Below are 144,179 nucleotides of genomic sequence, written 5' to 3'. Positions count from 1 at the left end.
ACACAAGAGGGAGCTCTCAGCAGATTCAAGAGACACAGAACTGCAGAAGTCGTATAAGTCTTGGGGGGGGAAATGGAGTGTGTGGGGGGGACTTCAAATGATGAGCAGGCCCAGTGGTCACAGATTGTCTGACTGTGTGTGTGTGTGTGTGTGGAGGAGAGCACCAGGAAAACAGGAGAGAATAGAATTGAGTGTTAAGGAGGAATATAAGAGCAGCAGTGCTGGGTCAGGCCAAACCCCCATCTAGTTCAGCATCGTGTTTTCACTTGCCCACAATCCTGCAAGAATATAACATCACTTCTCCCCAACTCTAATTCCCAGCATCTAGAAGTGCTGATCTCTTGCCACGACTCCCCTGTTTTAATTACTTCATTGTTTTAATGGGATTTTTTTTATTGCCTGTTTTTAATTATGGATGCTTTAATAGGATCAGTTTATTGTGTGTTTAAATCATGCAGGTTTATACATCTTAACGTTTGTGTAACTGGCTTTGATACTCGCAAACCGCTTAGGAGCCTATTAATACAGCATGTGAATGAACCAATAAATAAAGAACTCCACCTCCGACAGTGGAGAGGCAGTGCCACGCTGCAACGTTTTGTTGCAGGAGGTCCCATTCTGCTAGATCTGGTGGAGAAGCTGCAGAACAAGACTAGCGAGAGGACCTGATATGGAGTGGGATTTCCAGTGATTCCTCTCCTTGGTCCGTTTGGGTTCCCAGCTGTTTTTAGACTACAACTCCCACCATCCATAGTTAGCAGGACCAGTGGTCAGGGATGATGGGACCTGTAGTCCAAAAAACAGCTGGAGACCCAAGTTTGGGAAACCCTCTCTTAGATGCTTTCAGCACTGATGAACAGCGTATCACAAGCACAAAAGAAAAGCACTGCTGGGTCACGCCAAAGGTCCATCTGGCCCAGAATCGTGTTCTCATAGCTGCCAACCAGATGTGTCAATGGGAAGTCCCCAACAGGACCTTAGTGCCCACCTGTGATTCCCAGAAACTTGGATCCAGCAGCCCCCCAACCTTTCCTGGGACCCTCAACCAAAACTGCATGCAGGCAGCCACAAGACTGAATTGGACAGAATTGTAATATTAATTAGATGGCACACACAGGTGTTTCAGTGACTGTAACTTTGGCTTTTTACCTGCTGTTCAATTGCTATTCAGCAGACATACTTTTTGTACATAAATATTGGTTGTTTTCAGGGAATAATGCTTACGGCTCTGGAATGGACCATGAAGTAGCTCGTTGGCAACATGTGAAACCTGTGCCAAACTTCCCTGCTCATGACTGCATACACCATTCTGTTCCTTTCATTTCCCCCCTCAGCTGATTCTTCTTCAGTCACAAAGAAAGTGGAGCCCTGCAGAGATTCTGCTCGGTTGCCAGCCATTTCCTGGAGGATATAAACTCTCCCCATTCTCGGGGACCTTTGTTCTAAATGTCATCCACTCCCCTCTGTGCTTCTGCCTGAGAGAACCACACAGATCAGCTCAACCGTCCGCATTTCCCAGCAAATAAAATCCATTCTCTTCTCAGAATATCAGCAGACCATTGGGTTTTATGCAGCCTTGCCAAGGACTCGAGTGTAGCTTCTGCCAGCCTGAGTGGGCATCATGCTGAAGTTTTATAATGCTGCCAAAAGATCTGGCCAGACCTCACCTGGAGTACTGTGTCCAGTTCTGGGCACCACAGTTCAAGAAGAACACTGACAAACTGGAACGTGTCCAGAGGAGGGCAACCAAAATGGTCAAAGACCTGGAAACAATGCCTTATGAGGAACGGCTAAGGGAGCTGGGCATGTTTAGCCTGGAGAAGAGGAGGTGAAGGGGTGATATGATAGCCATGTTCAAATATATAAAAGGATGTCACATAGAGGAGGGAGAAAGGTTGTTTTCTGCTGCTCCAGAGAAGCGGACACGGAGCAATGGATCCAAACTACAAGAAAGAAGATTCCACCTAAACATTAGGAAGAACTTCCTGACAGTAAGAGCTGTTCGACAGTGGAATTTGCTGTCAAGGAGTGTGGTGGAGTCTCCTTCTTTGGAGGTCTTTAAGCAGAGGCTTGACAACCATATGTCAGGAGTGCTCTGATGGTGTTTCCTGCTTGGCAGGGGGTTGGACTCGATGGCCCTTGTGGTCTCTTCCAACTCTATGATTCTATGATTCTATGATTCTAAATCTAATCCTACCCTCTGGGAGCAGCAGAGATCAAGTATTTTCCCTCTTCCATGGAACAGTCCAGCATCAATCCATCATCTCCAGGTTAGGGCTTGGAGAGACTCTGGCTTAGAGACCTGGACAGCAGCTGTCAGTCAGCGTAGACCGTAATAAGCTACATGGACCAATGGTTTGACACGGTCAAGGCACCTTCCTGTATCCCTATGCCTTGGGCTGAAAGAGGATTACAGAGCTTAAATTTTGTAGCAAATCTTTGTCCATGGTGAAGACTCTCACCCAGAAGCTGTGGGAGGAAGTGGAAGAAAACTTTGGTCAAGCTCATTGCTAGGGTTGGGGAAGAAATTTGAGTTTTTTCTCAATCCAGAATTGTTGATTGTCCTCAACATGCTGCTTTAAATAAGGATGGAGAAGGTCCTTGGTAAAGTCCCCAGTATCTCCAGGCAGGCCTGGGAGTGTCAAGGACAGACACTGTCAGTCAGTGTAGACCAGGCTTCCTCAACCTCGGCCCTCCAGATGTTTTGAGACTACAATTCCCATCATCCCTGACCACTGGTCCTGCTAGCTAGGGATCATGGGAGTTGTAGGCCAAAATTGGGGAAGCCTGGGTGAACCAATGGCCCGACTCATTGTGACTTCACACACTGATAGCCTGGCTCTGGCCTTGTTTGGAAAAGAGGAGCGATCCTGTAAGCCAGACATGGAAACCCTGCCAGCAGTAACTTGAGAGATCCCACAAGCCTGATCTCAGTGCAACATCTTCAAGGCAGCCTACAACTGCAGTATCCTTCAATGAGGGTCATCCAGCCTCTGCTTCAACTCTTCTCATCAGGAAGACCTTGATGAGTGTGGACACGAAACCACACTGTGCGCAGAAATCTGGCATGTCCGAAACCCAAAGTGTAGACTTCATGCTGAATTGCTCCAGATCTTTTTGGAATGCAAAGCCTTTCTGACCTGGCTAGCGTAGCAAACAATCAGGGATGCTTGTGTCACAGGTGCTGGATGTTTTTTTCTGGATGTTTTGTTTGTCTCCTAAATGACAGCAGGTGCTTTAAACACACACACCCTGTTTTTTATTTTATGGTCTATTCCTGTTCAGATGCCTTAACTCCTTACAGCCATTTTCTTAAAAAAAAATACATCTGAAGATAGTTGCGTAGGTTTTAACAGAAAGGAATGTGGAAATGTTGGGTGGTGCAACAGACAGGCAATGTTAAAAGCAGCTGAGCATCTGTGGTCTGTAACTGCCATGTTGCTTTTGTGGAAACCAATTTGATGGGCACATTGCAGCAATATCTTTACAACGGCATTATATTTCAGAGGAGACTGGGGGGTTGGTGAGAGGAATGAGCAATGGAATAGAGCCCACTGGCTTCATTTTATTTTTAAAGTCACCTTAAAAAATAAAATAAAACCAGATTTTTTTCTTTTTGAAGGATTTTGTTTGATGCTATTACTAATGCTAACAATAATACTTTGGGTAGGTGAGCATGTAAAAAAATGCCCTTCCTTCAAGTAACCACAAGGGTCCAGCAAGGTGGTGGGGACAGACTGGGATGATCCCCACTGGCAATGTGGCTATTTATGGCATGAAAGCTGCTATAACACATAATACAATAATAATACATTTTATTTATACCCCACCCTCCCCGGCCAGAGCTGGGCTCAGGGCAGCTAACACCAGTAAAATTACAATAAAAACATAATGGGGGGGGGGGGGGCAATTTAAAATACAGGTTAAAATGCAATTTAAAATGCAGCCTCATTTTAAAAGTAGCCCATAGATCAAAACCATAAGGGGAGGGAAACATAAGGGTCAGACTGAGTCCAAACCAAAGGCCAGGTGGAACAGCTCTGTCTTGCAGGCCCTGCAGAAAGATGCCAAGTCCCGCAGGGCCCTAGTCTCTTGTGACAGAGCGTTCCACCACGTTGGGGCCAGTGCTGAAAAGGCCCTGGTCCTAGTTGAAACCAATATAACCACCTTGTGACTTGGGACCTCCAAAATGTTGTCATTTGTGGACCTTAAGGTTCTCCGCGGCGCATACCAGGAGAGGCGGTCCTGTAGGTACGTGGGTCCTAGGCCACATAGGGCTTTAAAGGTCAAAACCTGCACCTTAAATAAACAGATTTGCCTGGCACATTTCTCACCAGGCATTTAGCAGAGCTGAAATACAGTCTGCAGCGAAGTGTGAGTCTTGATTGATGAGCAACACACTATTGTTGCAGGCAGATTACTTTACTGCCTGTCATTAAGTTTAATGGTTTCTGAATACAGAGACTGCTGTGGATCGTCTCAGCAGATCAAATCCCAAACTCTCTCCATCACTCAAATAATGCGATGCACAAATTGATACGGCTAACCTGATCCAAAACACCCACCCACCCCACTCACACATGAAAACAAAGATCACCACAGCCAATCACAAACAAACAACCACACCCTAGGCCAACCCCAACCCCAAAGAAACACAAGTAAATACAGTGGTACCTCTGGTTAAGAACTTAATTCGTTCCAGAGGTCTGTTCTTAACCTGAAACTGTTCTAAACCTGAAGCACCACTTTAGCTAATGGGGCCTCCTGCTGCCGCCACTCCGCCACCGCCCAATTTCTGTTCTTATCCTGAAGCAAAGTTCTTAACCTGAAGCACTATTTCTGGGTTAGCGGAGTGTGTAACCTGAAGCGTATGTAACCTGAAGTGTATGTAACCCGAGGTACCACTGTACAGTCATACCTCGGATTGAAGACGCTTCAGGTTGAGTGTTTTCAGGTTGTCTTCCGCGGTGACCCGGAAGTAATGGAATGGGTTATTTCCAGGTTTCGCTGCTTGCGCATGCGCAGACGCTCAAAATGACATCACGCGCATGCGCGGAAGAGGCGAATTGCGACCCGCGCAACTGCAGATGTTCAGACGCAGGTTGTGTTCTGCTCAGGATGCAAACGGGGCTCCGGAACGGATCCCATTCACATCCAGAGGTACCACTGTAGCAGAGATCCTGCACAAGTGACGCTGACACAAAACCCCACATATATTAAGTAAAATAGAAACATCGCCACCTGACCCCACCCCCACTCACCTTTCCCCCCTCCACCTCTTTCCCCCCTTTCTTCCTAATGTCTTAACAAATGAAACTGATCTGTAAAAAATGTTACTTGAAAAAGAGAGAGAGAGAGACATTGCACATACTTTTGTAAACCAAGAAAATCTTTAATAAAAATACATTAAAAAATAAATAATAATAATAATGCAATGCGCATGTCCACGACTTCACTGTCTTATCATTGCACCTGTGTAAGCAATCCAGCTACACAGCCAGAACCTCGTGTTACATACAGAAACTCACAGTTTTCTGAAAAAGAATGACCAACACCCCGAGAAGCAATTCCTATGTGGGGCAATGCATCCTTCTCATAAACTTTTCATTGATCCAAGCTATCTCCCTCTGAAACATGAATACAGCAGATCTGAATGCCTGTGATCTGTAATTGGGATCTTACTTCTGTGGAAACTGCTATGACTGCCAGACTGCAGGAATACCTCTCCAGAGGCATGTGATTCTGGCAACGTTCTCTTCCACGTCAGCCTAAGTCACAGTGTCCCAAGGAGATTACAATTATGGGAAGCATGGATGCAGCCAGGATTTATTTTAGGGGGGGGGGCTGTGAAGAATAAGAGAAGAGTTTGGATTTGATATCCCACTTTATCACTACCCAAAGGAGTCTCAAAGCGGCTAACAATCTCCTTTCCCTTCCTCCCGCACAACAAACACTCTGTGAGATGTGTGGGGCTGAGATACTTCAAAGAAGTGTGACTAGCCCAAGGTCACCCAGCAGCTGCATGTGGAGGAGCGGGGAATTGAACCTGGTTCACCAGATTACGAGTCCGCCACTCTTAACCAATACACCACACTGGCTCTCCTCCTCTTCTTCCTCTTGTGCCTCCTCTTCTTCCTCTTCTGAATGAACTTTCCTTTCCCTTGTGGACCATGGTACTTGTTTCTCCCTCTACACAGAATTTTCCCTGTTACAACCAGATTTTATGTGCCTTATAATGAATAGTCCCTTTCATGGATCACTGCCTTGCCATGGCGAAGGGGCTTGAATAACTCAGAGAAGCTATGAGCTATTCTGTGCAGGGCCACCCAAGATGGACAGGTCATAGTGGAGAGTTTTGAGCATACGTGATCCACCTGGAGCAGGAACTGGCAAGCCGCTCCAGTATCCCTGCCAAGAAAACTCCATGGACAAAGACAACAGGCATATAAAAATTATGACACTGGAAGATGAGCCCCTCAGGTCGGAAGGCGTCCAACATGCTACTGAGGAAGAGCGGAGGACAAGTACAAGTAGATTCAGAGCTGATGAAGCGGCTGGGCCAAAGCCGAAAGGTCGCTCAGTTGCGGATATGCCTGGAAGCGAAAGGAAAGTCCAATGCTGTAAAGAAAAATATTGCATAGGAACCTGGAATGTAAGAACCATGAACTTTGGTAAGCTCCGGAAGCTGAGGTTGCTGAAGCTGAGGCTCCTGAGGTAAGCTCCTGAAGCTGAAGCTGAGAACTTCATGAGAAGAGGAGACTCCCTGAAAAAGACCCATCATGCTGGGAAAGATGGAGGGCACAAGGAGAAGGGGACGACAGAGGACAAGATGGTGGGACAGTATTCTCGGAGCTACCAGCATGAGTTTGACCAAACTGTGGGAGGCAGTGGAAGACAGGAGTGCCTGGCGTGCTCTGGTCCATGGGGTCACAAAGAGTTGGACACGACTAAACAAGTAAACAACATACGGAATAGTATTTGCCTCCTGTTCTTGTGCCCTGCTGGCTTCACTGACATTGGAAGCTGCCCACCAATGTATAATTGTTGTAGAAGGGAACTCCAGCTTGGAGAATGAGAATCAAACAACTGTCCAGAGCAAAGTATCATTTCTCCTCCCCACGCCATAACCCTCTCGCAGCATTTTCTGGGCTGATAATTTTGAGGAGCCTCTGATTTGGGTGGTTTCTTTTCTTTTTTCTTTCAATTTTTTAAATTGAGTTTATTTAACAACACATTACACACTCACTTATCAAACAAAACATAAAAATAATAACTCCCAATCAAAACAACAACAACACACAAACAAACAGCAACAGAACAAAAAACTAAAAGATACAAATAAAACGTAATAACATACGGAAACTTATACAAAATTACTCGTCCATGATATATATACACACACACACACACACACACACCATATTTCAAGTCTTTTTTTCCCTCCAATTGTCTTCCTTCATCCTCAACACATTTCTCTTTTCAATTTTTGGTAAACTGTCTCCTTTTTAGTTTTTCATTATCCCTTATACTTTCTGTTTTGACTTAAGTACCATAAATTATTTCGCGGAAATTAATCAAAACAGGTCCAAGTATTCATTTGAGAGCACTGCTTTTTAAGGTAATCTTTATATTCTTCCCATTCTTTTGTATATATTTGGTTGGGCTGGCCCCTAATTGCCTCTGTCAATTTAGCCAATTCCATATAATCAAATAATTTGTCTTGACATTCTTTTTTTGTCGGTATTGTTTCTTTTCCACAATTTTTAGCAATTAAAATTGTAGCATAAAGGAATGTTTTCTTATTTTCTCTGGCAATATCTGTGTCTAATATCCCCAACTGAAAGCCATTCTATTCCTTCAGAAACATAAAAAAAGCCATTCTATTCCTTCAGAAACATAAAAAGCATAAGAGGCCAAAACAAAATCATTAAAGTCATTATATTGAGTGGTTGTACCTCCTGCAAGATTTACAGTTGTTTTAATTATGTTTTTCATCAATTAAACAGCCACTGGCAGTACAAAGTATCTCTAATGGAACTTGTTTATTACACAAAATGTCATGTTCATAGGGCAGTGAGTACCATGCTCTGGTCCATGGGGTCACGAAGAGTTGGACATGACTAAACAACTAAACATGTGAGTACCAGCTGCCTGTTCCATTGGTTACACAAAGCATCAATTACTTAAGTTGTCCCTGAATACATCGTCCTTTGATTGCGAGATTAATTGGTTGCGCAGCCAGTTGTTTTCATACTTTCTCCATTGCAAAAGACACCAATGGCAGAATCAGCCTAGGGCGGCACATCCCGTATTGCCCCAAATGGCAGCCCAAAATCAGTGCTGATGATGCTGGTGCTTCTCTTCCACTGGCAGAAGCAGCAGGGCAGGAGGGGCACCCATGGGCATTCTGCCTGGTTGGGGGCTTCTGCCACCTGAAGCAGCATCCTCACCTGCCTCAAGCTCTGGGATCAGCCCTGTCTTTGGTTGTTTTACTCTGTGAGGTTTTGCCAGTTCCTCTTGGTCGAATCCTTAAATAACACAGTATTTGCATGTTTAGAATAATATGCAGTTTCATCCATTATTTTTCTCAGTGGATAGAGGGATCACTATAATGATCCATTCTGGAAGCTTAAATAACTGCTGGGCATTTGATCAGAGTGATCTTCTCCCCTCCATCTTGTTTGAATAGCTAAGGATTACTTTTCATATACGGTTTACGTCCCATATATTCCATGCAAAGTGTCCCACATTCTGTTCTAAGCACCTTGCTCATGAAAGCACCAGGACTGGGCATGAAAGCTCAAATGAAACCTCAAAGCAGAGAAGGTTAACTTGTTGGCCTTTGGAGTTTCTGTTCTGGAGATCCCATAACCACTGATCCTTAGCAACAAATAACAGCGACTCCATGGAGCGCAGGACAGAAGAGTGAAGGAGCTTCAGAAACAGGGTTGGGAAGGGGGAAAGGGGGCTTAGTCATCTTCTAGGGTGGAAAGGAGAAAGGAAAGGACAGGTTGGCCAATTATTATGGGGTGCAGAGTGGACATGGCTGGTGTAGCAAGCAAGGAAGCAGAGCCCCTCCTGTTTGAAAATATTTTTGTAGGTTGCCTTGAGTCTTGTCTGGAAAAGGTGTCTGAGAAATAGGGTGATGATGATTGCAAGAAGGATAAGGAGTAGGATAAGAGAGCATGTGAAGATTGCCCTTCCTTCAAGTAAGCACAAGAGTCCATCATTTCACCTTTGAAATCTCCTTGCCCTGCATGTCCCCTCTCAACCTCTTCAATCGATTGACTTGGTTCTTTTCTTTTTGAAGAACTGTTTGAATCTATTACTACTACCGGTGCTTTTTGCGTGTGAAGACCCCCAAACAACCTCCAAAATAAATCACACAGGAAACAGAATATTTTTGGCATTAATTTGGCCACAACTTTATTGTTTACAGCATGTGAGTGGTTGCTTAGGCATTGGTTCGGACTACCTGAATCTGCACCGGACTGACAACTGGAACCTCCAGAAGAAAGTAAGGGAAAACATGCTGGAGGAGCATAGAGGCAGATTTCCACCAGATGTTCCCAGGAACTCTGGCATGGCCCTACCCCTGAGAGGGGATCGGAAAGAGCAAATTGAGCCCCTGGATTCCTTTAACGGAATTCCCCAGCGGCAACAACAAAATTGAGGGGCAGGCACAGCCAATCCACAATCCCCTCCACCAAAGAATGAACCAGTGCCTAACCGCCAACCTTACAAAGTTGTGACGATTTGCTACATGGTAGGCAAAAACCAAATGGCACCAGCCCACCAGCCAAGTGGCAAAATTCCTACTGGGCCCCTGCTCCAAAAACAGACAACCCCTAGACAGGCATACCAAGGTCAAAAACACAACCTAAAATTATAGGGATGGAAGGAGATCCGCTGCACGATGCAAAAGAGGAAGTACTTTGCCATGTGCAGCCCCTTAAATAGCTCCTTATATGCCAATCAAAGCCCAACTGACAGAAATCTGGCCCAGTAACAAAGGGGCAACCAGTGAGGCAAGGAGGTCATCCAAACGGGCCCGTCCTGCAACAAGAAGGCAGTTTGGTGATCTCACCGCAACACGTGGATCTCCATGATTTGGAGGACATGATTTCCTGGGGGGTCGCAGGGGTACGCCTACCCCTAAATATTTTGTGAATCTAAGTTTGGCCTCATTGAGGGGCAGTTTTTCAATATTTTTTTGAAAAAAGCAGACTACTACTAAGAATAAGAATAATCATTATGAAAAACATCTTCATGTATGTGACAACGGCCACGAGAGTTTTAATGGCACAAGGATGGAAGACTGAAGAAACCCCAACTAAAGAATCATGGCAAGAAAAATTGATGGACTATGCAGAACTGGCAAAACTGACATACAAGCTATGGGACAAGGATAACTATGACTTTAAAGATGAATGGGAACCCTTTACAAAGTATTTGAAGACGCAACAAAGCAAATTGGACTCCTTGGCTGGTTTTGAATAAACATTCACAAACTTTTTATTGATAATTATTACTTAAATTTTTTGAGGATCTATACAACTGTGTAACATGCAGAAAACAGCATTTTTAGAGAAATCAAAGACTGAAACTGAGGAAAGTCGGGGGGTGGGTGGGTTCTGTGGGGGGAAGGAGGGGGAGGGAGGAAAAAGAGGGAAAATAAGGATGATATGTTTCTGGATAATATGTTTTGTTTTAATTTTGAATAAAAAAGTAATTAAAAAAAAGAATAATCATTGTGGGAGGTGAGCATGTGGAAAGTGCCCTTCCTTCAGGTAACCGCGAGGGTCCAGCAATGTGGTGGGGACAGGTGAGGAGTGAGTCATTTACCTGAGGGATACATCCCCCTAGCACTGCCTATGCGGGGCATTGCATCCTCCTCACAAACCTTTCATTTGATTCAAGCTATCTCACTCTGAAACATGAATACAGCCCATCTGAATGTTTGTGATCTTCTGTGGAAACTGCTATGACTGACAGAATGCAGGAATGCCGTTCCAGAGGCACGTGATTTTGGCAACGTTGTCTTCCACGTCAGCCTAAGTCACAACGTCCCAAAGAAATTACAATTATGAAATCTTTTTCTCCCTACCTGCCCTCTCTTGGCAAGCTTTGGGGCTCCATTTGGCTTAAAAGCTGGCTTTGCCTGGCTTTGCCACCACAATTCATCCTGAGCCATGAAGATCCTTCACCTGTGCTTGGCAGTTCTCTCTTTGCTGCTCCTGGCTTCCCCAGGTAAGGGATGGAGAGGAAGAAGACAGAGGGACACCTGCCAGCCTATTATGGGGTGGAAGAGGGAGAGGAGTACAGTTGCTGTTCTGTGGCCTTGCAAAGGAAGCTCACTTTTCTTTCTAGAGATGTTTCTTTAGTGGGAATTCTTTGCATAAAAATGTATATATAAGACAAAATTGCCTACTAAAGTGTGTCTATTAGGGAAAATATGCACTGTGTTGCTGAATTTCCCCCATTATGCCCATCATTGCTGTGCAATCTCCCCTAATATAACGTTTATTTTCATTCGGAATTCATGAAGTTACACTTTTTCATGTGCAGTTGAGTAGACACATTTTTTTTTAAAAAAAACCATTACTTGAAGGGAGAACTGGCTTTCAAAGATGACTGTGCTTTGATGTTCACATGTTAACTTTATTATGGTGCATCACATGTAAAAGTGGTAAGGAAAAACAAAAGTAGCCACCTCTTTTCTCAGTTTGGTTAGATTTTATGGAATTCCATGCAATTCTATGGAATACGTTTTAAAAATTTTGATTTCTCTCTTCCACGGGTCTTTCACTAAATTTGGCATATGTCGTGTCTAATTAGTGGGGAAGTTTTCTTGATGTAATATAGAGCCTTTTATTCTGGGTAGTTCTTGGGGCTCTGATGGCTTCAGTTACAGGCTTTAGTTTCTCTATAACGTATAAGCCATGTGTGCCTCACTTCTTGCTGTCGTGTTTCGTGGACTGACACCCTCCACTCATGAGCAAATATCTGGATAAGCACATTTACCATTTCTTCTTGTGAATGTAGCAAGGGGGTGAACAGGAGTGGCCAGTGGCGGGTTGGGGTGGTAGGAGTTAGGATGCCGCGGCACCCAGAGAGTCACAGAGCCACTCCTGTTCAAAGGGCTGTGGAGTTGTGGCTTTCTTTCTGCCTATTGTGAATTAACTTCCTTCTCCACACTTATGTTTGTTTCTCTCTTTGTACAGGATCTGCACAAGACGATGAACTTAACAATTATGACGAGTGTGAAAAGAGCGACGGTATTTGCATAAGTGGAGGTTGTCCTGATAATTCTCAATACATTGGAATGTGTGATTATGATCTGTTCTGTTGCAGAAGGTAATTTCTTCTTGCCAAATGAGAATTACACCTCCTGCCCCTCTCCCTTCAGCCTCTGGATTGATCATTTTTTCATTTCATTTCATTATTTCATTTCATTTCATTTTAATGTTTGATGCATTATTGTATTTTATTATTTTGTTGGAAGCCACCCAGAGTCCAGATGGGTGAGGTATAAATAATAAATTATTGTTATTACTAATTATTATTATTATTATTATTATTATTATTATTATTATTATTTGGCGCCTCTGCTTTGGGTGGCTGCCACCCTAAATTGACATCCCTTCTCAGACTGAGGCTAAGGGACCCACAGATCTAAGAAATTAGTTTCATTACGTACAACCTGGAAAACTTTAGGATGGCTTGTCACAATTAACTATTGATCAGTCTGCATGTTTACAATAATCTGTCTGATTCCAGTTTAGCATCCTTTAACACAGCATTCATCCGCTGTTAAAATCCATTAGACTTTTCCATCACCACCCTCTTATATCCAATTTGTTAATTACATATATTGCTTTCATAGGTCAATGAGTACCAGCTACCTGCTCCATTAATTACCCAAAGCATCGTTTACCTAAATAGTTAATTGCTCCACGTACCAAATGCAGAGTCCCCTAAGTTGATCATCCTTTGCCTGCAAGCTCGATTGCTCCATTACAAAACAAAAACAAAAAATCTATGGTGCGAAGTAAGAATTGTTTCTTTGCCATGCTGCTGGCAACGCTCCTGACCTCAACTACCTGCTCCTGCTGCCATGGCCTGCTCTGCCACTGCCACACAATCTATCCTCATTGGCAGAGAAGCAGCACAGCCTTCGTTGCAAATTTTAAGCAAGATGGTCTGTGGTGCTTCACCACTGGAAGAGCCAGTGGGGCAGGAGGGGGATCAAGGAGTGTGTTGTCTACAGGGCATCTATCACCTGAAGCACGGTCCTCACCTGCCTCATGGCTGGTCCAGCTCTGCAATCAGGCGTGTCTTTCAGATGTAAAGAATTTGAAAGAAGGAATTTTGTCCTGGGTCATTGCAGAGAAATTAGCAACTGGACTGAACAAACCCCAGGGTGCCAGTTCTCCCGTGTTTCTCAAAAGATTGTCACAAAATGGCGAGCAAGCTTCCTGTTTTCCCAGAACTCTTCCTCAGGGCCACAAAGACAAGAAATCCCTGCCGTGCATAACATCCAGTCTGCAGGAGAATATTGGAGACTTTGCAAGCTCACTCACTATTCTGTGACATATTTAATTGTACCTAGAAAAGAAAGTCCCCCAGGGGTAAGGATGTGTCAGAGACTGCATTTAATTCTCATCGAAAGGTGAATCTATGTAATTCATAGTTTCTGGAAATGAAAAACTGAAACAGACCTATCCCTACCCAATGGTTTATTATCATGAAAACATGCCTTGCTTTGTGTTTTTGTGTCTCAAACATGGTCACTTTGCTATGAAACTGAGTTAACTGTTGTCTTTTTGTTGCTGTTTTCTATGTTTTAGACGGGAGGAGTGATAGATGCCTTTGAAAAGTGGAAGATGCTCCCTCTCTTTGAGAGCCGCTGGATCCCGCTTGATCCCCAGCTAGGGACTTCTCCAAAGCATCCAGACTGAAAAAAGCAACAGTTTCAAGGCTCACATGAGCTTGTGCCTTGCAATAAAAGCATATCCATAAAGCCTATTCTCCTCTGTTTTTCATTTCTAAGCATGAGTGTTATTGCTAGTAAGAACCCAAAATGGCACCTTACGTCCATGAGAAGGAGGTGTCAGCAAGCATGGTTTGTGGGGAGGCCCAAAACGTCATTAGAAAGGACGCCTAAAAGGGGGTGAGGATCCCCCAAAACCTGAGTGGCACTCTTTTAAAAAGTATGCCAATTGAAATATAGTCATCCTTCAAAATCCACAGGTGTCTGAATTTTTGGATTATTGAACTGACCAGACGAGGTCTGGAAGCTTCCTCTTAAAGATTCTTGCCCCCTCCCCCCACAGGATTGCAGGTTGGGAAGTGTGGTGATCACACAGGATCCCCGGACATTTCACCGTCTATTGATCCCTGTTCCACCACTTTATTTCTTGCTACCACCACCCAGGCCCTACCTGGTAAAATACTGAGTCCAGTCATGGTTAAGTTGGAACATAAACTTCTATTTATTTATTGCAGTTTAACAAGCGTGTGGTTTCATAAACGGTCTCAGTGAATTACAATCATGGGGTGCCTATCCAGACCTATAACTTTTGCTACCTGCTCTTACTCACTAAACCACCTCTCAGATATTTACTTGTCTTCCCAGCTCCTAACTGTTCCTGACTCAGCTTATTTCGCTACACTAATTCAACCTACCCACAGACTAGCCCAAGTCACTCCCACTCCAACCAACCACCCCACTTCCAACAAACTCCTCCCTTTGCCCCTCCCAGAGCTGGTTTTATAGTCCCTCTGACTCCACCCCCTGGGTTCTGATTGGGTAACCTGCTTAACTATTTCACCTCCAGCACTCTCATATGTTAATGTCACAGGAAGTAGCCCAGGCTTTTGCAGAAATTAGCTCCACCTAGCCCACTCATTATAGTATATTAGGCATAATAGCATGCACATGTGCCCACCAGGAAGAAATCTTCATCCTAGGATCCCATGGCACCCAATCTGGTGAGATAAGAGAATGCAAATAATAACAATAACAACAACAACAACAACAATTTATTATTTATACCCCGCCACTCTGGGCGGCTTCCAACAGAATATTTTGTTGCGTGGCAAGTCCCCTCCCCCATGAGAAATGAAGACACTGGACACATTCTTTAAGGTTAATGGGCATAAAAAGGCCACAACTTTATTGATTACAGAATTGAAAGGTATTGGCCTTAGGCATTGGCTCTTATCGACTACCCGGCATGGAGACCGGGAAGGGTTGTCCACAAGCCGTGGGAGTCCTGTTGAAGTACGGCAACTAGGATCCCACGAGTGTCACCGCTCGGGGGCGTGCCGGGGGCCCTTACCTCCCTAGGTTTCTGACAAGGCAACGCCCCCCGGAGTCCTCTACCGGACTACCCTTTCCATTGGGGAAGGTGATGGCTCTTCCTTCCCCCATTCATTTGCATAACAATTAACCCTTGCCAATGCCTAACCGCCACTTGCTTTATTGATTCCAACCGGGCTCAAACAATCCCTCCATGTCCTCCTCTCAAGCAACGAGGACCACAGTATAGTAATGTTTGGGTAAACTGCCATCAGATCAGCCAGATCGTCAAAGATGTTCCATCTCAAGTCAATAGCTTTGCAGTATGCTAGGTCGTTTCCCCCCAACTGGATAACCAAGGCATCCAGAGGGCCCTCAAAGGTGGCTCTTGCCATCACGGCTGGCTTGAATTTGCTCCAGCGCATCCCTCTTCGCACTATCCACGCCAGCTCAACATTAGCAGGTAAGTTCAAGTTTTGCCCCAACCCGGTAGTCATGGCACGATTCTTGGCCCAATGCACAATGCTGTGGCCCACCAACCAAATGCACACCTTCCTGCACTCTGAAAAGCAAATAGACAGAAAAACCAAGGTCAGGGGTACAACAGCTAGTCATAGATTCTTTCTTACGTAAGCCCTGTAAGCATTAGATTTCCACCGCCCCAGGTCCTTTATCCTCTCCGTGGAGAGCCCAAGGTGGACAGCAGCGGTAGCGGCCCGGATCCGAAAGGAGTGAGCCGCAAATTCGGCCGCGGGCAGACCGCATGCTGCCAAAGCCATGCGCATCACCCGTGTAAACTGGTGTCTAGCCAACAGCGATCCATCCGCGTGGATAAAAAAGGGGGCCAGGGCTACTGGGTCTTAAGTATAGGAAACGCCTTGTATCCCTCACTGGGCAGGGACCACTACCTTGTGCGGCTGGTAACCGTATGAGGGCCCCCTTACCCTGTTGGTCCGTCTTGGAGCTCTGTACTTGAATGATTAGGCCGTTCCCTGATAGGGTCAGATCACTTAAGAGGATGCCCCTCTGGCAGTGGGCAACCCCTCCCTCACAAACTAGCTCCCCTATGCGCAGGGAACCAAAGAAGGCTATGGAATAAGCGGCAGAGAATAGGCAAGCTTCATATTTTGACCAGCATATTTCTCGTATTTTTTTGTGTATCTGGGTCAGAATATCATAAGTTATGGGCCTCCTCTTGTCAGAGCTGGGGGGCTGCAGCCGGCGCCAACCCTCTAAAGTCTTACGCACGATAAATTCAGCGCACGGGTCGGTGGCGAAAAAGGCTTTACAAAAATTTGAAATCCCCACGGACTGAATATTGAGAGTCTTTGGTGCCCTGCCCAGCTCCTTCAGGTGGGCTAAGTAGCGGAGGACCTCCCTCGTTGAGGGAATGGAATTCTGCCTTGTGCTGGGTATTCTGCTGCGGAACTCCGCAAGCCTTCTTGTATGATCTCATTGTGGAAGGGGCCACTGCACCGAATACTCCCTTCATCACTTCTTGCTCCCAAGACTCCAGACATGCTTCGGAAAAGGCATCGATGATTGTTCCGCATCCAGCGCTAATGAGCGGAAGCGCTCCATCTGAAAACGAGACAGAGCATCCGCGATGTCATTATTAATGCCATTTGGCTGAAAAATATATATTCTGTTCCAGACACAGAAGGACGAAGGACCGTAACAAGTTCCCCACCCTGGTGGAGCGCGCGGACTGTCTAGAAAGAACCGCTACTACTGCCTGGTTATCTGTGCTGAAACAAATCCTATGATTGCGGAACTGCTCTGCCCAAAGATGTACTGCCACTACAATAGGGAAAAATTCCAAGAATGTAAGGTCCCGAGTAATGGGCTGGCCCTGCCAGTCTGCAGGCCACTTTTGGGCACACCACTGGCCCCTGAAATAAACTCCAAAACCCAAGGAACCTGCTGCATCTGACTGGACTTGGAAGTCAGCATTGAGTGCCATGGAATCTTGCCATAAGGATATACCATTGTACTTGTCGAGGAATTGTAGCCAAACTCCCAGATCCACCTTAACTTCTTTGGAGAGGCGCACCCTATGCTGTGGTGCCCTGAGACCTGCCGACAATCTGGCCAGGCAGCCGCAAAAGGGGCAACCTGGCGCCACTACCCTACAAGCGAAATTTAGGTGGCCTAGCAGGGATTGAATTTGCCTTAAGGTAACCTTCCTTAGGGGCAGTAGCTGTTGTATCAGTGCTTTAAGGGCGATCAGTTTTTCCCCGGGCAACCTAGACGTTTGGGCCACAGTGTCTAACTCAATGCCCAGATAGACCATGGAAGTGGCTGGACCCTCCGTTTTCTCGGCGGCCAGCGGCAACCCCAGCTCCCCGGCCAGGGCTGTGAAAGCCTCCAAGAGTGCGGAGCATCGTTGCCTGTTATCTGCCACCAAAATAAAGTCGTCCAGGTAATGCTAAACGCCCAACGACCCTGTCCCGAAGCGAATGGTCCAATCAAGAAACATACTGAACGACTCGAAGGCTGAGCAAGCCACGGAGCAGCCCATAGGCATTGCTTTGTCAATGAAATACGCCCCCTCAAATCTAAAGCCCAACCAATGGAAGTCAGCTGGATGGACGGGAAGTAGGCGGAATGCCGACTCAATGTCACATTTGGCTAGAAGTGCCCCTTGCCCAAATCTGCGAATCATTTTAACTGCTTGGTCAAAGGAGGTGTATTTCACTGTACAAAGTTCCTGGGGGATCGCGTCATTGACCGAGCCTCTCCTTGCGTAAGAGAGGTTGTGGATCATGCGGAATTTCCCTGGGGTCTTTTTTGGTACAATGCCCAGAGGGGATAGGTGAAGTCCATCCAAGGGAGGTTCAGCAAAGGGGCCTGCTACCCTACCTGCCCTGATTTCACCTCATCTGTCTCTTGAGAAATCTCTATGTGGGACAAGAAGATACAGTTAGAACTAAAAAATGTTTAGGGTTACTCTCATTTTCCTACTCATGTTGAAATACTGCTCCTCAATCTGGCCAAACTTAGATTCACAAAATGTTTAAGGGTATGCGGACCCCTGCATCCCCCCAGGAAATAGCACTCGTAGTAGTAATAGCTTCAAACAGTTCTTCCCAAAAAAAAGAGATTCAAGTCCACTGATTGAAGAGGTTGAGTGGAACATTCAGAGCAAGGAGATTTCAAAGGTGAAATGATGGACTCTTGTGCTTACTTGAAGGAAGGGCAATCTTCACATGCTCTCTTGTCCTACTCCTTATCCTTCTTGCAATCATCATCACCCTATTTCTCAGACACCTTTTGCAGACAAGACTCAAGGCAACTTACAAAAATATTTTCAAACTGGAGGGGCTCTGCTTCCTTGCTTGCTACACCTGCCATGTCCCACTCTGCACCCCACAATAATTGGCCAACCTGTCCTTTCCTTTCTCCTTTCCACCCTAGAAGATGACTAAGCCCCCTTTCCCCCTTCCCAACCCTGTTTCTGAAGCTCCTTCGTTCTTCTGTCCTGCACTCCTTGGAGTCGCTGTTATTTGTGACTAAAGATCAGCGGTGATGGGATCTCTTGCAAGGCACCACTGTATACAGTGGAGGACAGCGCCCAGTGTCAGTGAAGACAGCAGGACAAACGAACGGGAGGCAGATACAATCAGTTTGTGAGAGGCCAAATCCTGTGTAGAGGGAGCACAAGTACCATGGTCCAGAAGTGAAAGGAAAGTTCATTCAGAAGAGGATGAAACGGAGGCACAACTTCATAGGCCCCCCTAAAATAAATCTTGGCTGCACCCATGCTTCCCATCATTTTAATTTCTTTGGGACGTTTTGACTTAGGCTGACATGGAAGAGAATGTTGCCAAAATCACATGCTCGTGGGAAGATATTGCTGAAATCTGGTAGTCATAGCAGTTTCATGTTTCACAAGGAGATAGCTTGGATCAACAAAAAGTTTATGAGGAGGATAGGCAGTGCCAGGGGGATGTATCCCTCAGGTAAATAACTCACCCCTCACCTGTTCCCATCACACTGCTGGACCCTTGTGGTTACCTGAAGGAAGGGCACCTTTCACAATAATAGTTGGCCAACCTGTCCTTTCCCTTCTCCTTTACACCATAGAGGATGACTAAGCCATTTACTTACTTTCTTACTGTGGCGATCACACAGGGCCCCCGGACGTTTGATGGTCTATTGACCATATTGCAGATCATTAAGCAAACAGTCTGTGAGCACCTAGAAAGGAATGCTGTGATCACCAATAGTCAGCATGGATTTCTGAAAAATAAGTCATGTCAGACTAACTTGATCTCGTTTTTTGACAGAATTACAAGCCTGGTAGATGAAGGGAACGCAGTGGATGTAGCCTACCTTGATTTCAGCAAGGCATTTGACAAGGTGCCCCATGATATTCTTGTAAAGAAGCTGGTAAAATGCAGTCTTGACTATGCTACCACTCAGTGGATTTGTAACTGGCTGACTGACCGAACCCAAAGGGTGCTCATCAATGGTTCCTCTTCATCCTGGAGAAGAGTGACTAGTGGGGTGCCACAGGGTTCTGTCTTGGGCCCGGTCTTATTCAACATCTTCATCAACGACTTGGATGATGGACTCAAGGGCATCCTGATCAAATTTGCAGATGACACCAAACTGGGAGGGGTGGCTAACACCCCAGAGGACAGGATCACACTTCAAAACGACCTTGACAGATTAGAGAACTGGGCCAAAACAAACAAGATGAATTTTAACAGGGAGAAATGTAAAGTATTGCACTTGGGCAAAAAAAATGAGAGGCACAAATACAAGATGGGGGACACCTGGCTTGAGAGCAGTACATGTGAAAAGGATCTAGGAGTCTTGGTTGACCACAAACTTGACATGAGCCACCAGTGTGACGCGGCAGCTAAAAAAGCCAATTCAATTCTGGGCTGCATCAATAGGAGTATAGCATCTAGATCAAGGGAAGTAATAGTGCCACTGTATTCTGCTCTGGTCAGACCTCACCTGGAGTACTGTGTCCAGTTCTGGGCACCACAGTTCAAGAAGGACACTGACAAACTGGAACGTGTCCAGAGGAGGGCAACCCAAATGGTCAAAGGCCTGGAAACGATGCCTTATGAGGAACGGCTAAGGGAGCTGGGCATGTTTAGCCTGGAGAAGAGGAGGTTAAGGGGTGATATGATAGCCATGTTCAAATATATAAAAGGATGTCACATAGAGGAGGGAGAAAGGTTGTTTCCTGCTGCTCCAGAGAAGCGGACACGGAGCAATGGATCCAAACTACAAGAAAGAAGTTTCCACCTAAACATTAGGAAGAACTTCCTGACAGTAAGAGCTGTTTGACAGTGGAATTTGCTGCCAAGGAGTGTGGTGGAGTCTCCTTCTTTGGATGTCTTTAAGCAGAGGCTTGACAACCATATGTCAGGAGTGCTCTGATGGTGTTTCCTGCTTGGCAGGGGGTTGGACTCGATGGCCCTTGTGGTCTCTTCCAACTCTATGATTCTATGATTCTATGACCCTGTGCCACCACTGTGATTCCTTTCTTCGCTGCCACCCCCCCCCCCCGCTTCTCACGGGGACACGCAGAGTCTAGACAGTTGTTAACATTAACAAATAATCAAGTTTATTTTTAAATGCAGGAACAAGCGTATAGTTTCAGTTTATTTTTCTCTTGTCAGTTTCTTAATCTTAGTTCCTAACAACTCCAAACTGATTATTCCCAACTATCTATCTGACTCCACCTGACAATTCCTCTCACAATACAACTCTACCAACCCACACCTAATCCTCCCTCTTCCTTCTTCAACTCCCAAACCTCAACTCTCAACTCTCAACTCCCAAACCTCAACTGACTTTCAAAGCCTCCCACTCTAACTTTTACTCCCCCCTTGCATTCTCACTGGCCAATCACATCACACCCATTTTAACCCTTTCCTATGACCCATCCTAGGAGGCAAACGCCACATTCCTCCCCCCTTAAGAAGATTTACTCAAGAGGGATAACTTAACCTAGTTATTCTCCTGATCAATCAGCAGTACATCTTTATGGCAAATAAACATTTCCTAACCTGTCATTTCACCCTTCACATCACACCTAACATTTGTACATCAAATACTGTGTTCTGGTAAAATATACATATATACAAAAACCTGTTACATCTTAAGCATTCAGTTAACTTTCAATTGCAGGTCTTCTGGATAAGGCGTCTGCAATGGTGTTCAGGGTCCCTTTCACATTTTTAACCGTAAAATCAAAGTCTTGCAGTGATAGGGCCCACCTCATCAGCTTACTGTTGGTCTTCATGGTTCTCAGCCACAGCAAGGGTGAATGGTCAGTACATAAAGTAAAAGTTCGGCCCCAGATGTACGGCTTCAGTTTCTGTAATGCCCACATGATGGCAAGGCATTCCTTCTCGATGGTCGAATAATGTCTTTCCCTTGGTAGTAGTTTCTTGCTTATGAAGGTGATGGGATGCAGGTCGTCCTTCTCTCCCTGTTGTCACAGCACGGCCCCAATCCCGGCATCTTCTGCCAGTGGAGGAGAAGCACCAGCATCATCAACACTGATTTTGGAAAAGATCGCTGCCATTTGGGGCAATACGGGAAGTGTCGCCCTAGGCTGATTCTGCCATAGGTGTCTTTTGCAATGGACAAAGTATGAAAACAGCTCGCTGCGTAACCAATTAAGCTTGCAATCAAAGGACGATGTATTCAGGGACCACTTAAGTAATTTTTGTAACGAATGGAACAGGTAGCTGGTACTCACTGCTCTATCAAAATGACATTCTTTGTAATGAAAAGGTTGCATTAGAGATACTTTGTACTGCCAGTGGTTGTTTAATTAATGAAAAACATAATTAAGACAACTGTAAATGTTGCAGGCTGTATAACCCACCTATGTGATGACTATAATGAGTTTTGTTTTGGTTATTTCTGTTTCTGAAAGACTAGAATGGCTCTAAGACACAGAAGGGAGGGAAGAGGGACGGAGAAGAGATGAGTTTGTATCGATGCAGTTTTTACATAATGGAGGAAATAATAAAGTTTTAATGGAAAACTCTAATGGATTTTAACAGCAGACAAATGCTATATTAAAGGAGGTTAAACTGGAATCAGATAAATGATCATCAACTTGTAAAGAAACCTATTGTTCAAGTTACAGTATACAGTAATACCACAAAATACCTAGTAAGAATAAAAAGGCACTGAATAGCCCCCCCCCAAAAAAAAACACATAGTTAAATCTTTTAAGAAGAAGATGGCTCATTTCTTCTCAATCAGAGAAAAAAGATCCGCAGATGCAAGATGCGCACCCGGCTGCAATACGCATGACCATGAACTTCTTGAAGAATCAGCAGGATTCAAAGCTGTTGCCAGACAACAGTGAATACAGGTCGGCAATTGGTAAACTCTTGTATCTAGTTACCACATGTAGACCTGACTTAGCAAATGCTGTGGGGATTTTTAATAGAAAAGTGAATTCTCCCACTGAGCATGATTGGGCAGGTGTACAAAGGGTGGTGCGGTATTTGAAGGGTACCATGAATTGTAAGTTAAGGTTACCAGCTGTCAGAAACCCTAAGTTGGTTGGGTATACTGATGCGGATTGGGCTGGGGACAATGCTCAGTATAAATCCACAGGTGGATTTGTTTTTATGTTTGGGGATGGACCTGTTGCATGGGGTAGTTATAAACAGAGCTGTGTAGCATTGTCTTCCACAGAATCAGAGTACAGAATCAGAGCGACAGATGCATGCAGAGAGGTTGCCTGGCTTGATCGACTCATCAAGGACTTTGGGTTGGTGAGAAAGGAACCTGTCAGCTTGCTAGAGGACAATCAGGTGCCCAATTTCCCCGTTGCTTTTTATATCTGTTCTGGAGGTCTTGCAGAACATGATTAGAAGAGACCAGTTGGTTAAAGGTATACAGGTCGGAGCTAAACAGTACAAATTGAGAGCATTTGCAGATGACTTAATTTTGACGTTACAGGAGCCAGAATCTAGTACTAAAAGGGTTTTAGACTTAATTCAAGAATTTGGTCAAGTGGCAGGATTTAAATTGAACAAGTCAAAAACTATGGTTCTAGAGAAAAACTTAACATCAATTGAAAAAGAAAGGTTTCAGAATGAGACAGGTTTGACTGTGGTTAAGAAAGTGAAATATTTGGGGATCAATATGACAGCAAAAAAATGTGAACTTATTTAAAGATAATTATGAAAAATGTTGGACAGAAGTGAAAAGAGATTTAGAAATATGGTCAAATTTGAAGCTTTCCTTGTTGGGCCGAATTGCAGTCATAAAGATGAATGTATTGCCTAGAATGCTGTTTTTGTTTCAAACATTGCAGATTGTGGACAAGATGGACTGTTTCAAGAAGTGGCAGAAAGATATTTCTAGATTTGTCTGGCAGGGCAAGAAGCCCAGAATAAAATTTAAGATATTAACTGATGTAAAGGAAAGGGGTGGGTTTGCCCTGCCAGACTTTAAACTTTACTATGAATCAGCAGCATTCTGCTGGTTGAAAGAATGGCTGCTTCTTGAGAACACAGACATTTTGGATTTAGAAGGATCTAATAATGCTTTTGGGTGGCATGCATATTTGTGGTACGACAAGGTTAAAGTACATAAGGCATTTAAAAACCATATTGTCAGGAAAGCATTGTTTAATGTTTGGATAAGATACAAAGATTTATTGGAAAATAAAACCCCAAGGTGGTTGTCACCAATGGAAGCGAAAGCTTTCAAAAGACTTAATATGGAGTCCAATTGGCCAAAATACTGGGAAATTTTGGAACAAGATGGAGACAAATTGAAATTGCAGAGTTTTGAGAAATTAAAAAACAAGGTGAGAGACTGGCTTCATTATCATCAGATAATGGAGGCTTACAAATTGAACAGGAAAATTGGATTCCAGGTGGAAAAATCGAAATTAGAAACAGAACTGTTAGAACCTAAAACTAAGATTTTGTCAAAGATGTATAACTTGCTGCTGAAATGGAATACTTAGGATGAAACGGTGAAGTATGCTATGATTAAATGGGCACAAGATGTTGGACATAACATTATGATGGCTGACTGGGAACAGTTATGGACCACAGGTATGAAGTTCACGACATTCAATGTCCTAAGAGAGAATTTAATGAAAATGATTTATAGGTGGTACATGACACCAGTCAAGCTTGCAAAAATTTACCATTTGCCCGAAAATAAATGTTGGAAATGTAATGAAACTGAAGGTACATTCTTTCACCTTTGGTGGACATGCCCAGGGATTAAGACATTCTGGGAGCTGATCTATAATGAAATGAAAAAGGTATTTGAATATACCTTCTTAAAGAAACCAGAGGCCTTTCTTTTGGGCATGGTCGGCCAAGTGGTGCCAAAGAAGGACAGAACTTTCTTTATGTATGCAACAACAGCAGCAAGAATACTTATCACAAAGTATTGGAAGACACAAGATTTACCCACCCGGGAAGAGTGGCAGTTGATTAAATGGGTCCAGAACCTACATGTCAAGCTGGGACTCTGAGTGGTTGAATAAAGTTATTTATGTTTGTGCATGTTGTTAGGTCAGATAAAGGCACTGCTATCTCGCTAAATTTCAGAATAAATTTGCGATAAGAACCGGCTACTCCTAGGAAAGCTCTGACTTTCTTCTTGGAGGTAGGGGTAGGCCAGTTTGAAATGGCTTCTACCTTTGTCTCTAAAAGTTTCATCACTCCTCCCACCATGTGTCCCAGGTATTGAATAGTCAAGCCCCCTATCTGGCATTTGCTAGCTTTGATGGTTAAGCCCGCCTCTTTAATTTGCTGTAGCACTATCCCTAAGTGCTCTTTGTGTTTCTCCCAAGCTGGACTGTACACAACCATATCGTCCAAATAAGCAACTGTGAACTCTCTTAATCCTTTCAGGATTTTGTCCACCAATCGCTGAAACGTTGCTGGCGCATTCTTTAAGCCAAAAGGCATTACTTTAAACTCAAACAGCCCTAACAGACTTCTGAACGCAGTTTTCTCCTGGTCCCTAGGGTCCATTTCTACTTGATAGTACCCCTTTGTTAAGTCTAGGCAGGTGATGTAATGACACTGGCCTATAGCTTCGATCAGGTCATCTAAACGCGGCATTGGATATGCATCCGCTTTAGTGACATGGTTCAGCTTCCTATAATCCAGGCAAAATCTAATAGATCCATCAGGTTTGTCTAATAACACTATGGGTGCTGCCCAGCAGCTTTCCGAAGGGGTAATCATCCCTGCCTTCAGCATCGCACTTACCTCATTGCTAACTTTCCCCACATACTCTCCAGTTATTCTGTAGGGGTTGACAGCAATAGGCTTAGCATCCCCAGTGTCGATATGATGTATAACTCCTTTAGCTCTACCTGGAGTGTTATTGAAAATGTCTTTAAAATCTTGTAGGATCTGCTTAACCTCCACCTGCTGATTAAGGGTTAATGTAGGAGCTATCTTTATTTCTTGTAGATTGCACAATTGCTCCCCTCTCCCTTCCCAGCATGTTATATCGGCTTCATCTGATTTGTCTGCCTCAAAACAATTAACTAAATCAGCATCTTCTTTCTGTTCTTGGGCAAAACTATGTTTTTGGCTTTTTACCAAAGGGACTAGCAGGGCTTGGTTTTCTTTCTTTTTTAAAAAAAATAAAATTATTATTAATTTCCAAGTTTTTTAACATAAACAAAAACAACATAAAAAGAAACATAAAAAATCATATTTTCTTAACCTTATTTCCATAACCCTCTTTTCCCGGACTTCCCCGTACCTTTCCCTTTTTGCATCCTTAATTATAAACCATTATTCAGCAACCCTTCTTAACCAATTAAATATAAATTCATTCTCTTTTTCAATTTCACCCTAAAATTAAACACAATTTCCCGCTGCAATTCTACGTCTTCCTCTCCCTTAGCATTTTAGCACTCCTCAATTTTATAGTAGCTCTTAAGATATATTTTAAACTTCTTCCAATCTTCTTCCACAGTCTCTTTCTCTTGGTCGCGGATTCTGCCGGTCATTTCTGCCAGTCCCATAAAGTCAATCACTTTCGCCTGCCATTCCTCCAGCGTGGGTAGCTCTTGTGTCTTCCAATACTTTGCTAGAAGAATCCTTGCTGCCGTAGTAGCGTACAAAAAGAAATTCTTATCCTTCAGCAGGGCTTGGTTTTCTCCCCGCAGAGTTCTGTTCCTCAGCTCTGTCTCCTTGGGTAACAGTAGCATTCCCCTCAGCATTGGGTGACTGTTGACCCCCTTGGAGCGAGTAACTACAAAAGAACTCTGTACATGCTCTAAGACAGTGTTTCCCAACCCTGTGCCTCCAGCTGTTTTTGAACTACAACTCCCATCATCCCTGACTAGCAAGACCAGTGGCAAGGGATGATGGGAATTGTAGTCCAGAAACAGCTGGAGGCACAAGGTTGGGAAACACTGCTCTAAGAGATCCCATCCGATCAGCACTGTAGTAGGAATCTCCTCAGAAATAGCAACCTGTCACTTCCCTGACCAATCTTGGAATTTAATATGGATTTCTGCAACTGGTAATACCTCAGGGTGTTTAGAAATTCCTTTTAATTAACATAACTTTCCCTGGAATTATTTTGGTGGGACAGATGATCTCTGGGTGGACAATAGTGACTTGCGACCCGGTGTCTTTTAACCCCAGAAATCTCTTCCCTTCAATCCAAATATCTTCCCCAGCATTTTTAAAAGAAGATTATCTTGTTTTATAGCATAGCAATGTGCCACTTTAGCCTCCACTACTTCAGCAGGCTTTGGCCTATCCTGACTAGCTTGGCTCTCCTCAGCTTCTTTGATACAAAAGGTTTTTCTTTGAGGGCTTATATTACCAGACTTTTCTCCTCCAGATCTACAATTAAATCTTTTGTGGCCAAATTTTCCACATCCCCAGCATTGAACTTCTTTGGGATTTGTATAGTTTGTTTTCCACCCTTTCTCCTCAGTGAGACTGGTGTTGGCTTGGGCCTTGTCATTTTGCCCTTTTGACAATGGCCTGTCTCCCTTGTCTTTCTCTGAAGAGGGGTTTCCCTTTGCTTGTTGGAATTTATTTCTGTTAGTCCCCCACACTTTCCCGCCAAAACTCAGTTCATCAAACCTATGGTCCCTTATTTCGTTTATTTGGTCAGCTAAGTTAGCGGCTTCTTGAAGTGATTGAGGGTGTCTTTCCTTTATAAGATATTTTAATTGGCCGTTTACTGTTTCATAAAATTGTTCCAGAGCAAACACTTCTCTGATTTTTGGAACAGAGTCTGCCCTCTCCTGTTCTAACCATTTTGTGAGGTAGTTTGAGATTTTAGCCCCAAGCTGAGCGTATGTCTCCTCCCTCACTTTAGTCACACTTCTGAATTTCTTTCTCAGTTGTTCTGAGGTAATCCCAAACCAGGTGTATATTAGTTGCTTAAATATCTCAAAATTTTTGGAATCGATCCCCGACATTTGAGAATAAATTACAGCTAATGACCCACTGATCCTGGCTCTAAGGATCGTCATCTTGTCCCCATCTTTCACTTGAAAGTCTTGACAAGCTCTTTCAAATAGTATAATGAAAGCCTCAGGGCAATCTTTTTCCTTAAACTCAGGAAATTGCTTTAAATCTACCTTCTCTTGAGTTGGACTACTGGTGTTATTACTATTATTTTGATTCTCCATAGCTGCTAATTCCAGTTTCCTCATTTCCAACTGAAATTGCATTCTTTCGCTCTCACTTTCAGCCCTAATTCTTTCGCTCTCCTGCTCAGCCTTAAGTCTTTCACTCTCAGCTTTAATTCTTTCTATTTCCTCTGCAGATCTAATCTTTTCTAATTCGAATTTATAGTCTTGTTCTAACTTCCATTTTACAAATTCTTCAGAGAATTTTGGACCTTCTGCCTCAGGTTGAATATTAGTTACATTTTCTAAACTCTGCTCTTCTCTCTGAGGATTTCCATTCTCCTCTCCTTCAGAGCTTTCATAAGTTGTTTCCCTCACAGGGTTTCTTATCTTTTTGGGTGGCATATTGTGTGAGTGAGAATTATCAATAAATTAACAAAATACGGGAAATTTCCTCTCAGTACTGTTCTTTCTGGCTAGGCTTCTCTCAAGACTCTGGTCCCAAAGGTCTGCTATGGGTTTTCTCTCTAACCCTTCAAGCTTCATTCCTCTGACCACGAGCCTAAACCCTCTACCAGAACAGACTTTGAGCTCTCTTTCTCTTTCTTATCTTGGCTTTGCGGCTTATCTTGGGTACCTCACAACTACACCCCCGGGGCTAGGTAATCCCTTCACAGATCTACCCTTCCCCCTCCAGGTGTATTGTTTTTCCCACCAAATCCCACCACTTGCCTACCACTTCTGTGGCGACAGGTAGTGATGTTATTCCACTGATGTTTTATCCCACTGCTACACCACCAATTTTGTGGCGATCACACAGGGCCCCCGGACGTTTGACGGTCTATTGACCCTGTGCCACCACTGTGATTGCTTTCTTCGCTGCCACACACACACACACACACACCCCGCTTCTCATGGGGACACACGGAGTCCAGACGGTTGTTAACATTAACAAATAAACAAGTTTATTTTTAAATGCAGGAACAAGAGTATGGTTTCAGTTTATTTTTCTCTTGTCAGTTTCTTAATCTTAGTTCCTAACAACTCCAAACTGATTGTTCCCAACTATCTATCTGACTCCACCTGACAATTCCTCTCACTCTCTCACAATACAACTCTACCAACCCACACCTAATCCTCCCTCTTCCTTCTTCAACTCCCAAACCTCAACTCTCAACTCCCAAACCTCAACTGACTTTCAAAGCCTCCCACTCTAACCTTTTCTCCCCCCTTGCATTCTTACTGGCCAATCACATCACACCCATTTTAACCCTTTCCTATGACCCATCCTAGGAGGCAAACACCACACTTACTTACTTACTTACTTAATACACCGCTTTAAAACTGGAGGTCTCAGGGCAGTTCACAGAATAAAATTAAGATATAATACCACAAAATACCTAATAAAAATAAAAAGCAGCTCAATACCCCCCCAAAAAAAAAACATATAGTCAAATATAAAATGCAAATAATTAACAGGAGAATACAATATTATTTCAAGCTGGCTGACACGTTGTCATTAGAAACTCCCAGGCAGCCCACGCACTCCCAGGCAGCCCTGACCCCTTCCCTTAAGAACAAAATAAAACCCTTAAAACAGACACACACACACACACACACACTAAAACAATAAAGCAATACAAACCAAAGACAGTAAAAATTTCAAACATACCAAAATTAAACAAATTCCCGAACCTCACTAAACATCCACCCCCCATAAAATAAAAGGTAATTTTTATTTATTTATTTATTTATTTAGAACTCTGCACTGTTCTGAGTCCTCCAGGTCAGCAGCAGCAGCAGCAGCAGCAGCAGTAGCCGTTCTTATGAGGCCTGTCAGGCCCCGCCCTGGGCCAGGTGATGAGTGGCAGGAACGGGGCCCTTAAGCATTCATGCAGGGGAGACTCTCCATTGAACTTTGATGGGGGAATGGGGGGGGTGTTTCCTGACCATTTCTGTGTTTCTGCCTCCGCCCTTGAGATTTCGGCATTTTGATAATTGTTCTTCTTTTGATAATTGTTCACCCTCTGAACTGAGCTGAATCACTGAGCGAAATCACTGAACAGAACCAATTCAGAGCTGACTGTTCTGGCTAGAGCACTGTGTTCCATCCATCGCCCTTCACGCCAGCATAGGAATCATGGCTTCACTTGTGCCTCTACCACCATTTGCGCCAACCTCTGAATCATGGGACTCCTTCCTCGCTCGGTTCGACTGCTACCTCCAAGCCAACGAGCTGACAGAAGTATCAAAGGAATGGAAGTGGGGCCTATTCCTCAGCCTCTGTGGGCCTGAGGTGTTTGAGACGGCCTGAGCATTGTTTGCGCCTGAAGCAGTACAGGCAACAACATGGGATACGATTCAAGAGAAGCTCCACAACCACTGCGCGCCAAAGCCGTCCAAGATTGCTGCCTCCCATGCATTCTACCACCGGAACCAGTCAGAGGGGGAGTCAATTAACAACTACACTGCCGCCCTCTGACAAGCCGCAATGCACTGTGAGTTCCGAGACTTAGATGATGCCCTGATTGATTGAATCGTCTGTGGGGTCCAGGACATCCATCTGCAACGGCGTCTCCTCCCCAAGCCAGACCTCATGCTATAGGAAGCCATTGAGGAGGCCGTGACCTTGGAAGCTGCCGAATGCTCCACCCAGGAGATCCGCAAGGCCAGCAGCCCACGTCTTGCTAGGAAGCCAGTTCTAGTGCATAATGAAGAGGCCAGCAGTGATGAGGCATCCTCCAGTGAAGACGATGACGTGCACCAGACAAAGCGGGAGTGCAGGAAGTTCCAAAAGAAGTCCAAGGGCCAATCGGTTAGGTCATTCCCTGGGTTAGGGCAAGGTCTTCGCTAAGCTGGACCTTGCCCAAGTCTATCAACAACTGCCCGTCGATGATGCCACTGCTGAAGTCCAGACGATCGTCACCCACCGAGGGGCATTCCGTTGCCGCCGGTTGCAGTTCAGGGTGAGTGTGGCTCCTGGCATCTTCCAAAGCCTTATGGAGTGTCTCCTGCAAGGGCTTCTGGGCATGGTACCATATTTTGATGACGTGTTGATGTCCACAGACTCACACCAGCAGCTGTTCAAGCGCCTCTGTGCCGTGCTGACCAGGTTCCAGGAGGCCGGGCTCAAGGTAAAGAGGGAGAAGTGCCAGATCACCGTGCCACAGGTGAAGTTCCTGGGCTATCTTATCAACGCCTCCGGCCTTCACCCGACCACATCCAAGATCTGTGCTATCCAGCAGGCCCCCATCCCAAAGAACAAGACGGAGTTGAAGGCGTTCCTGGGACTGCTGAACTTTTATAACATGTTCCTGCCCCACGAAGCCACGGTGGCTGAGCCTCTCCACCGTCTCCTCAGCACAAAGACACCTTGGTCCTGGGGTCATTGGGAGATGGCGGCCTTCAATGCGGTCAAGGCCCTCCTTTCATCGGACAGTGTGCTGATACAGTACAGTGAAGCCAGGCCACTGGTCCTTGCCTGCGCTGCCTCACCTTTTGGCATCGGCACTGTCCTTAGCCACCGTTTTCCAGACGGAAGAGAAGCACTGCTCATCTGTTTAATCTTCCATTCTATTTCCTGATTCATCAATTTCGTACATTGTACTTGATATAACTTTATCTCTTTCAGGATCTCCTGTGATTTTGGTTTTGCTCTCAGTCTCTTTTCTCCTTCCTTTATTTTTTCCAAGATTTTTTCTTTTTTTTCCACTTTGAGCTCTCTTCTTAATTGCATTCTGTTGTATCAAAAACCCTCTCATAACTGCTTTGCTTGCGTCCCAAATTACTCTTTTTTCAGTAGTGGTATTCATATTTATCTCAAAGTAGTCTTTCAAGTTTTTTTTGGCCTTTTTAGTCATTTCCTCATTCCTAAACAAAGAGTCATTCATCCTCCATCTAAAGGAACCAATTGGTGTTAGTGTCATTTGCATCTTCACGGCATTATGGTCGGAGCAAGTTTTAGGGCAAATTTCCACTTTTTTAATCTTCGGGGCCAGCCCCCTAGTTACCCAAATTTGGTCAATTCTTGTCCATGTCATTTTGGCTTCAGAGAAGAAAGTTCCTTCTCTTCCCAAGGGGTTCTTAGTTCTCCAAATATCAGCAAGGTCCATATTGTCAGCCATATCAAAGAACGTCTTTGGTAATCTGCCATCTTTTGTAACCACCTGTCTCTGGGCTTTATCCATATTTGTGGACACCACTCCATTCATATCTCCCATCAAGATCATATTGTAGTCCAGGTAATCCATCAAAGTTTCATGCAACTTCTTGAAAAATTCCGATTTCCCCTCATTCGGTGCATAAATACCTACTATCAGGAACTTCTCTCCTTGTGATTGAATTTCAATTGCAACAAATCTTCCTTGATCATCTTTAAATAAAAATTTCGGTGACAAGCTCTCCTTTGCATAAAGTACTACTCCTCTTTTCTTAACTTTATCTGATGAAATAAATTCATATCCTAATCTTTTGTTACTCAGAATCTTCCAATGCAGCCTTGTCACATGTGTTTCTTGTAAACAAATCAAGTCCAATTGTTCTTTTTTTAATATATGAAAAACTCTGCCTCTTTTCCGGGGAGTTCAGTCCATTCACATTCCAGCTTAATACTTGCAGTGTCATGATGTAATTACTTTGCTTTTCCTCCAACAGCACCCAGTAGTTTGTCTATATCAGTCGGTGGCGTTGGTTTCCCTTTTTTTTGGGTGAACTCTTGTCTAGAACTTCTGGCTCTTTTCCAAGTCCTTTCTGCAGGTCTTCTTCGTGGTTTCCCAAAAACTTGCCTTTTTCCTCCACTGATCTTATTTTTATCTTTCTTCCTTTGTAACTAAAAGATAGGCCTTGGGGGAATTCCCACCTAAAAATGATTTTATTCCTTCTCAGAAGGGCAACCAAATCTCCAAAATTAGATCTGAGATCCAAAAGATGTTTCGGTATGTCTTTAAAAATTTCCACTCTTGATTGCAGAATTATCAAAGGGTTCTGAAAGTGCAAACCCAAAATTTTGTCTCTCTCTTCTTTCGATCGGAGGGTAATCAAACAATCCCTTATTTTAATCTTCTTTCCTCCTTTTCCTAGTCTGAAAGCCCTCACAATTTTAAATTCTTCTTGTTTCAAATCCTACTTCCAAAACTCTGCAAATTCTTGTGTCAAGAAATCTATCAGGGTGCCCTTCTCCAATTCGGGTACAGCTCTGATCCTTAAGTTCGTCTGTTTTTCCTTCAATTCAATCATAGACAGCGTCAGTTTATGGTCTTCAATTTGTTTCTGTAGGTCTGGAACCTTCTCTGTTTCCAATTGCGTTACCTTAAATTCCACAGCAACAGCTTTCTCCTTAGCTTCATCTGCAGTCTGTCGGGTCAAAGTAGATTCCTGCAACAATTTCTGGATAGATTCTGTATTATTGTTAACCTTTTGTCCCAAACTATTTAAGGTTTCTGTATTTAAGTCAATTTTAGTGGTTGCAGTATCAACCTTCACTTTAGTCTCATCCACCGTCGTTTTTGTCTCTTCGACCCTCTTATTTGTCTCCTCAACCCTCGTGCTAAGTTGCACCAAAGATTCATTAATCTTGGCCAGTGCATTCGCTAAAGCATCTTCTGAAGACATTCCACTCAACTTAGATTGTGTTGGCACAGTCATAGATAAAGTAGTAAGGCCAGCGGCTGATTGCCTTCGTTGCCCCCAGGCCTTCCCAGACCTTGTTGATTTTTCTGGGAGTGACAAATCTACTTTTTCTTTCCCATCTGCCATAACACTTAAACAATAGAGGAGCCAAGGTCACTCAGATATACGGTTTCTGTTTACCAGTGGAAAATTCCTCTTGTAACAGTTTCTAAAACTCCCTCTAGGGGAAAACAGTTGCAATAGTCCAAAAAAGAATCAACCTTTTAAAAATCCAACCGAGAAAATTAAACAGTTCCAATTTTTTGATACTTTCCAGTTACTTTCTCTCCTTTTTGCAAACAAGTAAAATGACTGATCACAATGTATCTATCTTGCAGTCAGCAAGCCTTCTATCACATTTAAAGTACAGTTCAAAAGGCAACAGTCTTTGTCTACTGGCAGACCGTTCCCAAGTTTGAGCCGTGGATTTTAGGCTCTTTCCCTCTCTCTTTCAGGCAAATTCAGTCCAAAAACATCCCCCTTCCTTCCCTGCTTCCCGGGAAGAGGCTTCAGAACTTTATCAAGTTAGAAATCAGTCCTTTCCAAGCGAAATTCCAAAGCTTTAGCTTAAAGTCTCTTTGCTTTGATCTATTTACAAAAGCGGAAGGTGGACTTCCTGTTTAGACCTCCCCGCTTCGGTATCAAATTAAAGTCTTTTTTTCCTTCTTTTTAATTAAGTCCAATTTCCCCTACCCACGGGTAGTTACTTTTGTTGTCGAATTGTCCCAGGAAAAAGTCAGCGCTCTCCGGCAACGGCTATGCGGCTTCGCTCCGTGAAAGAAGCAATTGACTCACAGCACTGCACCGCTTGCCCCGCTCCGCTCCGAAGCCCGTTAACGGGTTTCCTTGCGAATTGGGGGGCGCAAAGGGTGCCCGCCGAGTCCCACGTTCACAGGCTTCACCCGCCTGTGATTTAGTAGGGTCCCCGCTTCGCCGTAGTGATGCGGACCCAATTTCCATGGAGCTAATCCCTCCAAGTCAGAGGGAATCCACCATTCGCCGATGGCACTAACCTGGAAGACATTTGAATCGGCTAACAAATGCGGGAAACTGCTGGCTTGGCAAATAAAAAAAGACAAAAACTCAACATCATTACCAATTTGGTAGTGGAGGGAAAGAATATACAGAATCCTGTGGAGATTAGGAAGTGCTTTCAGAAGTATTTTAAACAGTTATATACACAGGAGACCCAGAAAGAAATTGATATTGACTGATATTTGAAAATAAATGGATTACAAAAAATGTCTCAAGAGAATAAGTTAATGCTAAATTATAAAATAACAGATCAAGAGGTGGAAGGAGCAATTCAGAACATGAAATTGGGCAAATCTCCAGGGCCGGATGGCTTGACTTCAAGATATTATAGATCTTTGAAAGAATGGCTAGTACAGCCTTTGAAGGAAGTCTGTAATGAAATACTGGAGGGGGAAAAGGCACCAGAGTCGTGGAAAGAAGCCTACATTACACTTATACCGAAAACAGAGTCGGAGAAGACACAGCTTAAGAACTACTGTCCCATATCTTTGCTCAATGTGGATTACAAAATTTTTGCTGAAATCATGGCTAAAAGATTATGGATTTCTTCTACCAATACCTTTTTTAAAGATCAAGCGGGCTTTCTCCCGAGGAGACACTTGTCAGATAATACAAGGAATATAATTAATATTTTAGAAAAACTACAAGTGAATATTAACACTAAAACAGTTTTGATATTTGTGGACGTGGAGAAAGCCTTTGACAACATTTCTTGGAGCTTTATGAAGAAAAACTTACAGGGAATGGGGGTAGGCCAAGGTTTTGAAAACGGTATAGGTGCAATTTACTCAGAACAAAAAGCTAAATTAATTGTGAATAATGTAGTTACAGAAGAATTTAGGATTGAGAAAGGAACACAACAGGGCTGCCCAATCTCCCCATTGCTTTTTATTTCGGTCCTGGAGGTTTTGCTTAATATGATTAGAAGGGAACAATTGGTTAAAGGTATACAAGTCAGAGCCAAACAGTATAAATTGAAAGCATTTGCTGATGATTTAGTCTTGACATTACAGGAGCCAGAATCCAGTACTAAAAGAGTATTGCAATTAATCCAAGAATTTGGTCAGGTTGCGGGATTTAAGTTGAATAAGTCAAAAACTAAGGTGTTAGAGAAGAACTTATCTGTGATTGAGAGAGAGAGGTTTCAGAAGGACACAGGGTTAATGTTGTTTAAGAAAGTGAAATATCTAGGGGTTAATATGACTGCTAAGAATGTGAATTTATTTAAAGATAACTATGAAAAATGTTGGATGGAAGTGAAAAAGGACTTAGAAATATGGTCAAATTTGAAGTTATCATTGCTAGGCCGAATTGCTGCGATAAAGATGAATGTATTGCCAAGGATGTTGTATTTGTTTCAAACATTGCAAATTTTGGACAAGGTGGATTGTTTCAAGAAGTGGCAGAAAGATGTTTCTAGATTTGTCTGGCAGGGCAAGAAGCCTCAAATAAAATTTAAGATTTTAACTGATGCTAAAGAAAGAGGGGGATTTGCCCTGCCAGACCTGAAGCTTTATTATGAATCAGCCGCCTTTTGCTGGCTGAGAGAATGGCTGCTTCTTGAAGACACGGACATTTTGGACCTAGAAGGTTTCAATAATGTATTTGGGTGGCATGCATATCTGTGGTATGATAAGGTCAAAGCACATAAAGTGTTTAAAAACCATTTTGTCAGGAAAGCACTGTTTAATGTTTGGATAAGATATAAGGACTTGCTTGAAAATAAAACTCCAAGGTGGTTGTCACCAATGGAAGCTAAGGCTCTGAAAAAATCCAATATGGAGGCAAATTGGCCGAAATATTGGGAAATTTTGGAACAAGAAGGAGATAGATTAAAACTGCAGAGTTTTGACAAACTAAAAAACAAAGTATGAGACTGGCTTCACTATTATCAAAATTGGTTTTCAGGTGGAAAAATCAAAATTGGAAACAGAATTGTTAGATCCTAAAACTAAGAATTTGTCAATAATGTATAACTTGCTGTTGAAATGGAATACACAGGATGAAATGGTTAAATCTGTTATGATTAAATGGGCACAAGATGTTGGACATAACATTATGATGGCTGACTGGGAACAGTTATGGACCACAGGCATGAAGTTTACGGCATGTAATGCCTTAAGAGAGAATATAATGAAAATGATTTACAGGTGGTACATGACATCAGTCAAGCTTGCAAAAATTTATCATTTGCCCGAAAATAAATGTTGGAAATGTAAAGAGATTGAAGGTACATTCTTTCACCTTTGGTGGACATGTCCAAAGATTAAGACCTTTTGGGAGATGATCTATAATGAAATGAAAAAGGTATTTAAATATACCTTCCAGAAGAAACCAGAGGCCTTTCTCTTGGGCATGGTTGGTCAATTGGTGCTAAAGGAGGATAGAACTTTTTTTATGTACGCCACAACAGCAGCAAGAATACTTATCGCAAAGTACTGGAAAACACAAGATCTACCCACCCGGGAAGAATGGCAGACGAAGGTGATGGAATATAAGGAACTGGAAGAGATGACTGGCAGAATCCGAGACCAAGGAGAAGAGTCGGCGGAAGAAGAGTGGAAGAAATTTAAAGTTTATCTTCAGAAATATTGTAAAATTAAGAAATGTTAGAAAGATGTTGGGAAAAAAATTATGTGGTCTTAGCAGAAAGGATATAAAGGATTAAGTAAAAATGAATTGGTGAAAGAGAGAATGTAAAATTATAGTATGTTAAGATAAATTATTAGGATAAAAACAAAGTTGGAAGGATTTGCTGGAATATTTAACTGAATTAGAATACAAAAATGGGAGGTGTGAGGAAGTCAAGGAAATAAGTGAACGTAAGTAAGTGATTTAAAGGTTTGACTTGTTTTTTATCTCTTATTCTTTTTCTCTGTTTTTTGATGATGTTTTTTTAGCATAGGTATTGTTTTTTCTTTCTATTTTGTGATTGTTACATATATTTTTTCTTTTTTTCTTTTTCTTTTCCCTCCTCTGTAACCTTTAAAATCTTAATAAAAAATTATTATTATTTTTTTTAAAAAAGAGAAGCACTGCTCGCCTACTTTTCCAGGACGCTACCTCTGACTGAACGGAATTACAGCCACCTCAACAAGGAGGCATTGGCACTTGTGGCTGGAGTGAAGAGGTTCCATGAATACCTCTACGGCAGGACTTTTGACCTCATCACTGACCACAAGCCACTCCTGTTCCTCCTCGCCAGTGATCATCCAACTCCACCGGTCCTCTTGCCGCGCATGCTGCGATGGACTGTTTTCCTGGCTGCCTACCACTACCGGCTCATCCATCGCCCGGGGAAATCGATGGGCCATGCCAACGCCCTCAGCCGTTGCCCTATTCCAACCCTTGTGGAAGACCCGGCTCCTGCTTCATCGCTCCTCCTGATTGAGGATTTTCCAGCAGCGCCTGTATCGGCTGCCTCTGTGGCCTCCGCATCTGCCCAGGATCGCACCATCAGCCGTGTGCTCAACTGGGTGTGGACGAGGTGGCCACAAGGGCCTTGTGCATCAGAGTTCCTGCAGTTCGCAACCAGACAACATGAACTCTCAGCTCATTGCGGCTGTCTGCTGGGGGGAGACCGCGTCGTGATTCCCCAAAGACTCCGTCAACGTGTTCTGGAGGCTCTGCACGTTGGCCACCCAGGAATCGTCAAAATGAAGGCGTTGGCTCGGTGTTACGTCTGGTGGCCTAACATGGATGATGCCATCACTCCCTGGGTTTCCACCTGTCAAGCGTGCCAAGAATCAAGGCCCACGCCACCGGCAGCTAAGGGACACACCTGGGAGACGCCCAAGACACCCTGGTTGAGGGTGCACATCGATCTGGCCGGCCCCTTTCACGGCTGGACCTTTATGGTAGTGGTGGACACCTATTCCAAATGGCTGGAGGTGGCCCTGATGCCCTCCACCACTTCCGAGGCCGTCACTGGGGGTATTGAGTTGCTTTTTATTTTATTAGGTATTATGTGGTATTATTAATTTTATTCTGTGAACTGCACTGAGACCCCCAGTTATAAAGTGGTATATTAAATAAGTAAGTAAGTGACGCGGGTGGCGCTGTAAGGGACGCGGGTGGAGCTGTGGGTTAAACCACAGAGCCTAGGACTTGCTGATCAGAAGGTTGGTGGTTTGAATCCCTGCAACGGGATGAGCTCCCGTTGCTTGGTCTCTGCTCCTGCCAACCTAGCAGTTCGAAAGCACGTCAAAGTACAAATAGATAAATAGGTACTGCTGTGGCGAGAAGGTAAACGGTGTTTCCGTGTGCTGCTCTGGTTCGCCAGAAGTGGCTTAGTCATGCTGGCCACATGATCCTGTATGCCGGCTGTACGCCGGCTCCCTCGGCCAGTAAAGCGAGATGAGCACCGCAACCCCAGAGTCGGCCACGACTGGACCTAATGGTCAGGGGTCCCTTTACCTTAATTAAGTAAGCAAGTAAGTAAGTAAATGGCTTAGTCATCCTCTACAGCGGAAAGGAGAAGGGAAAGGACAGGCTGGCCAACTATTATTGTGAAAGGTGTCCTTCGTCAGGTAACCACAAGGGTCCAGCAATGTGATGGGAACAGGTGAGGGGTGAGTTATTTACCTGAGGGATACATCCCCCTGGCACTGCCTATCCTCCTCATAAACTTTTTGTTTGATCCAAGCTATCTCCTTGTGAAACATGAATGCAGCAGATCTGAATGTAGTTGGGATCTAACTTCTGTGGAAACTGCTATGACTACCAGATTTCAGCAATATCTTCCCAGAAGCATGTGATTTTGGCAACATTCTCCTCCATGTCAGCCTAAGTCAAAACGTCCCAAAGAAATTAAAATGATGGGAAGCATGGGTGCAGCCAAGATTTATTTTAGAGGGGCCTATGAAGTTGTGCCTCTGTTTCATGCTCTTCTGAATGAACTTTCCTTTTACTTGTGGACCATGGTATTTGTTCTCCCGCTACCCAGGATATGGCCTGTCACAAACTGATTGTATCTGCCTCCCGTTCGTTTGTCCTGCTGTCTTCACTGACATTGGGATCTGTCCTCCACTGTATAATTGTTGCAGAAGGGAACTTCTGCTTGGCGAATGAGAATCAAACAAGTGTCCAGAGGAAAGTATTATTTCTCCTCCCCACGCCCTGCCCCTCTTGTAGCATTTTTTGGATCGATCATTTTGAGGAGCCTCTGATCTGAGTAGCTTTAGGCTACCACCCTAAAAGGACATCCCTTCTCAGATTTAGGCAAAGGGAGCCAGTGAACTGAGAAAATAGTTTCATTACGTAAAACTTGGAAAACTTTTATGATGCCTGCTAACATGAATAACAGGTGTCTTTACAAGTTGATGATCATTTATTTGATTCCAGTTTAACCTCCTTTAATATAGCATTTGTCTGCTATATCCATTTGTGTTTTCCATTAAAACTTTATTATTTCATCCATTATGTAAAAACTGCATCGATACAAACGCATCTCTCCTCCCTCCCTCTTCCCTCCCTTCTGTGTCTTAGAGCCATTCTATTCCTTCAGAAACAGAATTAACCAAAACAAAACTCATTATAGTCATTATGTAGGCTGATTATACAGCCTGCAAGATTTACAGTTGTCTTAATTAGGTTTTTCATTAATTAAACAACCACTGGTAGTACAACGTATCTCTAATGCAACCTTTTTATTACACAGAATGTCATTTTCATAGAGCAGCGAGTACCAGCTACCTGTTCCATTCGTTACACAAAGCATCAATTACTTAAGTGGACCCTGAATACATCGTCCTTTGATTGCAAGCTTAATTTGTTGCGCAGCCAGTTGTTTTCATACTTTGTCCATTGTAAAAGACACCTTTGGCAGAATCAGCCTAGGGTGGCACATCCCATATTGCCCCAAATGGCAGCGACCTTTTCCAAAACCTTTTTTTTTTTAATAAGATATTTATTGAGATTTTCCAGAATAATACACTGTAAAACAACAAAAAAGAAACAACAAAGATACAAAAATACAAAAAAAAATACAAAAGCCACTAAAAAAAAGAAAAAGAAAAGAAAACACATAAAATTTCCCTTTACTTATTTTCTTTTAACTTATTTTCCGGACCTCCTCATACCTCCCTTTCTTATATTCCAATTCAAATTATTAATTCAGCAAATCCTCACCATTAGTTTTTGCTTATTTCAAAACCTTATTTTCCATATCTCTTAAGGCATTACAGCTGGAAACCACTTGATTTCTGTCCAACATCATTCTAACATTCATTAATTTTACAATATTTCTGTAAATAGTCTTTAAACTTCTTCCAATCTTCTTCCACCGACTCTTTTCCCTGGTCTCGGATTCTGCCGGTCATTTCTGCCAGTCCCATATAGTCCATCATCTTCATCTGCCATTCTTCCAGAGTGGGTAGATCTTGTGTCTTCCAATATTTTGCAATGAGTATTCTTGCTGCTGTTGTCGCATACATAAAAAAAGTTCTATCCTTCTTTGGCACCAACTGGCCAACCATGCCCAGGAGAAAGGCCTCTGGTTTCTTCAAGAAGGTATATTTAAATACCCTTTTCATTTCATTATAAATCATTTCCCAGAAAGCCTTAATCCTTGGGCACGTCCACCAAAGGTGAAAGAATGTACCTTCAGTCTCTTTACATTTCCAACATTTATTATCGGGCATATGATAAATTTCTGCAAGCTTGACTGGGGTCATGTACCACCTGTAAATCATTTGCATAATATTCTCTCTTAAGGCATTACATGTCGTAAATTTCTTTTCCAAAATCAGTGCTGATGATGCTGGTGCTTCTCTTCCACTGGCAGAAGCATCAGGGCAGGAGGGGCACCCTTGGGCATTCTGCCTGGTTGGGGGCTTCTGCCACCTGAAGCAGCGTCCTCACCTGCCTCAAGGCTCTGGGATCAGCCCTGTCTTTGATTGCTTTGCTCTGGGAGGTTTTGCCAATTCTTCTTGGTCGAATTCTTCAATCACATGGTATATGATTGTTTAGATTAATATGCAGTTTCATCTATTGTTTATCTCAGTGGAAAGGAATCACCATAACTGTCCATCCTCAAACTTCAATAGCTGCTGGGCATTTGCTCACTGTGATCTTCTCCCCTCCATCTTGTTTGAATAGCTGAGGATTAAAAGGTACATGTAAAAGACCCCTGACAGTTAAATCCAGTTAAAAAAGGAAAAAGGATGATGATGATGATTGCAAGAATGAGAAAAAGGACAAGAGAGCATGTGAAGATTGCCCTTCCTTCAAGTAAGCAAAGAGTCCATCATTTCACCTTTGAAATCTCCTTGCCCTGCATGTTCCACTCAACCTCTTCAATCAGTGGACTTGAATCTCTTTTTTTTTTTTTGGGAAGAACTGTTTGAAGCTATTACTACTACGAGTGCTATTTCCGGGGGGGATGCAGGGGTACGCATACCCCTACATATTTTGTGAATCTAAGTTTGGCCAGATTGAGGAGCAGTATTTCAATATTTGTAGGAAAATGAGAGTAACCCTAAACATTTTTTTGGGGGGGGGGAAGCACGGGCTACTACTAAGAATAATCATTGTGGGAGGCGAGCATGTGAAAAGTGCCCTTCCTTCAGGTAATTGCAAGGGTCCAGCAATGTGGTGGGGACAGGTGAGGGGTGAGTCATTTACCTGAGGGATACATCCCCCTAGCACTGCCTATGTGGGGCATTGCATCCTCCTCATAAATGTTTTGTTTGATTCAAGCTATCTCGCTCTGAAACATGAATACAGCACATCTGAATGTTTCTGATCTTCTGTGGAAACTGCTATGACTGACCGAATGCAGGAGTGCTTTTCCAGTGGCCCGTGATTTTGGCAACATTCTCGTCCACGTCAGCCTAAGTCACAACGTCCCAAAGAAATTACAATTATGAAATCTTCTTCTCCCTACCTGCCCTCTCTTGGCAAGCTTTGGGGCTCCATTTAGCTTAAAAGCCAGCATTCGGCTTTGCCACCACAATTCATCCTGAGCCATGAAGATCCTTCACCTGTGCTTGGCTGTTCTCTGTTTGCTGCTCCTGGCTTCTGCAGGTAAGGGATGGAGAGGAAGAAGACAGAGGGACACCTCTGGGGCGAAAGAAGGAGAAGTGTCCAGTTGCTCTTCTGTGGCCTTGCAAAGGAAGCTCCCTTTACTTGCTAGAGATGTTTCTTTAGTGGTAATCTCTTTAGTGGGAATTCTTTGCATAAAAATGTATATATCTGACAAAATTGCCTACCAAAGTGTGTCTACTAGGGAAAATATGCATTGTGTTGCTGAATTTCCTCCATTATGCCCATAACTGCTATGTAATTTCCCCTGTTATAACCTATATTTTCATGCTATTGTCATGAAATTACACTTTTTCATGTACATTTTTTAAACACATTACTTGGAGGGAGAGCTGACTTTCAGAGGATAGCTGTGCTTTGATGTTCACATGTTGTCTTCATTATGGCACACTAATATAAGGGAAAAGGGACGTGGGTGGCCCTGTGGTTTAAACCACTGAGTCTCTTGGGCTTGGCGATCAGAAGGTTGGCGGTTTGAAATCCCACAACGGGGTGAGCTCCCGTTGTTCGGTCTCAGCTCCTGCCAACCTAGCAATTCGAAAGCACATCAAAGTCAAGTAGATAAATAGGTACCGCTCTGGTGGGAAGGTAAACAGCTTAGTCATGCTGGCCACATGACCCGGAAGCTGTCTCTGGTCAAACGCCGGCTCCCTCAGCCTGTAAAGCAGGATGAGCGCACAACCCCAGAGTTATCTGCAACTGGACTTAACTGTCAAAACAGTCCTTTTCCCTTTTTTTAATATATGGAAAATGGCATCGCATGTAAAACTGGTAAGGAAAAACAAAAGTAGCCTCTTCTTTTCTCAGTTTGGTTAGATTTTATGGAATTCTATGCAGATTTATGGAATATTTTTTACAAAATAAAATTTTGATTTGTCTCTTCCACAGGTCTGCCAATAAATTTGGGGTATATAGTACCTAATTAGTGGGAAAATTTTCTTGATGTACTATAGAGCCTTTTATTCTGGGTAGTCCTAGGGGCTCTGATGGCTTCAGTTACAGGCTCTAGTTTCTCTATAACTTATAAGCCATGTGTAATCATTCTAGGGGTTGCTCGTGCATAAGTCAACGCCACGCTTGGCTGGTGTACCTGGGTGAACCCTTTCTGTCTGGACAGCCTCTCACCCGCTCTCTCCCTCCAGCCCTGATGGCAGTTCCCTGACACCATGTGTGCCTCACTTCTTGTTGTTGTGTTTTGTAGACTGACACCCTCCACTCATGAGCAAATATCTGGATAGGCAGATTGACCATTTCTTCTTGTGAATGTAGCAAGGGTGGTAAACACCAGTGGCCACTGGTGGGGTGGGGGGTAGGAGTTGGGATGCCACAGCACCCAGAGCGTCACAGAGCCTCTCTTGTTCAAAGGGCTGTGGAGTTGTTCCTCTCTTTCATCCAGTTGTGAATTAAATTCCTTCTCCCCACATATGTTTGTTTCTCTCTTTGCACAGGATCAGCGGATAAGGGACCTACCGATGCTGCTGAATGCGGTCAAGCCAAAGGGCTTTGCTTCAGTAGACGTTGTCCCAATAATTATGAAAGAATTGGAAGGTGCTACTTTTTGCCTAACTGTTGCAGAAGGTAATTTCAGCTGACCAAATGAGAATTATACCTCCTGCCCCTCTCCCATTACCCTCTGGATTGATCATTTTAAGTACCCAATGCAGCGTCCCCTAAACTGATCATCCTTTGCCTGCAAGCTCAATTGCTCCATTGGAAAAATAAAAATAAAAATACCTATGCCAGAATCAGCCAAGGGTGGAACATCCCATTTTGCTGCTTGATGCAAAATGCTAATTGCTGCTTGGCCATTCTGCCGACACGGCTCCTAAGCCCATCTACCTGCTCCTCCTGCCATGGCCTGATCTGCCCCAGACACACACCATACCCTGCTGGTTGCAGGCACAGAAGCGGAACTACCATTGTTGCCCATTTTAAGCAAGATGTGCCAAGTTCTTTCACCACAGGCAGAACCAGCGGGGCAGGAGGGGCAACAATGGGTTTGTTGTCTGAGTGGCTTCTGCCACCAGAAGCAGGGTCCTCACCTGCCTCATGGCTGGCCCAGCTGTCTTTGGCCTCTTTGCCCTGTGAGCTTATGCCAGATTTCCTTTGCCAAATCCCTAAACCACACTGTATGGGGACATTTAATTTGTTGTGCAGCTTCATCCATTGTTTATCTCAGTGCCTAAGGGATGTCTATTCTGCAGCTTTAACAGATGCTGGGCACTTACTCTGTGCGGTGTCCTGCCCTCCACCATTTAAGATTACCTCAGTTTCACATAACATACATTCCATGCAAATCTCCCAGTTTCAATTCCAAGCAGCTTCATTATTATTTTATCTTTTAAAGAAAGAACCTGAGGCAGTAGACTTTTGTCTTGGGTGCATACAGAGAAATTAGCAACTGGACGGAATGAACCCCAGGGTGCCAGTTCTCCCGTGTTTCTCAAAACATTGTCACAAACTAGTGAGGAAGCTTCCTGTTTCCCCAGAACTCTTCCTCAGGGCCACAAAGACAACAAATCCCTGCCATGCATAACATCCAGTCTGCAGGAGAATATTGAAGACTTTGCAAGCTCACTCACTATTCTGTGACATATTTAATTGTACCTAGAAAAGAAAGTCCCCCAGAGTTAGGGGTGTCTGAGAGACTGCATTTAATTCTCATCGAAAGGTGAATCTATGTAATTCATAGTTTCTGGAAATGAAAAACTGAAACAGACCTATCCCTACCCAATGGCTTATTATCATGAAATCGTTCTTGTGGTCCAACATGCCTTGCTTTGTGTTTTCATGTCTCAAACATGGTCACTTTGCTATGAAACTGAGTTAACTGTTATCTTTTTGTTGCTGGTTTCTATGTTTTAGACGGGAGGAGTGATAGATGCCTTTGAAAAGTGGAAGATGCTCCCTCTCTTTGAGAGCCGCTGGATCCCGCTTGATCCCCAGCTAAGGACTTCCTGATTGAAAAAAGCAACAGTTTCAAGGCTCACATGAGCTTGTGCCTTGCAATAAAAGCAGGTCCAAAAGCCTTTTCCCCTCTGTTTTTCATTTCTAAGCATGAGTGCTATTGCTAATGAAGCCAAAATGGCACCTTACATCCATGAGACGGTTGTTTCAGCAGGCATGGTTGTGCAGAGGCCTAAGACGTCATTATAAAGGAAAACTAAAAGGGGGTGAGGATCTCTCAAAACAGTCTAGTGAGTAGGACTGGACCACAACGTGGAAAATGAAGAGTGACAAAATATGGAGGGTGGAATGAGAGGGAGAAGAAATTCTGTTCAGTTTCCCAATAAATGATAACCAAACTGAGTTGCACTCTTCGAAAAAGTATGCCAATTGAAATATAGTCATCTTTTCAAATTCACTGGTCTTTGAATTTTGGGGTTATTAAACTGACCAGACCAGATCTGGAAGTTTCCTCTTATAGATTCTAGGCCCCTCCAGCCACAGGATTACAGGATGGGAAGTAGCCCAGGCTTTTACAGAAACTAGCTCCGCAAAGCACACTCATTACAGTATATTAGGCATAATTGCATGCACATGTGCCTACCAGGAAGAATTCTTCATCCTAGGATCCCATGGCATCCAGTCGGGTGAGATAAGAGAATTGCACATCCATTCCTCTCTATGGCAACAGAGCTCACTCTTTTAAGATGTAAATGGTGGGTACTTAGCTGAATGGCTATACAGTGGTACCTTGGTTCTCAAACTTAATCCGTTCCAGAAGTGCGTTCCAAAACCAAAGCGTTCCAAAACTAAGGTGCGCTTTCCCATAGAAATTAATGCAAAATGGATCAATCCATTCCAGACTTTTAAAAACAACTCCTAAAACATCAATTTAACATGAATTTTACTATCTAATGAGACCATTGTTCTATAAAGTGAAAACAATCAACAATGTACTGCAAACCCACAATCAATCAATCAATCAATCAATAGCTGAACTGGGTTCCAAACAGTCAGAAAAACAATTCCAAAAAAGTGCCTCAAAAACAAAAAGGCAAAATAAATAGGAAAAAAAGACAGTCCTCAGCATAACATTCGTAATGCAAGTGTAACACTCAAAATGGAGCAAAACTCCAAGAGAGAGAAGTGTGAGGTGGAGCAGGAAGATGTAAAACAGGGTGAAAGCAAAGGTGTATCAGCCTAAACAACAAAGAAATTCAGAGGTCCGCTGAGAGTGGAGCAACCACACCACTCTAAGGGTGAATCAACAAACAGGGGGAGAAATGTCGGGAAATCTACTGTTGAACGTGGAACTGTCATTTTTCCAACTTGGCATACAGCCAGTGTTCTCACCACCTCTGAAGCACACCTTTCATAGGATGTATATGCTGTTCTTGATTCTCTGAATAAATCAAATTGTTATCAAAACAGTCCACCAGGAGTCTGAGTATGTAGCTGATGAAATATTGGAACGTTGCTGCTCCTGACTGGAATGCAAAGGGCATGACAAAATACTTGAAGCTGCCATACCTGGTGGAAAATATAGTTTTCCACTCATCTCCCTCTCTTATTCAAATTGAGTTTTACACCCCCCTCAAATCCAACTTTGTGAAGACTTTCGCTGGCCTCATCCTTTCCAACAAATCCCCAATCTGTGGTAGAAGATAGCAGTTTGTCAACATTATTTTGTTCACCTTCTTATAGTCCAGACACATCCTCAATTCAGCAGTATTTTGCTTTTTTATGGACAGCGCCACCTGGTTCCTTTGAAGTTCTTGCCAGGTTCTTCTCCAGAAATTCCCTCAAAGTTGCCAGCGAGTATATTAGCAAAGAGAATGAAAAAAGTATTGCAAGAATTTATACATTAGGATCAAGCGGGTTTTCTTCCTGGCAGACAGATGAAAGATAATATAAGAAACATAATAAATATACTGGAATATCTGAATGCCAGGAACGAAAAACAAGCTATTTTAATTTTCGTGGATGCTGAAAAGGCCTTCGATAATATATCATGGAACTTTAAAAAGTTCCATTAAAAAATCTGGAGTATATGGAAGTGGGTAAGGAATTCTATAATGGGATAAAGGCAATATATAAAGAACAGAAAGCGAAGTTGATAGTAAATAACTATACTACAGAAGATATTAAAATAACCAAGGGTACAAGGCAGGGATGCCCACTGTCGCCATTATTATTCATTACGGTGCTGGAAGTTTTGCTAAAATCAATAAGAAAAAATGAAGATATAAAAGGGGTGTCTACAGGGAAAAATGAATACAAAGTTAAAGCATTCGTGGATGACTTGGTAATGACAGTAGAAGAACCAGTGGAAAGTATTGAAAGAATCTTAGAAGAAATAGAACAATTTGGACGAGTTGCAGGATTCTATCTCAACAAAAAAAAGACGAAAATTATGGCTAAAAATATGAATCAAGAATTAATTGAGGAAATACAACAAAGGACAGAGATAGAAGTGGTGAATAAAGTGAAGTATTTAGGAATATGGTTAACCCCCAAGACCATTGATTTGTTTCAAAACAATTATTTACCTATGTGGAATCAAATAAAAAGGGATTTGGAGGTGTGGGGAAGACTGAAATTGTCCTTTTGGGGGAGAATATTTACAATAAAAATGAGTGTGCTACCCAAGATGTTATTCCTTTTCCAATCACTGCCGATAATCAAGGGGGCATCAATTTTTAAAGAATGGCAAAAAATAATTTCAAGATATATCTGGCAGGGTAAGAAGCCAAGGATTCAGTTTAAGTTATTAACAGACGCAAAAGAAAGAGGTGGCTTCGCCCTCCCAGATTTGAAATTATATTATGAAGCATCTTGCCTCTGTTGGATAAAGGAATGGATTAAATTAGAGAATGGAGAGCTGTTAGATTTAGAAGGATTTGATAACAGATTTGGTTGGCATGCTTATCTATGGTATGAGAAGAAAAAAATTCACAAAGGTTTCAAAAACCACATCTTCCAAAGATCATTGATAGAGGTGTGGGAGAGGTATAAAAACTTGTTGGAACCTAGACTCCCCCATTGGATTTCACCATTAGAAGTGATGAGTGTGAAAAAAATTAATATGAGGGGGAGGTGGATAACATATGGAGAATTGGTAACAAGAGAGGCGGGGGGGAATGGAAAATGAAAACTTATGAAGAGGTGAAAGAATCTGTTTACGATTGGTTACATTACTTTCAGATTAATGAAATGTTTAAAAATGTTTTAAAAAGATTGTAAAATGTGTGGGTATGGAGGTAAAGAATCAAAATTCCAAGTGGAGGTATTGAATAATGATTATAAACATCTGTCTAAAATGTATAAAATGTTGCTGGAGTGGCATACAAAAGACGAAGAGGTAAAAGCAGTAATGATACACTGGGCAAGAGACTTTGGTTATAATATACAGTATGATGATTGGATGAAATTATGGAATGAAAGTTTAAAATTTACGGCGTGTACTGCGTTGAAAGAAAATGTAATGAAAATGTTCTACAGATGGTATATAACGCCAGTTAAACTGGCCAAAATGTATAAAACATGCAATAAGTGTTGGAAATGTAAAGAAAAAGAAGGTACTTTGTATCATATGTGGTGGGAGTGTAAAAGGGTGAAAGACTTCTGGGAAATGATATACAATGAATTGAAAAAGATGTTGAAATATACGTTCGTTAAAAAACCAGAGGCCTTTTTATTAGGAATGGTAGGAAATGAAATTAATAAGAGAGACTGTAAACTGTTTCAATATGCAGTGACTGCCGCAAGGATACTTCTGGCCCAAAGATGGAAACAGGAAGAAATTCCAACAGTGGAAGAATGGAGAAGGAAATTGACGGAATATGCAGAATTGGACAAATTGACTGGGAAGATTCGATATCAGAAAGACCAAAAGTTTATCGAGGACTGGGGGAAATATACAGAATATCTGAAAAATATATGTGATGTACAGACAGCGCTTGTTGGTTTTGAAGAGACTCTGTGAGATAGTAAGAAATATTGCAAAAAAGGGCTTCCGGAGGCGGCGCCTATCGGTAATGGCGGATTCCCTCTGACAGGAGGGAGAAGCTCCGTGCAAATCGGGTCCACCGCTGCAGCGAAGCGGAGGACCCTCAAAAAACCTGCAGGCGGGAGAAGCCTGGGGCCGTGGGACTCAGTGGGCACATCGCGCGCGCCCCCAAACTGTGAAAGGAGCCCTGAAAAGAGCTCCGGAGCGGAGCGGGGGTTTGGCGCTGTGCTGGGAGTCGATCGCTACTTCTACGGAGCGAAGCTGCACAGCAATTGCCGGAGAGCGCTGACCTTTTTCCTGTGAAACATCGATCTGAAACATCTACCCGTGAGTAAGATCTGGGGAAATCTGGAAGGATCAAAGAATAAGACCCAATAGAAGTGAATTTGAACTTGACTTTGATACTTTGATCCGGGACTTTGATCTTGAATTTGAACCTGAAATCGGCAGAGTCTAAACAGGAAGCCCGCTTTGCCGATCTGTAGACAGTTTGAAAGCAAGGGATAAAGAAGCCTGGAACCAAAGAAATGGACTTTGTTATAAAGAGCTAATTTGCATTGCCTGACAGGAGACCCCCCCCTTAAAAGAGAAAGGGGGGGGATAAAACCCACCACTCAATCTTTGATCCTGGACTGCCTTAAGTAACTGAATGGCCACCCTGATTGCACCGCTTTAGAGACATTGTAAGCATTACATTGTAAGCACTACTGCAGACTTCTGCAAAAGAATAGCTACTCTTTTAAGAGAAACTTTGAGCCTGTAACTGTTGCTTTTTGAGTAACATTGATATGCTAGCAAAGATACTGTTTTAAAACTACTCATCCAGGATACATTTTGCTACTCTGCTCCCCTAGAGGAACTATTTGTTATAGCTGGGGATTTTCCGCTGCAGCTGTTATTTTTGTTCACTGCTGAGAAATAAACCTGGGAGCTGTGAGAACTGTGTGACTGACCTTGACTTTTCTGAGACACAGGAATGGATCAAGACAATCCACAAGATAAGCCGCAGGAGAAGGCACAAGAGAAAGAGAAAGAGAAAGTAATAAAATATAAAACTAGACAACAGTCGCAATTGCAGACACAGCAGCAACAACACTATAGAAGAGCATCTGTAACAGGTCTTTCTGCTTCACAAGCTACAGAAAGAGAAGAATTTAAGGGAGCAAGACCAGCAGGACTAGAATCTACAACACTGGACAAGATCCTTTCAGCTTTACAGAATCTGACAGCTAAGATAGACTTAAATACCTCAACTATCCAAGACCTTGGACAAAAAGTGAATGACGTAGGACAGAAAGTGAATTCCAATACCCAGGCAATTGACAGGTTACTGCAGGAATCCAAGGAGACCAGACAGACAGCAGAGGAAGCCAGGGAGAGGGTTTTGGCGGTAGAGGAAAAAATACCGCCAATAAACAGAAAACTGGATGATTACAAGGCACAATTCTCTCTGATTGAACTTAAGGAAAAACAGGCCAATTTGAGATTAAGATCAGTTCCAGAAACAGAGGAAGGAGAACTAGTAGAGTTTCTCGCATTGGAATTTGAGACCTTTTGGGGTCTAGAATCAGAAGAATTTGAGATAGTGAGTGCCTTTCGGCTGGGAAGAGTCAAAAGGAAGAACAGAGCGAGGGACTGCTTGATTTCACTAAGATCGAAAGAAGAAAGAGACAAAATACTGCATTACAAGAAAGCACTGGAGATTGGAAGTGAGAGAATCGAGATTTTTAAAGATATCCCAAAATACCTACTAGACCTCAGAACCAACTACAGTGACTTGGTTGACCTTCTAAGGAAGAACAATATCTTGTTCAGGTGGGAATTTCCGCAAGGCCTCTCGTTTACATTTAAAGGAACGAAAATAAAGATAAGATCAAAGGAAGATAAAGCGAGTTTCCTGAAGGACTTTGGGGAAGAACTACGAAGGGAGGCAAGAACAAGAGATTTGGAGATACTAGGACTGGGACCACCTGATCTAGACAGACACCCCTTGGGGTTGAACCGACTAGAGAAAGAGACACAACCATCAGAAGAAGAAGAACTTTTGGGAGCAGTTGGAGGAACTTTACAATAACTGCTACATGTCTCTGCAGATGTTAACTTGGAACATCCGGGGTCTTAATTCCCCTAGCAAGAGGAAGAAAATTTTTCATATGTTAAAAAAGGAACAATTGGATTTGATTTGCTTACAAGAAACACATATAACAAGACTCCACAGGAAAGTATTGGTAAATAAGAGACTAGGTCAAGAATTTATCTCATCGGACAAAGTTAAAAAAAGAGGAGTTGTGATATATGCAAAAGAGAAGTTGTCACCAAAATTTCTTTTCAAGGATGAACATGGACGATTTGTAGCAATTGAATACAAGTACAAGGAGAGAAAGTATTAATAATTGGAGTCTACGCACCTAATGAGGGGAAATCAGAGTTTTACAAGAAACTGCATGAGACGCTGTTGGATCATATGGACCAGAACATTATTTTGATGGGAGATATGAATGGAGTTGTGTCAACACATATGGACAAATCTGAAAGACAGGTAGTTACAAAAGATGGAAGACTACCAAAGACTTTTTTTGAAATGACAGACAATATGGACTTGATTGACATTTGGAGAACTAAAAAACCCCTAGGAAGGGAGGGAACTTTCTTCTCTGAAGCTAACATGACTTGGACAAGAATTGACCAAATTTGGATTACAAGAGGGATGGCACCCAAGATTCGGAAGGTGGAAATCTGCCCAAAAATCTGCTCCGACCATAACCCTGTGAGAATGGACATGAAATTAACACCGATTGGTTCCTTTAGATGGAGAATGAATGACACCTTGTTTAGAGATCCTGAAATTACTAAGAAGGCCCAAAAAATTATGGAAGACTATTTTGAAATAAATTTAAAGACAACTTTGGAAAAAAGAGTAATCTGGGACGCAAGTAAAGCCGTTATCAGAGGTTTTCTGATTCAACAAAATGCTATAAAGAGGAGACTTCAAGAGGAAAGAAAAGGAAAGATTTTAGAGAAAATCAGAGAAGGAGAAAAGAGATTAAGGTCTAAACCAAAATCACAGGAGATCCTGCGAGAAATTAAGTCATATCAGGCACAGTATTTGAATTTGGTTAATCAGGACATAGAATGGAAGATTAAACAAATGAGACAAAAAACTTTTGAATCAGCTAATAAGTGTGGAAAGCTGCTAGGTTGGCAGCTGAAGAAAAGACAAAAATTAAATACAGTGACCAATCTTGAAGTCAATGGAAGGATTATACAAAACCCACAGGAGATCAAAGACTGTTTCCAGAGATACTTCAAACAATTGTATGCACAAGGACCACAGAATGAGACCAAGATTGAGAAATTCTTAAAAACAAATGGATTACAAAATATATCTCAGGAGAGTAAATTAATATTGAATGACAGAATTTCTGAACAGGAGGTTGAAGGTGCCATTAAGAATTTGCAGCTTGGCAAGTCTCCAGGCCCACATGGGCTTTCCTCCAAATATTACAAAGTAATGAAGGACTATTTAATTCAGCCATTAATGGAGGTCTGCAATGAAATTATGGAGGGGAAAAGAGCGCCAGAGTTGTGGAAAGATGCTTATATCATGCTTATACCGAAAAATGAGTCAGAAAAGACACAACTTAAGAACTACCGCCCCATATCCCTACTTAATGTGGATTATAAAATTTTTGCTGACATTTTAGCTAAAAGATTAAAAAAAGTCCTAGCAGGAATCATACATAAAGACCAAGCAGGCTTTCTCCCAGGCAGACATATGACAAACAACACAAGGAACTTAATTGACATCTTGAAAAATTACAAGTTGACATTAACACAAAAGCAGTATTGATATTCATTGACGCAGAGAAAGCCTTTGACAACATTTCTTGGAGTTTTATGAAGAAAAACCTGCAAGGGATGGGGGTGGGAGAAATGTTTGGAAACGGTATAGGGGCGATCTACTCAGAACAAAAGGCAAAATTGATAGTGAATAACGCAGTTACAGAAGAATTTAAGATAGAGAAAGGGACACGACAAGGCTGCCCAATTTCCCCTCTGCTTTTTATTTCAGTCCTGGAGGTCTTGCTGAACATGATTAGAAGGGACCAACAGATTCAAGGTATACAGGTCGGAGCCAAACATTACAAATTGAAAGCCTATGCAGATGACCTAGTTTTGACACTACAGGAGCCAATCCCTAGTACGAGAAGAGCTTTGGAAATAATACAAGAATTTGGTCAGGTGGCAGGGTTTAAACTTAATAAATTAAAAACTACGGTTCTGGGAAAAAACTTGACACCAATAGAGAAGGAAAGGTTTCAGGGAGAAACAGGTCTAATAGTAACAAAAAAAGTAAAATACCTAGGGGTGAACATGACTTCGAAGAATGCTAACTCATTTAAAGACAATTATGAAAAGTGTTGGTCTGAAGTGAAAAAAGATCTTGAAATATGGACAAACCTAAAGCTTTCCTTACTGGGTAGAATTGCAGTTATTAAAATGAATGTATTGCCAAAATTGTTGTTTTTGTTTCAAACCTTACAAATAATTGACAAGATGGACTGTTTCAAGAAGTGGCAAAAAGAAATTTCTAGATTTGTCTGGCAGGGCAAAAAGCCCAGAATTAAATATAAAATTCTTACTGATGCAAAGGATAGAGGGGGGTTTGCCCTGCCGGACTTTAAACTATACTACGAGGTGGCAGCCTTTTGTTGGTTAAAGGAATGGCTACTTCTTGAGAATACAGACATTCTTGATTTGGAAGGACATGATAATGTTTTTGGATGGCATGCATATTTGTGGTATGGTAAGGACAAAGCACACAAGGCGTTTAAAAACCATATTGTCAGGAAAGCATTGTTTAATGTCTGGGTCAGATATAAAGATCTTTCGGAGAATAAAACCCCAAGGTGGCTTTCACCAATGGAAGCTAAGGCCTTGAAAAAACTTAACATGAGATCGAATTGGCCAAAATATTGGGAAATTTTGGAGCAGGATGGGGACAAATTGAAACTGCAGAGCTATGAGAAACTTAAAGATAAGGTGCAGGATTGGTTACACTATTTTCAAGTAAGAGAGGCCTATAACTCGGACAGGAAAATTGGCTTCCAGGTGGAAAAATCGAAGTTGGAAACAGAATTGTTAGAACCCAGTGCTAAGCTATTGTCAAGAATGTATAACCTGCTGTTGAAATGGAATACTGAGGATGAAATGGTTAAACCTGCTTTGATAAAATGGGCACAAGATATTGGTCATAACATCATGTTTGCTGACTGGGAACGGTTATGGACCACCGGTATGAAATTTACAGCATGTAATGCTTTAAGAGAAAATATTATGAAAATGATTTACAGGTGGTACATGACCCCAGTCAAGCTAGCAAAAATTTACCACTTGCCCGATAATAAATGTTGGAAATGTAAAGAAACGGAAGGAACATTCTTTCACCTTTGGTGGGCCTGCCCAAGGATAAAGGCTTTCTGGGAAATGATTTATAATGAACTGAAAAAAGTATTTAGGTATACTTTCCTGAAGAAACCAGAGGCCTTTCTCCTGGGCATGGTCGGCCAATTGGTGCCAAAGAAGGATAGAACCTTTTTTATGTATGCCACAGCAGCAGCAAGAATACTCATCGCAAAGCACTGGAAGACACAAGACTTACCCACCCTGGAAGAATGGCAGATGCAAGTTATAGACTATATGGAACTGGCAGAAATGACCGGCAGAATCCGAGATCAAGGAGAAGAGCAGGTGGAAGAGGAATGGAAGAAGTTTAAAGCTTATCTACAAAAACATTGTAAAATTTATGAATGTTAAGGGCATTGTAAATGAAATGAAGGGGTTCCAGTGATTAAGATAAATAAGAGTATAAAGGTAAAGATAAAAAATGAATTTGAATAATATGATAATTGCTGAACTAATTTTAAATTGGAATACATGAAAGGAAAGCGGGTGGAAGCAAGGAAAATAAGATCTGGAAGGTTATTAATTTGAAACAGAGTTTGTTTTTAATCTTGAATTTTCTTTGTTATGTTTTTTATTGTCGTTTTTTTGTCTTTTGTTGGTATTTTTTGTTGTATGCGTTTGTTGGTTTTTTGTGATTTGGGTTGTTTTTATTGTTGTTAATTTTTGTGAAATTTAATAAAATATTTAAAAAAAAGAAATATTGCAAAAAAGAGAGTAAGAGGAAAAGGAGTTGGGAAAGGCAATATCATGTTTAGAAATGCGTCAATAAATAGAAATTTTACGAAAGATTGACAGAGAAACTGAGGGAAGTCAAAAATTGAAGAATGACTGTAAAATAATTTGTTGATTGTATAAAATTTGTTTGGAAAATGAATAAAAATTATTTTAAAAAAACAAAACAAAGTTGCCAGCTCTACTTCTGACATTGTAAACATGCAGACCAATCAATAGTTAATCATGACAAGCATCCTAAAGTTTTCCAAATTGTATGTACATGTTGATGATTATTTATTTGATTCCAGTATACAGTGGTACCTCAGGTGATAAACTTAATTCATTCCGGAAGCCTGTTCTTAACCCAAAGTGTTCCTAACCCGAGCCTACCTAGGTCTCCCGCGGCTCTGGAAAGAAGAAGAAGAAGAAGAAGAAGAAGAAGAAGAAGAAGAAGAGGAGGAGGAGGAGGAGGAGTTTGGATTTGATATCCCGCTTTATCACTACCCGAAGGAGTCTCAAAGCGGCTTACATTCTCCTTTCCCTTCCTCCCCCACAACAAACACTCTGTGAGGTGAGTCGGGCTGAGAGACTTCAGAGAAGCGTGACTAGCCCAAGGTCACCCAGCAGCTGCATGTGGAGGAGTGGAGACGCGAACCTGGTTCCCCATATTACGAGACTACCGCTCTTAACCACAACACCATACTGGCTCTCAGACCACGTTCATATCCCGGGGCACAGTTTGCAACCTGGAACACTTACTTCCGAGTTTGTGGAGTTCATAACCCCAAGCGTTCGTAAGCAGGACTGTTTGTAACCCAAAGTACCACTGAAACCTCCATTAATATAGCATTTATCCGCTGTTAAAATCCATTACACAGCCTGCAAGATTTACAGTTGTCTTAATTATGTTTTTCATTAATTAAACAACCACTGCCAGTACAAAGTATCTCCAAGGTAACATTTTTCTTACACAGAATGTCATTCTAAAAGAGCAGTGAGACTTCCGGAGGTGGCGCCTCCGACAATGGCGGATTCTCCTTGATTTAGAGGGAGACAGCTCCACAGAAACCGGGTCTTACCGCTGCAGCGAAGCGGGGACCCTTTCAAAAATCGCAGGCGGAAGAAGCCTGCGACCGTGGGACTCGGCGGGCACCGTTTGCGCCCCTCTGTTTGGCAAAGGAGCTCTACAAAGGGCTCCGGAGTGAGACGGTGGTTGGCGTGGTGCTGAGAGTCAATCGCTACTTCTGTGGAGTGAAGCTGCACAGCCAAAGTCGGAGAGCGCTGTCCTTTTTCCTATGCCAATTCGGATTTCAAACAACAACCCGTGAGTAGGACAATTGAAACTTGTGGATCAAAAGTATACCTTTGAAATAGAGCCGAGACGGGAAGTGTAAATAGGAAGTCCGCCTCCCGCTCTTTGTAGAAAGATCAAAGCAAAGACTTTACAAGCTAAAAGCCGTAAATTGACAGCCTGGAATTTCCTGCTCTTTTAACTACCAAACCCCCCTGACAGCAGGAGGATAGGGGGAAAATAAATCGTGACTTTGCAAATCCTGCAGAGAGTAATTTAAGAAAATAAGTCTTCACTGTTCCTGACCTGGGGACGGAATGAAAGGAAAGAAACTGTCAGTGGTGCCTATAACAGGAATATAAGAAATCTGACAGATAGAGTTGGAAGGGAAAAAAAAAAAGTCCAATGCTGCCTTCTGCCTGATTGTTTTATATTGAAAGGAAACAAAATATCTGAAAATCGAAAGTAACTTTTATTTTCCCTTGTTGGATACACTGTAAAAATGGATGCTAAAAAGTAACTACACCCCCTAGAGGAGGTCTGCCAGTGCAGCTGGGAAAATCAGACTGTGGGACCAGCTTTCTGACCTTGACAGAATGATGAGAGAGGAAGTTTTATCTGCCCTGGACAAAATATATGATGTGCTGCAACAGATGGATGAGAAAGTGTCTCTTATGAATCAAGAGACGGCCTACATTTTAGCTGCAGTTAACAAGGAGGTGCCAATGGAATGTACAGTTACAGAAATTGCACAACAATCTACCCAGGATATTGACTTAGGGCAAGTGCATGAAGTTATGAATGTATCTCATAAGACACAGAGTCTTCAAGTTTTACAGGATCAGAAGCCGCAACATTGGGAGATGGAATTCGCAGGACACTGGTTAAATTGTGGACTTAAGAGAGTTATTATCTTTGGTGGGATTGTGAAACAAGGGGAAGATTATCCTTGGATTGACTACCCTTTGGATTACAAACTAGATATTGGGGAGTGCAACACTGGGGAATGGGACAACTGGATAAAAGGAGATGAAGAATTTTACTGCATAGAGTCCTCCAGAGATTGGCTCCCCAAAGAGAAAGAGAAGAAAATGCGAAAGAATACAACAGGGAACAAGGATCTATGTAACTACAAACAGAAACAAGAAAACTCGCAGAGGGGGCCTGGAGGTGACTTGAGTGCCTCAGATATTAGAACGCCGGACTGACAAGGGTTAAAGACTTAAGGACTGACATTATCCGGAACCAGGAAAAGGGACGTTGGAGAAACTTAAAATGAGAAATGCTTTTGTAATAAATTCATATTTATGGAATTAGTGTAATTCTAATGAAATACTGAGATGCTGGAAAGGAAGTAACTGGCTTTAGCAATGGTTTAAATCTAAGAATTTTAAAGATTTGAGGACAAGATAAAATTGGGGAAATAAGAATTTGTAAGAATGGGTTGATTATAAATGAAAATATGAGGTAAATATCACATGGGGACATATAACTAAGGGTAAGACAAGTGGCTATGAATTTGCTGAATTAAATTTAAAATGGAATACAAGGAGGGAGGTGAGAGGAAGTCAGGAAAATAAGTTAAAGAATGTTGAGAATTTGAAAGGAGAGATTTTTATTTTTATTTTTCTTATCTTTTTGTTTTTTGTGTGGAATTTTTGATTTTTGATTATTGTAATTTTTCTTTTTCTGTCTCTGATGTTGTTGGTTTTTTTTGTTATCTTTGTGGTCTTTATTCTTGAGAAAACTTAATAAAATATTATTAAAAAAAAAAAAAAACTAAAAGAGCAGTGAGTACCAGCTACCTGTTCCATTAGTTACACAAAGCACGAATTACTTAAGTAGTCCCTCAATACATCGTCCTTTGATTGCAAGCTTAATTGGTTGCACAGCTGGTTGTTTTCATACTTTGTCCATTGCAAAAGACACCTATGGCAGAATCAGCCTAGGGCAGCACATCCCTTATTCCCCCAAATGGCAGTGATCTTGTCCAAAATCAGTGGTGCTGATGATGTTGATGCTTCTCCACCACTGGCAGAAGCAGCAGGGCAGGAGGGGCACCCATGGGCATTGTGCCTGGTTGGGGGCTTCTGCCACCTGAAGCAACATCCTCACCTGCCTCATGGCTTGTCCGGCTCTGAGATCAGCCTTGTCTTTGGTTATTTTACTCTGTGAGGTTTGGCAAGTTCCTTTTGGTCCAATACTTAAATCACACTTTATTTGCATGCTTATATTAATATGCAGTTTCATCCATTGTTTTTCTCATTGGATAAGGGATCACTATAATTGTCCATCCTGAAGCTTAAATAGCTGCTGGGCATTTGCTCACAGTGATTCCCCCGCCCCCTTCCAACTTGCTTGAACAGCTGAGGATTCGGTCCCATATATTCCATGCAAAGTGTCCCACATTCCGTTCCAAAAAAGAATCTGAGGTTGCAGGCTTTTGCTCTGGGACTTTGCAGAGTAACTAGCAGCTGGGCTGAATCAACCCAGGTGGGAAAAGGCCTGTGAGCAGGGAGAAGAGTTTCCAGGACTCACAGTCAAGAAGGTCCCCCAAGATGTTTAAGGTCGTTGCCTTGACTGGCTGCACATCCCTGGCCCTCTCCTCCTGGTGGCCTTTCTGCCTTCCCTGGGACCCTGCTTGGCTTACGTGACTTAAGGAAAGTATTTGTATGGACAGTGGTTTAGGCAGGAGTGCCATCTCTGGTTGTGTCATCATAAAGTGCAGTCCTAAAACAGGCCCACTCAGAAGGAACGCCTGTTGGTTTCCATGGGGCATGCGCCTAGGTAAATTAAGGGAGGATTGCAGCCTTGAGTGTTGCTGGACGGGTAGGGGAAACGGCTTCAGAAACAGGGGTGGGAAGGGGACTTGGTCATCTTCTAGGTTGAAAAGGGAAAGGAATGTTTGTGATCTGTAACTGGGATCTCACTTCGGTGAAAACTGCTATGACTGCCAGAATGAAGGGAGAGCCATATGATTTTGGCCATGTTCTCTTCCACGTCAGCCTAAGACACAGCGTCCCAAAGAAATTACAAATATTTCATCTCCCTCTCCCTCCCTGCCCTCTCTTGGCAACCTTTGGGGCTCCAATTGGCCTACAAGCTGGCATTCAGCTTTGCCACGTCAGGAAGCCATGAAGATCCTTCACTTGTGCTTGGCAGAAGAAGAAGAAGAAGAAGAGTTTGGATTTGATATCCCGCTTTATCACTACCCTAAGGAGTCTCAAAGCGGCTAACATTCTCCTTTCCCTTCCTCCCCCACAACAAACATTCCGTGATGTGAATGGGGCTCAGAGACTTCAGAGAAGTGTGACTGGCCCAAGGTCCCCCAGCAGCTGCATGTGGAGGAGCAGAGACACGAACCCGGTTCCCCAAATTAGAAGTCTACTGCTCTTAACCACTACACCACACTGGCAGCTTTCTCTTTGCTGCTCCTGGCTTGCCCATGTAAGGGATGGAGAGGAAGAAGACAGAGGGACACCTGCCAGCCAATTGTGGGGCGGAAAAAGGAGAGGAGTACAGTTGCTCTTCTGTGGCCTTGCAAAAGAAGCTCACTTTTCTCACTAGAGATGTTTCTTTAGTGGAAATCTCTTTAGTGGGAATTCTTTGCATAAAAATGTATATATCGGACAAAATTGCCAACTAAAGTGTGTCTATTAGGGGAAATATGCACTGTGTTGCTGAATTTTCCCCATTACGCCCATCATTGCTATGCAATTCCCCCTAATATAACCCATATTTTCATGCTGTTTTCATGAAGTTATTCTTTTTCCTGTACATTTTATAAACACATTACTTGGAGGGAGAACTGCCTTTCAGCGGATGGCTCTCCTTTGGTTCACATATTGACCATTAAGGTGCAGCAATATATGGAAAACTGCACTGCATGTAAAACTGGTAAGGAAAACCAAAGGTAGCCTCTTTTGTCTCAGTGTCGTTGGACTTTATGGAATTTTAACCTTTAAAGCCCTTTATGGCCCAGACCCTTGTACCTCTGGGACCGCCTCTCCTGGTATGTCCCACGGAGGACCTTGTGGTCTTCAAATAAAAACATCTTGCAGGTCCCGGGCCACAGGGAGGTTAGGCTGGCCTCAACCAGAGCCAGGGCTTTTTCGGCTGTGGCTCCAATCTGGTGGAACGCTCTGTCACAAGAGAACTGATATCTTTCCGCAGGGCCTGCAAGACAGAACTGTTCCACCAGGCCTTTGGCCAAGGCGCAGCCTGACCCCCTCCTTTGGTAATCCTCACAGAGGTCTAGCCCTATGGTTGCCATTAATTTGATTTGAACTGATTTTACAATGAATTGATTTTAGAATGCTGTATAATTTTGCTGTTGTTAGCCGCTCTGAGCCCGGCTTCAGCTGGGGAGAGTGGGATATAAATAAATTATTATTATTATTATTATTATTATTATTATTATTATTATTATTAATTTTACGGAATACATTTTTAAAAATAAAATTTAGATTTGTCTCTTCCACAAGTCTCTCAAGAAATTTGGTGCATGTAGTGTCTAATTAGTGGGAAAGGTTTTTTGATGCAATATAGAGCCTTTTATTCTGGGTAGTCCTTGAGTCTCTGATGAGTACAATTACAGGAGTTAGTTTCTCTATAACTCATAAGCCATGCATGCCTCACTTCTTGTATGAGAAGGAGGTGTCAGCAGGCATGGTTGTGCAGAGGCATAAAATGTCCCCCCTCCACCTTGTTTAGATAGCTCAGGATCTAAGATAGCTCCGATATATTCCATGCAGTGTCCCACTTTCAGTTCCAAGCACCTTGGGCATGAAAGTACCAGGACTGGACCTGAACCCGTTGCCCTTTGGATGTTTCTGATCTGGAGATGCCATCACCCCCAATCTACAGCCATAGTGACAGCGACTCCAGGGGGTTTTGAACAGAAGAGTGAAGCGGCTTCAGAAACAGGGTTGGGAAGGAGAAAGGGGGATTTGTTTTTGTTTTTTTATAATATTTATTAAGATTTTTAAAACAATAAGAAACATACATAATAACATAATATTTTCCAATATCCACATTTCATTCTCATCGTAGGACTTCCTCACCCCTCTTATTCCTGCATTCTAAACTCATAAATTTTGCTAGCAAATTATTAAATTGATTCCATTCATATAATATAATTTCCCAAAATTAAACCTCAAATTTTGGAATTTAAAATCACTCTTTTAGAAACTTAATTATAAAATACTATTTACCCAGAATTTGTCTTTTCTTCCAATTAAACTTAAATTTATATTCTTTATAACTAATTTGTTGAAGCCATATTATTACTAATCTTACATCTTTCTTAACATTCATACAATTTACAATATTTTTGTAGATAGTCCTTAAATTTCTTCCAGTCCTCCTCCACCAGTTCTTCTCCCAGGTCTCGGATTCTGCCAGTCATCTCCGCCAGTTCCATATAGTCCATCAGTTGCATCTGCCATTCTTCCAGTGTTGGCAAATCTTGAGTTTTCCAGCATTTGGCGATAAGTATCCTTGCTGCTGTCGTAGCATACATAAAAAAAGTTCGATCCTTCTTTTGCACACTCTGGCCGACAATGCCCAAGAGAAAGGCCTCTGGTTTCTTAGGGAAGGTATACTTAAATACCTTTTTCAACTCGTTATATATCATTTCCCAGAAAACCTTCACCCTAGGACAAGTCCACCAGAGGTGAAAGAATGTTCCTTCAGCTTCTTTACACTTCCAACATTTATTGTCAGACAAATGGTATATCTTTGCAAGCTTGACTGGAGTCATGTACCACCTATATATCATTTTCATAATATTTTCTTTCAAGGCATTACATGCCGTAAATCTCAAACCTGTGGTCCATAACTTTTCCCAGTCAGCAAACATAATGTTGTACCCTATGTCCTGTGCCCATTTTATCATAGCTGATTTGACCGTTTCGTCCTGTGTATTCCATTTTAACAGCAAGTTATACATTCTTGAAAGTATCTTAGAGCTGGGTTCTAACAGTTCTGTTTCTAACTTTGATTTTTCCACCTGGAATCCTATCTTTTTGTCCAACTTAAAAACTTCTTTAATCTGAGCATAATGTAACCAATCTCGCACTTTATCCTTTATTTTCTCCATACTCTGCAACCTCCAATTATCTCCATCTTTTTCTATTATTTCCCAATATTTCGGCCATTTGGCCTTCATATTGAGTCTTTTCGGGGCCTTAGCCTCCATTGGTGATAACCACCTTGGGGTCTTATTTTCCAGTAAATCTTTATATTTTGACCAGACATTGAACACTGCTTTTCTGACAACATGATTCTTAAAAGCCTTGTGTATTTTAACCTTGTCATACCACAAATATGCATGCCAACCAAAAGCATTGTTAAATCCTTCCAAATCTAAAACATCAGTGTATTCAAGAAGTAGCCAGTCTTTCAACCAGCAGAAAGCTGCTGATTCATAGTACAACTTTAAGTCTGGCAGGGCAAAGCCCCCTCCTTCTTTAGCATCAGTTAATATCTTAAACTTGATTCTGGGCTTTTTGCCCTGCCAGACAAATTTAGAAATATCTCTCTGCCACCTCCCGAAACACTCCATTTTGTCCACAATCTGCAAAGTTTGAAACAAAAACAGCATTTTTGGCAATACATTCATCTTAATCGCAGCAATACGTCCTGACAAGGAAAGTTTCAATCTTGACCAAACATCTAGATCCCTTTTAATTTCAGACCAACATTTTTCATAATTATCTTTGTATAAGTTCCTATTCTTCGCTGTTATATTTACCCCTAGATATCTTACTTTTTTGACCACATTTAATTCTGTCTCTTTCTGAAACCTTTCTGATTCTAAAGAAGTCAATTTTTTTTCTAAAACCTTGGTTTTTTGCTTGTTAAGTTTAAATCCTGCCACTCGACCAAACTCGTATATCAATTGCAAAACTCTTTTAGTACTAGGCTCTGGCTCCTGTAGGGTCAATACTAGGTCATCTGCAAATGCTTTAAGTTTATACTGTTTCGCTCCGACCTGAAGGAGAAAGGGGGATTTGTCATCTTCTAGGGTGGAAAGGAGAAAGGGAAGGACAGGCTGGCCAATTATTATGGGGTGCAGAGTGGGAAATGGCAGGTGGAGGAAGCAGAGAAGAAGAGCCCCTCCAGTTTTGAATTATTTTTTAAGTTGCCTTGAGTCCTGTTTGAAAAAGGTGTCTGAGAGATATGGTGGTGGTGAGTTAGGAGGAAGAGGAGGAGGAGGAGGAGGAGGAGGAGGAGGAGACATGTGAAAATTGCCCTTCCTTCAAGTAAGCTGAAGAGTCCATCAATTCACCTTTGAAATCTCCTTGCCCTGCATATGCCCACTCAACCTCTTCAATTGGTCGACTTGGATTATTTTTTAAAGAACTGTTTGATGCTATTATGACTACAACTAATAATAATTTTGGGATCTGAGCCTGTGAAAATGCTCTTCCTTCAGGTAACTGCAAGGATCCAGCAATCTGGTGGGGACAGGTGAAGCGTGAGTTATTTACCTGAGGGATAAATCCCCTGGGCATTGTATCCTCCTCATAAAATTTTCATTTGATCCAAGCTATTTCATTCTGGGGACGCAGGTGGCGCTGTGGGTTAAAGCCTCAGCGCCTAGGGCTTGCCGATCGAAAGGTCGGCGGTTCTAATCCCTGCGGCGGGGTGCGCTCCCGCTGCTCGGTCCCAGCGCCTGCCAACCTAGCAGTTCGAAAGCACCTCCGGGTGCAAGTAGATAAATAGGGACCGCTTACCAGCGGGAAGGTAAACGGCGTTTCCGTGTGCGGCTCTGGCTCTGGCTCTGGCCAGAGCAGCGATGTCACGCTGGCCACGTGACCCGGAAGTGTCTCCGGACAGCGCTGGCCCCTGGCCTCTTAAGTGAGATGGGCGCACAACCCCAGAGTCTGTCAAGACTGGCCCGTACGGGCAGGGGTACCTTTACCTTTATATTTCATTCTGAAACATGACTGCGGCAGATCTGGATGTTAAAATCCCCTAGGACAACCAAACTAGGTGTCTCCAGGAAGCAGCTCAGGCAGGGAATCCTTGGTGCAGCGGGGAGGTCAGTACACCAAAAGGAATCCTGTACTGCCCCGGATGCACAACTCCCAGAACATGAACTCAGAAAACTGGGTCTTCACAATAGGACGCCTGGTGCAGACTAACAACTTCCTAAAAATCCTGGGGAAGCCAGGAGCAGCAAAGAGAGAACTGCCAAGCATAGGTGAAGGATCTTCATGGTTCAGGATGAGTTGACGTGGCAAAGCTGAATGCCAGCTTTTAAGCCAAATGGAGCCCCAAAGGTTGCCAAGAGAAGGCAGGGAGAGAGAGGGAGATAACATTTCAGTCAGGAGCAGCAACGTTCTAAGATTTCATCAGCTACATACTCAGAGTCCTGGTGGACTGTTTTGATAACATTTTGATTTATTCAGAGAATCAAGAACAGCATACACATCATATGAAAAATGCTTCAGAGTTGAAAAAAGAACAGTTCCACTTCTCAACAGTAGATTTCCCGACATTTCTCCCCCAGTGTGTAGATTGACCCTTAGAGTGCTGTGGTTCCTCCACTCTCAGCGGACCTCTGAATCTCTTTGTTGTTTAGGCTGATACACCTTAGCTTTCACCCTGTTTTACATCTTCCTGCTCCTCCTCACACTTCTCTCTCTTGGACTTTAGGAGTAGAAGTCACCTCCAAACTCTACGCTAGGAGATCAAAGGAGAAACAGGCCAGCCAGAGCACAGATGGGCAAGAGAGGCCAGCAGGCTGTGGCCTTCAGGGCAGGACACAAGCGGGAATAGTTGGGGACATTGAATTATAGTTGTGATTCTTGGAAGAAGAGAAACAGATGGAGTCTCCCCATTGCTTTCTCCATATAGGGTCCCTTGTTGTTCTCAAGAAATCCTCCCAAATTCCTTCCATGAAAATAGGGACATCCTGTTTTATTATGAATAATAATTTTACTACAGTGGTACCTCCAGTTACAAACGCCTCAGGTTAGAAACATTTCTGGTTACAAACTTTGCTAACCTGGAAGAGTTACCACGAGTTGAGAACTTTGCCCCGGGATGAGAATGGAAATCGTGTGCCGGCAGCGCAGCGGCAGCAAGAGGCCCCATTAGCGAAAGCACACCTCTAGTTAAGAACAGTTTCAGGTTTAGAATGGATCGCCAGAACGAATTAAGTTTGTAACTAGAGGTACCACTGAAGGAATGGGTTTCCCAAACCCAAAACTGACTGTGCAGGCAGTTTGAAACTGCACCAAAATCCCTATTTTTCCTTAGCTAAAATGCTTTAACTTGAGCTCTTGAGCCAAAACCCAGCTGTATAAACAAGTGCTCAAAGTTCTCTCCCTTATCAGTCTATGAAGGCTGGTAATGACGGATGGCTTTGTCCATTCCAAAGTGGAACAGGGATGACACTCTGGGCCTTATCTTACATCCTGACCACAAAGACCACAAAGATGCACAGACCTAGTCCAGGAGCAGCGCCAGAGTGTGTTCTTGGAGTTGGTGACCTCTTGCTCCAAGTTAAGAGTATAAGAACAGAAATACCCTTTTATGGTCAGAAGTACAGGAAGGAATACCCATTTATGGTTAAGAATACCGGAGCAGGAACATATGTGATGTCAACCTGCGTGTATAGGCTGACGTGGTTGGATTCCTGGGGAAGGAGGGAGAGGGTGCCTGGAGAATAAATATACTGCATGAAATTTCTCATTTCTTTGGACTTGCTGTGGACTGACCATGCAAGAAATAAAGAGCAGAAATAAAGAGCAGAAATAAAGAACTCTTTCTCTGAACCAACCTTCGGTGTCATTTGACATCCTTCCTCCTGTCCGGAAGCAACGCAGAGCCCACCAATCGGTAAAGTCTAATAAGTCTACACCACTGTATTTATACCCCACCCATCTTAAGTGTAGTCAGGATGTCTGCAGATCTCCAGAAGCAAACCTTTTAGTATCTTTATTTTGTATCCTATAAATTATGTCTAATTTGTTCAGTTTGTGTGTTTTTGAATGATTTAAGACTAAATTTTTATGTTGTAATTATTATTATTTTCCACCTTGCAAGCCACCTCAAGCATGGTATGAACTATGGAAAGGCACCACTCCAATAAAATTATGTCTGGAGGTATATAGCCATTCAGCTAAGTACCCACCATTCACATCTTAAAAGAGTGAGCTCTGTTGCCATAGAGAGGAATGGATGTGCATTCTCTTATCTCACCCAACTGGAAGCCATGGGATCCTAGGATGAAGAATTCTTCCAGGTAGGCACATGTGCATGCAATTATGCCCAATATACTGTAATGAGTGGGCTTTGTGGGGCTAGTTTCTGTAAAAGCCTGGGCTACTTCCCATCCTGTAATCCTTTAGCTGGAGGGGCCTAGAATCTGGTCTGGTCAGTTCAATAACCCCAAAATTCAGAGACCTGTGAATTTGGAAGGATGACTAAATTTCAACTGGCATACTTTTTCAAAGAGTACAACTCAGATTGGTTCCTATTTAAAAGGAAACTTCTTCTTCTCCCTCCCATTCCACCCCCCATATTTTACCACTCTTCATTTTCCACATTGTGGCCCAGTCCTACTCGCTAGACTGTATAGAGAGATCCTCACCCCCTCATAGTCTTCCTTTCTAATGACGTTTTGGGCCTCTCCACAAACCATGCCTGCTAACACCTCCTTCTCATGGACGTAAGGTGCCATTTCAGCTTCACTAGCAAGAACACTCATGCTTAGAAATGAAAAACAGAGGGGAAAAGGCTTTTGGATCTGCGTTTATTGCAAGGCACAAGCTCAGGTAAGCCATGAAAATGTTGCTTTTTTCAATCTGGATGCTTTGGAGAAGAAGTCCCTAACTGGGGATGAAGCGGGATCCAGCAGCTCTCAAAGAGAGGGAGCATCTTCCACTTTTCAAAGGCATCTATCACTTCTTCCGTCTAAAACATAGAAACCAGCAACAAAAAGACAACAGTTAGTTTCATAGCAAAGTGACCATGTTTGAGACACAAAAAGACAAAGCAAGGCATGTTGGACCACAAGAAAGTTTTCATGATAATAAACCATTGGGTAGGGATAGGTCTGTTTCAGTTTTTCATTTCCAGTAACTATGAATTACATAGATTCACCTTTCAATGAGAATCGAATCCAATCTATTGCCCATCCTTACCCCTGAGGGACTTTCTTTTCTAGGTACAATTAAATATGTCACGGAATAGTGAGGGAGCTTTCAAGGTCTCCAATATTCTCCTGCAGACTGGATGTTATGCACGGCAGGGATTTCTTGTCTTTGTGGCCCTGAGGAAGAGTTCTGGGAAAACAGGAAGCTTGCTCGCCATTTTGTGATAATGTTTTGAGAAACACGGGAGGTATTGGCACCCTGGGGTTCATTCCGTCCAGTTGCTAATTTCTCTGTATGCACCCAAGACAAAAGTCTACTGCCTCAGGTTCTTTCTTTAACAAATAAAATAAGAATGAAGCTGCTTGGAGTTGAAAGTGGGAGATTTGCATGGAATGTATAGGATGTGAAACTGAGGTAATTTGAAATGGTGGAGGGCAGGACACCACACAGAGTAAGTGCCCAGCATCTGTTAAAGCTGCAGAATAGACATCCCTTAGGCACTGAGATAAACAATGGATGAAGCTGCACAACAAATTAAATGTGCCCATCCGGTGTGGTTTAGGGATTTGGCAAAGGAGATCTGGCATAAGCTCACAGGTCATAGAGCCCAAAGGCAGCTAGACCAGCCATGAGGCAGGTGAGGACCCTGCTTCTGGTGGCAGAAGCCCCTCAGACAACAAACCCATTGGTGCCCCTCCTGCCCCGCTGGTTCTGCCTGTGGGGAAAGAACTCTGCACATCTTGCTTAAAATGGGCAACAATAGTAGTGCCGCTTCTGTGCCTGCAACCAGCAGGGTATGGTGTGTGTCTGGGGCAGATCAGGCCATGGCAGGAGGAGCAGGTAGATGGGCTTAGGAGCCGTGCCGGCAGAATGGCAAAGCAGCAATTACCATTTTTCATCAAGCAGCAAAATGGGATGTGCCACCCTTGGCTGATTCTGGCATAGGTATTTTTATTTTTATTTTTGCAATGGAGCAATTGAGCTTCCAGGCAAAGGATGACCAGTTTAGGGGACGCTGAGTTGGGTACTTAAAATGATCAATCCAGAGGCTTATGGGAGAGGGGCGGGAGGTGTAATTCTCATTTGGTAAGCTGAAATTACCTTGTGCAACAGGGATAACTAGGAATACACCTTCCAATCTTTTTAGAATTTTTGGGACAACCTATAGGCAAGCAAATACCATTGGCATTAAGGCATTGCATAGCATTCGTAGGTTCCTGGTCCTGTGCAGATCCTGTGCAAAGAGAGAGAAAAACATAAGTGGGGAGAAGGAAGTTAAATCACAATAGAATGAAAGAGAAGAACAACTCCACAGCCCTTTGAACAGGAGTGGCTCTGTGACGCTCTGGGTGCTGTGGCATCCCAACTCCTGACCTCCACCCCACCCCTTGCCTCTGGCCACTGGTGTTCACCCCCCTTGCTACATTCAGAAGAAGAAATGGTCAATCTGCTTATCCAGATATTTGCTCATGAGTGGAGGGTGTCAGTCCACGAAACACGACAGCAAGAAGTGAGGCACACATGGCTTATATGTTATAGAGAAACTAAAGCCTGTAACTGAAGCCATCAGAGCCCCAAGAACTACCCAGAATAAAAGGCTCTATATTATATCAAGAAACATTTCCCCACTAATTAGAAACTTTATACCCCAAATTTATTGGCAGACCTGTGGAGGAGACAAATCAAAATTTTATTTTCTAAGACGTATTCCATAAATTTGCATAGAATTCCATAAAATCTAACCAAACTGAGAAAAGAAGAGGCTGCTTTTGTTTTTCCTTACCAGTTTTACATACGATGCCATTTTCCATATATTAATAAAAAGGTAAAGGACTGTTTTGACAGTTAATTCCAGTTGCAGACAACTCTGGGAGCCGGCGTTTGACCACAGACACGTGGCCAGCATGACTAAGCTGCTTCTGGTGAACCAGAGCAGCACACAGAAACACCGTTTCCTTTCCCGCCGGAGCTGTACCTATTTTTCTACTTGCACTTTGATGTGCTTTTGAATTGCTAGGTTGGCAGGACCAGGGTCCGAGCAATGGGAGCTCACCCCGTCGTGGGGATTCAAACCACCAACCTTCTGATCAGGAAACCCAAGAGGCTCAGTAGTTTAAACCACAGGGCCACTCACTTCCCCTTTTCCTTATATTACTCTGCCATAATGAAGTCAACATGTGAACATCAAAGCACAGCCGTCCTCTGAAAGGCAGCTCTCCCTCCAAGTAACGTGTTTAAAAGATGTACATGAAAAAGTGTAATTTCATGACAATAGCATGAAAATATAGGTTATAACAGGGGAAATTGTATAGCAATTATGAGCGTAATGGGGGAAATTCAGCAACACAGTCCATATATCTCCTAATAGATGCACCTTTGTAGGCAATTTTGTCTGATATAAACATTTTTATGCAAAAATTTACCACTAAAGAAACGTCTCTAGACAGAAAAGTGAGCTTCCTTTGCAAGGCCACAGAACAGCAACTGTACTCCTCTCCCTCTTCCACCCCATAATAGGCTGGCAGGTGTCCCTCTGCCTTCTTCCTCTCCATCCCTTACCTGGGGAAGCCAGGAGCAGCAAACAGAGAACTGCCAAGCAGAGGTGAAGGATCTTCATGGCTCAGGATGAATTGTGGTGGCAAAGCCAGCTTTTAAGCCAAATGGAGCCCCAAAGCTTGCCAAGAGAGGGCAGGTAGGCAGATTGCAAAATTGTAATTTCTTTGGGACGTTGTGACTTAGGCTGACGTGGAAGAGAACGTTGCCAAAATCACGTGCCTCTGCAATGGCACTCCTGCATTCTGTCAGTCATAGCAATTTCCACACAAGATCACAAACATTCAGATGTGCTGTATTCATGTTTCAGAGGGATATAGCTTGAATAAAACGAAAAATTTATGCTGAGGATGCAATGCCTCACATAGGCAGTGCTAGGGGGGTGTATCCCTCAGGTAAATGACTCACCCCTCACCTGTCCCCACCACATTGCTGGACCCTTGCGGTTAACTGAAGGAAGGGCACTTTTCACATGCTCACCTCCCACAATGATTATTCTTAGTAGTAGCCCATGCTTCCCCCCTAAAAAATATTTAGGGTTACTCTCATTTTCCTACTCATATTGAAATACTGCTCCTCAATCTGGCAAAACTTAGATTCACAAAATGTTTAGGGGTATGCGTACCCCTGCATCCCCCCAGGAAATAGCACTGGTAGTAGTAATAGCTTCAAACAGTTCTTCCCCCCCCACACACACACAAAAAAAAAGAATTCAAGTCCACTGATTGAAGAGGTTGAGTGGGACATGCAGGGGAAGGAGATTTCAAAGGTGAAATGATGGACTCTTTGCTTACTTGAAGGAAGGGCAATCTTCACATGCTCTCTTCTCCTTTTTCTCATTCTTGCAATCATCCTATTTCTCAGACACCTCTTCCAGACAAGACTCAAGGCAACTTACAAAAATATTTTCAAACAGGAAGGCTCTGCTTCTCTGCTTGCTGCACCTGCCATGTCCACTCTGCACCCCATAATAATTGGCCAACTTGTCCTTTCCTTTCTCCTTTCCACCCTAGAAGATGGCTAAGCCCCCTTTCCCCCTTCCCAACCCGGTTTCTGAAGCTGCTTCGCTCTTCTGTCCTGCGCTCCATGGAGTCGCTGTTATTTGTGACTAAAGATCAGGGATCTCCACATCAGAAAAATTCAAAGGCCAATGAGTTAACCTTCTCTGCTTTGAGGTTTCATTTGACCTTTCAGGCTCAGGCCTGGTGCTTTGATGTGGGACTGAATGTGGGACACTTTGCATGGACCTAATACTCAGCAAGGGACCCAGGTGGCGCTGTGGGTTAAAGCCTCAGCGCCTAGGGCTTGCCGATCGAAAGGTCGGCGGTTTGAATCCCTGCGGCGGGGTGCGCTCCCGCTGCTCGGTCCCAGCGCCTGCCAACCTAGCAGTTCGAAAGCACCTCTGGGTGCAAGTAGATAAATAGGGACCGCTTACCAGCGGGAAGGTAAACGGCGTTTCCGTGTGCGGCTCTGGCTCTGGCTCTGGCTCTGGCTCTGGCCAGAGCAGCGATGTCACGCTGGCCACGTGACCCGGAAGTGTCTCCGGACAGCGCTGGCCCCTGGCCTCTTAAGTGAGATGGGTGCACAACCCCAGAGTCTGTCAAGACTGGCCCGTACGGGCAGGGGTACCTTTACCTTTACCTTTAATACTCAGCAAAGGGACACGGTTGGCACTGTGGTCTAAACCACTGAGCCTTGGGCTTGCCGATCAAAACGTCGGTGGTTCAAATTCCCGTGATGGGGTGAGCTCCCGTTGTTCGGTCTCAGCTCCTGGCAACCTAGCAGTTCGAAAGCACGTCAAAGTACAAGTAGATGAATAGGTACCACTCTGGTGGGAAGGTAAATGGTGTTTCTGTGCACTGCTCTGGTTTCGCCAGAAGGAGCTTAGTCATGCTGGCCACATGACCCGGAAAAACTGTCTGCGGACAAACGTCGGCTCCCTCGACCAGTATAGCAAGATGACTGCCGCAATCCCAGAGTCGTTAGCAACTGGACTTAACTGTCAGGGTCCCTTTAGGTTTACCTTTTAATTCTCAGCTATTCAAACAAGATGGAGGGGAGAAAATCACAGTGAGCAAATGCCCAGCAGCTATTGAAGTTTGAGGATGTACAGTTATGGTGATCCCTTTCCACTGAGATAAACAATAGAGGAAACTGCATATTAATCTAAACAATCAAATACCATGTGATTGAAGAATTCGACCAAGAGGAATTGGCAAAACCTCACAGAGCAAAGCAACCAAAGACAAGGCTGATCCCAGAGCCGGACAAGCCTTGAGGCAGGTGAGGATGCTGCTTCAGGTGGCAGAAGCCCCCAACCAGGCAGAATGCCCATGGGTGCCCCTCCTGCCCTGCTGCTTCTGCCAGTGGAAGAGAAGCACCAGCATCATCAACACTGATTTTGAACAAGATCTCTGCCATTTGGGGCAATACGGGAAGTGCCGCCCTAGGCTGATTCTGCCATAGGTGTCTTTTGCAATGGGCAAAGTATGAAAACAACTGGCTGCGTAATCAATTAAGCTTGCAATCAAACGACGATGTATTCGGGGACCACTTAAGTAATTGATGCCTTGTGTAACTAATGGAACAGGTAGCTGGTGCTCACTGCTCTATGAAAATGACATTCTGTGCAATAAAAAGGTTGCATTAGAGATACGTTGTACTGTCAGTGGTTGTTTAATTAATGAAAACCCTAATTAAGACAACTGTAAATCTTGCAGGCTGTATAATCAACCTACATAATGACTATAATGAGTTTTGTTTTGGTTAATTCTGTTTCTGAAGTAACAGAATGGCTCTAAGACACAGAAGGGAAGGAAGAGGGTGGGAGAAGAGATGCGTTTGCATCAATGAAGTTTTTACATAATGGATGAAATAATAAAGTTTTAATGGAAAACTCAAATGGATATAGTAGACAAATGCTATATTAAAGGAGGTTAAACTGGAATCAAATAAATGATCATCAACTTGTAAAGAAACCTGTTGCTCATGTTAGCAGGCATCATAAAAGTTTTCCAAGTTTTACATAATGAAACTATTTTCTCAGTGGAACTCTAATGGAACAGAATGGCTCTAAGACACAGAAGGGAGGGAAGAGGGAGGGAGAAGAGATGAGTTTGTATCGATGCAGTTTTTACATAATGGAGGAAATAATAAAGGTTTTTTTAAAAAATAATATTTATTAAAGATTTTCAAATATAGCAAAAAAAGAAAAGCATCCAAATTTAAGGCCTTATTTTCAATATCATCTTTCCAGGACTTCCCCCTCCCCACCCCCTCTTATATTCCAATTCTTTCAAATAGATTCAGCAAATTCTTACCCCAAATTTTAAAATTATTATCATTAACCCAATTTAAAAAATATTTTCCCATCCCCTAAAATCGACCTGTTCCCTTCCACGAGTTCCCCTCTTTAATATAAAATACAGATTAGCATAAAAAAATAGAAAAAAGAATAAAATGTAATTTAACACCCTTTGGATTCCAAATTTCCCTCCCCCCTTTCCCGGTTGCGTTCCCAATGTCCGTCAATATCTACTGTCTCCTGGAGCTCCCACATCTAAGCCATAATCCTTCACCAGTCCGCTTTGCCGTCTTTTTAATAGTCTTTACCGTCTTTTAATCATCTTTAATTTCGAATGTCCAATCTTGGAAGGGGTCTATCTTCCAACTTTGTCCAGTTCTTGTTATTCTTGTTGTTCTTGTTGTTCTCTCTTCTCCTCTTCCCCCCCCTCCTCTCCTGCACAAATGTTCTAATTCCAAAAAGCTTGTAATTCCTCTACAGAGGCTTTGTTATTCAGGAACAAAACATTACGTCAAGTCCCTTCCATTCTTCAATAGATAAATCCATTGTCTCCTTTAGTGTGTAGACCTCTGTAGACAAAATAGTGTTCCATTTCTGCAGTTTCCCAGGAGATAAAAAGTCCGATTCAAATTCCATGCCGGCAATACTTGTAATAACCCACAGCTCCTCTAGAGGGATTATAATAATTCAGTTTCATTCCCGATCACACCCACCAGTCAAAGTAACTTATTATTCCTTGTTTTAAACAGTTTATATTTTTTATCCAATTTATAACAAATGTAACCAGCAAAGTCCTCGTAACAAAGTTCTCTTTTTGTTCTTCAGTTTTGGCAGCTCCTTTGACAGCTGTCAAAACCTCTATTTCTCATCTCCAGGCGCTCTCACGGATTGCTCCCGGGGTTTCCGGGGGGGGGGGGTTGTATTTTAATTCACATTCCACTTTTCTCCTCCAACCCAGCTTATAGTTTTCCATCGCGATATTAATAACTTTATCAAAAAAAAAAAAGGTTGCACTCGATCTTAGTTGTCAGGTCCTTTGCTTTAGCTCCTCTACAACAGGGGGGAGGCTGACTTCCTTTTTATACCTCCCCCGCTCGCTCCAAATTTAAGAAAAAATTTATTCCCCTTTTTAATCCAAGTTCCAATTACTCACGGGTTATTCTTTTAAGTCCAGATTTTCAATGGAAGAAGTCAGCGCTCTCCGCCAAATGGCATGCGGCTTCACTCGGCAGGGGAAGCGGAGGACTCACAGCACCCCCCCCCTTCGCATGGTCGGGGGGGGCGCAAACGGTGCCCGCCGAGTCACCATGCCCATGGGTTTCAGCGCCCATGGTTTTTGAGGGTCCCCGCATCGCCGGCGCGGTAGAACCCAGCCCCTGCCGAGCAAGCTCCCTCCGGAGCTTGGAGGGAGTCCGCCATTCGACGATGGCGCCAACCTGGAAGTTCCGGAAATAATAAAGTTTTAATGGAAAACTCTCGTGGATTTTAACAGCAGACAAATGCTATATTAAAGGAGGTTAAACTGGAATCAGATAAATGATCATCAACTTGTAAAGAAACCTATTGTTCAAGTTACAGTATACAGTAATACCACAAAATACCTAATAAGAATAAAAAGGCACTGAATAGCCCCCCCAAAAAACACATAGTTAAATCTTTTAAGAAGAAGATGGCTCATTTCTTCTCAATCAGAGAAAAAAGATCCGTAGATGCAAGATGCACACCCGACTGCAATACGCATGACCACAAACTTCTTGAAGAATCAGCAGGATTCAAAGCTGTTGCCAGACAACAGTGAATACAGGTCGGCAATTGGTGAACTCTTGTATCTAATTACCACATGTAGACCTGATTTAGCAAATGCTGTGGGGATTTTTAGTAGAAAAGTGAATTCTCCCACTGAGCATGATTGGGCAGGTGTAAAAAGGGTGGTGCGGTATTTGAAGGGTACCATGAATTGTAAGTTAAGGTTACCAGCTGTCAGAAACCCTAAGTTGGTTGGGTATACTGATGCAGATTGGGCTGGGGACAATGCTCAGTATAAATCCACAGGTGGATTTGTTTTTATGTTTGGGGATGGACCTGTTGCATGGGGTAGTTATAAACAGAGCTGTGTAGCATTGTCTTCCACAGAATCAGAGTACATTGCAGCGACAGATGCATGCAGAGAGGTTGCCTGGCTCGATCGACTCATCAAGGACTTTGGGTTGGTGAGAAAGGAACCTGTCAGCTTGCTAGAGGAGAATCAGAGTTGCCTGAAGCTGACACAGAGTGAGAAGTTCTATGTGAGGGAAAAAAAACATTTTGGCGTGAAGTACCATGATGTACATGAGATGATCCAGGACGGACTTGTGGAACTGTCTTACTGCCGCACCAAGGAGATGACTGCTGACATCCTGACGAAACCCCTGCCAAGAGAGTTTCCAGAACCTACATGTCAAGCTGGGACTCTGGGTGGTTGAATAAAGTTATTTATGCTTGTGCATGTTGTGTTGCCTGAGAAGGGGTATGTGGGGTGTGAAACACAAAGCAGTCAAATACAACATTCCTAGAGTGGACATGTTTACACATGAGAAGGGATGTTTGTCCAGCCAGTAAATAAACTTCCTGTTTCCTCCTGGGCTGGGACAAACTCCCGTTCTTGTGTCCTGCTGGTTTCACTGACATTGGGAGCTTTCCGCCATTGTATAATTTTTACGGAAGGGAAATTCAGCTTGGCAAATGAGATTCAAACAAGTGGCCAGAGCAGGTGATCATTTCTCCTCCGCATGCCCTGCCCCTCTCACAGCATTTTCTGGACAGATCATTTTGAGGAGCCTCTGATCTGAGGAGCTTTAGGCTACCACCCTGAATGGACATCCCTTCTTGGATTTAGGCTAAGGGACCCAGTGAACTGAGAAAATAGCTTCATTACATATAGCTTTGAAAAGGTTTATGATGATCAATAGGTTTCTTTACAAGTTGATGATAATTTATCTGATTCCAATTTAACCTCTTTAATACAACATTTATCCACTGTTAAAATCCATTTGACTTTTCCATTAAAACTTTCTTATATCCCCCATTATGAAAAAACCTCATCAGTACAAACTCATTTCTCCTCTCGTTCTCCCTCCCTCCCTCCCTCCCTCCCTCCCCCTCCCTCCCTCCCTCCCTTCTGTGTCTTAGAGCCATTCTATTTCTTCAGAAACAGAAATAACCAAAACAAAACTCATTATAGTCATTATATAGGTTGGTTATACAGCCTGCAAGATTTACAGTTGTCTTAATTATGTTTTTCATTAATTAAACAACCACTGGCAGTACAAAGTATCTCTAATGCAACCTTTTTATTACACAGAATGTCATTTTGATAGAGCAGCGAGTACCAGCTACCTGTTCCATTAGTTACACAAGACATCAGTTACTTGAGTGGTCCTTGAATACATCGCCCTGTGATTGCAAACTTAATATGTTGCGCAGCCAGTTGTTTTCATACCTTGTCCATTGCAAAAGACACCTTTGGCAGAATCAGCGTAGGGCGGCACTTCCCGTATTGCCCCAAATGGCAGAGATCTTGTCCAAAATCAGTGCTGATGATGCTGGTGCTTCTCTTCCACTGGCAGAAGCAGCAGGGCAGGAGGGGCACCCATGGGCATTCTGCCTGGTTGGGGGCTTCTGCCACCTGAAGCAGCGTCCTCACCTGCCTCAAGGCTTGTCCGGCTCAGGGATCAGCCTTCTCTCTGATTGCTTTGCTCTGTGAGGTTTTGCCAATTCCTCTTGGTCCAATCCTTAAACCACACTTTATTTGCATGCTTAGATTAATATGCAGTTTCATCCATTGTTTTTCTCATTGGATAAAGGAGCGATATAATTGTCCATCCTGAAGCTTTAATAGCTGCTGGGCATTTGCTCACTGCAATTTTCTTTACCCCACCTTGCTTGAATAGCTGAGGATTCGGTCCCATATATTCCATGCAAAGTGTCCCACATTCAGTTCCAAATGCCTTCACTAAAATAAATAAAAAAAGAATCTGAGGTTGCAGACTTTTGCTCTGGGACTTTGCACAGTAACAAGCAGCTGGGCTGAATGAACCCAGGTGGGAAAAGGCCTGTGAGCAAGCAGCAGAGCTTCCAGGACTCACAGTCAAGAAGGTCTCCCAAGATGTTTAAGGTCGTTGCCTTGACTGGCTGCACATCCCTGGCCCTCTCCTCCTGGTGGCCTTGCTGCCTTCCCTGGGACCCTGCTTGGCTTACGTGACTTAAGGAAAGTATTTGTATGGACTGTGCTTTAGGCAGGAGTGCCATCTCTGGTTGTGTCATCATAAAGTGCAGTCCTAAAACAGGCCCACTCAGAAGGAACTCCTGTTGGTTTCCATGGGGCATGCGCCTAGGTAGATTAAGGGAGGATTGCAGCCTTGAGTGTTGCTGGACGGGTAGGGGAAACGGCTTCAGAAACAGGGGTGTTAAGGGGAAAGGGGACTTGGTCATCTTCTAGATTGAAAAGGGAAAGGAATGTTTGTGATCTGTAACTGGGATCTCACTTGGGTGAAAACTGCTATGACTGCCAGAATGAAGGGAGAGCCGTATGATTTTGGCCATGTTCTCTTCCACGTCAGCCTAAGACACAACGTCCCAAAGAAATTACAAATATTTCATCTCCCTCTCCCTCCCTGCCCTCTCTTGGCAACCTTTGGGGCTCCAATTGGCCTACAAGCTGGCATTCAGCTTTGCCACGTCAGGAAGCCCTGAAGATCCTTCACCTGTGCTTGGCAGTTCTCTCTTTGCTGCTCCTGGCTTGCCCAGGTAAGGGATGGAGAGGAAGAAGACAGAGGGCCACCTGCCAGCTAATTGTGGGGCGGAAGAAGGAGAGGAGTATAGTTGCTCTTCTGTGGCCTTGCAAAGGAAGCTCACTTTTCTCACTACAGATGTTTTTTTAGTGGAAATCTCTTTAGTGGGAATTCTTTGCATAAAAATGTATATATTGGGCAAAATTGCCAACAAAAGTGTGTCTATTAGGGGAAATATGCACTGTGTTGCTGAATTTTCCCCATTACGCCCATCATTGCTATGCAATTCCCCCTAATATAACCCATATTTCCATGCTATTATTCTTTTTCCTGTACATTTTATAAACACATTGTTTTTAGTCGTTTAGTCATGTCCGACTCTTCGTAACCCCATGGACCAGAGCACGCCAGGCACTTCTGTCTTCCACTGTCTACCGCAGTTTGGTCAGATGCATGTTTGTAGCTTCGAGAACACTGTCCAACCATCTCGTCCTCGGTTGCCCCCTTCTCCTTGTGCCCTCAATCTTTCCCAACATCAGGGTCTTTTCCAGGGAGTCTTCTCTTCTCATGAGGTGGCCAAAGTATTGGAGCCTCAGCTTCACGATCTGTCCTTCCAGGGAGCACTCAGGGCTAATTTCCTTAAGAATGCATGCGTTTGATCTTCTTGCAGTCCATGGGACTCTCAAGAGTCTCCTCCAGCACCATCATTCAAAAGCATCAATTCTTCGGCGATCAGCCTTCTTTATGGTCCAGCTCTCACTTTCATACATCACTACTGGGAAAACCATAGCTTTAACTATACGGACCTTTTTTGGCAAGGTGATGTCTCTGCTTTTTAAGATGCTGTCTAGGTTTGCCATCGCCTTTCTCCCAAGGAGCAGGCGTCTTTTAATTTCGTGACTGCTGTCACCATCTGCAGTGATCATGGATCCCAAGAATGTAAAATCTCTTACTGCCTCCATTTCTTCCCCTTCTATTTGCCAGGAGGTGATGGGCCCAGTGGCCATGATCTTCGTTTTTTTGATGTTGAGCTTCAGACCATATTTTGCGCTCTCCTCTTTCACCCTCATTAAAAGGTTCTTTAATTCCTCCTCACTTTCTGCCATCAAGGTTGTGTCATCTGCATATCTGAGGTTGTTGATATTTCTTTCAGCAATCTTAATTCCAGCTAGGGATTCATCCAGCCCAGCCTTTCGCATGATGAATTCTGCATATAAGTTAAATAAGCAGGGAGACAATATACAGCCTTGCCATACTCCTTTCCCAATTTTGAACCAATCAGTTGTTCCCTATCCAGTTCTAACTGTAGCTTCTTGTCCCACATAGAGATTTCTCAGGAGACAGATGAGGTGATCAGGCACTCCCATTTCTTTAAGAACTTGCCATAGCTTGCTGTGGTCAACACAGTCAAAGGCTTTTGCATAGTCAATGAAGCAAAAGTAGATGTCTTTCTGGAACTTTCTAGCTTTCTCCATAATCCAGCGCATGTTTGCAATTTGGTCTCTGGTTCCTCTGCCTCTTCTAAATCCAGCTTGCACTTCTGGGAGTTCTTGGTCCACATACTGCTTGAGCCTTCCTTGTAGAAGTTTAAGCATAACCTTGCTAGCATGTGAAATGAGTGCAATTGTGCGGTAGTTTGAGCATTCTTTGGCACTGCCCTTCTTTGGGATTGGGATGTAGACAGATCTTCTCCAATCCTCTGGACACTGCTGAGCTTTCCAAACTTGCTGGCATATTGAGTGTAGCACCTTAACAGCATCATCTTTTAAAATTTTAAGTAGTTCAGCTGGAATACCATCACTTCCACTGGCCATGTTATTTGCAGTGCTCGTTATTTTCTTGAACAGATCTCTGGTTCTTCCCATTCTGTTGTTTTCCTCTATTTCTCTGCATTGCTCGTTTAAGAAGGCCTTCTTGTCTCTCCTTGCTATTTTTTGGAAATCTCCATTCAATTTCCTGAATCTTTCACTATCTCCAACCACATTTTGCTTGCCTTCTCTCCTCCGCTATTTGTAAGGCCTTGTTGGACAGCCACTTTGCTTTCTTGTATTTCCTTTTCATTGGGATGTGTCAGGGAACTGCCATCGGAGTCAGAGGCGGAGGGAAGGCTCCAGAGGGATGCTGGAGAGGGTCCCAGTAGGGAGAGAGGCAGCCCATCTGCTGGGGAAGGAAATCAGCGTAGCACCAGTGGAGAAGGGGGGCAGATGGGGGAATCGGTGAGGGGGCTCCAGGACTCCTCCCCGGAGACCAGCGGGGAGAGCACGGGTCCTCCGCTGCCCACACCCTCCCTGCGCAGAAGACTTCCGCGCAGGGAGAGTAGGAGGAGACTAGGCATCAAAGAACTTCTTTGCTGGAAGAAGTTCAAGAAATGCCCACTGACGGATTCTGCCAGCGATTGAGACAGCCACGGGTGAGAGGATGTCCAGACAGAAAGGGTTCACCCAGGTAACCTAGCCAGGAGTGGTGACAACTTACGCACGAGCAACCCCTAGAACCATTACAGCAATCCGTCAGTCACCGACGTAGCTTGTGCGCAGCCCCAGAGAGGCAGCATGATGAGCCAAACCAGGACAGCCAGAGAGATGGAGCAAGCAGCCGAAGTGCGAAGTCTGGTAGAGAGGAATCAAGACTTGGAACGGCATGTAGCTCTCCTGACGGCACGGCTGGATGAAAGACGGGCTCAGGATGCGTAGGTCAGACCCACCCCCATCGCAAGGAAAGTACCGGGGCTGGTACACAAGTTTGGGGGGAAACCCCAGGACTACAATGCGTTTCGAACGGAAATAGAGTATGCTTTGGAACTGCAGCATAATGACTTTGCTGATGATGGGGAGAGGGTAGCTTACATTGTGGGGCATCTGGAGGATGGGGGGCGTGAATGGATCAGGCCCCTAATGGCGACGCAAAATGATGCCTTGAAGGACCTTAAAAAATTCTTCCAGGCAATGAATGCGATGTATTCCAGCGAAGTGGAACAAAGTGTGACTCGGCGGGAACTGATGGGGTGCAAGCAGGAGAGCCAGTCAGTTAGAGACTATTGGTCGCGCTTTGCCATGTTGATCCACCGGCTCGGCTGGCATCTGGACTCTGAACCGATACAAATGTTGTTTGAGGAGAGTCTGTCCCCCGAAGTGAAAGACGAGTTGTCCCGCGCGCCCCGCCCACAGGCGATGGATGAGCTGACCAAGGCTGCGCTTGCGATTGGAGTACGGCAGGAAGTGCGGGCTCAGGAGAAACGCGAAGTGAGAGGGGAATGTTGCCATGACTACCACATTCCTGAAATACCGAGACAGCTTTCCCAGGCGGCTGAGCCAATGGAAATTGATGGCGCGTGCGAGAGAGAGAGGTTTCAAACTCCAGTGAAGGTCGCAAGAGGGAGGGGAAGGATTGGAAAACCACCAAGAAGTGTTTCCTCTGCCAGTGGCCAGAACATTTTGCCAGGGTCTGCCCTCAAAGAAAGGCCTGGCAAGGGATGGTGGGGGCTGCTGGCTGTGAGGAGAAGGGGAAGGAAGGGCAGGCACAGGGAAACAACAACGCCTGGCTGCCAACCAGCAGGGGCAGCAGCCAGGCCAGCAACCAATGGAAGTGCCCCAGCCTGACCCTCCCAAGGCAGCTATAGCCATAGAAGTGGTGCTAGAACTCCCGAATGGGCACCCAGTCAAAGTTGAGGGGCTGCTGGATTCGGGCAGCTCCTGCAATTTCTTCAGCAGAGACTTCGCTCTAGAGCACCAACTCCACCTGCTGCCCCTGGATCTTCCCTTGCAAATGACCACCATCGATGGCAGGGAACTTGGGGGGGGGGGGAGTGACGCACCAGACCCCGCCAATGCGAATGAGGGTTTCCAGGCACACGGAGACCATCGCTTTTCACGTGGTCACACTGACAGGACCTCCAGTAATACTGGGAATGAGCTGGCTGGCACTGCATGATCCAGTAGTGTCATGGCATCAGCGGTCAGTCACCTTAGGGTGAACTTACTGCTTGGAACACTGTCTGGGGGGGGGGAGAACCCAAGAATGACAGTGACCAGGGTGGCCGGGCTGGCCGTGGAACTAAAAGGGGAGGTGCCACCACAATATGCTGACCTGAAGGAAGTCTTCAGCGAGAAGGAGGCAGATAGACTACCCCCCACAGGCCCTTTGACTGCCAAATCAACTTACTCCCAGGGGCTCAGCTGCCGGTGGGTAAGCTGTATGCCATGTCCGACCGGGAGATACAGGAGTTGCGGCAATTTATTGACAAGAACCTGAAGAGGGGGTTCATAAGGGAATCAAAGGCGGTGGGGGGCAGTCCGGTGTTCTTTGTGGACAAAAAGGAGACTAATCAGCCCAGATTAGTCGTAGATTACCGGGCATTAACTCTGGTGTCAGAACCCGTGACCTTCCCAATGCCCAGGATTGATGACATTTTAACACGGGTAAGGCAGGGGAATTTTTTTACCATGCTGGACCTCAGGGGAACGTGCAATTTGATTAGAATAAGGGAGGGGGACGAATGGAAAACTATCATGTTCACCCCCCTAGGGGCTTTTGAGTACTTAGTCATGCCATTTGGATTACAATCGGGCTCCGCCTGCTTTCAAGCTTTCATGCACCACGTGTTGGGGCCCCTGCTGTACAAGAATTGCGTAGCCTTTTTAGATGACGTCTTAATCTATTCGGACAATGAGAAGCAACACGTCAGAGACGTGCAAATTTCACGCCAGAGAAGTCAAGTTTCTGGGTACAAGTTGTCAGACAATGGCCTAGCTATGGACCCAAGCAAGGTGAAGGCAGTGCTGGAATGGAAGGCCCCCATTCAGCAACTTCTACAGGAAGTTCATAAAGAACTTCGCTCACTTAACCGCGCCCATCACAGATTGTCTCAGTAGCAAAAAGAAGTTCACGTGGACAGAAAGTGCCCAGCATTCCTTTGAAAGACTGAAGAAGGCGTTTGCTTCGGAGGAGCAGCTCCTGCCCATGAAACTGGAGATGGACGCGTCTGACCGAGCCATAGGGGCGGTCCTTTTGCAGCCAGGTGCCAAGCAGAGCTGGAGACTGTGTGCCTTTTTCTCAAGGAAGCTGAACAAGTCGGAGCCAAACTATACCGTGTATGACCACGAACTGCTTGCGATCTATGCAGCTTTTCGGCAATGGAGACATCTGTTGATAGGGGCGTGGCACAAGATCCAGGACTGTGCTGACCACAAGAACTTAGAATACTGGAGGACCGTGCGAGTACTCAACCAGAGACAGATTCGATGGGCTCAGGAGTTCTCCAAGTTTTCCTTCGAGATCCGGTACGTGCCGGGAGAGGAAAACGTAATAGGAGATGCTCTCTCCAGGAAGCCGGAGTACATGGAAGGAGAGGGACCGCCGGAGGTCCGACACATGCTTCCCGAGGACCGATGGGTGTGGGGGGGAGCGTTGGTTGGGAAACGAGAACTGACCGGGCTTACTAGAGACGACGCGTTCGCTCAAGCGAAAATCAGGGAACTCCGGGATGGAAGGGAAGACCAGGGAGGGTTTGAGGAAAAAGAAGGGCTACTGTACCAGTTTAACCTCCTTTAATATAGCATTTGTCTGCTATATCCATTTGTCTGCTATTTCCATCAAAACTTTATTATTTCATCCATTATTTAAAAACTGCATCGAAACAAAAACATCTTTCCTCCCTCCCTCTTCCCTCCCTTCCGTGTCTTAGAACCATTCTATTCCTTCAGAAACAGAATTAACCAAAACAAAACTCATTATAGTCATTATGTAGGTTGATTATACAGCCTGCAAGATTTACAGTTGTCTTAATCAGGTTTTTAATTAATTAAACAACCACTGGTAGTACAACGTATCTCTAATGCAACCTTTTTATTACACAGAATGTCATTTTCATAGAGAAGTGAGTACCAGCTACCTGTTCCATTAGTTACACAAAGCATCAATTACTTAAGTGGTCCCTGAATACATTGTCCTTTGATTGCAAGCTTAATTTGTTGCGCTGCCAGCTGTTTTCATACTTTGTCCATTGCAAAAGACACCTATGGCAGAATCAGCCTAGGGCGGCACTTCCTGTATTGCCCCAAATGGCAGCCCAAAATCAGTGCTGATGATGCTGGTGCTTCTCTTCCACTGGCTGAAGCAGCAGGGCAGGAGGGGCACCCATGGGCATTCTGCCTGGTTGGGGGCTTCTGTCACCTGAAGCAGCGTCCTCACCTGCCTCAAGGCTCTGGGATCAGCCCTGTCTTTGATTGCTTTGCTCTGGGAGGTTTTGCCAATTCCTCTTGGTCAAATCCTTCAATCACATGGTATTTGATTGTTTACATTAATATGCAGTATCCTCTATTGTTTATCTCAGTGGAAAGGGATCACCATAACTGTCCATCCTAAAACTTCAATAGGTGCTGGGCATTTGCTCACTGTGATTTTCTCCCCTCCATCTTGTTTGAATAGCTGAGGACTAAAAGGTAAATGTAAAAGACCCCTGAAAGTTAAGTCCAGTTAAAAAAGGGGGAAAGGATGAGGATGATGATTGCAAGAATGAGAAAAAGGACAAGAGACCATGTGAATATTGCCCTTCCTTCAAGTAAGCAAAGAGTCCATCATTTCACCTTTGAAATCTCCTTGCCCTGCATGTCCCACTCAACCTCTTCAATCAGTGGACTTGAATCTTTTTTCCTGGAAGAACTGTTTGAAGCTATTACTACTACCAGTGCTATTTCCTGGGGGGATGCAGGCGTGCGCATTCCCCTAAACATTTTGTGAATCTAAGTTTTGCCAGATTGAGGAGCAGTATTTCAATATGAGTAGGAAAATGAGAGTAACATTTTTTTTGGGGGGGGGGGGAGCACGGGCTACTACTAAGAGTAATCATTGTGGGAGGCAAGCATGTGAAAAGTGCCTCTCCTTCACGTAACCGCAAGGGTCCAGCAATGTGATGGGGACAGGTGAGGGGTGAGTCATTTACCTGAGGGATACATTCCCCGGGCACTGCCTATGTGAGGAATTGAATCCTCCTCATAAATGTTTCATTTGATTCAAGCTATCTTGCTCTGAAACATGAATACAGCAGACCTGAATGTTTGTGATCTTACTTCTGTGGGTACTGCTATGACTGACCGAATGCAGGAGTGCTTTTCCGGAGGAACGTGATTTTGGCAACCCTCTCTTCCACGTCAGCCTAAGTCACAACGTCCCAAAGAAAGTACAATTATGTAATCTTCTTCTCCCTACCTGTCCTCTCTTGGCAAGCTTTCGGGCTCCATTTAGCTTAAAAGCAGGCATTGGGCTTTGCCACCACAATTCATCCTGAGCCATGAAGATCCTTCACCTGTGCTTGGCAGTTCTCTCTTTGCTGCTCCTGGCTTCCCCAGGTAAGGGATGGAGAGGAAGAAGACAGGGGGACACCTGCCAGCCTATTATGGGGTGGAAGAGGGAGAGGAGTACAGTTGCTGTTCTGTGGCCTTGCAAAGGAAGCTCACTTTTCTTTCTAGAGATGTTTCTTTAGTGGTAATCTCTTTAGTGGGAATTCTTTGCATAAAAATGTATATATCTGACAAAATTGCCTACCAAAGTGTGTCTACCAGGGAAAATATGCACTGTGTTGCTGTATTTCTCCCATTATGCCTATAACTGCTATGCAATTTCCCCTATTATAACCTATATTTTCATGCTATTGTCATGAAATTACACTTTTTCAGGTACATTTTTTAAACACATTACTTGGAGGGAGAGCTGCCTTTCAGGACAGCTGTGCTTTGATGTTCACATGTTGACTTCATTATGGCACAGTAATATAAGGAAAAGGGGACGCAGGTGGCGCTCTGGGTAAAACCTCAGTGCCTTGGACTTGCTGATCATAAGGCGGCGGTTTGAATCCCCACGGTGGGGTGAGCTCCCATTGCTCGGTCGCAGCTCCTGCCAACCTAGCAATTCGAAAGAACATCAAAGTCAAGTAGATAAATAGGTACCGCTCTGCCGGGAAGGTAAACAGCTTAGTCATGCTGGCCACATGACCCAGAAGCTGTCTCTGGTCAAACGCCGGCTCCCTCAGCCTGTAAAGAGGGATGAGCGCACAACCCCAGAGTTATCTGCAACTGGACTTAACTGTCAAAACAGTCCTTTACCTTTTTGTTAATATATGGAAAATGGCTTCGCATGTAAAACTGGTAAGGAAAAACAAAAGGTAGCCTCTTCTTTTCTCAGTTTGGTTAGATTTTATGGAATTCTATGCAAATTTATGGAATATGTTTTACAGAATAAAATTTTGATTTGTCTCCTCCACAGGTCTGCAAAAAAATTTGGGGTATAAAGTTTCTAATTAGTGGGGAAATGTTTCTTGATATAATATAGAGCCTTTTATTCTGGGTAGTTCTTGGGGCTCTGATGGCTTCAGTTACAGGCTTTAGTTTCTCTATAACGTATAAGCCATGTGTGCCTCACTTCTTGCTGTCGTGTTTCGTGGACTGACACCCTCCACTCATGAGCAAATATCTGGATAAGCAGATTGACCATTTCTTCTTCTGAATGTAGCAAGGGTGGTAAACACCAGTGGCCACTGGCAGGGGTGGGGTGGAGGTCAGGAGTTGGGATGCCACAGCACCCAGAGCGTCACAGAGCCACTCCTGTTCAAAGGGCTGTGGAGTTGTTCTTCTCTTTCATTCTATTGTGATTTAACTTCCTTCTCCCCACGTATGTTTGTTTCTCTCTTTGCACAGGATCTGCACAGTACCAGGAACCTAGGAATGCTAGGGTTTGCCATTATGCCAATGGTACTTGCTACCCTATAAGTTGTCCCAAGAAATATAACAGGATTGGAAGGTGTATGCATGAATATCCCTGTTGCAAAAGGTAATTTCAGCTTACCACTTTAGGATGGGCACATTTAATTTCTTGTGCAGCTTTATTCATTGTTTATCTCAGTGCCTATGGGATGTCTATTCTGCAGCTTTAACAGATGCTGGGCTCTTACTCTGTGTGGTGTCCTTCCCTCCACCATTTAAGATTACCTTAGTTTCACATCTTTGTACGAAATGTTCCTTTCATATCTCCAATTTTCTTGAACAGATCTCTGGTTCTTCCCATTCTATTGCTTTCCTCTATTTCTTTGCATTGCTTGTTTAAGAAGGTCTTCTTGTCTCTCCTTGCTATTCTTTGGAAATCTGCATTCAATTTCCTGTATGTTTCACTATCTCCCTTGCATTTTGCTTGCCTTCTCTCCCCCGCTATTTGTAAGGCCTCATTGGACAGCCACTTTGCTTTCTTGCATTTCCTTTTCATTGGGATGGTTTTCGTTGCTGCCTCCTGTATAATGTTACGAGCCTCCATCCATAGTTCTTCAGGCACTCTGTCCACCAAATCTAAATCCTTAAACCTGTTCCTCACTTCCACTGTGTATTCATAAGGGATTTGACTTAGATTGTATCTTACCGGCCCAGTGGTTTTTCCTACTTTCTTCAGTTTAAGCTTGAATTTTGCTATAAGAAGCTGATGATCTGAGCCACAGTCAGCTCCATGTCTTGTTTATGAAAGGAACATTTCGTACAAAGATTTCCATAATAAAGGACAAAAGTGGAAAGGACCTAACAGAAGCAGAAGACATCAAGAAGAGGTGGCAAGAATACACAGAGGAATTATACCAGAAAGAAACGGATGTCTCATATACCCCAGGTAGTGTGGTTGCTGACCTTGAGCCAGACATCCTGGAGAGTGAAGTCAAATGGGCCTTAGAAAGCACTGCAAATAACAAGGCCAGTGGAAGTGATGGTATTCCAGCTGAACTATTTAAAATTTTAAAAGATGATGCTGTTAAGGTGCTACACTCAATATGCCAGCAAGTTTGGAAAACTCAGCAGTGGCCAGAAGATTGGAGAAGATCAGTCTACATCCCAATCCCAAAGAAGGGCAGTGCCAAAGAATGCTCCAACTATCGCACAATTGCACTAATTTCTCACGCTAGCAAGGTTATGCTTAAAATTCTACAAGGAAGGCTCAAGCAGTATGTGGACCGAGAACTCCCAGAAGTGCAAGCTGGATTTAGAAGAGGCAGAGGAACCAGAGACCAAATTGCAAACATGCGCTGGATTATGGAGAAAGCTAGAGAGTTCCAGAAAGACATTTACTTCTGCTTCATTGACTATGCAAAAGCCTTTGACTGTGTCGACAATGGCAAACTATGGCAAGTTCTTAAAGAAATGGGAGTGCCTGATCACCTCATCTATCTCCTGAGAAATCTCTATGTGGGACAAGAAGCTACAGTTAGAACTGGATATGGAACAACTGACTGGTTCAAAATTGGGAAAGGAGTACGACAAGGCTGCATTTTGTCTCCCTGCTTATTTAACTTATATGCAGAATTCATCATGCGAAAGGCTGGGCTGGATGAATCCCTAGCCGGAATTAAGATTGCCGGAAGAAATATCAACAACCTCAGATATGCAGATGACACAACCTTGATGGCAGAAAGTGAGGAGGAATTAAAGAACCTTTTATTGAGGGTGAAAGAGGAGAGTGCAAAATATGGTCTGAAGCTCAACATCAAAAAAACGAAGATCATGGCTACTGGTCCCATCACCTCCTGGCAAATAGAAGGGAAGAAATGGAGGCAGTGAGAGATTTTACTTTCTTGGGCTCCATGATCACTGCAGATGGTGACAGCAGCCACGAAATTAAAAGACGCCTGCTTCTTGGGAGAAGGGCAATGACAGGCCTAGACAGCATCTTGAGAAGTAGAGACATCACCTTGCCAACAAAGGTCCGTATAGTTAAAGCTATGGTTTCCCCAGTAGTGATGTATGGAAGTGAGAGCTGGACCATAAAGAAGGCTGATCGCCGAAGAATTGATGCTTTTGAATTATGGTGCTGGAGGAGACTCTTGAGAGTCCCATGGACTGCAAGAAGATCAAACCTCTCCATTCTGAAGGAAATCAGCCCTGAGTGCTCACTGGAAGGACAGATTGTGAAGCTGAGGCTCCAGTACTTTGGCCACCTCATGAGAAGAGAAGACTCCCTGGAGAAGACCCTGATGTTGGGAAAGATGGAGGGCACAAGGAGAAGGGCGCGACAGAGGACGAGATGGTTGGATAGTGTTTTCGAGGTTACCAGCATGAGTCTGACCAAGCTGCGGGGGGCAGTGGAGGACAGGAGTGCCTGGCGTTCTCTGGTCCATGGGGTCACGAAGAGTCGGACACGACTAAACGACTAAACAACAACAACAAAGTTTCACATCCCATACATTCCATGCAAATCTTTCACTTTCAATTCCAAGCAGCTTCATTCTTATTTTATCTTTTAAAGAAAGAGCCTGATTCAGTAGACTTTTGTCTTGGGTCCTGGCAGAGAAATTAGCAACTGGACGGAATGAACCCCAGGGTGCCAGTATCTCTCATGTTTCTCAAAACATTGTCACAAAATGGTGAGCAAGCTTCCTGTTAACCCAGAACTCTTCCTCAGGGCCACAAAGACAAGAAATCCCTGCCGTGCATAACATCCAGTCTGCAGGAGAATATTGGAGACCTTGAAAGCTTGCTCACTATTCTGTGACATATTTAATTATAACTAAAAAATAAAGTCCCCCAGAGTTAGGATGTCTGAGAGACTGCATTTAATTCTCATCGAAAGGTGAATCTATGTAATTCATAGTTTCTGGAAGAGAAAAACTGAAACAGACCTATGCCTACCCAATGGTTTATTATCATGAAATGTTTCTTGTTGTCCAACATGCCTTGCTTTGTATTTTCGTGTCTCAAACATGGTCACTTTGCTATGAAACTCAGTTAACCGTTGTCTTTTTGTTGCTGGTTTCTATGTTTTAGACAGGAGGAGTGATAGATGCCTTTGAAAAGTGGAAGATGCTCCCTCTCTTTGAGAGCCGCTGGATCCCGCTTGATCCCCAGCTAGGGACTTCTTCTCCAAAGCATCCAGACTGAAAAAAGCAACAGTTTCAAGGCTCACATGAGCTTGTGCCTTGCAATAAAAGCAGATCCATAAAGCCTTTTCTCCTCTGTTTTTCATTTCTAAGCATGAGTGTTCTTGCTAGTGAAGCCAAAACGGCACCTTACGTCCATGAGAAGGAGGTGTCAGCAGGCATGGTTTGTGGAGAGGCCCAAAACGTCATTAGAAAGGAAGACTATGAGGGGGTGAGAATCCCCCAAAACAATCTAGTGAGCAGGACTGGGCCAAAATGTGGGAAATGAAGAGTGACAAAATATGGGGGGTGGAATGAGAGGGAGAAGAAGTTCCGTTCTGCTTCTATTTAAATGGTAACCAACCTGGATGGCACTCTTTTAAAAAGTTTGCCAGTTGTAATATAGTCATTCTTTAAAATCCACAGGTCTCTGAATTTTGGGATTATTGAACAGACCAGACCAGGTCTGGAAGCTTCCTCGTAAATATTCTTGCCCCCTCCCCCCACAGTATTGCAGGTTGGGAAGTGTGGCGATCACACAGAGTCCCAGACGTTTCACCGTCTATTGATCCCTGTGCCACCAGTTTATTTCTCGCTGCCACCACCCAGGCCCTACCTGGTACAATACTGAGTCCAGTCTGGGTTAAAATGGAACATAACCTTCTGTTTATTTATTGCAATTTAACAAGCGTGTGTTTATTTATTGCAATTTAACAAGCGTGCTCACTATATGAGCCCACTCATTATAGTATATTAGGCATAATTGCATGCACATGTGCCCACCAGGAAGAATTCTTCATCCTAGGATCCCATGGCACCTAGTCTGGTGAGATAAGAGAATGCAAATAATAATAATAATAATAATAATAATAATAATAATAATAATAATTATTATTATTATTATTATTATTATTATTATTTATACCCCACCCATCTGGCTGGGTTTCTCCAGCCACTCTGGGCGGCTTCCAACAGATTATTAAAATGCAATAAAATATTAAACATTAAAAACTTCCCTAAACAAGGCTGCCTTCAGATGTTTTTCTCTTTGACATCTGGTGGGAGGGCGAACCACATGGCGGGTGCCACTACCGAGAAGGCCCTCTGCTTGTTTCCTGGTAACTTGGCTTCTCAGAGCAACGGAACCGCCAGAACGCCCTCAGCACTGGACCTCAGTGTCCGGGCAGAATGATGGGGGTGGAAATGCTCCTTTAGGTATACTGGACCAAGGCCATTTAGGGGTTTAAAGGTCAACACCAAAAGTTTGAATTGTGCTCGGAAACGTACTGGCAGCCACTATAGGTCTTTCAAGACCGGTGTTATATGGTTTCGGAGGCCGCTCCCAGTCACCAGTCTAGCTGCCACATTCTGGATTAGTTGTAGTTTCCAGATCACCTTCAAAGGTAGCCCCACACAGAATGCATTGTAGTAGTCCAAGCGAGAGATAAGTAGAGCATGCACCACTCTGGTGACACAGCCTATGGGCAGGTAGGGTCTCAGCCTGCGTACCAGATGACCGACAGACATATCTACATGCCTCTAGCTACCATCCCAAACATACCAAACAGTCCATTGTATATAGCCAGGCACTAAGTTACAGCCGCATCTGTTCCAATTCTACAGACAGAGACTCTCACCTAAGAGATCTACAGCAAACCTTTTTAGAACTAAAATACCCAGCAGATGAAGTTAGACAACAGATCAACAGAGCCAGACTAATACCCAGAGAGAACTTGCTGCAAGACAGACCCAAAAAAGAAAATAACAGAACACCTCTAGTCATCACATACAGCTCCCAAGTTAAAACAGTACAACGCATCATCAGAGATCTACAACCTCTCCTGGACAATGACAGTTCTCTTTCTCAAGCTCTGGGAGGAAGACCTTTCATTGCCTACAGACAGCCACCCAGTCTTAAACAACTCCTAACCCACAATAATACTACAACCAGACCTAACACTGGCACCAGAGCCTGCAATAAACCCAGATGCCAACTTTGCTGCCACATACACCCGGACAACACCATTACTGGCCCCAACAACATCACACATACCATCTTGGGACTATTTAATTGCTCATCGTCTAACATTGTGTATGCCATCAAATGCCAACAGTGTCCTTCAGCTCTCTATATTGGACAAACAGGCCAGACCTTACGCCAAAGAATAAACGGACATAAATCGGACATCAGGAATCACAAGACAGAGAAACCAGTAGGAGAACACTTCAATCTCCCAGGACATTCTATACAAGATCTCAAAGTAGCTGTTTTACTACAAAGGAATTTCAGAAATAGACTGGAAAGAGAAGCTGCTGAATTACAACTTATCACCAAACTTAAAACCATGGAGAAACCTGGTCTGAACAAAGACCTTTGATTCTTATCTCATTATACATGACAAAGTCATTTTTTACCTTTTCACCCCTTGCTTTTTCCTGTAAGACCTATTGCAGTCGTTAAGAGTCGTCAACAGGCTCATCACAGCTATCTGCCTATCACCCATTCCCACCACCCTTCTGAGTAATACCCCTCCCCACCTTCTCACTATATAGAAGGGTCTGGAAACTTCTGTTTCAGTGTATCTGAAGAAGTGTGCATGCACACGAAAGCTCATACCAAGAACTGACTTAGTTGGTCTTTAAGGTGCTACTGGAAGGAATTTTTTTTGTTTTAAGAATTAACTTAGTTGGTCTTTAAGGTGCTACTGGAAGGAATTTATTTGTTTTGACTATGGCAGACCAACACGGCTACCTATCTGTAACTGTCATTATAGTATATTAGGCATAATTGCATACACATGTGCCTACCAGGAAAAACTCTTCATCCTAGGATCCCATGGAACCCAGTCTGGTGAGATAAGAGAATGCAAACTATAACAACAACAACAACAACAACAGCAGCAATTTATTATTTATACCCCACCCCTCTGGCTGGGTTTCCCCAGCCACTCTGGGCGGCTTCCAACAGAATATTAAAATGCAATAACCTATTAAACATTAAAAACATCCCTAAACAAGGCTGCCTTCAGATGTCTTCTAAAAGTTTGGTAGTTGTTTTTCTCTTTGACATCTGGTGGGAGGGCGTTCCACAGGGCAGGTGCCACTGCCGAGAACACCCTCCGCCTGTTTCACTGTAACTTGGATTCTCGCAGTGAGGGAACCGCCAGAAGGCCCTCGGCGCTGGATCTCAGTGTCCGGGCAGAACGATAGGGGTGGAGACGCTCCTTTAGGTATACTGGACCAAGGCTGTTTAGGACTTTAAAGGTCAACACCAACACTTTGAATTGTGCTTGTAAATGTACTGGGAGCCAGTGTAGGTCTTTCAAGACTAGTGTTAAATGGTTTCGGCAGCCGCTCCCAGTCACCAGTCTAGCTGCCGCATTCTGGATTAGTTGTAGTTTCCAGATCACCTTCAAAGGTAGCCCCACACAGAATGCATTGCAGTAGTCCAAGCGAGAGATAAGTAGAGCATACACCACTCTGGTGAGACAGTCTATAGCCAGCTAGGGTCTCAGCCTGCGTACCAGATGGAGCTTATCGGGTGGTGGGTGGTGGGATGCACTGGGAGAACCGATCTCAGTGATTAGGGGTAGGAGGAGAAGTTACGCTAAGACCAGACTACGTCATTACCGAAGAGGCAGGTTTAGTCGTTGTTTGAGGACTATCCCTGCCTCCGGGTCTGGTCCACAGGTCTGAGGGCAGATGTTTTCAACATCTACATGCAGCAGCTGGGAGAGATCATCAGGGGGATTGGGCTGGGTGTTCATCAGTATGCGGATGATACCCAGCTCTAACTCTCTTTCAAATCAGAACCAGTTAAGGCGGTCCTATGTGAGTGTCTGGAGGAGGTTGGAGGATGGGTGGTGGCTAACAGATTGAGGTGAATCCTGACAAGACAGAAATACTGTTAGGGTAGGGCCTGGGTGGTGGTAGCAAGAAATTTTACCGGGTATTTTACCAGGTAGGGCCTGGGTGGTGGAACAGGGATCAATAGACAGTGAAACGTCCGGGACCCTGTGTGATCACCACACTTCCCAACCTGCAATCCTGTGGGGGGAGGGGGCAAGAATATTTACGAGGAAGCTTCCAGACCTGGTCTGGTCTGTTCAATAATCCCAAAATTCAAAGACCTGTGAATTTGGAAAGATGACTATATTTCAATTGGCATACTTTTTTTGAAGAGTGCAACTCAGTTTGGTTACCATTCAAACGGAAGCAGAACTGAACTTCTGCTCCCTCTCATTCCACCCCCCATATTTTGTCACTCTTCATTTCCCACATTGTGGCCCAGTCCTGCTCACTAGACTGTTTTGGGGGATCCTCACCCCCTTTTAGTCTTCCTTTCTAATGACATTTTGGGCCTCCCCACAAACCATGCCTGCTAACACCTCCTTCTCATGGACGTAAGGTGCCATTTTGGGTTCTTACTAGCAATAACACTCATGCTTAGAAATGAAAAACAGAGGAGAAAAGGCTTTATGGATCTGCTTTTATTGCAAGGCACAAGCTCATGTGAGCCTTGAAACTGTTGCTTTTTTCAGTCTGGATGCTTTGGAGAAGAAGTCCCTAGCTGGGGATCAAGTGGGATCCAGCGGCTCTCAAAGAGAGGGAGCATCTTCCACTTTTCAAAGGCATCTATCACTCCTCCCGTCTAAAACACAGAAACCAGCAACAAAAAGACAACAGTTAGTTTCATAGCAAAGTGACCATGTTTGAGACAAGAAAATACAAAGCAAGGCATGTTGGACTATAAGAAACATTTCATGATAATAAACCATTGGGTAGGGATAGGTCTGTTTCAGTTTTTCGTTTCCAGAAACTAAGAATTACATAGATTCACCTTTCGATGAGAATTGAATCCAATCTCTTGCCCATCCTCATCCCTGGGGGACTTCCTTTTATAAGTAAAATTAAATATGTCACAGAATAGTGAGGGAGCTTTCAAGGTCTCCAATATTCTCCTGCAGACTGGAAGTTATGCACGGCAGGCATTGTTGTCTATGTGGCCCTGAGGAAGAGTTCTGGGTTAACAGGGTTGCTCGCCATTTTGTGACAATGTTTTGAGAAACACGGGAGAACTGGCACCCTGGGGTTTGTTCAGTCCAGTTGCTAATTTCTCTGCAATGACCCAGGACAAAATTCCTTCTTTCAAATTCTTTATATCCGAAAGACACGCCTGATTGCAGAGCTGGACCAGCCATGAGGCAGGTGAGGACCGTGCTTCAGGTGATAGATGCCCTGTAGACAACACACTCCTTGATCCCCCTCCTGCCCCACTGGCTCTTCCAGTGGTGAAGCACCACAGCACCCTCTTCCTTAAAATTTGCAACGAAGGCTGTCCTGCTTCTCTGCCAATGAGGATAGATTGTGTGGCAGTGGCAGAGCAGGCCACGGCAGCAGGAGCAGGTAGTTGAGGTCAGGAGCGTTGCCAGCAGCATGGCAAAGAAACAATTCTTACTTCGCACCATAGATTTTTTGTTTTTGTTTTGTAATGGAGCAATCGAGCTTGCAGGCAAAGGATGATCAACTTAGGGGACTCTGCATTTGGTACGTGGAGCAATTAACTATTTAGGTAAACGATGCTTTGGGTAATTAATGGAGCAGGTAGCTGGTACTCATTGACCTATGAAAGCAATATATGTAATTAACAAATTGGATATAAGAGGGTTGTGATGGAAAAGTCTAATGGATTTTAACAGCGGATGAATGCTACGTTAAAGGATGCTAAACTGGAATCAGAGAGATTATTGTAAACATGCAGACTGATCAATAGTTAATTGTGACAAGCCATCCTAAAGTCTGCCAGGTTGCACGTAATGAAACTAATTTCTTAGTTCTGTGGGTCCCTTAGCCTCAGTCTGAGAAGGGATGTCAATTTAGGGTGGCAGCCACCCAAAGCAGAGGCGCCAAATAATAATAATAATAATAATAATAATAATAATAATAATAATAATAATAATAAGTAATAACAATAATTTATTATTTATACCTCACCCATCTGGACTCTGGGTGGCTTCCAACAAAATAATGAAATACAGTAATGCATCAAACATTAAAATGAAATGAAATAATGAAATGAAATATTGAAGAAATACTCTGGTTTCACCTCAGATCGTATAAATCTTTCGCCTTTTACTAAAGAAATGAAATAATGAAATGAAATGAAAAAATGATCAATCCAGAGGCTGAAGGGAGAGGGGCAGGAGGTGTAATTCTCATTTGGCAAGAAGAAATTACCTTCTGCAACAGAACAGATCATAATCACACATTCCAATGTATTGAGAATTATCAGGACAATCTCCACTTATGCAAATACCGTCGCTCTTTTCACACTCGTCATAATTGTTAAGTTCATCGTCTTGTGCAGATCCTGTACAAAGAGAGAAACAAACATAAGTGTGGAGAAGGAAGTTAATTCACAATAGGCAGAAAGAAAGCCACAACTCCACAGCCCTTTGAACAGGAGTGGCTCTGTGACTCTCTGGGTGCCGCGGCATCCTAACTCCTACCCCCCCAACCCGCCACTGGCCACTCCTGTTCACCCCCTTGTTATATTCACAAGAAGAAATGGTAAATGTAGTTATACAAATATTTGCTTGTAAGTGGAGGATGTCAAGCTATGAAACAGGAGAGCAAGAAGTGAGGCACACATGGCTTATACGTTATAGAGAAACTGAAGCCTATAACTGAAGCCATCAGAGCCCCAAGGACTACCCAGAATAAAAGGCTCTATATTACATCAAGAAAACTTCCCCACTAATTAGATACTATATACCCCAAATTTATTGGCAGATCTGTGGAAGAGACAAATCAAAATTTTATTTTGTAAAAAATATTCCATGAATCTGCATAGAATTCCATAAAATCTAACCAAACTGAGCAAAGAAGAGGCTACTTTTGTTTTTCCTTACCACTTTTACATGTGATGCAATTTTTCCATGTATTGCTGCACCATAATAAAGTTAACATGTGAACATCAAAGCACAGCCATCCTTTGAAAGGCAGTTCTCCTTTCAAGTAATGTTTTTTAAAAAATGTGTCTACTCAACTGCACATGAAAAAGTGTAACATCATGAAAACAGAATGAAAATAAAGCTTATATTAGGGGAGATTGCACAGCAATGATGGGCATAATGGGGGAAATTCAGCAACACAGTGCATGTTTTCCCTAATAGACACACTTTTGCAGGCAATTTTGTACCATATATACATTTTTATGCAAAATTTACCACTAAAGAAACGTCTCTAGAAAGAAAAATAAGCTTTCTTTGCAAGGCCACAGAACAGCAACTGTACTCCTCTCCCTCTTCCACCCCATAATAGGCTGGCAGGTGTCCCTCTGTCTTCCTCCTCTCCATCCCTTACCTGGGGAAGCCAGGAGCAGCAAAGAGAGAACTGCCAAGCACAGGTGAAGGATCTTCATGGCACAGGATGAACTGTGGTGGCAAAGCCCAATGCCTGCTTTTAAGCTAAATGGAGCCCCAAAGCTTGCCAAGAGAGGGCAGGTAGGGAGAAAAAGATTTCATAATTGTAATTTCTTTGGGACGTTGTGACTTAGGCTGACGTGGAAGACAACGTTGCCAAAATCACGTGCCTCTGGAACGGCATTCCTGCATTCTGTCAGTCATAGCAATATCCACAGAAGTAAGATCACAAACATTCAGGTGTGCTGTATTCATGTTTCAGAGTGAGATAGCTTGAATCAAATGAAAGGTTTGTGAGGAGGATGCAATGCCCCGCATAGGCACTTCTAGGGGGATGTATCCCTCAGGTAAATGACACACCCCTCACCTGTCCCCATCACATTGCTGGACCCTTGCAGTTACCTGAAGGAAGGGCACTTTCCACATGCTCACCTCCCACAATGATTATTCTTTTTTTTAATTACTTTTTTATTCAAAATTAAAACAAAACATATTATCCAGAAACATATCATCCTTATTTTCCCTCTTTTTCCTCCTCCCCCCCCACAGAACCCACCCACCCCCACCCCCCGACTTTCCTCAGTTTCAGTCTTTGATTTCTCTAAAAATGCTGTTTTCTGCATGTTACACAGTTGTATAGATCCTCAAACTATTTAAGTAATAATTATCAATAAAAAGTTTGTGAATGTTTATTCAAAACCAGCCAAGGAGTCCAGTTCACTTTGTTGCGTCTTCAAATACTTTGTAAAGGGTTCCCATTCATCTTTAAAGTCACAGTTATCCTTGTCCCATAGCTTGTGTGTCAGTTTTGCCATTTCTGCATAATCCATCAATTTTTCTTGCCATGATTCTTTAGTTGGGGTTTCTTCAGTCTTCCATCCTTGTGCCATTAAAACTCTCGTGGCCGTTGTCACATACATGAAGATGTTTTTCATAATGATTATTCTTATTCTTAGTAGTAGTCTGCTTTTTTCAACAAAATATTGAAAAACTGCCCCTCAATGAGGCCAAACTTAGATTCACAAAATATTTAGGGGTAGGCGTACCCCTGCGACCCCCCAGGAAATCATGTCCTCCAAATCATGGAGATCCACGTGTTGTGGTGAGATCACCAAACTGCCTTCTTGTTGCAGGGCGGGCCCGTTTGGATGACCTCCTTGCCTCACTGGTTGCCCCTTTGTTACTGGGCCAGATTTCTGTCAGTTGGGGTTTGATTGGCAAATAAGGGGCTATTTAAGGGGCTGCACATGGCAAAGTACTTTCTCTTTCACATCGTGCAGCGGATCTCCTTCCCTCCCTATAATTTTAGGTTGTGTTTTTGACCTTGCTATGCCTGTCTAGGGGTCGTCTGTTTTTGGAGCAGGGGCCCGGTAGGAATTTTGCCACTTGGCTGATTGGCTGGTGCCATTTGGTTTTTGCCTACCGTGTAGCAAATCATCACAACTTTGTAACTTTGTTAGGCATTGGTTCACTCTTTGGTGGAGGGGATTGTGGATTGGCTGTGCCTGCCCCTTAATTTTGTTGTTGCTGCTGGGGAATTCCGTTAAAGGAATCCAGGGGCTCAATTTGCTCTGTCCAATCTCCCCTCACATGCTGTAAACAATAAAGTTGTGGCCAAATTAATGCCAAAAATATTCTGTTTCCTGTGTGATTTATTTTGGAGGTTGTTTGGGGGTCTTCACACGCAAAAAGCACAGGTAATAGTAATAGATTCAAACAGTTCTTCAAAAAGAAAAGAACCAAGTCAATCGAATGAAGAGGTTGAGAGGGACATTCAGGGCGAGGAGATTTTTAGGTGAAATGATGGACTCTTGTGCTTACTTGAAGGAAGGGCAATCTTCACATGCTCTCTTATCCTTCTTGCAATCATCACCATCCTATTTCTCAGACACCTTTTCCAGACAAGACTCAAGGCAACCTACAAAAATATTTTCAAACAGGAGGGGCTCTGCTTCCTTGCTTGCTCCACCTGCCATGTACTGAGTGGCAGGAATGGGGCCCTTAGGCACTCACGCAGGGGAGACTCTCCATTGAACTTTGATCGGGGAATCGGGGTGTGTGTGTGTGTGTTTCCTGACCATTTGTGTGTTTCTGCCTCCGCCCTTGAGATTTCGGCATTTTGTTAATTGTTCTATGTGTCCTCTCAGCATAAAATGTTATTGTAAAAGCCATTGAAATTGTTCTTGTCAGCAGTGGCGTAGCGTGGGTTGGCAGCACCCGGGGCAAGGCAAGTAATTTGCGCCCCTAACCCATGGATTTGCGCCCCCTAACCCATGGATTTGCGCCCCCTAACCCTAACCCCCAGATGTTGCACCCGGTGCGGCCGGCCCCCCTGCACCCCCCACGCTACGCCACTGCTTGTCAGTTATCAGTGTTGGGAGGCTACCCCCGGTAGATACTGCACAGTCTGCCATGATTTATAACTTAAGCGGCAACTAATTGACTCGGTTCAATCTGTCAGGACACTGTCAGCAGCTCCTTGCTGGTTCCCCAGGAATCCTTTTTTATTTCAGACTTTACAGAGGAAGGGTATGGAACCCAGCCTCTTGGATAATTATGTTGTCCCCAGTGAATCTCTACCTCCCGTCTCTCCCACTTCCTCGTTTGTCATCATCAACATCATCTCCTCTACAGGTGCCACTAAGTGTCCTCTGTCTTCGAAGTCTTTGCTCTCCTACTTTTAAGTCCCTCCGGGTTCTGGCAGATGGAGGGTCTGGGCTGTTTTCTAATGACAACGTGTCAGCCAGCTTGAAATAATATTGTATTCTCCTGTTAATTATTTACATTTTATATTTGACTATGTGTTTTTTTGGTGGGGGTATTGAGTTGCTTTTTATTTTGTTAGGTATTTTGTGGTATTATATCTTAATTTTATTCTGTGAACTGCCCTGAGACCCCCAGTTATAAAGCGGTATATTAAATAAGTAAGTAAGTAAGTAAGTAAGTAAGTAAGTAAGTAAATGGCTTAGTCATCATTTTGAGGAGCCTCTGATTTGAGTAGCTTTAGGCTACCACCCTAAATGGACATCCCTTCTCGAATTTAGGCAAAGGGAGCCAGTGAACTGAGAAAATAGTTTCATTACGTAAAACTTGGAAAACTTTTATGATGCCTGCTAACATGAGCAACAGGTTTCTTTACAAGTTGATGATCATTTATTTGATTCCAGTTTAACCTCCTTTAATATAACATTTGTCCGCTGTTAAAATCCATTTGAGTTTTCCATTAAAACTTTATTATTTCCTCCATTATGTAAAAACTGCATCGATACAAACTCATCTCTCCTCCCTCCCTCTTCCCTCCCTTTCTTGTCTTAGAGCCATTCTATTCCTTCAGAAACAGAATTAACCAAAACAAAACTCATTATAGTCATTATGTAGGTTGATTATACAGCCTGCAAGATTTACAGTTGTCTTAATTAGGTTTTTCATTAATTAAACAACCACTGGCAGTACAAAGTATCTCTAATGCAACCTTTTTATTACACAGAATGTCATTTTCATAGAGCAGTGAGTACCAGCTACCAGTTCCATTAGTTACACAAAGCATCAGTTACTTAAGTGATCCCTGAATACATCGTCCTTTGATTGCAAGCTTAATTGGTTGCACAGCCAGTTGTTCTCATACCTTGTCCATTGCAAAAGACACCTATGGCAGAATCAGCCTAGGGCGGCACTTCCCATATTGCCCCAAATGGCAGCGATCTTGTCCAAAATCAGTGCTGATGATGCTGGTGCTTCTCCTCCACTGGCTGAAGCAGCAGGGCAGGAGGGGCACCCATGGGCATTCTGCCTGGTTGGGGGCTTCTGCCACCTGAAGCAGCATCCTCACCTGCCTCAAGGCTCTGGGATCAGCCCTGTCTTTGGTTGCTTTGCTCTGGGAGGTTTTGCCAATTCCTCTTGGTCGAATTCTTCAATCACATGGCATTTGATTGTTTAGATTAATATGCAGTTTCATCTATTGTTTATCTCAGTGGAAAGGGATCACCATAACTGTGCATCCTCAAACTTCAATAGCTGCTGGGCATTTGCTCACTGTGATCTTCTCCCCTCCATCTTGTTTGAATAGCTGAGAATTAAAAGGTAAAGGTAAAGGGACCCTGACAGTTAACTCCAGTCGCGGACGACTCTGGGGTTGCGGCGGTCATCTCGCTTTACTGGCTGAGGAAGCCGACATTTGTCCGCAGACAGTTTTTCTGGGTCATGTGGCCAGCATGACTAAGCCACCTCTGGTGACATCAAAGCAGCACACAGAAACGCCGTTTACCTTTAAGCCGGAGCGGTACCTATTTATCTACTTGCACTTTGACGTGCTTCTGAACTGCTAGGTTGCCAGGAGTTGGGAACGAACAAGGGGTGCTCACCCCGTAACGGGGATTTGAATTGCCAACATTTTGATTGGCAAGCCCAAGGCTCAGTGGTTTAGACCACAGCGCCACACGCGTCCGTTAGCTGAGGATTAGGTTCCATATATTCCTTGTAAAGTGTTCCACATTCAGTTCCAAGCACCTTGCGCATGAAAGCACCAGGCCTGAGAATGAAATCTCAAATGAAAACTCAAAGCAGAGAAGATTAACTCATTGGCATTTGCATGTTTCTGTTCTGGAGATCCCATCTCCCCTGATCTTGAGCCACATTGACAGCGACTCCATGGAGCGCAGGACAGAAGAGTGAAGCGGCTTCAGAAACAGGGTTGGGAAGGGGGAAAGGGGGCTTAGTCATCTTCTAGGGTGGAAAGGAGAAAGGAAAGGACAGGTTGGCCAATTATTATGGGGTGCAGAGTGGGTCATGGCAGGTGGAGCAAGCAGAGAAGCAGAGCCCCTCCAGTTTGAAAATATTTTTGTAGGTTGCCTTGAGTCTTGTCTGGAAAAGGTGTCTGAGAAATAGGGTGATGATGATTGCAAGAAGGATAAGGAGTAGGACAAGAGAGCATGTGAAGATCGCCCTTCCTTCGAGTAAGCAAAGAGTCCATCATTTCACCTTTGAAATCTCCTTGCCCTGCATGTTCCACTCAACCTCTTCAATCAGTGGACTTGAATCTCTCTCTCTCTTTTTTTTTTTTGGGAAGAACTGTTTGAAGCTATTACTACTACGAGTGCTATTTCCGGGGGGGATGCAGGGGTACGCATACCCCTAAACATTTTGTGAATCTAAGTTTGGCCAGACTGAGGAGCAGTATTTCAACATGAGTAGGAAAATGAGAGTAACCCTAAACATTTTTTTTGGGGGGGGGAGCATGGGCTACTACTAAGAATAATCATTGTAGGAGACGAGCATGTGAAAGTCCCCTTCCTTCAGTTAACCACAAGGGTCCAGCAATGTGATGGGGACAGGTGAGGGGTGTGTCATTTACCTGAGGGATACATCCCCCTAGCACTGCCTATGTGGGGCATTGCATCCTCCTCATAAATGTTTCATTTGATTCAAGCTATCTCCCTCTGAAACATGAATACAGCACACCTGAATGTTTGTGATCTGCTATGGAAACTGCTATGACTGACAGAATGCAGGAATGCCATTCCAGAGGCACGTGATTTTGTCAACATTCTTGTCCACGTCAGCCTAAGTCACAACGTCCCAAAGAAATTAAAATTATGCAATCTGCTTCTCCCTCCCAGCCCTCTCTTGGCAAGCTTTGGGGCTCCATTTGGCTTAAAAGCCGGCTTTGCCTGGCTTTGCCACCACAATTCATCCTGAGCCATGAAGATCCTTCACCTGTGCTTGGCTGTTCTCTCTTTGCTGCTCCTGGCTTCCCCAGGTAAGGGATGGGGAGGAAGAAGGCAGAGGGAGACCTGCCAGCCTATTATGGGGTGGAAGAGGGAGAGGAGTACAGTCGCTGTTCTGTGGCCTTGCAAAGGAAGCTCGCTTTTCTTGCTAGAGACATTTCTTTAGTGGTAATCTCTTTAGTGGGAATTCTTTGCATAAGAAATGTATATATCCGACAAAATTGCCTACCAAAGTGTGTCTACTAGGGAAAATATGCACCGTGTTGCTGAATTTTCCCCATTATGCCCATAACTGCTATGCAATTTCCCCTATTATAACCTATATATTCATGCTATTGTCAGGAAATTACACTCTTTCAGGTACATTTTTTAAACACATTACTTGGAGGGAGAGCTGACTTTCAGAGGATAGCTGTGCTTTGATGTTCACATGATGACTTCATTATGGCACACTAATATAAGGGGAAAGGGATGTGGGTGGCCCTGTGGTTTAAACCACTGAGCCTCTTGGGTTTGGTGATCAGAAGCTTGGCGGTTTGAATCCCCACGAGGGGGTGAGCTCCCATTTCTCGGTCGCAGCTCCTGCCAACCTAACAATTCGAAAGCACATCAAAGTGCAAGTAGATAAATAGGAACCGCTCTGGCAGGAAGGTAAACAGCTTAGTCATGCTGACCACGTGACCTGGAAGCTGTCTGTGGTCAAACCCTGGCTCCCTCAGCCTGAAATGCGGGATGAGCGCCGCAACCCCAGAGTTGTCTGCAACTGGACTTAACTGTCAAAACAGTCCTTTACCTTTTTTTAATACATGGAAAATGGCATCGCATGTAAAACTGGTAAGGAAAAACAAAAGTAGCCTCTTCTTTTCTCAGTTTGGTTAGATTTTATGGAATTCTATGCAAATTTATGGAATATGTTTTACAAAATAAAATTTTGATTTGTCTATTCCACAGGTCTGCCAATAAATTTGGGGTATATAGTTTCTAATTAGTGGGGAATGTTTCTTGAGGTAATTTAGTGCCTTTTATTCTGGGTAGTCCTTGGGGCTCTGATGGCTTCAGTTGCAGGCTTTAGATTCTCTCTAATTTATAAGCCATGTGTGCCTCACTTCTTGCTGTTGTGTTTCGTGGACTGACACCTTCCACTCATGAGCAAATATCTGGATAAGCACATTTACCATTTCTTCTTCTGAATGTAGCAAGGGTGGTAAACACCAGTGGCCAGTGGCAGGGGTGGGGGTGGGGGGTAGGAGTTGGGATGCCATAGCACCCAGAGCGTCACAGAGCCACTCCTGTTCAAAGGGCAGTGGAGTTGTTCCTCTCTTTCATCCTATTGTGAATTAACTTCCTTCTCTCCACTTATGTTTGTTTTTCTCTTTGCACAGGATTTGCACAGGATGAGGAACCTTCCAATTATATTCAGTGCCATAAAGCCAATGGTTTCTGCCACCGTAAACGTTGTTCCAAAAATTATGAAACAATTGGAAGGTGCAAAGCTAGTTTCTGTTGCAGAAGGTAATTTCAGCTGACCAAATTAGAATTACACCTCCTGCCCCTCTCCCATTACCCTCTGGATTGATCATTTTAAGTACCCAATGCAGAGTCCCCTAAACTGATCATCCTTTGCCTGCAAGCTCAATTGCTCCATTGCGAAAATAAAAATAAAAATACCTATGCCAGAATGAGCCAAGGGTGGAACATCCCATTTTGCCGCTTGATGCAAAATGCTAATTGGTGATTTGCCATTCTGCCGGCACGGCTCCTAAGCCCATCTACCTGCTCCTCCTGCCATGGCCTGATCTGCCCCAGACACACACCATACCCTGCTGGTTGCAGGCACAGAAGCGGCAATACCATTGTTGCCCATTTTAAGCAAGATGTGCCGGGTTCTTTCCCCACAGGCAGAACCAGCGGGGCAGGAGGGGCACCAATGGGTTTGTTGTCTGAGGGGCTTCTGCCATCAGAAGCAGGGTCCTCACCTGCCTCATGGCTGGTCCAGCTGTCTTTGGCCCCTTTGCCCTCTGAGCTTATGCCAGATCTCCTTTGCCAAATCCCTAAACCACACCAGATGGGCACATTTAATTTGTTGTGCAGCTTCATCCATTGTTTATCTCAGTGCCTAAGGGATGTCTATTCTGCAGCTTTAACAGATGCTGGGCTCTTACTCTGTGTGGTGTCCTGCCCTCCACCATTTCAGATTCACATCCCATACATTCCAGGAAATCTCCCACGTTCAATTCCAAGCAGCTTCATTCTTATTTTATCTTTTAAAGAAAGAACCTGAGGCAGTAGACTTTTGTCTTGGGTGCATACAGAGAAATTAGCAACTGGACTGAAGGAATCCCAGGGTGCCAGTATCTCCCGTGTTTCTCAAAACATTGTCACAAGATTGTGAGCAAGCTTCCTGTTTCCCCAGAAACTCTTCCTCAGTGCCACAAAGACAACAAATCCCTGCCATGCATAACATCCAGTCTGCCGGAGAATATTGGAGACCTTGCAAGCTCACTCACTACTCTGTGACATATTTAATTGTACCTAGAAAAGAAAGTCCCCCAGGGGTAGGGGTGTCTCAGAGATTCAATTCTCATCGAAAGGGGAATCTATGTAATTCATAGTTTCAGGAAATGAAAAACTCAAACAGACCTATCCCTACCCAATGGTTTATTCTCATGAAAACTTTCTTGTGGTCCAACATGCCTTGCTTTGTATTTTTGTGTCTCAAACATGGCCACTTTGCTATGAAACTGAGTTAACTGTTGTCTTTTTGTTGCTGGTTTCTATGTTTTAGACGGAAGAAGTGATAGATGCCCTTGAAAAATGGAAGATGCTCCCTCTCTTTGAGAGCTGCTGGATCCCGCTTGATCCCCAGTTAGGGACTTCTTCTCCAAAGCATCCAGATTGAAAAAAAGCAACCGTTTCAAGGCTCCCATGAGCTTGTGCCTTGCAATAAAAGCAGATCCAAAAGCCTTTCCCCTCTGTTTTTCATTTCTAAGCATGAGTGTTATTGCTAGTAAGAAGCCAAAAGTGCACCTTACGTCCATGAGAAGGAGGTGTTAGCAGGCATGGTTTGTGGGGAGGCCCAAAACATCACTAGAAAGGAAGACTAAAAGGGGGTGAGGATCCCCCAGAACAGTCTAGTGAGGAGAACTGGGCCACAATGTGGAAAATGAAGAGTGGTAAAATATGGGGGGTGGAATGGGAGGGAGAAGAAGAAGTTTCCCTTTAAATGGGAACCAATCTGAGTTGTATCCTTTGAAAAAGTATGCCAGTTGAAATTTAGTCATCCTTCCAAATTTACAGGTCTCTGAATTTTGGGGTTATTGAACTGACCAGACCAGATCTGGAAGTTTCCTCTTATAGATTCTAGGCCCCTCCAGCTAAAGGATTACAGGATGGGAAGTAGCCCAGGCTTTTACAGAAACTAGCCCCACAAAGCCCACTCATTACAGTATATTAGGCATAATTGCATGCACATGTGCCTACCAGGAAGAATTCTTCATCCCAGGATCCCATGGCTTCCAGTTGGGTGAGATCAGAGAATGCACGTCCATTCCTCTCTATGGCAACAGAGCTCACTCTTTTAAGATGTTGTCAGGGAACTGCCATCGGAGCCAGAGGCGGAGGCAAGGCTCCAAAGCGATGCAGGAGAAGGGCCCAGCAGGGAGAGGGGCAGCTCATCGGCTGGGGAAGGAAATCAGCGTAACATCAGGGATAAAGGGGGGAAGATGGGGGAATCGGCGAGCGGGCTCCAGGACTCCTCGCTGGAGACGAGCGGGGAGAGCACGGGTCCTCCGCTGCCCACACCCACCCTGCGCAGAAGACTTCCGCGTAGGGAGAGTAGGCGGAGACTTGGCGTCAAAGAGCTTCTATGCTGGAAGAGGTTCAAAAAACGCCCCCAGTGATGGATTCTGCTAGCGACTGAACAGCCACGGGGTGAAGGGCTGTCCAGACAGGAAAGGTTTAACCAGGCAACCTAGGCAGGAGTGGCGGCAACTTACGCACGAGCAACCCCTATAACCATTACAGATGTGAATGGTGGGTACTTAGCTGAATGGCTATATACCTCCAGACATAATTTTATTGGAGTGGTGCCTTTCCATAGTTCATACCATGCTTGAGGTGGCTTGCAAGATGGAAAATAATAATAATTACAACATAAAAATTTAGTCTTAAATCATTCAAAAACACACAAACTGAACAAATTAGACATAATTTATAGGATACAAAATAAAGATACTAAAAGGTTTGCTTCTGGAGATCTGCAGACATCCTGACTACACTTAAGATGGGTGGGGTATAAATACAGTGGTGTAGACTTATTAGACTTTACCGATTGGTGGGCTCTGCGTTGCTCCCGGACGGGAGGAAGGAAGTCAAATGACACTGAGGGTTGGTTCAGAGAAAGAGTTCTTTATTTCTGCTCTCCGGAAAAACAGAAAGGCACTTGCATGGTCAGTCCACAGCAAGTCCAAAGAAATGAGAAATTTCATGCAGTATATATATCCTCCAGGCACCCTCTCCCTCCTTCCCCAGGAATCCAACCACGTCAGCCTATACACGCAGGTTGACATCACATATGTTCCTGCTCCGGTATTCTTAACCATAAATGGGTATTCCTTCCTGTACTTCTGACCATAAAAGGGTATTTCTGTTCTTATACTCTTAACTTGGAGCAAGAGGTCACCAACTCCAAGAACACACTCTGGCGCTGTTACCGGACTAGATCTGTGCATCTTTGTGGTCTTTGTGGTCAGGATGTAAGATAAGGCCCAGAGTGTCATCCCTGTTCCACTTTGGAATGGACAAAGCCATCCGTCATTACCAGCCTTCATAGACTGATAAGGGAGAGAATTTTGAGCACTTGTTTATACAGCTGGGTTTTGGCTCAAGAGCTCAAGTTAAAGCATTTTAGCTAAGGAAAAATAGGGATTTTGGTGCAGTTTCAAACTGCCTGCACAGTCAGTTTTGGGTTTGGGAAACCCATTCCTTCAGTGGTACCTCTAGTTACAAACTTAATTCGTTCTGGCGATCCATTCTTAACCTGAAACTGTTCTTAACTAGAGGTGTGCTTTCGCTAATGGGGCCTCTTGCTGCCGCTGCGCTGCCGGCACACGATTTCCATTCTCATCCCGGGGCAAAGTTCTCAACTCGTGGTAACTCTTCCAGGTTAGCAAAGTTTGTAACCAGAAATGTTTCTAACCTGAGGCGTTTGTAACTGGAGGTACCAATGTAGTAGAATTATTATTCATAATAAAACAGGATGTCCCATTTTCATGGAAGGAATTTTGGAGGATTTCTTGAGATCAACAAGGGACCCTATATGGAGAAAGCAATGGGGAGACTCCATCTGTTTCTCTTCTTCCAAGAATCACAACTATAATTCAATGTCCCCAACTATTCCCGCTTGTGTCCTGCCCTGAAGGCCACAGCCTGCTGGCCTCTCTTGCCCATCTGTGCTCTGGCTGGCCTGTTTCTCCTTTGATCTCCTAGCGTAGAGTTTGGAGGTGACTTCTGCTCCTAAAGTCCAAGGGAGAGAAGTGTGAGGAGGAGCAGGAAGATGTAACACAGGGTGACAGCTAAGGTGTATCAGCCTAAACAACAAAGAGATTCAGAGGTCCGCTGAGAGTGGAGGAACCACAGCACTCTAAGGGTCAATCTACACACTGGGGGAGAAATGTCGGGAAATCTACTGTTGAGAAGTGGAACTGTTCTTTTTTCAACTCTGAAGCATTTTTCATATGATGTGTATGATGTTCTTGATTCTCTGAATAAATCAAAATGTTATCAAAACAGTCCACCAGGACTCTGAGTATGTAGCTGATGAAATCTTAGAACGTTGCTGCTCCTGACTGAAATGTTATCTCCCTCTCTCTCCCTGCCTTCTCTTGGCAACCTTTGGGGCTCCATTTGGCTTAAAAGCTGGCATTCAGCTTTGCCACGTCAACTCATCCTGAACCATGAAGATCCTTCACCTATGCTTGGCAGTTCTCTCTTTGCTGCTCCTGGCTTCCCCAGGATTTTTAGGAAGTCGTTAGTCTGCACCAGGTGTCGTATTGTGAAGACCCAGTTTTCTGACTTCATGTTCTGGGAGATGTGCAATAGGGGCAGTACAGAATTCCTTTTGGTGTACTGACCTCCCTGCTGCACCAAGGATTCCCTGCCTGAGCTGCTTCCTGGAGACACCTAGTTTGGTTGTCCTAGGGGATTTTAACATCCAGATCTGCCACAGTCATGTTTCAGAACGAAATATCTTGGATCAAATGAAAATTTTATGAGGAGGATACAATGCCCAGGGGATGTATCCCTCAGGTAAATAACTCACGCTTCACCTGTTCCCCCCAGATTTCTGGATTCTTGCAGTTACCTGAAGGAAGAGCATTTTCACAGGCTCATATCCCAAAATTATTATTAGTTGTACTCATAATAGCATCAAACAGTTCTTTAAAAAAAATCCAAGTCGACCAATTGAAGAGGTTGAGTGGGCACATGCAGGGCAAGGAGATTTCAAAGGTGAATTGATGGACTCTTCAGCTTACTTGAAGGAAGGGCAATTTTCACATGTCTCCTCCTCCTCCTTCTCCTCCTCCTCCTCCTCCTCCTCCTCCTCCTCCTCTTCCTAACTCACCACCACCATATCTCTCAGACATCTTTTTCAAACAAGACTCAAGACAACTTTAAAAATAATTCAAAACTGGAGGGGCTCTTCTTCTCTGCTCCCTCCACCTGCCATTTCCCACTGTGCACCCCATAATAATTGGCCAGTCTGTTCTTCCCTTTCTCCTTTCCACCCTAAAGGTAAAGGTACCCCTGCCCGTACGGGCCAGTCTTGACAGACTCTGGGGTTGTGCGCCCATCTCACTTAAGAGGCCAGGGGCCAGCGCTGTCCGGAGACACTTCCGGGTCACGTGGCCAGCATGACATCGCTGCTCTGGCGAGCCAGAGCCGCACACGGAAACGCCGTTTACCTTCCCGCTGGTAAGCGGTCCCTATTTATCTACTTGCACCTGGAGGTGCTTTCGAACTGCTAGGTTGGCAGGCGCTGGGACCGAGCAGCGGGAGCGCACCCCGCCACAGGGATTCGAACCGCCGACCTTTCGATCGGCAAGTCCTAGGCGCTGAGGCTTTAACCCACAGCGCCACCTGCGTCCCTCCTTTCCACCCTAGAAGATGACAAATCCCCCTTTCTCCTTCCCAACCCTGTTTCTGACGCCGCTTCACTCTTCTGTTCAAAACCCCCTGGAGGCTCTGTCAGTATGGCTGTAGATCAGGGGTGGTGGCATCTCCAGATCAGAAACATCCAAAGGGCAATGGGTCAGTGCCCAGTCCTGGTACTTTCATGCCAAAGGTGCTTGGAATTGAATCTGGGACACTTTACATGAAATATATAGGACCGGATCCTCAGCTATCTAAACAAGGTGGAAGGGGAACGTTTTGTGCCTCTGCACAACCATGCCTGCTAACACCTCCTTCTCATGGGCGTAAGGTCCCATTTTGGCTTCATTAGCAATGACGCTCGTGCTTGAAAATAAACAAGAGAAGTAATAGGGCTTTTGGATCTGCTTTTATTGCAAGGCACAACTCATGTAAGCCTTGAATATGTTGCTTTTTTATAATCTGGATGCTTTGGGGAAGACGTCTCTAGCTGGGGATGACACGGGATCCAGCTTATAGTACAGTAGCCCTTCTTTTCCCTCAAACCCTCCCTGGTCTTCCCTTCCATCCCGGAGTTCCCTGATTTTCGCTTGAGCGAATGCGTCATCTCTAGTAAGCCCAGTCAGTTCTCGTTTCCCAACCAACGCTCCGCCACACAGCCATTGGTCCTCGGGAAACACGTGTCGGACCTCCGGTGGTCCCCCTCCTTCCATGTACTCCGGCTTCCTGGAGAGAGCATCTGCTCTTATGTTTTCCTCTCCCGGGACGTATCGTATCTCGAAGGAAAACTTGGAGAACTCCTGAGCCCACCGAATCTGTCTCCGGTTGAGTACTTGTGCGGTCCTCCAGTATTCTAAGTTCTTGTGGTCAGTACAGACCTGGATCTTGTGCCACGCCCCTATCAACAGATGTCTCCATTGCCGAAAAGCTGCATAGATCGCAAGCAGTTTGTGGTCATACACGGTATAGTTTGGCTCCGACTTGTTCAGCTTCCTTGAGAAAAAGGCACACGGTCTCCAGCTCTGCTTGGCCCCTGGCTGCAAAAGGACCGCCCCTATGGCTCGGTCGGACACGTCCGTCTCCAGTTTCATGGGCTTCTCCAGATCAACGTGCAGGAGCTGCTCCTCTGAAGCAAATGCCTTCTTCAGTCTTTCAAAGGAATGCTGGGCACTTTCTGTCCACGCGAACTTCTTTTTGCTACTGAGACAATCTGTGATGGGTGCGGTTAAGTGAGCGAAGTTCTTTATGAACTTCCTGTAGAAGTTGCTGAACCCTAAGAACCTCTGCACATCCTTCCGGGTTTTGGGAGCCTTCCATTTCAGCACTGCCTTCACCTTGCTTGGGTCCATAGCTAGGCCCTTGTCTGACAACTTGTACCCCAGGACCTTGACCTCTCTGGTGTGAAATTGGCATTTTTCCAGCTTGACCCACAACTGGTGCTTCTGCAGTCTCTGTAGTACTTCCCTGACGTCTCTGACGTGTTGCTTCTCATTGTCCGAATAGATTAAGACGTCATCTAAAAAGGCTACGCAATTCTTGTACAGCAGGGGCCCCAACACGTGGTACATGAAAGCTTTAAAGCAGGCGGAGCCCGATTGTAATCCAAATGGCATAACTAAGTACTCCAAAGCCCCTAGGGGGGTGAACATGGTAGTTTTCCATTCGTCCCCCTCCCTTATCCTAATCAAATTGCACGCTCCCGTGAGGTCCAGCTTGGTAAAAAAATTCCCCTGCCTTACCCGTGTTAAAATGTCGCCAATCCTGGGCATTGGGAAGGTCATGGGTTCTGACACCAGATTTAACGCCCAGTAATCTACGACTAATCTGGGCTGATTAGTCTCCTTTTTGTCCACAAAGAACACCAGACTGCCCCCCAACTGCCTTTGATTCCCTTATAAACCCCCTCTTCAGGTTCTTGTCAATAAATTGCCGCAACTCCTGCATCTCCTGGTCAGACATGGCATACAGCTTACCCACCGGCAGCTGAGCCCCTGGGAGTAAGTTGATTTGGCAGTCAAAGGGCCTATTGGGGGGTAGTCTATCCGCCTCCTTCTCGCTGAAGACTTCCTTCAGGTCAGCATATTGTGGTGGCACCTCCCCTTTTAGTCCACGGCCAGGCCAGCCACCCTGGTCACTGTCATTCTTGGGTTCTCCCCCCCAGACAGTGTTCCAAGCAGTAAGTTGACCCTAAGGTGACTGACCGCTGATGCCATGACACTACTGGATCATGCAGTGCCAGCCAGCTCATTCCCAGTATTACTGGAGGTCCTGTCAGTGTGACCACGTGAAAAGCGATGGTCTCCTGCTGAAGAAATTGCAGGAGCTCCCCGAATCCAGCAGCCCCTCAACTTTGACCGGATGCCCATTCGGGAGTTCTAGCACCACTTCTATGGCTATAGCTACCTTGGGGGGGGGGGGTCAGGCTGGGGCACTTCTATTGGTTGCTGGCCTGGCTGCTGCCCCTGCTGGTTGGCAGCCAGGCGTTGTCATTTCCCTGCACCTGCCCTTCCTTCACCTTCTCCTCACAGCCAGCAGCCCCCACCATCCCTTGCCAGGCCTTTCTTTGAGGGCAGACCCTGGCAAAATGTCCTGGCCGCTGGCAGAGGAAACACTTCTTGGTGGTTTTCCAATCCTTCTCCTCCCTCTTGCGACCTTCACTGGAGTTTTTAACCTCGCACGCACGCGCCATCAATTTCCATTGGCTCAGCCGCCTGGGAAAGCTATCTCGGTATTTCAGGAATGTGGTAGTCATGGCAATGTTCCCCTCTCACTTCGCGTTTCTCCTGAGCCCGCGCTTCCTGCCGTACTCCAATCGCAAGCACAGCCTTGGTCAGCTCATCCATCGACTGTGGGTGGGGCGCGCGGGATATCTCGTCTTTCACTTCAGGGGACAGACCCTCCTCAAACAACATTTGTATCAGTTCAGAGTCCAGATTCCAGCCGAGCCGGTGGATCAACATCGCAAAGCGCGACCGGTAGTCTCTAACTGACTGGCTCCCCTGCTTGCACCCCATCAGTTCCCACCGAGTCACACTTTGCTCCACTTCGCTGGAATACATTGCATTCATTGCCTGGAAGAATTTCTTAAGGGCCTTCAAGGTATCATTTTGCGTCGCCATTAGGGGCCTGATCCATTCACGCGCCCCATCCTCCAGATGCCCCACAATGTAAGCTACCCTCTCCCCATCATCAGCAAAGTCATTATGCTGCAGTTCCAAAGCGTACTCTATTTCCATTCGAAACGCATTGTAGTCCTGGGGTTTCCCCCCAAACTTGTGTACCAGCCCCGGTACTTTCCTTGCGATGGGGGTGGGTCTGACCTACGCATCCTGAGCCCGTCTTTCGTCCAGCCGCTCCCTCAGGAGAGTTACATGCTGTTCCAAGTCTCGGTTCCTCTCTACCAGACTTCGCACTTCGGCTGCTTGCTCCGTCTCTCTGGCTGTCCTGGTTTGGCTCATCATGCTGCCTCTCTGGGGCTGCGCACAAGCAACATCGGTGACTGACGGATTGCTGTAATGGTTCTAGGGGTTGCTCGTGTGTAAGTTGTCACTACTCCTGGCTAGGTTGCCTGGGTGAACCCTTTCTGTATGGACAGCCTCTCACCCGTGGCTGTCTCAATAGCTGGCAGAATCCGTCAGTGGGCATTTCTTGAACTTCTTCCAGCAAAGAAGTTCTTTGTCGCCTAGTCTCCTCCTACTCTCCCTGCGCGGAAGTCTTCTGCGCAGGGAGGGTGTGGGCAGTGGAGGACCCGTGCTCTCCCTGCTGGTCTACGGCGAGGAGTCCTGGAGCCCCCTCACCAATTCCCCCATCTGCCCCCCTTCTCCACTGGTGCTACGCTGATTTCCTTCCCCAGCAGATGGGCTGCCTCTCCCCTTACTGGGACCCTCTCCGGCATCCCTCTGGAGCCTTCCCTGCACCTCTGGCTCCGATGGCAGTTCCCTGACACATCCCAATGAAAAGGAAATGCAAGAAAGCAAAGTGGTTGTCCAATGAGGCCTTACAAATAGCGGAGGAGAGAAGGCAAGCAAAATGTGGTTGGAGATAGTGAAAGATTCAGGAAATTGAATGCAGATTTCCAAAAAATAGCAAGGAGAGACAAGAAGACCTTCTTAAACGAGCAATGCAAAGAAATAGAGGAAAACAACAGAATGGGAAGAACCAGAGATCTGTTCAAGAAAATTGGAGATATCAAAGGGACATTTCGTACAAAGATTTCCATAATAAAGGACAAAAGTGGTAGGGAACTAACAGAAGCAGAAGACATCAAGAAGAGGTGGCAAAAACACACAGAGGAATTATACCAGAAAGATATGGATGGCTCGTACACCCCAGGTAGTGTGGTTGCTGACCTTGAGCCAGACATCCTGGAGAGTGAAGTCAAATGGGCCTTAGAAAGCACTGCAAATAACAAGGCCAGTGGAAGTGATGGTATTCCAGCTGAACTACTTAAAATTTTAAAAGATGATGCTGTTAAGGTGCTACACTCAATATGCCAGCAAGTTTGGAAAACTCAGCAGTGGCCAGAGGATTGGAGAAGATCTGTCTACATCCCAATCCCAAAGAAGGGCAGTGCCAAAGAATGCTCCAACTACCGCACAATTGCACTCATTTCACACGCTAACAAGGTTATGCTTAAAATTTTACAAGGAAGGCTCAAGCAGTATGTGGACCGAGAACTCCCAGAAGTGCAAGCTGGATTTAGAAGAGGCAGAGGAACCAGAGACCAAATTGCAAACATGCGCTGGATTATGGAGAAAGCTAGAGAGTTCCAGAAAGACATCTACTTTTGCTTCATTGACTATGCAAAAGCCTTTGACTGTGTTGACCACAGCAAACTATGGCAAGTTCTTAAAGAAATGGGAGTGCCTGATTACCTCATCTGTCTCCTGAGAAATCTCTATGTCGGACAAGAAGCTACGGTTAGAACTGGATATGGAACAACTGATTGGTTCAAAATTGGGAAAGGCATACGGCAAGGCTGTATATTGTCTCCCTGCTTATTTAACTTAAATGCAGAATTCATCATGTGAAAGGCTGGGCTGGATGAATCCCTAGCCGGAATTAAGATTGCTGGAAGAAATATCAACAACCTCAGATATGCAGATGACACAACCTTGATGGCAGAAAGTGAGGAGGAATTAATGAACCTTTTAATGAGGGTGAAAGAGGAGAGCACAAAATATGGTCTGAAGCTCAACATCAAAAAAAAAAACGAAGATCATGGCCACTGGGCCCATCACCTCCTGGCAAATAGAAGGGGAAGAAATGGAGGCAGTAAGAGATTTTACTTTCTTGGGCTCCATGATCACTGCAGATGGTGACAGCAGTCACGAAATTAAAAGACGCCTGCTCCTTGGGAGAAAGGCGATGGCAAACCTAGACAGCATCTTAAAAAGCAGAGACATCACCTTGCCAACAAAGGTCCGTATAGTTAAAGCCATGGTTTTCCCGGTAGTGATGTATGGAAGTAAGAGCTGGACCATAAAGAAGGCTGATCGCCGAAGAATTGATGCTTTTGAATTCTGGTGCTGGAGGAGACTCTTGAGAGTCCCATGGACTGCAAGAAGATCAAACGCATCTATTCTTAAGGAAATTAGCCCTGAGTGCTCACTGGAAGGACAAATCCTGAAGCTGAGACTCCAATACTTTGGCCACCTCATGCGAAGGGAAGACTCCCTGGAAAAGACCCTGATGTTGGGAAAGATTGAGGGCACAAGGAGAAGGGCACAACCGAGGACGAGATGCTTGGACAGTGTTCTCAAAGCTACAAACATGAGTCTGACCAAACTGCGGTAGACAGTGGAAGACAGAAGTACCTGGCGTGCTCTGGTCCATGGGGTTACAAAGAGTCAGACATGACTAAACAACTAAAAACAATGTGTTTATAAAATGTACAGGAAAAAGAATAACTTCATGAAAATAGCATGAAAATATGGGTTATATTAGGGGGAATTGCATAGCAATGATGGGTGTAATGGGGAAAATTCAGCAACACAGTGCATATTTCCCCTAATAGACACACTTTTGTTGTCAATTTTGTCTGATATATATATATTTTCATGCAAAGAATTCCCACTAAAGAGAATTCCACTAAAGAAACATCTCTAGTGAGAAAAGTGAGCTTCCTTTGCAAGGCCACAGAAGAGCAACTATACTCCTCTCCTTCTTCCGCCCCACAATTGGCTGCCAGGTGTCCCTCTGCCTTCTTCCTCTCCATCCCTTACCTGGGCAAGCCAGGAGCAGCAAAGAGAGAACTGCCAAGCCCAGGTGAAAGATCTTCAGGGCTTCCTGACGTTGCAAAGCTGAATGCCAGCTTGTATGCCAATTGGAGCCCCAAAGGTTGCCAAGACAGACCAGGGAGGGAGAGGGAGATTGCATAATTGTAATTTCTTTGGGACACTGTGTCTTAGGCTGACGTGGAAGAGAACATGGCCAAAATCACATGCCTCTCCCTTCATTCTGGCAGTCATAACAGTTTTCACCGAAGTGAGATCCCAGTTACAGATCAGAAACATTCCTTTCCCTTTTCAACCTAGAAGATGACCAAGTCCCCTTTCCCCTTCCCACCCCTGTTTCTGAAGCCGTTTCCCCTACCCGTCCAGCAACACTCAAGGCTGCAATCCTCCCTTAATCTACCTAGGCGCATGCCCCATGGAAACCAACAGGAGTTCCTTCTGAGTGGGCCTGTTTTAGGACTGCACTTTATGATGCCACAACCAGAGATAGCACTCCTGCCTAAAGCACAGTCCATACAAATACTTTCCTTAAGTAACGTAAGCCAAGCAGGGTCCCAGGGAAGGCAGCAAGGCCACCAGGAGGAGAGGGCCAGGGATGTGCAGCCAGTCCTTTTGTCAAGGCAACGACCTTAAACATCTTGGAGACCTTCTTGGCTGTGAGTCCTGGAAGCTCTGCTGCTTGCTCACAAGCCTTTTCCCACCTGGGTTCATTCAGCCCAGCTGCTAGTTACTCTGCAAAGTCCCAGAGCAAAAGTCTGCAACCTCAGATTTTTTTTATTTATTTATTTTAGTGAAGGCGTTTGGAACTGAATGTGGGACACTTAGAAAATAGCAGTAAGCAAATGCCCAGCAGCTATTAAAACTTCAGGATGGACAATTATATTGATCCTTTATCCAATGAGAAAAACAATGGATGAAACTGCATATTAATCTAAGCATGCAAATAAAGTGTGGTTTAAGGATTGGACCAAGAGGAATTGGCAAAACCTCCCAGAGCAAAGCAATCAAAGACAAGGCTGATCCCAGAGCCGGACAAGCCTTGAGGCAGGTGAGGATGCTCCTTCAGGTGGCAGAAGCCCCCAACCAGGCACAATGCCCATGGGTGCCCCTCCTGCCCTGCTGCTTCTGCCAGTGGAAGAGAAGCACCTGCATCATCAGCACTGATTTTGGACAAGATCGCTGCCATTTGGGGCAATATGGGAAGTGCCACCCTAGGCTGATTCTGCCAAAGGTGTCTTTTGCAATGGACAAGGTATGAAAACAACTGGCTGTGCAACCAATTAAGCTTGCAATCAAAGGACGATGTATTCAGGGACCACTTAAGGAATTGATGCTTTGTGTAACTAATGGAACAGGTAGCTGGTACTCGCTGCTCTATGAAAATGACATTCTGTGAAATAAAAAGGTTGCATTATAGATGCTTTGTACTGCCAGTGGTTGTTTAATTAATGAAAAACCTAATTAAGACAACTGTAAATCTTGCAGGCTGTGTAATCAACCTACATAATGACTATAATGAGTTTTGTTTTGGTTATTTCTTTTTCTGAAGGAATAGAATGGCTCTAAGACACAGAAGGGAGGGAAGAGGGAGGGAGGAGAGATGCGTTTGTATCAATGCAGTTTTTACATAATGGATGAAATAATAAAAGTTTTAATGGAAAACTCAAATGGATATAGCAGGAAAATGCTATATTAAAGGAGGTTAAACTGGAATCAAATAAATCATAGAATCAAAGAATCATAGTATCATAGAGTTGGAAGAGACCACAAGGGCCATCGAGTCCAACCCCCTGCCAAGCAGGAAACACCATCAGAGCACTCCTGACATATGGTTTTCAAGCCTCTGCTTAAAGACCTCCAAAGAAGGAGACTCCACCACACTTCTTGGCAGCAAATTGCACTGTCGAACAGCTCTTACTGTCAGGAAGTTCTTCCTAATGTTTAGGTGGAATCTTCTTTCTTCTAGTTTGGATCCATTGCTCCGTGTCCGCTTCTCTGGAGCAGCAGAAAACAACCTTTCTCCCTCCTCTATGTGACATCCTTTTATATATTTGAACATGGCTATCATATCACCCCTTAACCTCCTCTTCTCCAGGCTAAACATGCCCAGCTCCCTTAGCCGTTCCTCATAAGGCATCGTTTCCAGGCCTTTGACCATTTTGGTTGCCCTCCTCTGGACACGTTCCAGTTTGTCAGTGTCCTTCTTGAACCGTGGTGCCCAGAACTGGACACAGTACTCCAGGTGAGGTCTGACCAGAGCAGAATACAGTAGCACTATTACTTCCCTTGATCTAGATGCTATACTCCTATTGATGCAGCCCAGAATTGCATTGGCTTTTTTAGCTGCCGCGTCACACTGGTGGCTCATGTCAAGTTTGTGGTCAACCAAGATTCCTAGATCCTTTTCACATGTACTGCTCTCAAGCCAGGTGTCACCCATCTTGTATTTGTGCCTCTCATTTTTTTTGCTCAAGTGCAATACTTTACATTTCTCCCTGTTAAAAGTCATCTTGTTTGTTTTGGCCCAGTTCTCTAATCTGTCAAGGTCATTTTGAAGTGTGATCCTGTCCTCTGGGGTGTTAGCCACCCCTCCCAGTTTGGTGTCATCTGCAAAGGATGCCCTTGAGTCCATCATCCAAGTCATTGATAAAGATGTTGAATCAGACCAGGCCCAAGACAGAACCCTGTGGCACCCCACTAGTCACTCTTCTCCAGGATGAAGAGGAACCATTGATGAGCACCCTTTGGGTTTGGTCAGTCAGCCAGTTACAAATCCACTGAGTGGTAGCATAGTCAAGTCCGCATTTTACCAGCTTCTTTACAAGAATATCATGGGGCACCTTATCAAATGCCTTGCTGAAATCAAGGTAGGCTACATCCACTGTGTTCCCTTCATCTACCAGGCTTGTAATTCTGTCAAAAAACGAGATCAGGTTAGTCTGACATGACTTATTTTTCAGAAATCCATGCTGACTATTGGTGATCACAGTATTCCTTTCTAGGTGCTCACAGACTGTTTGCTTAATGATCTGCTCCAGAATCTTCCCTGGTATTGATGTCAGACTGACTGGGCAGTAATTATTTGGGTCCTCTCTTTTCCCCTTTTTGAAAATAGGGACAACATTTGCCCTCCTCCAGTCTGCCGGGACTTCCCCTGTTCTCCAGTAATTCTCAAAGATGACTGCCAGTGGTTCTGAGATCACATCTGCCAGTTCTTTTAATACTCTTGGATGCAGTTCATCTGGCCCTGGAGACTTGAATACATCTAAACTAGCCAAGTATTCTTGTACTATCTCCTTAGTTATTCTGGGCTGTGTTTCCTCTGCTGAATCATTTGCTCCAAATTCTTCAGGTCGGGCATTGTTTTCTTTATCGGAGAAGACTGAGGCAAAGAAGGCATTGAAGAGTTCAGCCCTTTCTGTGTCCCCTGCTTGCATTTCACCATCTTCTCCTCTGAGTGACCCCACTGTTTCTTTGTTCTTCCTTTTGCTACGAACATACCCATAAAAGCCTTTTTTGTTGCTTTTAACCTCTCTAGCAAGCCTGAGTTCATTCTGTGCTTTAGCTTTTCTGACTTTGTGTCTACACGTGCTGGCTATTTGTTTGAATTCCTCTTTGGTGGTTTCCCCCCTTTTCCATTTTTTGTACACATCCTTTTTTAATCTTAACTCAGTTAAAAGTTCTTTCGATAGCCACCCTGGCTTCTTTAGGCACCTTCCATGTTTCCGTCTCATTGGTATTGCCTGAAGTTGTGCTTTTACTATCTCCCTCTTAACAAACTCCCAGCCATCATGAACTCCCTTTCCTTTTAGTATTACTGTCCATGGGATCTCACCCAGCACTTCCCTAAGTTTTATGAAGTCGGCTTTCTTAAAGTCAAGAAATTGAGTCCTAGTATGCTTGGCTGCTCCTTTCTGCTGTATAGTAAACTTCAGAAGAGCATGATCACTCGTGCCTAATGATCCTTCCACTTCTACCCCACTAACCAGGTCATCAACATTGGTTAGGACCAGATCTAAAATGGCTGTTCCTCTTGTTGCTTCTCCCACTTTCTGGACAATGAAGTTGTCTGCAAGGCCAGTGAGGAATCTGTTTGACCTTATGCTCTTGGCTGAGTTTGACATCCAACAAATATCCGGGTAATTGAAGTCCCCCATTACTACTATCTCCCTTCCTTTTGCATGCTTGGCCATCTGTTCCAGGAAGGCATCATCTATGTCCTCCGTTTGGCTTGGGGATCTATAGTAAACTCCCACAATGAGGTCCCTGTTATTCTTCTCTCCCTCAATTTTGACCCAAATGCTCTCACTTTGGCTTTGAGGTTCTAAATCTTGGATCTCTTCACAGGTATACACATCCCTGACATATAACGCCACTCCTCCTCCTTTCTTGTCTGGTCTGTTTCTCTGAAATAGATTGTATCCCTCCATTATTACATTCCAGTCGTGGGACTTATCCCACCAGGTTTCAGTGATGCCTATTATGTCATATTTAGTTTGCTGTACCAAGAGCGCAAGCTCATCTTGTTTATTTCCCATGCTTTGCGCATTAGTGTATAGACATTGAAGTCCATTAATCATTCCCCCGTGTCTCTTATTTAAGGATTTTTTCCTCCCACCACTAGGTCTGCGTGCTGTTTGCTCCATTTGGTCTATGACATTTGGATGATCATCTTCATCAATTGATAGACTCCTACCTTCAGGAGCACTGTCTCCCTCCCCCACATTAGTCAGTTTAAAGCCCTCCTGATGAGGTTTCTGAGATTTTTGGAAAAAAACATTCCTCCCAACCGTTGTGAGGTGCAGCCCATCGCTTGCCAGAAGTCCATCTTCAAGAAACTGCAGTCCGTGATCTAAGAATCCAAACTGTTCCTGTTTACACCATTTGCGAAGCCAGCTGTTCACTTCCACTATTTTTCCCTCTCTCCCTGGGCCACATCGTTCAACTGGGAGGACAGATAAGATGACAATTTGTGCATTTAATTGCTTCATTTTCCTGCCCAGACCCTTCATTTTCCTGCCCAGACCCTCGTAGTCTCTGGAGGCTATTGCTTGCAGTGTCATTGGTTCCCACATGAACCAAGAGGAAGGGGTATTTGTCAGTGGGTTTTATGATTCCTTGCAGTTGTTCAGTTACATCTTGGATCTTAGCCCCGGGGAGACAGCACACCTCCCGAGACATCTTGTCAGGCCCACAGATCACTGCTTCTGTTCCCCTCAGTGGGGAATCCCCTATCACCACTACACGCCTCCTCTTAGGTTTGGTCAGGGTCTTCCGTGAGCTGTCCGTTCCAAGGTCGCCTGCACATTCCCGGAGGACTGACTTTGCTGCTCGTCTTCATATACCTGATCGACTGTAATGAGGGAGAGATCCTCAAATGGAGTCTGTTCTTCATCTTCCATGCTAGGGGAGAGGACTTCAAAGTGATTGTGTATTTCTAAACAATCAGAGCGAACCCTGGCCCTCCTACTTCTTTGAGTCACGTTTCTCCATATATCTGGCTCCTGTGTTGGTGAACTAGCCTCCTTCTCAGGGGTGTCCCCTGTCTCCTCCTTGGTGGAGATGGTGTTCTCTGTTGCTTCCAAGAAGAGCTCCAGCTCTCTAATTCTTTAGAGCGAAGCTACACGTTCCTCCAGTTGCTGGACTTTGTCTTCTAAGAGGGCAATCAACATCCAATTGCTGCAGGTAAAGCTGCCTGCAACCTTTGGCAAGATGGCAAACATTGCACAGGAACCGCAGGCGACTGCAGCTGTTCCCTCACCCTCCATCTTGAAAACTTGTCGTTGGGGGTGGCTACAGTGGTCCTCCATCTTAAAAAGCATGAAGACAGGACAAATAACCCCCCCCCCCAAAAAAAAACATAGGTCTCCCCCAACAAACGTTTGAGACTAGCTCCCCTAAATCTAAAAGATGGATCAAACTGCACACGCCGCTGCCCTGCAAGCTCTGATAAGCTCCTCCCACAGCTAATCACCTGCCTCAACAGAAACCCTGCCCCCTCTGACCTTTGCACAAGGAGAGCAGCTAATCAGCCACAAAGAAACACACACACAAGAAAACCCTTTTGCTCCTCCTTCAGCTGCTGCCCTGCAAGCTCTGATAAGCTCCTCCCACAGCTAATCCCCTGACTCAACAGAAACCCTGCCCCCTCTGACCTTTGCACAGGGAGAGCAGCTGATCAGCCACAAATGATCATTAACTTGTAAAGAAACCTATTGTTCATGTTAGCAGGCATCATAAAAGTTTTCCAAGTTTTACGTAATGGAAATATTTTCTCAGTTCACTGGCTCCCTTTGCCTAAATCCGAGAAGGGATGCCCATTTGGGGTGGTAGCCTAAAGCTACTCAGATCACAGGCTCCTCAAAATGATTGATCCAAAAAATGCTACAAGAGGGGCAGGGCGTGGGGAGGAGAAATGATACTTTCCTCTGGACATCTGTTTGATTCTCCTTCATCAAGCTGAAGTTCCCTTCTGCAACAATTATACAGTGGAGGACAGATCCCAATGTCAGTGAAGACAGCAGGACAAACGAATGGGAGGCAGATACAACCAGTCTGTGACAGGCCAAATCCTGTGTAGAGGAATAACAAATACCATGGTCCACAAGTAAAAGGAAAGTTCATTCAGAAGAGGAAGAAACGGAGGCACAACTTCATAGGCCCCCCCTAAAATAAATCTTGGCGACACCCATGCTTCCCATCATTTTAATTTCTTTGGGACCTTTTGACTTAGGCTGACATGGAGGAGAATGTTGAGATAGCTTGGATCAAACAAAATGTTTATTAGGAGGATAGGCAGTGCCGGGGGGATGTATCCCTCAGGTAAATCACTCACCCCTCACCTGTCCCCATCACATTGCTGGACCCTTGTGGTTACCTGAAGGAAGGGCACCTTTCACAATAATAATTGGCCAACCTGTCCATTCCCTTCTCCTTTACACCATAGAGGATGACTAAGCCATTTACTTACTTACTTACTTACTTACTTACTTACTTACTTACTTATTTAATATACCGCTTTATAACTGGGGTCTCAGTGCAGTTCACAGAATAAAATTAAGATATAATAGCACATAATACCTAATAAAAATAAAAAGCAACTCAATACCCCGCCAAACCCCCCACACATAGTCAAATACAAAATGCAAATAATTAGCAGGAGAATACTGTTAAGTTGTGGGCGAACATATCAGACGACACAGCGAATCTTCAAACAGCTCTTGTTTATTCAGAGGCCAGAACAGAACTGAGCTGAAGAGCTCAATCAGCCTACTTATATAGAGCTCCAGAACAACGTAACTGTAGCAACTTTCTAAAACTATCCAATCACTGAACGTCACTTTCGATCCTTCATTTGCATACAAACTATCCAAGGACTGAACGCCATTTTTGATCCTTCATTTGCATAACTATCTATAGTATCCCCCTGCTGGCCCAGGGTGAGAACTTCAGTACATAACATCCCTCCCCACCAAGATAAGGCGTTAGTTACAATCGTAATGGTTTCCTTATATACAGCACTACACTTAATGGTTCAATTAGGCACAAAAGCATATTTCACATACTTAGACCAACAGTGATACATGTCCAACAACATAGTCCTTTAACTAAGTTGGGCACTTGGAAACTCTGCCAGACTGCCGGGGACTATTAACCAAGTCCGGGGGGGGCCACCCAATTCTTGCTGTGGCTGTGGTGTGACCCTAGGTGGCATTGAAACCAAGTCCCCTGGATCTGCTGCTGTGGGTGGAACCTCCGCAAGTGGAGTTGGCGGAATGTCAGGCACGGCAGTGGTCTGAGTCTGTGGTAAGTCTGGCAGACCCTCTGAAGTGGCTTGGTTCGGCTCCACGCCGGCAGTTTGCGAAAGAGGTGTAGGTGGAGCCTCACCATCTGTAAGTGTCTGTTCCGGAGCCACAAGCGCAGTTAGGGGCACCACGGTAGTGTCCAAGTCCCCAACCCTGCGCCTAAGCTGGTCTATGTGCCGGCGCCACAAGGGTCCGTCTTCGAGTGCCACCTGGTACGAATGAGGTCCAGTGACTCCCACTACTGTGGCTGGCACCCAAGGAATGTCCCCCACAAAGTTCCGGGCAAATACCTGGTTTCCTGGAACAAATGACTGTGGCGCGTTGGCACAGCCTGGGGGTTTGGCCACGGCAAAGTCTGGGTGCAGCCGGGTGAGCGGGGACCTGAGGCAGCGGCCCATAAGCATTTCGGCAGGACTCCGCCCTGTGGCCGCATGAGGGGTGATGTGTTGTACGAACAAGTATTCGGTGACCCGCTCGTGCCAGTCTCCCCGGTCCAGGCACATCAGTGCCTCTTTTGCCGAGCGCACCATTCTCTCTGCTTGCCCGTTGCTAGATGGATGAAATGATGCCGTTAGGGCATGGCGGATGCCTAGTCCCAAAAGATACCGTTCAAAAGTGACTGACGGGAACTGCGGTACGTTGTCAGAGACAAGGACATCAGGACACCCATGCGTCACAAAGAGGCCTCGCAGCACCTGGATGACGGCCTTGGTAGTGGTGGAGGGCATCAGGGCCACCTCCAGCCATTTGGAATAGGCGTCCACCACTACCATAAAGGTCCGGCTGTGAAAGGGACCGGCCAGATCGATGTGCACCCTCGACCCGGGTGTCTTGGGCGTCTCCCAGGTGTGTCTCTTAGCTGCCGGTGGTGCAGGCCTTGATTCTTGGCACGCTTGACAGGCGGAAACCCAGGCAGTGATGGCATCATCCATGTTAGGCCACCAGACGTAACACTGAGCCAACGCCTTCATTTTGACGATTCCCAGGTGGCCAACGTGCAGAGCCTCCAGGACACGTTGACAGAGTCTTTGGGGAATCACGACACGGTCTCCCCACAGCAAACAGCCGCGATGAGCTGAGAGTTCATGTTGTCTGGTTGCGAACGGCAGGAACTCCATTGCAAAAGGCCCTTGTGGCCACCCCCTCCACACCCAGTTGAGCACACGGCTGGTGGTGCGATCCTGGGTAGATGCAGAGGCCACAGAGGCAGCCGATACAGGTGCTGCCGGAAGATCCTCAATCAGGAGGAGCGATGAAGCAGGAGCCGGGTCTTCCACAAACGCTGGAAGAGGGCAACGGTTGAGGGCATTGGCATGGCCCATCGATTTCCCCGGGCGATGGGCGAGCCGGTAGTGGTAGGCAGCCAGGAAAACAGTCCATCGCAGCATGCGTGGCGAGAGGACGGGGGGAGTTGGATGATCATCGGCGAGGAGGCCCAGGAGTGGCTTGTGGTCAGTGATGAGGTCAAAAGTCCTGCTGTAGAAGTATTCATGGAACCTCTTCACTCCAGCCACAAATGCCAGTGCCTCCTTGTCGAGCTGGCTGTAATTCCGTTCAGTCAGAGATAGCGTCCTGGAACAGTAGGTGAGCGGTGCTTCTCTTCCGTCTGGAAAGCAGTGACTAAGGACAGTGCCAATGCCAAAAGGTGAGGCAGCGCAGGCAAGGACCAGTGGCCTGGCTTCACTGTACTGAATCAGCACACTGTCCGATGAAAGGAGGGCCTTGACCGCGTTGAAGGCTGCCATCTCCCAATGACCCCAGGACCAAGGTGTCTTTGTGCTGAGGAGTCGGTGAAGAGGCTCAGCCACCGTGGCTTTGTGGGGCAGCAAGATGTTATAAAAGTTCAGCAGTCCCAGGAACGCCTTCAACTCCGTCTTGTTCTTTGGGATGAGGGCCTGCTGGATAGCGCGGATCTTGGATGTGGTCGGGTGAAGGCCGGAGGCATCGATAAGATAGCCCAGGAACTCCACCTGTGGAATGGCAATCTGGCACTTCTCCCTCTTTACCTTGAGCCCGGCCTCCTGGAACCTGGTCAGTATGGCACGGAGGCGCTCGCACAGCTACTGGTGTGAGTCTGCAGACACCAAGACGTCATCAAAATATGGTACCATGCCCGGAAGCCCTTGCATAAAAGCCTCCATAAGGCTTTGGAAGATTCCAGGAGCCACACTCACCCTGAACTGCAACCGGCGGCAACGGAATGCCCCTTGGTGGGTGACGATCGTCTGGGCTTCAGCAGTGGCATCATCGACGGGCAGTTGTTGATAGGCTTGGGCAAGGTCCAGCTTAGCGAAGACCTTACCCTCACGCAGGGAATGCAGCAGGTGTTGGACAACAAGAACCGGATAAGCATGCTGCTGAAGTGCCTTGTTGATCGTGCCCTTGTAGTCAGCGGAGATTCTCACTGACCCGTCTGGCTTGACAGGCGTGACGATGGGGGTTTCCCACTTGGCGTCGTCAACCGGCTCCAAAACTCCTTGGGTGATCAGCTTGTCCAGTTGTACATCCACCTTAGCCTTGAGAGCAAAGGGAACCCGGCGTGGCTTTAGCTTGATGGGGGCGACTTGTGGATCAAGGCTAAAGGAGATGGGCATACCTGTATATTGCCCCAAAGTGCCATCAAAAACCTTGGCAAAGTCTTTGACCAGGCCCTCAGTCTCTGCGTTAGACATGCAATTGATGCTGGTGACTTCCAGGCCGAGGGCATCAAACCAGTCTAGCCCTAGGAGGCTTGGCCGCTGAGCTTCGACCACCACCAGTCGGAGCAGGCCCGAAAAATCCTTGAAGGCGATCCGGAACCGGCCAACACCTACCACAGGAATATCTTTTCCCTGGTAGTCTCTCAGGTGTACACGGTGAGAGTCGAGTTGCCTTTTGGACACTCTGGGTGCCAGTCTTTTGATGGTGCTCCAAGACACGATGGACAGGGCAGACCCGGTGTCAATCTCCATGTGACATGGAGCTCCTTCAATGAGCACTGTGACGTTCAGCTTGCATCGCGTAGGCGAGTCGGTTTCCTTGGCGGACTGGAGTGAAGACTTGGACTTGCCAGTCGGTGAAGGGGGGGGTATCAGACGGAGCCGATCGGCAGACCTTAGCGATGTGGCCCCTTCTGGAACACTTCCGACAGATGGCATCTCTGAATCGACGCTTGGCACGGGAATGGTTGCCTCCGCAGCCAGCACGTTCCAATTGGCCCTTCTTTTGGAACGTCCTGCACTCCCGCTTTGTCTGGTGCACGTCATCGTCTTCACTGGAGGATGCCTCATCACTGCTGGCCTCTTCATTATGCACTGGAACTAGCTTCCTAGCAAGACGCGGGCTGCTGGCCTTGCGGATCTCCTGGGCGGAGCGTTCGGCAGCTTCCGAGGCCACGACCTCCTCAATGGCTTCCTGTAGCGTGAGGTCTAGCTTGGCAAGGAGACGCAGACGGATGTCCCAGACCCCACAGATGATTTGATCCATCAGGGCATCATCTAAGTCTCAGAACTCGCAGTGCATTGCAGCTTGTTGAAGGGCGGCAGTGTAGTTGTTAATTGACTCCCCCTCTGACTGGTTCCGGTGTTAGAATGCATGGCGGGCAGCAATCTTGGATGGCTTTGGCGCGTAGTGGTTGCGGAGCTTCTCTTGAATCGTGTCCCATGTTGTTTCCTGTACGGCTTCAGGCGCAACCAATGCTTGGGCCGTCTCAAACACCTCAGGCCCACAGAGGCTGAGGAATAGGCCCCACTTCCATTCCTTTGATACTTCTGTCAGCTTGTTGGCTTGGAGGTAGCAGTTGAACCGAGCGAGGTAGGAGTCCCATGATTCAGAGGTTGGCGCAAACGGTGGTAGAGGCACAAGTGAAGCCATGATTCCGATGCCGGTGTGAAGGGCGATGGATGGAACACAGTGTTCTAGCCTGAAAAGTCAGCTTTGAATTGGTTCTGTTCAGTGATTTTGCTCAGTGATTTTGCTCAGTGATTCAGCTCAGTGATTCAGCTCAGTTCAGAGGGTGGCCGCATCTGGCTGTGCTCTGATGTCCATCGATCCCATCCTCGTCTCCAGTGTTAAGTTGTGGGCGAACATATCAGACGACACAGCGAATCTTCAAACAGCTCTTGATTATTCAGAGGCCAGAACAGAACTGAGCTGAAGAGCTCAGTCAGCCTGCTTATATAGAGCTCCAGAACAACGTAACTATAGCAACTTTCTAAAACTATCCAATCAATGAAAGTCACTTTTGATCCTTCATTTGCATAACTATCTACAGTATCCCCCTGCTGGCCCAGGGTGAGAACTTCAGTACATAACAAATACAATATTATTTCAAGCTGGCTGACACGTTGTCAGTAGAAAACATTCTTATACACAGCAACCCAGGCCTTGTGGGCAGGGAGGGGGGTTGCAGTGATGTTTAGGAAGTCATTAGTTTGCACCAGGCATTGTATTGGGAAGACCTAGTTTTCTGAGTTCATGTTCTGTTTTTTTTTTTTTTAATAAAATTTTTTATTAATTTTCCCAATTTTTAACAAACACAACAAAAACAACATAGAAACAAACACATAAATTCATAATTTCTTAACCTTATTTCCATAAGCCTCTTTTCTCGGACTTCCCCATACCTTCCCCTTTTTGCATCCTTTTATTTTTAACAATTATTCAACAACCCTTTTAGCCAATTAAATATAAATTCATTCTCCCTTTCAATTTCACCCTAAATCAAACAAAATTTACCGCTGTAATTCTACGTCTTCCTCACCCTTAGCATTTTAGCACTCCTCAATTTTATAGTAGCTCTTAAGATATATTTTAAACTTCTTCCAGTCTTCTTCCACAGTCTCTTTCTCTTGGTCGCGGATTCTGCCGGTCATTTCTGCCAGTCCCATAAAGTCGATCACTTTCGCCTGCCATTTCTCCAGCGTCGGTAGCTCTTGTGTCTTCCAATACTTTGCTAGAAGAATCCTTGCTGCCGTAGTAGCGTACAAAAAGAAATTTTTATCCTTCCTCGGCACCAGCTGGCCGACCATACCCAAGAGAAATGCCTCTGGTTTCTTATGAAAGGTGCATTTAAGTACTTTCTTAATTTCATTATAAATCATTTCCCAGAAGGCCTTAATCTTTGGGCAGGTCCACCAAAGGTGGAAGAAGGTACCTTCAGTCTCTTTACATTTCCAACATTTGTTATTGGGCAAATGATAAATCTTCGCAAGCTTGACTGGAGTCATGTACCACCTGTAAATCATTTTCATAATGTTTTCTCGTAAGGCATTACATGCCGTGAATTTAACACCTGTGGTCCATAACTGCTCCCAGTCAGCAAACATAATGTCATGACCTATGTCCTGTGCCCATCTAATCATAGCTGGCTTCACTGTCTCATCTATTGTATTCCACTTCAACAGCAAGTTATACATTCTTGATAAATTCTTAGTATTGGGTTCTAACAGTTCTGTTTCTAATTTCGATTTCTCCACCTGGAAGCCGATTTTCCTGTCTTGTTTGTAGGCCTCCATTATTTGAAAATAATGGAGCCAATCCCATACCTTGGACTTTATTTTCTCAAAACTTTGTAGTTTAAATTCACCACCTTCTTGTTCTAAAATTTCAGAATATTTTGGCCAGTTAGTTCTCATATTAAGTTTCTTTACCTCCTTAGCCTCCATTGGTGAAAGCCACCTGGGAGTTTTATTTTCCAATAAATCTTTATACCGAATCCAAACATTATATAGTGCTTTCCTAACAATATGATTTTTGAAACCCTTATACACTTTAACCTTGTCATACCAAATATATGCATGCCAACCGAAGCTATTGTCAAATCCTTCCAAGTCTAAAATGTCTGCATCTGAGTTCATGTTCTGGAAGTTGGGCAATAGGGGCAGTACAGGATTCCTTTTGCTGTACCGACCTCCCCACTGCACCAAGGATTCCCTGCCCAAGCTGCTTCAGGTCATGGCAGATGTTCTCCTGGAAACACCTAGTTTGGTTGTCCTAGGGGATTTTAACATCCATGCCAACACAACCTTACAAGGGGCCACTCAGGACTTCATGGAAAGCATGGGGCTGTCCCTGAATAAGGCTGACCCAACTTATAGCCACTCCCAGGCAGCCCTGACCCCTTCGCTTAAGAACAAAATAAAACCCTTAAAACACACACACAAAAAAAAAAAAACCAACAACAACAACAAAGCAATACAAACCAAAGACAATAAAAATTACAAACATTTCAAAATTAAACAAATTCCCGAACCTGACTATAAAATAAAAGGTAATATTTATTTATTTATTTATTTATTAAATGCGCTGTTCTGAGTCCTCCTGGGCAGGAACAGCAGCAGCTGTAGCCGTCCTTATGAGACCTGTCAGGCCCCGTCTTGGGCCAGGTGGTGAGTGGCAGGAATGGGGTCCTTAAGCATTCATGCAGAGGAGACTCTCCATTGAACTTTGATGGGGGAATCGGGGGGGTGTATGTGTTTCCTGACCATTTCTGTGTTTCTGCCTCTGCCCTTGAGATTTTGGCATTTTGATAATTGTTCTTGCCAGTTATCAGTGTTGGGAGGCTCCCCCCGGCAGATCCCGCACAGTCTGTCATGATTTATAACTTAACCGGCAACTAATGTTGACTCGGGACAATCTGTCAGGACACTGTCAGCAGCTCCTTGCTGGTTCCCCAGGAATCCATAGAGACAAGGAATCCTTTTTTATTTCAGACTTTACAGAGGAAGGGTATGGAACCCAGCCTCTTGGATAATTATGTTGTCCCCAGTGAATCTCTACCTCCCGTCTCTCCCACTTCCTCGTTTGTCATCATCAACATCATCTCCTCTACAGGTGCTGCTAAGTGTCTTCTGTCTTCGAAGTCTTTGCTCTCCTAATTTTAAGTCCCTCCGGGTTCTGGCAGATGGAGGGTCTGGGCTGTTTTCTAATGACAACGTGTCAGCCAGCTTGAAATAATATTGTATTCTCCTGTAATTATTGACTATGTGTTGTTGTTTTTTTGGGGGGGGGGTATTGAGCTGCTTTTTATTTTTATTAGGTATTTTGTGCTATTATATCTTAATTTTATTTTGTGAACTGCCCTGAGACCCCCAGTTATAAAGTGGTATAATAAACAAACAAACAAACAAACAAATAATAAAAATGGCTTAGTCATCCTCTGCGATAGAAAGGAGAAGGGAAAGGACAGGTTGGCCAACTATTATTGTGAAAGGTGCCCTTCCTTCAGGTAACCACAAGGGTCCAGCAATGTGATGGGACCAGGTGAGGGGTGAGTTATTTACCTGAGGGATACATCCCCCTGGCACTGCCTATTCTCCTCATAAACTTTTCGCTTGATCCAAGCTATCTCCTTGTGAAACATGAATGCAGCAGATCTGAATGTTTGCGATCTGTAGTTGGGATCTAACTTCTGTGGAAACTGCTATAACTACCAAATTTCAGCAATATCTTCCCACAAGCATGTGATTTTGGCAACATTCTCCTCCATGTCAGCCTAAGTCAAAACGTCCCAAAGAAATTAAAATGATGGGAAGCATGGGTGCAGCCAAGATTTATTTTAGGGGGGCCTATGAAGTTGTGCCTCCGTTTCATGCTCTTCTGAATGAACTTTCCTTTCACTTGCGGACCATGGTATTTGTTCTTCCTCTACACAGGATTTGGCCTGTCACAAACTGATTGTATCTGCCTCCCGTTCATTTGCCCTGCTGTCTTCACTGACATTGGGATCTGTCCTCCACGGTATAATTGTTGCAGAAGGGAACTTCAGCTTGATGAAGGAGAATCAAACAAGTGTCCAGAGGAAAGTATCATTTCTCCTCCCCACGCCCTGCCCTTCTTGTAGCATTTTTTGGATCGATCACTTTGAGGAGCCTCTGATCTGAGTAGCTTTAGGATACCACCCCAAATGGGCATCCCTTCTCAGATTTAGACAAAGGGAGCCAGTGAACTGAGAAAATAGTTTCATTATGTATAACTTGGAAAACTTTTTTGATGCCTGCTAACATGAACAACAGGTTTCTTTACAAGTTGATGATCATTTATTTGATTCCAGTTTAACCTCCTTTAATATTGCATTTGTCCACAGTTAAAATCCATTAGAGTTTTCCATTAAAACTTTATTGTTTCCTCCATTATGTAAAAACTGCATCGATACAAACTCATCTCTCCTCCCTCCCTCTTCCCTCCCTTCCGTGTCTTAGAGCCATTCTATTGCTTCAGAAACAGAAATAACCAAAACAAAACTCATTATAGTCATTATGTTGGTTGATTATACAGCGTGCAAGATTTACAGTTGTCTTAATTATGTTTTTCATTAATTAAACAACCACTGGCAGTACAACGTATCTCTAATGCAACCTTTTTATTACACAGAATGTCATTTTCATAGAGCAGTGAGTACTAGCTACCTGTTCCATTAGTTACCCAAATTACTTAAGTGGTCCCTGAATACATCGTCCTTTGATTGCAAGCTTAATTGGTTGCACAGCCAGTTGTTCTCATACCTTGTCCATTGCAAAAGACACCTTTGGCAGAATCAGCCCAGGGCAGCACATCCCGTATTGCCCCAAATGGCAGCGATCTTGTCCAAAATCAGTGCTGATGATGCTGGTGCTTCTCTTCCACTGGCAGAAGCAGCAGGGCAGGAGGGGCACCCATGGGCATTCTGCCTGGTTGGGGGCTTCTGCCACCTGAAGCAGCGTCCTCACCTGCCTCAAGGCTCTGGGATCAGCCCTGTCTTTGGTTGCTTTGCTCTGGGAGGTTTTGCCAATTCCTCTTGGTCGAATTCTTCAATCACATGGTATTTGATTGTTTAGATTAATATGCAGTTTCACCTATTGTTTATCTCAGTGGAAAGGGATCACCATAACTGTCCATCCTCAAACTTCAATAGGTGCTGGGCATTTGCTCACTGTGATCTTCTCCCCTCCATCTTGTTTGAATAGCTGAGGAATAAAAGGTATTCTGAGGAAATAAAAGGTATTCTGAGGAAGGTATTCTGAGCTGAGGAATAAAAGATCCCCTTCATGGATCACTGCCTTGCCGTGGCGAAGGGGCTTGAAGAACTCAGAGAAGCTATGAACTATGCCGAGCAGGGCACCCAAGATGAACAGGTCATAGTGGAGAGTTTTGACCAAACGTGATCCACCTGGAGGAGGAACCGGCAAGCCACTCCAGTATCCCTGCCAAGAAAACTCCATAGACAAAGACAACAGGCATATAAAAGTTATGACCCTGGAAGATGAGCCCCTCAGGTCGGAAGGCGTCCAACATGCTACTGGGGAAGAGCGGAGGGCAAGTACAAGTAGATCCAGAGCTGATGAAGTGGCTGGGCCAAAGCCGAAAGGACGGTCAGTTGCGGATATGCCTGGAAGCGAAAGGAAAGTCCAATGCTGTAAAGAAAAATATTGCATAGGAACCTGGAATGTAAGAACCATGAACATGGGTAAGTTGGAGGTGGTCAAAAATGAGATGGCAAGAATAAATATTGACATCCTGGGCATCAGTGAACTAAAATGGACGGGAATGGGTGAATTCAGTTCGGATGACCATCATATCTACTACTGTGGGCAAGAAACCCGTAAAAGAAATGGAGTGGCCCTCATAGTCAACAAAAGAGTGGCAAAAGCTGTACTGGGATGGAATCTCAAAAATGATAGAATGATCTCGATATGAATCCAAGGCAGACCTTTTAACATCACAGTAATCCAAGTTTATGCACCAACTACTGGTGCTGAAGAAACTGAAATTGACCAATTCTATGAAGACTTACAACACCTTATAGAAGTGACACCAAAGAAGGACGTTCTTCTCATTATAGGGGATTGGAATGCTAAAGTAGGGAGTCAAGAGATAAAAGGAACAACTGGCAAGTTTGGCCTTGGAGATCAAAACGAAGCAGGGCAAAGGCTAATAGAGTTCTGTCAAGAGAACAAGCTGGTCATCACAAACACGCTTTTCCAACAACACAAGAGACGACTCTACACATGGACATCACCAGATGGGCAGCATCGAAATCAGATTGATTATATTCTCTGCAGCCAAAGATGGAGAAGCTCTATACAGTCAGCAAAAACAAGACCTGGAGCTGACTGTGGCTCAGATCATCAGCTTCTTATAGCAAAATTCAAGCTTAAACTGAAGAAAGTAGGAAAAACCACTGGGCCGGTAAGATACAATCTAAGTCAAATCCCTTATGAATACACAGTGGAAGTGAGGAACAGGTTTAAGGATTTAGATTTGGTGGACAGAGTGCCTGAAGAACTATGGATGGAGGCTCGTAACATTATACAGGAGGCAGCAACGAAAACCATCCCAATGAAAAGGAAATGCAAGAAAGCAAAGTGGCTGTCCAATGAGGCCTTACAAATAGCGGGGGAGAGAAGGCAAGCAAAATGCAAGGGAGATCGTGAAACATACAGGAAATTGAATGCAGATTTCCAAAGAATAGCAAGGAGAGACAAGAAGGCCTTCTTAAACGAGCAATGCAAAGAAATAGAGGAAAGCAATAGAATGGGAAGAACCAGAGATCTGTTCAAGAAAATTGGAGATATGAAAGGAACATTTCGTACAAAGATTTCCATAATAAAGGACAAAAGTGGAAAGGACCTAACAGAAGCAGAAGACATCAAGAAGAGGTGGCAAGAATACACAGAGGAATTATACCAGAAAGAAACGGATGTCTCATATACCCCAGGTAGTGTGGTTGCTGACCTTGAGCCAGACATCCTGGAGAGTGAAGTCAAATGGGCCTTAGAAAGCACTGCAAATAACAAGGCCAGTGGAAGTGATGGTATTCCAGCTGAACTACTTAAAATTTTAAAAGATGATGCTGTTAAGGTGCTACACTCAATATGCCAGCAAGTTTGGAAAACTCAGCAGTGGCCAGAAGATTGGAGAAGATCAGTCTACATCCCAATCCCAAAGAAGGGCAGTGCCAAAGAATGCTCCAACTATCGCACAATTGCACTAATTTCTCACGCTAGCAAGGTTATGCTTAAAATTCTACAAGGAAGGCTCAAGCAGTATGTGGACCGAGAACTCCCAGAAGTGCAAGCTGGATTTAGAAGAGGCAGAGGAACCAGAGACCAAATTGCAAACATGCGCTGGATTATGGAGAAAGCTAGAGAGTTCCAGAAAGACATTTACTTCTGCTTCATTGACTATGCAAAAGCCTTTGACTGTGTCGACAATGGCAAACTATGGCAAGTTCTTAAAGAAATGGGAGTGCCTGATCACCTCATCTATCTCCTGAGAAATCTCTATGTGGGACAAGAAGCTACAGTTAGAACTGGATATGGAACAACTGACTGGTTCAAAATTGGGAAAGGAGTACGACAAGGCTGCATTTTGTCTCCCTGCTTATTTAACTTATATGCAGAATTCATCATGCGAAAGGCTGGGCTGGATGAATCCCTAGCCGGAATTAAGATTGCCGGAAGAAATATCAACAACCTCAGATATGCAGATGACACAACCTTGATGGCAGAAAGTGAGGAGGAATTAAAGAACCTTTTATTGAGGGTGAAAGAGGAGAGTGCAAAATATGGTCTGAAGCTCAACATCAAAAAAACGAAGATCATGGCTACTGGTCCCATCACCTCCTGGCAAATAGAAGGGAAGAAATGGAGGCAGTGAGAGATTTTACTTTCTTGGGCTCCATGATCACTGCAGATGGTGACAGCAGCCACGAAATTAAAAGACGCCTGCTTCTTGGGAGAAGGGCAATGACAGGCCTAGACAGCATCTTGAGAAGTAGAGACATCACCTTGCCAACAAAGGTCCGTATAGTTAAAGCTATGGTTTCCCCAGTAGTGATGTATGGAAGTGAGAGCTGGACCATAAAGAAGGCTGATCGCCGAAGAATTGATGCTTTTGAATTATGGTGCTGGAGGAGACTCTTGAGAGTCCCATGGACTGCAAGAAGATCAAACCTCTCCATTCTGAAGGAAATCAGCCCTGAGTGCTCACTGGAAGGACAGATTGTGAAGCTGAGGCTCCAGTACTTTGGCCACCTCATGAGAAGAGAAGACTCCCTGGAGAAGACCCTGATGTTGGGAAAGATGGAGGGCACAAGGAGAAGGGGGCGACAGAGGATGAGATGGTTGGATAGTGTTTTCGAGGTTACCAGCATGAGTCTGACCAAGCTGCGGGGGGCAGTGGAGGACAGGAGTGCCTGGCGTTCTCTGGTCCATGGGGTCACGAAGAGTCGGACACGACTAAACGACTAAACAACAAACAACAACAAAAGGTAAATGTAAAGGACCCCTGACAGTTAGGTCCATTTGCTCACTGTGATCTTCTCCCCTCCATCTTGTTTGAATAGCTGAAAATTAAAAGGTAAAGGTAAAGGGACCCTGACAGTTAACTCCAGTCGCGGACGACTCTGGGGTTGCGGCGCTCATCTTCCTTTACTGGCTGAGGGAGCCTACGTTTGTCCGCAGACAGTTTTTCTGGGTCATGTGGCCAGCATGACTAAGCCACTTCTGGCGACATCAAAGCAGCTCACAGAAACGCCGTTTACCTTTAAGCCGGAGCGGTACCAATTTATCTACTTGCACTTTGACGTGCTTTCGAACTGCTAGGTTGCCAGGAGTTGGGACTGAACAAGGGGTGCTCACCCTGTAACGGGGATTTGAATTGCCAACATTTTGATTGGCAAGCCCAAGGCTCAGTGGTTTAGACCACAGCGCCACACGTGTCTGTTAGCTGAGGATTAGGTTCCATATATTCCTTGTAAAGTGTTCCACATTCAGTTTCAAGCACCTTGCACATGAAAGCACCAGGCCTGAGAATGAAATCTCAAATGAAAACTCAAAGCAGAGAAGATTAACTCATTGGCATTTGCATGTTTCTGTTCTGGAGATCCCATCTCCCCTGATCTTGAGCCACATTGACAGCGACTCCATGGAGCGCAGGACAGAAGAGTGAAGCGGCTTCAGAAACAGGGTTGGGAAGGGGGAAAGGGGGCTTAGTCATCTTCTAGGGTGGAAAGGAGAAAGGAAAGGACAGGTTGGCCGATTATTATGGGGTGCAGAGTGGGACATGGCAGGTGGAGCAAGCAGAGAAGCAGAGCCCCTCCTGTTTGAAAATATTTTTGTAGGTTGCCTTGAGTCTTGTCTGGAAAAGGTGTCTGAGAAATAGGGTGATGATGATTGCAAGAAGGATAAGGAGTAGGACAAGAGAGCATGTGAAGATTGCCCTTCCTTCAAGTAAGCAAAGAGTCCATCATTTCACCTTTGAAATCTCCTTGCCCTGCATGTTCCACTCAACCTCTTCAATCAGTGGACTTGAATCTCTTTTTTTTTTTTTTTTTGGAAGAACTGTTTGAAGCTATTACTACTACGAGTGCTATTTCCGGGGGGGATGCAGGGGTACGCATACCCCTACATATTTTGTGAATCTAAGTTTGGCCAGACTGAGGAGCAGTATTTCAACATGAGTAGGAAAATGAGAGTAACCCTAAACATTTTTTAGGGTGGGGGGAGCACGGGCTACTACTAAGAATAATCATTGTAGGAGACGAGCGTGTGAAAGTCCCCATCCTTCAGTTAACCACAAGGGTCCAGCAATGTGATGGGGACAGGTGAGGGGTGTTTCATTTACCTGAGGGATACATCCCCCTAGCACTGCCTATGTGGGGCATTGCATCCTCCTCATAAATGTTTCATTTGATTCAAGCTATCTTCCTCTGAAACATGAATACAGCACACCTGAATGTTTGTGATCTGCTGTGGAAACTGCTATGACTGACAGAATGCAGGAATGCCATTCCAGAGGCACGTGATTTTGTCAACATTCTTGTCCACGTCAGCCTAAGTCACAACGTCCCAAAGAAATTAAAATTATGCAATCTGCTTCTCCCTCCCAGCCCTCTCTTGGCAAGCTTTGGGGCTCCATTTGGCTTAAAAGCCGGCTTTGCCTGGCTTTGCCACCACAATTCATCCTGAGCCATGAAGATCCTGCACCTGTGCTTGGCTGTTCTCTCTTTGCTGCTCCTGGCTTCCCCAGGTAAGGGATGGAGAGGAAGAAGGCAGAGGGAGACCTGCCAGCCTATTATGGGGTGGAAGAGGGAGAGGAGTACAGTCGCTGTTCTGTGGCCTTGCAAAGGAAGCTCGCTTTTCTTGCTAGAGACATTTCTTTAGTGGTAATCTCTTTAGTGGGAATTCTTTGCATAAAAAATGTATATATCCGACAAAATTGCCTACCAAAGTGTGTCCACTAGGGAAAATATGCGCTGTGTTGCTGAATTTTCCCCATTATGCCCATAACTGCTATGCAATTTCCCTTATTATAACCTATATATGCATGCTATTTGTCATGAAATTACACTTTTTCAGGTACAAAACAAAAATTCCTTCCAGTAGCACCTTAAAGACCAACTAAGTTAGTTCTTGGTATGAGCTTTCGTGTGCATGCACACTTCTTCAGATACACACTTCTTCAGATTTTTCAGGTACATTTTTTAAACACATTACTTGGAGGGAGAGCTGACTTTCAGAGGACAGCTGTGCTTTGATGTTCACATGATGACTTCATTATGGCACACTAATATAAGGGGAAAGGGATGTGGGTGGCCCTGTGGTTTAAACCACTGAGCCTCTTGGGTTTGGCGGTTTGAATCCCCACGAGGGGGTGAGCTCCCATTTCTCGGTCGCAGCTCCTGCCAACCTAGCAATTCGAAAGCACATCAAAGTGCAAGTAGATAAATAGGTACCGCTCTGGCGGGAAGGTAAACAGCTTAGTCATGCTGCCCATGTGACCCGGAAGCTGTCTCTGGTCAAATGCCGGCTCCCTCAGCCTGAAATGCGAGATGAGTGCCGCAACCCCAGAGTTGTCTGCAACTGGACTTAACTGTCAAAACAGTCCTTTACCTTTTTTTTAATACATGGAAAATGGCATCGCATGTAAAACTGGTAAGGAAAAACAAAAGTAGCCTCTTCTTTTCTCAGTTTGGTTAGATTTTATGGAATTCTATGCAAATTTATGGAATATGTTTTACAAAATAAGAATTTGATTTGTATCTTCCACAGGTCTGCCAATAAGTTTGGCGTATTAGTGGGGAAATGTTTCTTGATGTAGTATACAGCCTTTTATTCTGGGTAGTCCTTGGGGCTCTGATGGCTTCAGTTACAGGCTTTAGTTTCTCTATAATGTATAAGCCATGTGTGCCTCACTTCTTGCTGTCGTGTTTCGTGGACTGACACCCTCCACTCATGAGCAAATATCTGGATAAGCACATTTACCATTTCTTCTTGTGAATATAGCAAGGGTGGTAAACACCAGTGGCCAGTGGCAGGGGGTGGGGTGGGGGGTAGGAATTGGGATGCCACAGCATCCAGAGCGTCACAGAGCCACTCCTGTTCAAAGGGCAGTGGAGTTGTTCCTCTCTTTCATTCTATTGTGAATTAACTTCCTTCTCCCCACTTATGTTTGTTTCTCTCTTTGCACAGGATCTGCACAGGACCAGGAACCTAAGAATGCTTTGGAATGCCATAGTGTCAGTGGAACTTGCTACCCTGTACGTTGTCCCAATAAGTATAAAAAGATTGGAAGGTGTCTTCATACTTATCCCTGTTGCCGAAGGTAATTTCAGCTTACCAAATGAGAATTATACCTCCTGCCCCTCTCCCATTACCCTCTGGATTGATCATTTTAAGTACCCAATGCAGAGTCCCTTAAACTGATCATCCTTTGCCTGCAAGCACAATTGCTCCATTGGAAAAATAAAAATAAAAATACCTATGCCAGAATGAGCCAAGGGTGGAACATCCCATTTTGCTGCTTGATGCAAAATGCTAATTGCTGCTTGGCCATTCTGCCGACACGGCTCCTAAGCCCATCTACCTGCTCCTCCTGCCATGGCCTGATCTGCCCCAGACACACACCATACCCTGCTGGTTGCAGGCACAGAAGCGGCACTACCATTGTTGCCCATTTTAAGCAAGATGTGCCGAGTTCTTTCCCCACAGGCAGAACCAGCAGGGCAGGAGGGGCACCAATGGGTTTGTTGTCTGAGGGGCTTCTGCCACCAGAAGCAGAGTCCTCACCTGCATCATGGCTGGTCCAGCTGTCTTTGGCCCCTTTGCCCTGTGAGCTTATGCCAGATCTCCTTTGCCAAATCCCTAAACCACACCGGATGGGCACATTTAATTTGTTGTGCAGCTTCATCCATTGTTTATCTCAGTGCCTAGGGGGTGTCTATTCTGCAGCTTTAACAGATGCTGGGCTCTTACTCTGTGTGGTGTCCTGCCCTCCACCATTTCAGATTCACATCCCTTACATTCCAGGAAATCTCCCACTTTCAATTCCAAACAGCTTCATTCTTATTTTATCTTCCAAAGAAAGAACCTGAGGCAGTAGACTTTTGTCTTGTGTCCTGGCAGAGAAATTAGCAATTGGACGGAATGAACCCCAGGGTGCCAGTTCTCCCGTGTTTCTCAAAACATTGTCACAAAATTGTGAGCAAGCTTCCTGTTTCCCCAGAAACTCTTCCTCAGGGCCACAAAGACAGCAAATCCCTGCCGTGCATAACATCCTGTCTGCAGGAGAATATTGGAGACCTTGAAAGCTCCCTCACTATTCTGTGACATAGTTAATTGTACCTAGAAAAGAAATTCACACAGGAGTAAGGATGTCTGAGAGACTGCATTTAATTCTCATTGAAAGGTGAATCTATGTAATTCATAGTTTCTGGAAATGAAAAACTGAAACAGACCTATCCCTACCCAATGGTTTATTATCATGAAATCTTTCTTGTGGTCCAACATGCCTTGCTTTGTGTTTTCGTGTCTCAAACATGGTCACTTTGTTATGAAACTGAGTTAACTTTTGTCTTTTTGTGGTTGGTTTCTATGTTTTAGACGGGAGGAGTGATAGATGCCTTTGAAAAGTGGAAGATGCTCCCTCTCTTTGAGAGCCGCTGGATCCCGCTTGATCCCCAGCTAGGGACTTCTTCTTCAAAGCATTCAGATTGAAAAAGCAACAGTTTCAAGGCTGACATGAGCTTGTGCCTTGCAATAAAAGCAGATCCAAAAGCCTTTCCCCTCTGTTTTTCATTTCTAAGCATGAGTGTTCTTGCTAGTGAAGCCAAAATGGCAACTTACGTCCATGAGAAGGAGGTGTCAGCAAGCATGGTTTGTGGAGAGGCCCAAAACGTCATTAGAAAGGACGCCTAAAAGGGGGTGAGGATCCCCCAAAACCTGAGTGGCACTCTTTTTAAAAAGTATGCCAATTGAAATATAGTCATCCTTCAAAATCCACAGGTGTCTGAATTTTTGGATTATTGAACTGACCAGACGAGGTCTGGAAGCTTCCTCTTAAAGATTCTTGCCCCCTCCCCCCACAGGATTGCAGGTTGGGAAGTGTGGTGATCACACAGGATCCCCGGACATTTCACCGTCTATTGATCCCTGTTCCACCACTTTATTTCTCGCTGCCACCACCCAGGCCCTACCTGGTAAAATACTGAGTCCAGTCAGGGTTAAGTTGGAACATAAACTTCTGTTTATTTATTGCAGTTTAACAAGCGTGTGGTTTCATAAACGTTCTCAGTGAATTACAATCATGGGGTGCCTATCCAGACCTATAACTTCTGCTACCTGCTCTTACTCACTAAACCAACTCTCAGATATTTACTTGTCTTCCTAGCTCCTAACTGTTCCTGACTTAACTTATTTCGCTACACTAATTCAACCTACCCACAGACTAGCCCAAGTCACTCCCACTCCAACCAACCACCCCACTCCCAACAAACTCCTCCCTTCGCCCCTCCCAGAGCTGGTTTTATAGTCCCTCTGACTCCACCCCCTGGGTTCTGATTGGGTAACCTGCTTAACTATTTCACCTCCAGCACTCTCATATGTTAATGTCACAGGAAGTAGCCCAGGCTTTTGCAGAAATTAGCTCCACCTAGCCCACTCATTATAATATATTAGGCATAATTGCATGCACATGTGCCCACCAGGAAGAAATCTTCATCCTAGGATCCCATGGCACCCAGTCTGGTGAGATAAGAGATTGCAAATAATAACAATAACAATAACAATAACAATAACAATAACAATAACAATAACAATAACAATAACAATAACAACAATAACAATAATTTATCATTTATCATTTATACCCCGCCCCTCTGGCTGGGTTCCCCCAGCTACTCTGGGCGGCTTCCAACATAATATTTTGTTGTTGTTTAGTCGTTTAGTCGTGTCCGACTCTTCGTGACCCCATGGACCAGAGCACGCCAGGCACTCCTGTCCTCCACTGCCTCCCACAGTTTGGTCAGACTCATGTTTGTAGCTTCGAGAACGCTGTCTAACCATCTTGTCCTCTGTTGTCCCCTTCTTCTTGTGCCCTCAATCTTTCCCAACATCAGCGTCTTTTCCAGGGAGTCTTCTCATGAGGTGGCCAAAGTATTGGAGCCTCAGCTTCAGGACCTGTCCTTCCAGTGAGTGCTCAGGGCTGATTTCCTTAAGAATGGATACATTTGATCTTCTTGCAGTCCATGAGACTCTCAAGAGTCTCCTGCAGCACCACAGTTCAAAAGCATCAATTCTTCGGCGATCAGCCTTCTTTATGGTCCAGCTCTCACTTCCATACATCACTACTGGGAAAACCATGGCTTTTACTATACAGACCTTTGTTGGCAAGGTGATGTCTTTGCTTTTTAAGATGTTGTCTAGGTTTGCCATCGCCTTTCTCCCAAGGAGCAGGCGTCTTTTAATTTCGTGACTGCTGTCACCATCTGCAGTGATCATAGAGCCCAAGAAAATAAAATCTCTCACTGCCTCCATTTCTTCCCCTTCTATTTGCCAGGAGGTGATGGGTCTCCCTGGGATACTGCCAGGGAGACAAAGGCCATCACAGCCTCCACGTTGACTCCGGACGTCCATCGACCTCCCATAGATACAGTATCAGCAATTAGCGACACGAGCTCCAGAAAATAGCTTTCCACATTCCAGAACTGATGCACGCTCTATCAGCAGATAATGCACAGCGAAAGTTGCACTCAGGAGATTATCATTTAGAATGTTTATTAAGCGTTGGTCAAAACAAAGAAAAAACATGACTGCCTGCTTGCGTGTTCAGGCGCAGAGAGTGAGAGACAACAGCTCTATCAAAACAGAAACATCCTGTGAACAGGAAATACGCAGGCTGTGACACAAACATCCTGCTCCCTTTTATTTTATTTT

At 44.4% G+C, this 144,179-nt stretch overlaps 5 long non-coding RNA genes across 6 annotated transcripts; 3 read left to right on the top strand and 2 right to left on the bottom strand.

The window, feature by feature from the left end:
• The first annotated feature begins 10,719 nt into the window (after positions 1 to 10,719).
• LOC307212074 lies at positions 10,720 to 13,953 on the top strand. Its single transcript, XR_013836798.1, has 3 exons — positions 10,720 to 11,250; positions 12,225 to 12,357; positions 13,851 to 13,953. It is a non-coding gene; the product is annotated as an uncharacterized lncRNA (long non-coding RNA).
• Positions 13,954 to 24,942: 10,989 nt separating this feature from the next.
• On the top strand, positions 24,943 to 142,025 carry LOC307211977. Its single transcript, XR_013836674.1, has 4 exons — positions 24,943 to 25,723; positions 85,124 to 85,351; positions 140,439 to 140,571; positions 141,849 to 142,025. It is a non-coding gene; the product is annotated as an uncharacterized lncRNA (long non-coding RNA).
• LOC307212016 lies at positions 67,807 to 98,540 on the bottom strand. Of its 2 annotated transcripts, XR_013836727.1 has the most exons (3): positions 98,036 to 98,540; positions 69,268 to 69,400; positions 67,807 to 67,984 (listed from the first exon to the last, which is right to left on the bottom strand). It is a non-coding gene; the product is annotated as an uncharacterized lncRNA (long non-coding RNA). The 2 variants fall into 2 exon arrangements; XR_013836728.1 differs by lacking the exon at positions 98,036 to 98,540 and having other exon boundaries at positions 69,268 to 70,054.
• LOC307212096 lies at positions 89,988 to 90,754 on the top strand. Its single transcript, XR_013836820.1, has 2 exons — positions 89,988 to 90,178; positions 90,579 to 90,754. It is a non-coding gene; the product is annotated as an uncharacterized lncRNA (long non-coding RNA).
• On the bottom strand, positions 95,146 to 97,035 carry LOC307212086. Its single transcript, XR_013836811.1, has 2 exons — positions 96,908 to 97,035; positions 95,146 to 95,321 (listed from the first exon to the last, which is right to left on the bottom strand). It is a non-coding gene; the product is annotated as an uncharacterized lncRNA (long non-coding RNA).
• Positions 142,026 to 144,179: the final 2,154 nt, after the last annotated feature.

Source organism: Podarcis cretensis (assembly GCF_951804945.1).
Source record: "Podarcis cretensis genome assembly, chromosome: 3".
Lineage (NCBI taxonomy): Eukaryota > Metazoa > Chordata > Lepidosauria > Squamata > Lacertidae > Podarcis > Podarcis cretensis.
This window is presented reverse-complemented; position numbering and strand designations above follow the sequence as displayed.